Here is a 121,896-nt window from a genome sequence, read left to right as displayed (position 1 = left end):
GTTGTTCTTCATGTTCAGACACAGCAGCAGGTTACTCTGACAGGTCAAGTATGCTTTAGGATTTGAGTTCCATACAACTTTAGTAGTACAAATTCATTATACTGCAACTGTAGTGGTCAATGGAGCCGTACTATATGCTACCTATTACATACAGAGAATAAATCTTGGTATGTTGCACCGGCCACAGTATCACGGACAATTAAAGAAGCATTACTGCACCACAAGGCGACACATGGAGTGCCTACAATAGATAACCGCAGGGGCTCGATGTGCATAGACTGTAACTGTGACGCAGATTACTACAGCATTACCTTAGTCCAGAATAGATAAACTATACAGTTTACCTCTAGTGGATAACTGCACCAGTTCTGATAATCCCCCACACCTGCAGTGCTCTAGAATAGGGGTGTCAAACTGATTTTCACCGAGGGCCATATCAGAGTTATGGTTGCCTTCAAATTGTTGATTCTAATTCTAAGACTGCTAAAAGGGTCCCCCATAGTGACCCAGGGGGAAATGGGATCACCCATAGTGGCCCTAGTAGTAAGTGACCCCCATAGTGGCCCAGTAATAATAGTGCTCCCATAGTGACCCCCAAAATGGCCAAAGTTGTCATAGTGCTCCTATAGTGGCCCCAGTAGTACTAGTGATCCCCATAGTGGCCCCAGCAGTAATAGTAACTCACATTATGGCCTCTTCAGTAAGTGTCCCCTTTGTGGGTTCAGTAGTAATTGTGTTCCCTATATTGGCCAATCAGAGACAGCACTTGATGAACCAATCACAGCCATTCAATGAATGGCTGTGATTGGTGCATCGAGCACTGGCTCAGCCAATTAGAGCAATCTCTTGCTGGGGGTGGGGATTTCAATCCACGTAACCAGCAAGAGATGCTTGTCGGCACTGACAAGGGCAGGGAAGCCTGCCTGGAAGCTCCAGACAGCAGCTGCAGCAACCCAGACGGCGCCTGTCAGGGGAGTATTGCTTTTTTTTTTTTTTTACAGCTTCCTTGGCTGCACGGCCGGCGGGCCACATAGAATGAGGTGGCGGGACGCATTCAGGCCTTGTGTTTGACAGGTGTGGTCTAGAAAAAAGATGCAGAAGGTGAGCTCCCTCTGAGGAGCTTGTGGCAGAGACCCCAATACAAATAGGCAGTAATCAGAATTGTTTATTATAGTCAGTGCGGCTGCTACAGGAGGAATGATATGGCGACGTGCGCAGGGAGACGGGTGCAACACTGCTACTGGAGAGAGACGGCAGGGTATAACGGAGGTCAACACACAGAACTAGCACAACTATCCACCCTATGGGCATAGACCCTAACTGTGGCGCAGGCTACCTATACAGATCTGTGCAGCTCAAATACTGGGATAGACATATATATATATAGTATATATACACAGATCTGTGCAGCTGGAATACTGGGATGGGATAGATATATATATAGTATATATACACAGATCTGTGCAGCTGGACTACTGGGACACATCACTCATCTGGTCCAATAACAACGCAGTATTAAAGTCTGCTAACCGTCCCCCTCGCGGCAGCAGCATACAGAACACAGCAAGGATCAGGAATGATATGATGCATCAGTGGAGGAGGCTTCTTCATTGGTTTGAGGGTTTCTTCACTTCCAAACATTAATTCTATAAACCTACATAGGATAAGGAGGAACCATGTAAATTCTCAGCTGGATGTAGGAGTTAGAGAATGTCTTTTACTCCAGTCACAGCTGGAGCTGCATTCACAATTTTGCAGCTTTTTTTAATTTGCTGTCCCTCGGCTCTATATCCACCTACCCATTTGTTAGTATCTTTACGAAGTATACAGCAGTGTGGTGCATTGTGGGATATAGTATTAACATCGAGTACTCTATGATATTAAAGAGGGTCATCCACCACCATGGAATGGTTTATAGACTTACAATGTGAGCCATGCAATGACCATCGATCAACAGAACTGCCCGGTGCTTGTTGACCGGGCCTTCATACATGCCCATGAGAACGGATGAAGGAGTATTCATCCCCGAAACAACTCCACTGCTGGCGGCAGCACAATCCACGTTGACATGGAAGGGGGAGGATATGCTGCCACGCAGAAGATGCAATCACTCAATGAGCCAGTGTGTGTGGGAGGTGATCACCGCTACCTTCCATAACCCAATGATCGGGTAAAGAACGTTCTGGCCTGATCATCGCGTGGTGAAGAGACTCCAAATACTCACAGCACCAACTCCCTGCCGACACCTCGCTGGTCCCCATCCATCTCTAGTAACCGGGCTTCAGCAATGATGTGGTGTGATATGTGCGTATATTGGGAAAATCTGCAACAGGACTAGAACCCGCTGTGGATTTCTGAAAACGGCACAAACACTATAATGCAGGGGGTGGCGGAATATATCGGTGCCAAGACTCTGCAACAAACCTGGTGAATGCAGCTCTGGAGTAGAAGACCTGATGGAACTCGAGCAGCAAACATACCAAAGAATTGACAGAGCAGCTCAGTGTTATAGAGGCAGATTTAAAGGGCTTTCCTGGGATTAGACAAACATGGGTGCGTTCTTCCACTGACAGGCATTGACTTCAATGGAGCCACGTTGCAATACCAAACACAACCTGGAACCAGGAGTGGTGCTGTTACTGGAAGAAAGCAGTAATATTTTTCTAAACCTCTACAGTTTTTTTTAACCCATGCAATGCCGTTTAGAAGCGAAGTTCCATGGTATAGCTATCCCTGAGTCTCTTCTCTGCCCTCTCCCCGCCCGCACGCACGCACATGGCAGGTATTTGGTCGTCCTCTCTTCTGTTCTGTCCTTTGCCCCCAGCACACAGTCTATCAGAGAGGCTATAATAGACTATCTCCTCCATATGTATAAGCAGCTTGTCTCACACATCGATGAGGCGGCGGCAGCAGCAGAATATACACGGCAGACCGGCTGCCTGGAGCCTCTCCGTAGGGTCTAGCATCACCCGCCCGACGGCCTGTAAACCCGAATTATCATCAATCATCAGTGCAGGACGGGGGCAGATCTACAGGCTCTGAGGGGGCAGGACGGGAGACGCCGCTGCAGAAGTAAAAGCCATTCAGTGTTGCAGACGATCGGATCCAAATATAAAAAATATTGCAGACGAAGAAGGACAATAAGAAGGTCCAAACAAACGAGGGGCGGGTCCAAACAAACGAGGGGCGGGTCCAAACAAACGAGGGGCGGGATAAGTGGTCAACAAAACCAGGAGTAGCACCCCAACTGGAAGGAGGAGGAGGAGGAATGAAAATACCTGATGCCACCACCAGGTGGCAGCAAATATTCCCCTGCAGGGATGTGGGAGATGCCACCAGGGGTCTGCGCATACAATACAGCAAACACTCAGAATAAATATTTCCCTTTAGAGCATTTTCTCTCCCTTTTACTTCTTCTTGGCCCGCTCTGCGCTGTCCAAGGCAGCCATGTTGCAGGAGGCAGTCACAAGGTGCAGGAGGCTGATGAGGGATTTAATTAGAGAGACGGGACAGCAGAGCCAGACGATGATGCGGAAGAGTCCAACAGCCCCCAGGGGTCCCAACAGGACTGTGAAGGGGGAAGAGCAGATACCAGTTTACAACAGTGTCCCAAATACCCCATTTATACCCCTACACGGGTACTGATCACATCACCCACCTGCTGGTCCCTCGGTGAAGTGCAGCAGGTATAACATGCAGTAGAAGAGCTCGTTCCCGGCACACATGAAGAACAGGACCGGCTGCGGGAAGACAAGGCATTAATTAGGGAAGAGTTACAGAGACGCCTCACCATACACGAATACACGTACCCGGGAGGTGTAATAGAGCCGCAGCACGGGGTTACCCGACAGGTCGATGGTCTTGTGGCTGTCGCTGCCCTTCAGGGTCGAGCTGTGGACAATGAGAGAGATTGATACAAGACTGCTGACAACCGATGCTACGGACGAGAGCGGCCCTCGCCTGAGACTTCATGTGCGGGAAGGGAGAGGTGAAGGGATCGTCCGCTCTCTACCGCTGGTTACAGGTTTCATCTACAAGATAGGAAATCCTCCAAGATTCCAATCCCTCCCCTAGAAGTCGTCAGATGAAACTTTCTTGTGTGATTGTTAGAAGTGGCTACAATATCAGAGCAAAAGGAGAATTTATTGTGGAGAACCGGACCCTTGCATGGAGGCTCTAGTACTCTGTTGTACCGCCTGTAGCTTGGATACAAAATGTGATACGGACAGCATGGAGGCTCTAGTACCCTGTTGTACCGACTCTAGCTTGGATACAAGATGTGATACGAGGATAATGGAGGCTCTATTACAGGATATAAATTTTAGGTTAAGGGTCAATCCTGGTATATAGGCAGGTAGGAACTATTAGGGGTTGATCCAGGGAACAGTCTGATTGCCATTAGGGAGTCGGGAAGGAATTTTTTCCCCAAAAGGGCTAAATGACTTCTGGCCTTGGGGTTTTTTGCCTTCCTCTGGATCAACACAGTAGGATAGACAGGCTGGACTAGATGGACAATGTCTTCATTCGGCCTTACATACTATGTTACTATGTTATGTTACTAGTACCCTGTTGTATCACCTCTAGCTTGGATACAAGATGTGATACAGGAGGGCATGGAGGCTCTAGTACCCTGTTGTACCGACTCTAGCTTGGATACAAGATGTGATACAGGAGGGCATGGAGGCTCTAGTACCCTGTTGTACTGCCTCTAGCTTGGATACAAAATGTGATATAGGCAGTATGGAGGCTCTAGCACCCAGTTTTACTGACCCTAGCTTGTATACAAGATGTGATACATGTGGGCATGGAGGCTCTAGTACCCTGTTGTACCGCCTCTAGCTTTGATACAAGTTGTGATACAGGCAGGCATGGGGGCTCTTGTACCCTGTTGTACCGCCTCTAGCTTGGATACAAGATGTGATACGGAGGCCATGATGGCTCTACTACGCTGTTGTACCATCTTCAGCTTGAATACAAGATTTTTGTGCCGCCCCCTTTTCTTGACAGGTAGCTTGTTGCAATGCCCCTTGCAGTAAACCCCAGGGGATGTGGTGAGATCGGCAGGACTCTACTTGGCCAGATGACTTTTTCTGCTCATTTGCATACATCAAGCTGTAACTTAGGAACCCAACCATGGAGGTACATGGGTTTGTTAAAGAAGAGAGGGTATTAGAAGTGACTGATATCCAGCCCTGCTGATCAGGGACTTCCGAGTCGGTTTACACCAAAAGATTATTGTTCAGACGCGCCAACGCTGACGTCACTCGCTCGTTCACACCTGTGCAAACCGTTCCTACAGGCAGATGCCTCGTCGGCTCGATCAGTCGTTCACATTTGCTGAACGAGCCGACGATGATTGTTATGCCTGCAGAAAATGATCGACCAACGATAAGTGACCGATTATCATGCGGCGGTCGCCGTGTTCAGACGGAACACTTTTCATTCACCTCTAGTTTTAGGCGTGAGATGGTGGCCACAGGTTCCTTTTCATTTCCAGGCCGCCCAGCGCACAGAGTCCACTTATCAGGCCAAAGTCCAGCAGAGCGGCAGATAGCAGAGTCCCCCTTCCCCCATCCTGCTCTGATCGGGGTGTGAATAACCCCAGACTCCAGGCGCTGGCATACAGCATGAAGAGTACCTGTGGAGGTGCAGCCAGTGACTGGCGATGTCTAGGCTCATGCTCAGCTGGAAGAGCAGGGTGTATGACGGGTACAGCAGGGACAGGTTGACCAGGAGGCACATGGTGGCACAGCGGTCCGTCAGCATGTCCAGCATTGCTCCAAACTTGGTGCCTGGGGAGAAAGAACATGTCGGATTTCTACATCCCCCACACCGGACCCCGTGCTCACTGATCCCCCCCCTTCCCCCGTGCTCACTGGTCCCCCCCCCCTTCCCCCGTGCTCACTGGTCCCCCCCCCCCTTCCCCCGTGCTCACTGGTCCCCCCCCCCCTTCCCCCGTGCTCACTGGTCCCCCCCCCCCCTTCCCCCGTGCTCACTGGTCCCCCCCCCTTCCCCCGTGCTCACTGGTCCCCCCCCCCTTCCCCCGTGCTCACTGATCCCCCCCCCTTCCCCCGTGCTCACTGATCCCCCCCCCCTTCCCCCGTGCTCACTGATCCCCCCCCCTTCCCCCGTGCTCACTGATCCCCCCCCCTTCCCCCGTGCTCACTGATCCCCCCCCCTTCCCCCGTGCTCACTGATCCCCCCCCCCTTCCCCTGTGCTCACTGATCCCCCCCCCTTCCCCTGTGCTCACTGATCCCCCCCCCCTTCCCCTGTGCTCACTGATCCCCCCCCCCCTTCCCCTGTGCTCACTGATCCCCCCCCCCCCCTTCCCCTGTGCTCACCTTGGTTCAGCGCTCGAGCTGCATGCCCATCGAAGGCGTCCAGGAGTCCACTGAGCAGATAAAAGGTGGATGCCAGCAGCGGGGAGCTGGGCATGAAGTAGAATGCCACAAAGGCGAAAAGTATCCGGGCATAGCCTGCGGAGAGACGGCAGTCAGTGGTGAGCCCCCGGGGGTGATAAGACGGCAGTCAGTGGTGAGCCCCCGGGGGTGATAAGACGGCGGTCAGTGGTGAGCCCCCGGGGGTGATAAGACGGCGGTCAGTGGTGAGCCCCCGGGGGTGATAAGACGGCGGTCAGTGGTGAGCCCCCGGGGGTGATAAGACGGCGGTCAGTGGTGAGCCCCCGGGGGTGATAAGACGGCAGTCAGTGGTGAGCCCCCGGGGGTGATAAGACGGCGGTCAGTGGTGAGCCCCCTGGGGGTAATAAGGCGGCAGTCAGTGGTGAGCCCCCGGGGGTGATAAGACGGCAGTCAGTGGTGAGCCCCCGGGGGTGATAAGACGGCAGTCAGTGGTGAGCCCCCGGGGGTGATAAGACGGCGGTCAGTGGTGAGCCCCCTGGGGGTAATAAGGCGGCAGTCAGTGGTGAGCCCCCGGGGGTGATAAGACGGCAGTCAGTGGTGACCCCCCTGGGGGTAATAAGGCGGCAGTCAGTGGTGAGCCCAGGGTTCTCATTTTGCTCCTTTCTTGTTCGGTCCGTCATTGGCGCTGAACGATAAAAGTCCTGGAAGTGATGGACCCGGCCCATGACTTTCTGATTGGTGGGGGTCCCAACAAACCGCCACTAACCCCAAATGTCCTCATATGAACGCAGATGTCCGCTCACGCCATCTTACAGGGGGTCGCCCCATCAGCCCCCTCACCCCGCGATATCTGGTTTTTACCCGGCTGCCAGGGATGGAGGCGAAAAAAGGGCACAGAATAAACGAAGAAACCCGCCAGTATGTATAGAAGGAAGCCAACAGACCGTGTCGTGTAACCCACCGCCTTCTCTCCCGGGTCGTCTGCAGCGCTAGGTCTTAGGCCTAGTGCCCACGGCCGTGACGCAAGTGGAATTCCACAGCGGAGTCCGTCACAGCGCCCCCCACCCCCCATACTCACCGCCGGATCCGCTGCCCCACATCCCGTGTTGGGGCACATGCGCAGTACAGTGTGTGACGCGGCGGCGGTGGGCGGGGAAGCGTTTTCACGCTATCTTCCACTGTGCTACAGCAGAAGATAGCGTGACGGACGGCTTCCATTGACTGCAATGGAAGCCGTCCGCGCGGCAAATAGAACACGCCGCGGGTGAGGACGGGAGATTTCATGGGGCGGAATTCAATAGGACCCAATAGCTGCGGGCAATGCCGCGGATTCTGCATGTGGGCGTTAGGCCTTCCCCCATTGCAGGATGTGGGGGTGCCAACAACATCAGGGTGCAGTGCAGCGGCCCGGAGCGAGGAGGAGGGGCGCTATAGCCTGGGGTCTGAAATACATACAGGGGGTCCGGAGCGGGGCTAGATTTGGGGGTCTAGTCTGGGGTCTGACATAAGTTAGGGGTCCCAGGGCTCGTCCACGCGGGCCGCAGCCGCAGTTACACATTTCTCTATTCCATTTGAGGAGCGCAGAGACGGAAATACAAACAGAATCCGGGCCGGCTGCACAGCGGATCCTAACGACGGACCGGCAGCAAAACGTGCGCCGTGTAAAGCAGAAAAAGATGGCGTAATCCGGGGCGGACGGGAAAATAATAATGTGCCCTTATACTGCGGGCAGCCTCCACTGCCCATCAGCAGTTAACATGGCATATGTGCCGCGGGTATTGTTGCTTAGCAACGGCGTGGGAAAGGCTAATATCTAAAAAAAAATCTGTATTGCGCATGACTGACGGCGAGCCGCTGCGCTCATCCGCAATACAGAACTAGCGGTACGCGGGATCCCCGCCGGCGTCACACGCGGACAGGCCCGGGCGGCCTCAGTGGTTTCGTTTTGCGCCCGACTGATTTAGAAAAATTTAATATCTTTGAAAAAATTAAAAGTAGTTCAGCAAAACGACGACATAAGCCGTATCCTAGCAACCGTACGGCGGAGGCACCGCCAGCAGCCCATTGTGGTCGGAGTCTGCGCGCCGAAGAAACGAGACGCACCGAAAGATGGCGGAAGGGCGAATTCTGGTACATTAAATGGCATCAATCAAAAACACATCTTGTCCCGCAGACAGCGATGGGTTAATGAAGGAGGGAACGTTTTTTTAAGGGGGGGGGGGAACGAAAGTGGAAAAAAAAAAAAGGTCCACATTATCAAGGGGTTAACCGACATGAAGCGCTACCAGCGGACCCCACTGACTGCACTGTATGGCCTCCATCGCTCCTCCTGGCAGCAGGTCTTTCAGGATCTGTGAAGCGTTTGACGCTCATGTGAACAGCGCCTTACTGAGCCGACAGGCACACTGCAACAAACCCTCAGCTGTGGGAGGTATGCGGTCAGGACGGCCTTCAGCCTCGGGGTGTAAACAAGTCTCCATTCTCTGACAGCAAGCAGAGGTAGTGAAATCCGGAAACACAAACTATACTGGAAAGTTACACAACTTGTCCTTGCAGCCCTTCAGCCGCTCCAACTCTCGTACTCGGGGCTGCTGGCAGCGCCCGGTGGTCTCCGCCCCTCCGCGTCTTACCGATCAGGTTGGGCACGAACAGGAAGATGTTCTCCTCAGACATCTTGTTCGGTGACGTCACCGGCCTCCAGCTCCCTGGTAACCACTGCAGTACAAGCGAGAGCCGGAGGATAGAGCGGCTCCTGTAGGATCAGCGAGAGCGGCGAGAAAGGATAGAGCGTCTCAAAAACATGATAGAGAGTAGGAGGCCGGAAAGAGCGTCTCCTAGTGGAAGGCATAGAGAACCGCAGCTGTAATAATAGACCTTTGGACCTGCTGGCGGCCTGCCTGCATTACAAGCAGATGCTGCAGTTATACCAGCTCATTCCTCCTGATAATGGCGGCTTCTGCTATTTGTAGTTATTAATCCTGCCTGTCAGCTCCAGTTATAATAATATTATATAATCTACATATAATTAAAGGGACAGTACCCTGTTTTGAGGATTTGCCAACACTGAGAAATTAACCAGTTCTAAACATTTAGGCCCAAGGTCCACGGGCAGAGATGGAATCCTGAGCGGGCGTCCGCCTCCAGAACCCGCAGCAATAACCCGCCATAGCAGGCTACGGGAAATGATTCTTCCTGCACACAAGTGGAAACCAATTGCGGTTTCCACTCGTGGATGAAAAATTGCAACATGCTCCATTTTCCTGCGGCTCCCGCACGGACGGCTTTCATTGAAGCCATTGGTAGCCATCCGAGCCGCAGCCCGTCCACAATTGACATGGATTGACGGTCTGAGGATTCTGCGGGAAAAGCAGGAGATATGAAAAAAAATCTACTGCACGTGTCCAGCGGTGAGCCGTGTGAACCATCCACAGTGCAGAGAAGGAAAGATGTCAGGTACGCGCAGAAGCCGCTGCCGGCAGGAGTGGATTCCCTACAGCTGCCTAGGGTCGTGATCGACTAAACGGCTAACAGCAAACCTTAATGACCCTATAAAATAATACATGGTGGGTGACGTCTCTGCTGTTCCTTAGATCTGGGAAGGCTTGGTGACAACTATGTCCGCCATTGGAGTACGGTGGAGACATAATGCACCACCACCATAGCCATGTGCTACAGGGTATAACGCTAGTTACAAAATAGGTCAGACTGGACGTTGCGGGACGAAGACAGTGGGCGCCCATATAACAAGACCCCGCATGTAAAGTCATAGCAGCTGCTGCCGGCGCCATTAGCCCTTTCTCTACCTACAAGACACAGCCTTTCACCTGGTAGGTGCAAACAAGAACTCCGGACACGATGACAAATGGTTTACGATGGAAAGAAATGACACAAACGGGATGATTTTCAGTTCTGCTTTATTACAAACAAAACACAAAACGAAAAAATTTAAAAAAATTAAAAATTAAAAAACACAAAAAATGGAACATAAACAACTTCTGTACACCGGAGGGGAACAAAAAGATGGAGGAATAAATAGGTTTAACCCCTCGCTGCCTCTCCGCACAGGAAGCACAAGGGTTAAACATTCTATAGAAATGTTTGCGCTGATAAAACAGAACTGTCAGCAGCCATTTTTTATTTCTTTACAACGTGCAGAAAAGGGAGGAAATAAATAATAAATGATACAGAAATATTATGACCAAATTAAAGGGTGACGAGCGCAAAAAAAGGGCGTTTTGGGTTTTTTTTTCCTTTCTTTTCTCGTCCCCAACTGCTAAAGGGCAAACTCTAGAGATAATTCACACAAGAGCCACTAGTTGTCACCAAAAGTGCACTACACAAAATAGCCACAAGATGTCACCAGCAGCCAAAAGTACAGTCCATTACATGGCACATTGCCCTGCGCCCACCTGCAGCCAGGTAGCTCAGATAGAAGCGTGCCTCTCTAGCCCCAACTGGCCGCACACGCTGGGCGTTCTTGTATGGTATACTTATCCGCAGGCTTGTTCATTGCATGAATTACACTTTCCAGCACAGACACAGGCGGCCATGAGCTATGCTATGGTACTGACCGCAGGAATGGAAACAGACGGGTACGGAATGGTTAACCTCTTCCCTGCCACAGAGACCAGCACGAGCCCTAAAAAAAAATAAATAGAAAAAGCAAAAAAAAACACCCCAAACCCTTCATGCCGCCCTGAAGTGGTTGATCCCGCAATAAGGTCCTAATAAAGTTTATAACGTGGAAATGACCCCTCCGGACTATTACAACACCAGCTGACTGGCATTGGTTACTCCAGTTTAGTCTACAATCCACTAATACCCCCAGATCCTTTTCCATATCACTTTTCCCTAGTGGTACCCCATTAAGTGAATATTTGTGACATCCGTTCCTCTTGCCCATGTGCATAGTCTTACATTTTTCAACATTGAACTTCATTTGCCATTTTCCTGCCCAAGCCCCCATCTTATCCAGGTCCGTTTGTAGCCGCACATTGTCCTCCGTTGCATTAATTATATTGTATAATTTTGTGTCATCTGCAAATATTGATATTTTGCTGTGCAGCCCCTCTATCAGGTCATTGATAAATATGTTGAACAGAGTGGGGCCTAGTACTGAACCCTGTGGCACCCCGCTAGCGACTGTGGTCCAATCAGAGTATGAGCCATTTATTACCACCCTCTGCTTTCTATCATTGAGCCAATTTTTTACCCACTTACACACGTTTTCACCCAGTCCGAGCTGCCTCATTTTGTATATTAGCCTATTATGTGGCACGGTGTCAAAGGCTTTAGAGAAGTCCAGATATACAAGATCAATAGATTCTCCCGGGTCCAGCTTAGAGCTTACTTCATCGTTGAAGCTGATCAGATTGGTTTAACATGATCGACCCCTCATGAATCCATGCTGGTGAGGAGTTATTCCCTTAATCTCCTTAAGGTATTCTTCGATGGTGTCTCTCAGAAACCCCTCAAATATTTTTCCAATGATTGAAGTGAGACTTACTGGCCTGTAGTTACCAGGCTCACTTCTTGACCCCTTCTTGTATATTGGAACCACATTGGCAATGTGCCAATCCAGTGGTACAACTCTGGTCTGTATAGTGTCCATAAATATAATAGCGGTCTAGCTATCTCATCACTTAGTTCCCTTAGACCCCTTGGGTGTATTCCATCTGGGCCCAGCGATTTGTTGATTTAAATCCTTTTTAACAGACTCTGCACTTCCTCCTGCATTAGGCAGGTGATATTTAGCGGGTGTTTCGTTTTATCCCCCTACATCACGTGTGACATTTCTTTTTCCTTCGTGAATACACATGAGAAAAAAACCTATTTAATAGATTTGCCTTCTGCCCATCGTCTTTTATAGTTTTTAATGCATTATTTGGTAAAGGGCCAGTGCTTTCAGTGAAAACCTTTTTACTGTTATCGAGACACATTGGTTTCCTTCTACTTGTAGTTCTTTTATTTTTAAAGGGAATGAACTGTTCACGAGGTCATTAGGATGTTTTCAAACTTCTCCCATTTGTCATCTGTACTGATGATTTTGAGGACGTTGTCCCAATTAATGTTACCAATAGTAGTTCTGAGCTCATCAAGGTTTAGTTTTTTTTGTCGCTCCCTGATAAGGCTTCCTATTGATTGACAGCTGGAAGTTGATTATATTGTGGTCGCTGTTCCCCAAGTGCCCCTCAACCTGCACCCCCTTTATACGTTCCGGTTTGTTGGTTAGTACTAGGTCCAGAATGGCCCTCCCTCTAGTTGGCTCCTGCACAAGTTGGGAAAGGTAGTTGTCTTTAATTGTTCTGAAGAACTTATCACCCCTGTGAGATTTGCAGGTCTCGTTATCCCATATTATATCTGGATAATTAAAGTCCCCCATGATAATTACTTCATTGCAGCTTGACACCTCTTCTATTTGTTTTATTAATAAGATTTCTATTTCTTCTGTCACCTTTGGTGCTCTATAGAAGACCCCTATCAGATTTTTTTTCTCTCCCTGTATTTCTACCCACAGAGATTCCACCTGTTCATCTCCTACTCCTATATCTTCCCGTAGTCTCGGCTTTCAGTACGATTTAACGTACAGACATACCCCTCCCCCTTTCAATTTCCCATGGTCTCTTCTGAAGAGATTGTAACCCTGTAAATTCACCACCCAATCGCACTTATCATCATGCCATGGTTCCGTTATTCCTACTATATCGTAAATTTCTTCTGACATTCTCGCTTTGAGCTCACCCACCTTACTGATCAGACTTCTTGCATTTGTTGCCATACAATTTATCTGGTGGTTGTTATTCTTTATATTCATTTAGCTACTAATGGTACTATTAGCTGTTCTATCAGTTCTAACTGCACTAACCCCACCCCACATTTGACCCCAATTCCCAATACATTGTCCCAGGTCACTGTCTACAGGCCCTGCCCCCCAGTCCCTAGTTTAAACACTCCTCCAGCCTCCTAGCCATCTTCTCCCCCAGCACAGCTGCTTCCTCCCCATTTAGATGCAGCCCGTCCCTACGGTAGGGCCTGTAGCCGACAGCACAGTCAGCCCAGTTCTCCAGGAACCCAAATCTCTCCTTCCTACACCAACTCCAGAGCCGCTTGTTTACCTCCCTAATCTCCCACTGCCTTTTTAATGTGGATTGTGGTACAGGGAGTATTTCCAAGAAAACTACCTTGGAGGTCCTTGCCCTGAGCTTAGATTCTAGGTCCCTGAAATCATTTTTGAGGGTCCTCCATTGACCTCTAACTTTGTCATTGGTGCCAACGTGTACCATAATTGTTGGATCCTCACCAGCCCCTCCCAGTAATCTGTCAACCAGATCTGTGATGAGACGAACTCGAGCGCCACGAAGACAACACACTGTTCGACGATCCCGGTCTTTGTGGCAGATTTCCCTATCTGTCCCCCACCACTAGGACCTGTCTAGCCTGCCCTGCGCTGCCCATCCCCTTCTCACTGAAGGAGTGATCCCCCTGGCATTCAAAGGGCATGTCGTGCCGCAGTGGTGCTAATCCTGTAATGGCATTCCCCTCATCTGCCAACTTTGCATACTTGTTGGGGTGTGCCAGTTCAGGACCAGCCTCCCTCGTTCTCTTTCCTCTATGCCTCCTTCTAACTGTCACCCAGCTAGCTGCCTGCTCTTCCGTACTACCATCCGCCCCCGCCTCTACCCCAGCGAGTGCCTGCTCAGTGAGCACCAAACTTCTTTCCATGATGTCAATGGATCTCAGTGTCGCCGATCACTCATTCAGATCCAGGATTTGGGCTTCTAAATGTGCGACGTGCACGCATCTTGTGCAACAGTATGCACCCTCGATCGGCTGATCAAGGACCGCATACATTGCACAAGTAGCACACTGGATGACATTGTCAGGCATGGAGCTCATCCTAATGGGGATCTACAATTTACTTGTGGATGTAGTGAACATAGATCACACTCCTCACGCGCCTCTGCCCATTTGTACGTTTTTTTATATCGCTCACACGCTCGCTGCCTGCTCACGCTCGGTCACACGGATACGCTTCACTTACACACTCACTCTTCTCTCTTACACCCACAGAATACACTTATCAGTCCTCGCCCGCAGCAGTCTTCCTCACAGCTCCTCTTCAGCCTGGTGCGGCAGCCGATGACGTCCCCCTTAGGCGCAGGCTCAGGGTCGGCACCTCTCACCGCCAGTCGCACTCTCTGGTCTCCTGCCACTGAGATCTAGCGCTGGATCCACTTTTTTTTTTTTTTTAACTCCACCCGGTTTAATATTGGCGCCCCCTACAGCGGACATCGTACCTCTGCACTCTTATGAGTGTCGCTGGTGATTTGGACAAGGCGGACCGTGTCTTCCTTCAGTTGCTCATATCTCTGTCCACTAACTGTCTGTGGCGGCATAAGCAGTATGGGGGTTCCCCATTTTATTTTCACCCTCCGTACCGCTCCGCTGTAACGACCCTTTATTAGCTGCTGGTTGAGAAAAAGTAAAACTCAAGACACCCCTACAGATCCCCCCTCATTTCTAGTGAGGCGGACTGAGACCATTATAGGATCCACAGTTCAACGCAGGGGTCCAGGACCCTATAGCGCCCCCTATTACAGCCGCTGAAGGTGGCCTAAATAGTCTACATGACTACATGGACTCAACGAAAAGGCAAAGACCCTGCAAAGGGCAGCTGGTCCATCTGATCATTAGTAGCGCTCTATACAATAGCGCCCCCTATCTGCTGTACTGAAGTCCCAGCACATCCAGCTAATCCCGACCTCTCCATGCTCAGCATTCGTTACGTAGGGTATAGCGTGCCGAAGATAAGACATGCAGGACGGGCACCCGGGAGACACGGCCGTTACCGGTTATTTCTATACCATGCTCCGTCTACGGGCACAAACTTCTGCTGTTGTCATGGAAACAGTGGTTGCTAGGAGCCGGTGGTTGGCGCTGAGCGTTTGCCGGCAGTTTATAACGGAGGCCCCGGATCCTTCTGTAAATGGGGGTAGTTAATTATTTAGGCTGTAGAGGAACCAAACTACAACCCCCATTGGACCAGCTGTAAGAGCCGCCGCCGCGGGAGGAGCGATCGGGTCAGCCGTAGAGAAGGCGAATTCGGCGTTTGCAATGTCAGGGCTGAAAATAAGCGGAGCGTGATGAGATGGGGTGGATGCTGCCCCGTCCGACTGCAGGAGTGACAGCGCCACTAACCGCGCCATTTCTCACGCAGTCGAAAATTTTTGCTTGCTGTCAGAGAATGGAAATATTCTTGTTTAAATCCAGAGGCTGACCCCCCTCCCCCCCCCCCAATACTCCTCACCGCGGAGGGTTTGTTACAGTTGCAGCTAAGGCCGCTTTCACATCTATGCTGGAACCTTCCGTCGCAGATCCGACACAAAATACCGGAAGAAATAGCGATGCGTGCGGCGGTTTTACGTCAGGGTCACACGGCCATAATTCGCAGTGTGCTGCACATGAGCACGCAGTCACTACACAATGACAGGCGTACTTGCTGCATGCCGCCAATCGCCATGTATGATCCTGGCGTGCGTGCGCACATACTACGCGCCAACATAGAACATGCCGCTGGTTTTTTTGCACAAATGATTTACGCAATTCGCATGAGCTGCAAAATGGGAGATGGCTAGAGCGTGTCACACACGCAAAACCTGTGCACATAATACACGGTGACATCCCCCCGTGTGCGCCCGCCCAAGGTTTCAGTTTGAGTATTTAAACCAAAATGTTACCGGTCACTGACAGCAAGCAGAAGTGTTAAAAAAGTCTAAATTGCAACATTTTAGCCTCTGTCCAGAGGATAGGAGATAAATGTCTGAGCACAGGGGTCCGGCTGCCAGGACCCTCTGCAATCACAAAAACGGTGCATGGCACATGGCCCATGCGAATGGAGCTTCACTGCCCTCTACTGGACAGCGCAGGAATCTCCCTCCCTGACTGCAGCGGTGGTCACATGTATGCATCACCGCGCCCTTCACATGGGGCATTTGGAATATGCAGATGTTGGGATCGCTGGGGGTCCCAGTGCTCAGACCGCCAGCGATCAGGAAGTTAACCCCTACCCTGCTGGTAGGAAATAAAGGTCTTCAGTAGAAAAATCTCTTTAAAACTTCATGTAGCAATTCCTCTACTTCACCGCACATAGCAGAGAGTTAGAGCCGTCTGCACATCGGACAGCATAGTCTTATAAAGTCCCATTGTTATCATCGCAGCGCGGGAAACCATCGCCCCTGTGAATAACTCCATCCAAAAGAATGGGGTTCATCTTAGTGCGAGTTTAATGCATCCTGCAATGCACAAAGCTCATGTGAGATCCCCGCCCGTGTGAATGTATGGCGGAGGAATACAATATATGCAGTGTGTCCTATAACATCATGCCATGCAACTGGAAAACCACTCAGCAAAAAACCTTTGCAGCCACCACTAGGGGGAGCGCCATTATTTAGTCAATCGGCAGCTATATAAATCTGTACTCAATGAGCTCCCTCTAGTGGTGGCTGTATAATCTGCATACAGTGAGCTTCACCTACTAGTGACTGTATATATCTGTATGTACTGAGCTTCCCCTAGTGGTGGCTGTATAAATCTCGTGACAAATGTGTAAATCTGTAGTGAGCTCCCCCTAGTAGTAGCTGTATAGATCTGTATACAATTAGCTCCCCCTTGTGGTGGCTGTATAGATCTGTATACAGTGAGCTCCCCCTAGTGGTAGCTGTATAGATCTGTATACAGTGAGCTCCCCCTAGTGGTAGCTGTACAGATCTGTATTCAGTGAGCTCCCCCTAGTGGTAGCAGTACAATCTGTAAACAGTGAGCTGCTGCTAGTGGTGGCTGTATAAATCTATTCAGTGAGCACTCCCTAGTGCTAGCTGTATAGATCTGTATACAGTGAGCTCCCCCTAGTGGTAGCTGTATAGATCTGTATACAGTGAGCTCCCCCTAGTGGTAGCTGTATAGATCACTACACAGTGAGCACTCCCAAGTGGTAGCTGTACAGATCTGTATTTAGTGAGCTCCCCTAGTGGTAGCTGTACAGATCTGTATACAGTGAGCTCCCCCTAGTGGTAGCTGTACAGATCTGTATTCAGTGAGCTCCCCCTAGTGGTAGCAGTACAATCTGTAAACAGTGAGCTGCTGCTAGTGGTGGCTGTATAAATCTATTCAGTGAGCACTCCCTAGTGCTAGCTGTATAGATCTGTATACAGTGAGCTCCTCCTAGTGGTAGCTGTATAGATCTGTATACAGTGAGCTCCCCCTAGTGGTAGCTGTATAGATCTGTATACAGTGAGCTCTTCCCAGTGGTAGCAGAACAATCTGTAAAAAGTGAGCTGTTGCTAGTGGCGGGTGTATATATCTCTATCCAGTGGTAGCAGTATAATCTGTATATAGTGAGCTGCTCCTAGTGGAGGCTGTAGAGATCTGTATACAGTGAGCTCCCCCTAGAGGTAGCTGTATAGATCTGTACACAGTGAGCTCCCCCTAGAGGTAGCTGTATAGATCTGTACACAGTGAGCTCCCCCTAGTGGTAGCAGTATAATCTGTACATCATAAGCTACTCCTGGTGGAGGCTGTAAAGATCTGTACACAGTGAGCTCCCCCTAGTGGAGGCTGTAGAGATCTGTATACAGTGAGCTCCCCCTAGTGGTAGCTGTATAGATCTGTACACAGTGAGCTCCCCCTAGTGGTAGCCGTATAATCTGTATATCATGAGCTGCTCCTAGTGGAGGCTGTATAGATCTGTACACAGTGAGCTCCCCCTAGTGGAGGCTGTATAGATCTGTATACAGTGAGCTACCCCTAGTGGAGGCTGTAGAGATCTGTATACAGTGAGCTCCCCCTAGTGGTAGTAGTATAATCTGTATATAGTGAGCATGTGATACCAAAAGTTAAAATAGTAAAGCACCCCATGACGCTCACATGGCATGCATCCCCGCGTCTCCCTTCCCGCCAGAAGCTCCACACGACAAGGACGCCATTTTCCATTCCAGTTTAATACTTTAATATCCAACATATGTCATGTAATGTAAAGTCTCTGCAATTTCCTGAAATGCCCGCAGCTCGCAGGACGCTCGTCCGGCTTCATTCTCACCTCCCAAATAAAATAAATGGAAAAAAAAAAAAAAGTACAGAAACTGAGGCCCCGCGGCGGCCGTGGACGCCGGGGGATATTGAGGAGTTTATGTAATACATTCCTTAATAGTTTTGTCTTTTTTTGTTGTTTTTACATTTTTCTATTAAAAAAAAAGAAAAAAACTTGCAGGCATCCAATCTCTCGCACGCTCACGGTACACACGGACGCACAACCGCCCGTCAGAACACCCAGTGACAACATCATTAAAATGATACAGCGACCGAACAGATAATAAAAGGGACTAAAAAAAATAATTACAGGCATTTACCCAGTAAAGTGCTAGAAAAACAAGCCGTGTTTGATCTTCTACCACAGACGCGGGTGAAATACGCGGGCAGCTTACCGAAAAAGTATGAACCAATAATTAGGGAAGATTGGGGGCGGAGCTTTATGTACATGGGGGAGGGGTGTCAGTCCTATAGCACAGAAACGGAATTAAAGCGCAAAAGAAATCTGGAGTCAGAAAGAACTTATGGGGGGAGACAAGTGGATGTGAGAGAGGAGGGCGAGAGCCGCCATATTGTCATCATCACAGGTATATGTAGGGGAGGGGGCTGTTGGGTTACTGAGGGGCACCGGGGTTCAGGAGTAGGATAGATGGGAGCCATTAGAGAGCTGAGAAGTGACACTGGTGCTTCGGCTCAGCCCCGCCTCCGACGGTCCTCCAGGAGCCCCTCTCCTCAGAGGTTGGGGGCTGTTACGCAGTAGGAGGAGGCCAGCCCGGCCGCTGGAGGAAGATGACGACGGCGAAGCAGAGGAGGAAGAAGAGGAGGAGGAAGAAGGCATGACAGAAGAGGAGGAGGAACCCGGTGGGTGCAGACCCCATGAAGAAGAGGGAGGGGCTAGTAGTGTCGGTTGGCGCCACAGTTGAGGTGCTCCAGTATTTTGCACGCCATGGCTCCAGTGTGATCCGCTGCGAGGCACGGGGCGGGAGGGCCAGCCAGGGGGAGGAGCCGGGTAGCCCTGATTAAATGCCTCCGCGGGGATTCCAGTCAGCGCCATGTTGCTGAATCCTAACCGCATGCTCTCCGAGTCAAAGGCTTCGATCTCTCTGGCCTGGCGTTCCAGGAGGCTGCGGATCCGCTCCGAGCGTTCACTCTGCAGGGCCAGCATTTCCTCCTCTATCTGCAGGACCAAAAAAGGGACATCATCAGTGGGACAACACGACACATACTATGGAGCCACCCAGTCCCCAACGCCCCAGACCAGCCATACACCATAGAGCTACCCAACACTCATCCCAAGTATACAACATTGGGCCACCCAATCCACAACGTCCAAGACCAGCCATACACCATAGAGCTACCCAACAGCCATCCCATGTATATAACATAGGGCCACCCAATCGCCGTAGAGCTACACACCACCCATCTCATGCATACAACATAGGGACACCCAGTCCCAACGCCCCAGGCCAGTTATACACCGTAGAGCTACACAACAGCCTTCCCATGCATACAACATTGGGCCATGCAGTCCCCAATGACCCAGGCCAGCCATACACCATAGAGCTACCAACACCCATCCAATGCATACAACATAGGGCCACCCAGTCCCAAACGCCCCAGGCCAGCCATACACCATAAAGCTAACCAACAGCCATCCCATGTATACAACATGGGCCGCCCAGTTTTCAAAGCCCCAGACCAGCCATACACCATAGAGCTAACCAACAGCCTTTCCATGCCTACAACATTGGGCCACCCAATCCTCAACGCCCCAGGCCAGCCATACACCATAGAGCTACCCAACACCCATCCTATGCATACAACATGGGGCCACCCAGTCCCTAGCACCCCAGGCCATAGAGCTACCCACCACTCATCCCACGCATGCAACATAGGGCCACCCAGTCCCCAACGCCCTAGGCCAGCCATACGCCACAGAGCTACCCACCACCCATCCCATGCATACAACGTAGGGCCACCCAGTCACCAACGCCCTAGGCCAGCCATACGCCACAGAGCTACCCACCACCCATCCCATGCATACAACGTAGGGCCACCCAGTCACCAACGCCCTAGGCCAGCCATACGCCACAGGGCTACCCACCACCCATCCCATGCAAACAACATGGGACCACCCAGTCTCCAACGCCGCAGGCCAGCCATACACCACAAAGCGACCCACCACCCATCCCATGCATACAACATGGGACCACGCTCTCAGGGGTCTTTGCATGAAACTGTATGAAGCAGCTATTGCGCAGTGCCGCTCCATTCACATGTAACGGGACTGCAGCAGATAGGCGAGTATAAGCACTCGGCAAGTTCCGTCAGCCCATCTGAAATAAAGAGTGTAGACAGCCAGCACTCTGTTCAGTCTGACATCAATGCATGGGAGAAGTTACCCCTACAATGGTGAGAAAAGGACACAGCCCCCCTTGTCCTCAGGATTGTTGGGGGTCTCGGCCGTGGAATCCCCTCGGATCATAAGGTTATCCCCTTTCCTGTGTATGATTTTAGTTATAGGATAACCCCTTTAATGAAGGTAGCGCCCTTTCACACTTTTAATGGTCTGGTCACTGTGAAAGGAGGCGGCCGACCGGAAGAAGGGAGAGGGGGACATGATGGAAACCTTTATATATGTTATAGGAGGAGAGAAGGGAGAGAAGGACATGATGATAACCAGTATATATGTTATAGTAGGAGAGAAGGGAGAGGGGGACATGATGGAAACCTTTATATATATGTTACAGGAAGAGACAAGGGAGAGGGGGACATAATGGAAACCTTTATATATGTTACAGGAGGAGAGAAGGGGGAGGAGGACATGATGGGAACCTTTATATATGTTACAGGAGGAGAGAAGGGAGAGGAGGGACATGATGGAAACCTTTATATATGTTATAGGAGGAAAGAAGGGAGAGGAGGGACATGATGGAAACCTTTATATATGTTATAGGAGGAGAGAAGGGAGAGGAGGACATGATGGAAACCTTTATATATGTTACAGGAGGAGAGAAGGGAGAGGGGGACATGATGGAAACCTTTATATATGTTACAGGAGGAGAGAAGGGAGAGGAGGACCTGATGGAAACCTTTATATATGTTACAGGACGACAGAAGGGAGAGAAGGACATGATGGAAACCTTTATATATGTTACAGAAGGAGAGAAGGGAGAGGGGGACATGATGGAAACCTTTATATATGTTACAGGAGGAGAGAAGGAAGAGGAGGACATGATGGAAACCTTTATGTATGTTACAGGAGGAGAGAAGGGAGAGGAGGACATGATGGAAACCTTCATATATGTTACAGGAGGAGAGAAGGGAGAGGAGGACATGATGGAAACCTTCATATATGTTACAGGAGGAGAGAAGGGAGAGGGGGACATGATGGAAACCTTTATGTATGTTACAGGAGGAGAGAAGGGAGAGGGGGACATGATGGAAACCTTCATATATGTTACAGGAGGAGAGAAGGGAGAGGAGGACATGATGGAAACCTTCATATATGTTACAGGAGGAGAGAAGGGAGAGGGGGACATGATGGAAACCTTCATATATGTTACAGGAGGAGAGAAGGGAGAGGAGGACATGATGGAAACCTTTATATATGTTACATGAGGAGAGAAGGGAGAGGAGGACATGATGGAAACCTTTATGTATGTTACAGGAGGAGAGAAGGGAGAGGGAGACATGATGGAAACCTTTATATATGTTACAGGAGGAGAGAAGGGAGAGGAGGACATGATGAGAACCTTTATATATGTTACAGGAGGAGAGAAGGGAGAGGAGGACATGATGGAAACCTTTATATATGTTACAGGAGGAGTGAAGGGAGAGGAGGACATGATGGAAACCTTTATATATGTTACATGAGGAGAGAAGGGAGAGGAGGACATGATGGAAACCTTTATATATGTTACATGAGGAGAGAAGGGAGAGGAGGACATGATGGAAACCTTTATATATGTTACATGAGGAGAGAAGGGAGAGGAGGACATGATGGAAACCTTTATATATGTTACAGGAGGAGAGAAGGGAGAGGAGGACATGATGGAAACCTTTATGTATGTTACAGGAGGAGAGAAGGGAGAGGGAGACATGATGGAAACCTTTATATATGTTACAGGAGGAGTGAAGGGAGAGGAGGACATGATGGAAACCTTTATATATGTTACAGGAGGAGTGAAGGGAGAGGAGGACATGATGGAAACCTTTATATATGTTATAGGAGGAAAGAAGGGAGAGGAGGGACATGATGGAAACCTTTATATATGTTATAGGAGGAGAGAAGGGAGAGGAGGACATGATGGAAACCTTTATATATGTTACAGGAGGAGAGAAGGGAGAGGAGGACATGATGGAAACCTTTATATATGTTACAGGAGGAGTGAAGGGAGAGGGGGGCATGATGGAAACATTTATATATGTTACATGAGGAGAGAAGGGAGAGGAGGACATGATGGAAACCTTTATATATGTTACATGAGGAGAGAAGGGAGAGGAGGACATGATGGAAACCTTTATATATGTTACATGAGGAGAGAAGGGAGAGGAGGACATGATGGAAACCTTTATATATGTTACAGGAGGAGAGAAGGGAGAGGAGGACATGATTGAAACCTTTATGTATGTTACAGGAGGAGAGAAGGGAGAGGGAGACATGATGGAAACCTTTATATATGTTACAGGAGGAGTGAAGGGAGAGGAGGACATGATGGAAACCTTTATATATGTTACAGGAGGAGTGAAGGGAGAGGAGGACATGATGGAAACCTTTATATATGTTATAGGAGGAAAGAAGGGAGAGGAGGGACATGATGGAAACCTTTATATATGTTACAGGAGGAGAGAAGGGAGAGGAGGACATGATGGAAACCTTTATATATGTTACATGAGGAGAGAAGGGAGAGGAGGACATGATGGAAACCTTTATATATGTTACATGAGGAGAGAAGGGAGAGGAGGACATGATGGAAACCTTTATATATGTTACATGAGGAGAGAAGGGAGAGGAGGACATGATGGAAACCTTTATATATGTTACAGGAGGAGAGAAGGGAGAGGAGGACATGATGGAAACCTTTATGTATGTTACAGGAGGAGAGAAGGGAGAGGGAGACATGATGGAAACCTTTATATATGTTACAGGAGGAGAGAAGGGAGAGGAGGACATGATGAGAACCTTTATATATGTTACAGGAGGAGAGAAGGGAGAGGAGGACATGATGGAAACCTTTATATATGTTACAGGAGGAGTGAAGGGAGAGAAGGACATGATGGAAACCTTTATATATGTTATAGGAGGAAAGAAGGGAGAGGAGGGACATGATGGAAACCTTTATATATGTTATAGGAGGAGAGAAGGGAGAGGAGGACATGATGAGAACCTTTATATATGTTACAAGAGGAGAGAAGGAAGAGGAGGACATGATGGAGACCTTTATATATATGTTACAGGAGGAGAGAAGAGAGAGGGGGACCTAATGGAAAAACCTTTAAATTTAGTTGCGGGGAGATCAGAAGCAATGTCAGAAAATGCTATATTACTGAAGGAGCAGTAAATGCTCAGAACCAACTTCCAGCGGATGTGGTTGGAAAATCAACAAATGATGTCCAGCTGCCGGGATAACATATAGAAATCCTCTAAGGGCAGACTAGATCGACCATGTGTATGTTTCTGCTGTTAATTCTCTACGTGTCTGTCTGATATGTGGATGCTGCCTGTATGATATGTTGGTCATTTTAATTCGCATGCAATAAAGTTTGGAATTTTCAACCTACCATTTGTATGTTGGCTCATTTGCAAGTACAGGCGTTGTGCGGTGCAATGGGTCCCGTGCACGCAGATATTTTCCTGGCCTCCTCTCCCCCCTTACATTTAGAAGTTAATACATCATCTTTTTCCCCCCTAGAGGTCTAAAGTAGTGAAGGGTTAATTGTTTTATTCCTACTGTTTAGGGGTTAACCCCAACCTCTCCGGTTCTGGGTCGTTCAGATACCAGTGACCCTTAGAGATGAGTCAACGCACCCGATCTACAGCCAACTGCCCAGCCTACATATCACCCATTCCAGTTGCCCAGGGCTCACCCTCTGCTCCAGCAGTGCCCGGCGGATGGAAACGCGTTGCTCCAGCTCTTTGATCTCGCGCTCGTGCTGCGCCTCGGTGTGGATCTTGATCTTACTCTGATAGGCATTCAGCAGTTCCAGTTCTTTCTGCAGCTGGATACGCAGCTCCTGGTATTCTGACTCTTGCGTCTCATCCAGCCGTAGCTAAAGATAAAAGAGGGTCATTGTCACAGGATACCGATATCGTGGAGGAGCACCAGAGATCGGAGAAATAGTCACCAAACCCATCACACTCCAACGGACAGTCCTGTGCTTACAGAGAAGGCCTACAGAAGCCCAGGAACATCTCCAGAATCCACCCCAGCGTTGGCCCGATCCATTCTCGCCTTGATTACTGTAACTCTCTACTGATCGCTGTTTTGCATACTAAAATCTCTAATCTATCCTGAATGCAGCAAACAGGCCCATATTATCCTACACGGACGAGTCTACCCTGTGCCAGTCTCTACGCTGATAACTCCACCCTGTGCCAGTCTCTACGCGGATAACTCCACCCTGTGCCAGTCTCTACGCGGATAACTCCACCCTGAGCCAGTCTCTACGCGGATAACTCCACCCTGAGCCAGTCTCTACGCGGATAACTCCACCCTGAGCCAGTCTCTACGCGGATAACTCCACCCTGAGCCAGTCTCTACGCGGATAACTCCACCCTGTGCCAGTCTCTACGCGGATAACTCCACCCTGTGCCAGTCTCTACGCGGATAACTCCACCCTGTGCCAGTCTCTACGCGGATAACTCCACCCTGAGCCAGTCTCTACGCGGATAACTCCACCCTGAGCCAGTCTCTACGCGGATAACTCCACCCTGAGCCAGTCTCTACGCGGATAACTCCACCCTGAGCCAGTCTCTACGCGGATAACTCCACCCTGAGCCAGTCTCTACGCGGATAACTCCACCCTGAGCCAGTCTCTACCCGGATAACTCCACCCTGTGCCAGTCTCTACCCGGATAACTCCACCCTGTGCCAGTCTCTACCCGGATAACTCCACCCTGTGCCAGTCTCTACCCGGATAACTCCACCCTGTGCCAGTCTCTACCCGGATAACTCCACCCTGTGCCAGTCTCTACCCGGATAACTCCACCCTGTGCCAGTCTCTACCCGGATAACTCCACCCTGTGCCAGTCTGTACCCTGGTGCCCCTCTACTACATACAATTTACACTTCTCCCTCCCACCCATAAAGCTCTCCACAGTGCTGCACCGCCCTATATGTTCTCCCACATCTGTCTACCACTCTGCCCGCACTCTACATTCTGCTAATGATCCTCTATCATCCAAACCTCCTCCTCCAGTTTATAAGACTTCTCCCAAGCTGCATCAGTTCTCTGAAATGAACTACCCCAAACAATTAAGCTAAAGAGATCCTGACCCCAGATTTTTGCACCCCTCGCTGACGGCAGCACAAGGTTCAGACAGTCACACTGACTGCAGTGATCGGTCTGCTGTGTGGGTCTGTGCAGGAGTTCTGGAGAAACTTGCATTTTCTCAATAGAAGCAGATGCATAGAGGACTACTTAAAGGGGTTCTGACATGAAGAAAAAAAAATTGTACTCACCTTGCCTGGCCTGGCCCGATCGCCAGGCATGTCCCCTCCAGCCGGCATCATCTTCTGTGCCTTTAAAGCAGAGCAGGAGCGGTCAAAAAGACCGCTTCCTGGCTCTGCTCCGTCCGTCAGGCACTTCCGAGGTCAACGGACGGACCGCTCACAGCAAGCACGTCACAAGCAGTGCTTGCTGTGGGCGGCCCGTCCGTCCGGCTGAACTCCGGAGTGCTGCGCATGCGCAGTGGAGACGCAGCCCGTCCTGACTCCTGTCAGAGGGCACCTCTCTACTGCGCATGCGCGCGATCCCGGAGCGGCGCGGCTGCTGGAGGAAGAAGACTGCCTGCCGGGAGCTGACCCCCCGATGTCAACAACAACAGAAGACAAGGTAAGTGTTATCTTTTTATGCTTTAGCAGCCATTAAACCATGGGTTCCCTGGGTCCATTAGGCACACCAGGGGACAATGGCTGCTAAAGCATAAAAAAATTATTCATGTCAGAACCCCTTTAAGGTAGTCCTGGATATTTATGAGCTGCAGGCACTGACTGACTGCTGTCTGCCTATTACTGTGCATAGAGAGAGCTGCCAATCATTGGCTGGAGGGCTGGGTGGGTGTGGCTACAGCTCATGAATATGCAGGACTGATATAGGACTGCCCTTATGTAACGAGTTTTTGGTTTGAGGTTATCAATTTTAGACCCCCATTCTTACCTCCACCCTTGAACATAAATCGAGACCACAATTGTGTTAAATAAAACTAAATGGGGGAAAAAAACTAAAGAAAAGCATATGCAGGACTAGTTCTGTGTCTGGCTGCTACTGATAAAATGAAAGTTTCTCCCAAACTCCTGCACAGATCTACTCAGCAGACATATCACCACAATCAGTGTGACAGGCACTACTTTATGGTGCTCTCAGTGAGGGCTGCAACAGATTTCCTGTAATCCTCAAAGCCCAGTTTTAAGCGACTTAACAGCTCTTTAGGGAGGCCCATCACATCCCCCGATCGAACTCTTCTCTTACTCCACTCCTTCATTCACCTTTAGGCCCCCTGTCCACGGCCGTTGCGCCGTGCTAGCGATATTCGCCGTGGGGGATGAGGGGGGAGACCTGTCAGTTCTCTGCGGTGAGCCTATCTGACAGATAGACCTACCGCGTAGAATCTTGGCAAGCCGCGATTTGAATAACATGAGCGGAGAATCGCTATTCGTGGACAGGGGGCTGCGCTTTCCATAGCAACACTATGGAAAGCGTGCCATACAGCTTTATGTATACAACTCTATGTAAAATATAGCCAGCCCAGATCATCAGCAGTTGATGGAGGGGGAGGGGGGGGGGGGGGGTCCATCACTTGGGATCCCCATCCATCAGCTGATCTTCTGACCCACTATCCAGTACAGCGGACAGACTTTGTCATCAGCTGACAGCAGGGGGGGGGGCACTGGTTTCACTCCCACTGAAATCAATGAGAACGCTGCGCTGCTCCCCTTCCTGTTACCGATGTCCTAGGCTACTCCCAGGAAGTGGAGTAGCAGTGCGGGTCCCCACTTCCTTTTGCCCACTGATGATGGAGAGCCGGACGCTCAGCTGATGGGGGTGGGGGGTCCCAAGTGTCAGACCCCCATCCATGAAATACTGATGGCCAATCCAGAAGATAGGTCATCAGTTGAAGAAAGGGCAAAAAGCCCCTTTAAATGGCTATGTTACATAGCAGCTGTGCCTCCCTATAAAGCATCCTCACCTGCGGCCCTAGCTCAGCTGTCAACTACAAGCCCCAGCATGCCATTAAACTGCAGGCACGCTGAGAGTGGAGCCACATTAAATACTTGGGACGTACGGCTTGGGTGGAGAGCATCTCGTTGATGCTGTGGTCATACTGCTCCGCCAAGATGGCCAGCTTGCGGGTCTGCTCGTCCTTCAGCCTCTTCAGGATGCTCTTGTGCTCGCTCTTGGGCGTGGTCTCCAGGAGGTGGTTGCGCAGCGCCTTGTACTGCCGCGTCTGGATCTTGCACGTGTCTTGGAACTGACGCTTTATTTGCAACTCCTTGGACTAGAGATAGAAATGCAATGGGGATGGGGGGGGGGGTGAGGGAGAGAGACAGGAGAGGATGAGAGGGGCAAACCCAATGCATGATGGGAGGACAAAGAGGAAAGGATAGAGATGAAGAGAAGATATAATCAATCCCTCCTGAGCAACCAAAGGTCAATGCATAAAATAGTAATGTCCCCCGCTCCCCTCCCCGTGTCCCACCGACCCCATGATGCCACAGCCTGGATAGAGCTACTCCTCACTGTATAATGCTTGGCCTGAACCCCACATCTCCTACAATGCAGCGCAGCAGGATGCTCTAAACACAGAGCAACCAGTGAAAACCTGCACATGTGGAAGCTGTACCAGACTACGCAGGGTTAATGGGGTCCACTGGTGGCTCTTGGGGTGATGGGGGGGGGGGGGGTACAGAACCTTCTGGGAAGCCTGATCTTTACTTAGTCTTTTTCCTGGTTTATACTCCAGTCACATCCAGAGCTGCAGGCACAATCTCACCAGCGTTCTGTTACCAGAGATCTCAGATAATGCTAGGCTATAGTAAACGATGTCGGGTGTACACCAAGCACCTCATAATGGTCTCCTCTGCGACAATGTGTGCAATGCATTATGGGATCTGGAGTGCGCCAGCGCATAGGGCTACTAAATGGCTTGTGGCAGCCAGTACACATATGCATGCAGCTCTGGATGTGACTGTACATAGGTATTGTGAATGCAGCTCTGCAGGTCCCTGGAGAGCAGGAACCATGAGTGCAGCTCTGGCTAGGACTGGAGAATAAGAATTGTGAATGCAGCTCTGGATGTGATTGTACATAGGTATTGTGAATGGTGCTCTGGCTACGACCTCAGAATTGGTATTATGAATGCAGCTCTGGATAGGACTGAAGAATAGGAACCAAAAACCACAAGGCCTGCACGTCCAACCAATCAATGCATAGGGGCACATATAAACGGCTGTGACAATACAGCAGAGACACGTGGCAGCCGCACTCATACACATGCAACAGTCCAGCACAAGTGCATAAATCCCCACATACCAACCTCACCAAATACAAGACTCCCAGGACACATTTTGATCAAAACATGCGGGCCCATCCACCACGCTCACGAACGAGCCCTAGCATGAACGGACACCTCTTTTGGACCCGAGCCTCCAACTGATTCAGGGTAGTAGGACAGCGGGCTCTACGATCCAACTAAAATAACTTGGGAAGGATTTATGCATCTTGGTTCGGATGCTGACCGTCTACGGCTGCTGGTGCCACGCGGTTCTGCTTGTACTGGAGAATAGGAGCCGTGAAGGCAACGCTGGATAATTATGGCCTTATATGTAGAAAGGTAAGACAATAAATGAAGTTCTCAGCTCTGCCATGGTTTCCTGTAGACTTTTTGCCCCTTGAACACCGGTACATCATCAATAACGAATGAGTGAATTCAGGTATTAAAATGGGGTTGACCAGACCCGGCCCATCAAATGACCTTCCCCTCAGGATAGGTAATCAATAGTTGATTGGGGCGTCCGCCACTCAGGACCTCTGGTGATCAGCTGTTCAGAGGGTCTGATGTCAGCATATACAGCACAGGATGCAAATAGCTCCATCCACATTGCAGTGGCCTGGGCTGGTATTGCACTGAAGTCAAGGGGAATGGAGTCTTCTATACAAACCTGGGTTGCTGCAATATGTACAGAGCGGTCAGCATCCGGCTCTGCAGACAGCAGACCACCGAATAGCTGAACGCTGGGTATCCTGAAGCAGACCGCCGATCATGAGAACAAACCATCAATGGTTCAGACCTGAACAACCCCTTTAAAGGGGTTGTCTCGCGGCAGCAAGTGGGGTTATACACTTCTGTATGGCCATATTAATGCACTTTGTAATATACATCGTGCATTAAATATGAGCCATACAGAAGTTATTCACTTACCTTCCCTGCGCTGGCGTCCCCGTCTCCATGGCTCCATCTAACTTCCGCGTCTAAACGCCCGATTAGACGCGCTTGCGCAGAAGGGTCTTCTGCCTTCGGCTCGGTCTGGCACGAGCGGCGTTCTGGCTCCGCTCCCTCCTACGCGTCATCGCGTAGCTCCGCCCCGTCACGTGTGCCGATTCCAGCCAACCAGGAGGCTGGAATCGGCACACGTGACGGGGCGGAGCTACGTGATGACGCATAGAAGGGGCGGAGCCAGAACGCTGCTGCTGCCGAACAGACCCGAAGGCAGAAGACCCTTCTGCGCAAGCGCGTCTAATCGGGCGTTTAGACGCGGAAGTTAGATGGAGCCATGGAGACGGGGACGCCAGCGCAGGGAAGGTAAGTGAATAACTTCTGTATGGCTCATATTTAATGCACGATGTATATTACAAAGTGCATTAATATGGCCATACAGAAGTGTATAACCCCACTTGCTGCCGCGAGACAACCCCTTTAAGGACCCACAGCTGTTAGGCGGCCATTAGCCATGTGCTACAGAGTATACCCCTAGTTACAGAACGGTCAGACTGGACGTTGCGGGACGAAGACAGTGGGTGCCCATATAACAAGACCCCGCATGTTAAGTCCTAGCAGCCGCTGCCGGCGCCATTAGCCCTTTCTCTACCTACAAGACACAGCCTTTCACCTTGTAGGTGCAAACAAGAACTCCGGACACGATGACAAATGGTTTACGATGGAAAGAAATGACACAAACGGGATGATTTTCAGTTCTGCTTTATTACAAACAAAACACAAAACGAAAAAAATAAAAAAAAATAAAAAATTAAAAAACACAAAAAAAAAGGAACATAAATGACTTCTGTACACCGGAGGGGAACAAAAAGATGGAGGAATAAATAGGTTTAACCCCTCGCTGCCTCTCCGCACAGGAAGCACAAGGGTTAAACATTCTATAGAAATGTTTGCGCTGATAAAACAGAACTGTCAGCAGCCATTTTTTATTTCTTTACAACGTGCAGAAAAGGGAGGAAATAAATAAAAAATGATACAGAAATATTATGACCAAATTAAAGGGTGACGAGCGCAAAAAAAGGGCGTTTTGTTTTGTTTGTTTTTTTTTCTTTTCTCGTCCTGAGTTTGGGGGAAGGCTGGTCTCAGGCAAAGAAAGCGGCTAATTGGCTACTTCTCAGCTGGCTCAAAGGCAAGAACCCACATGTAACCTGGCACCCCAACTGCTAAAGGGCAAACTCTAGAGAGATAATACATGCAAGAGCCACTAGTTGTCACCAAAAGTGCACAAAACAATACAGTGTGCACTACACAAAACAGCCACAAGATGTCACCAGCAGCCAAGAGTACAGTCCATTACATGGCACATTGCCCTGCGCCCACCTGCAGCCAGGTAGCTCAGATAGAAGCGTGTCTCTCTAGCCCCAACTGGCCGCACACGCTGGGCGTTCTTGTATGGTATACTTATCCGCAGGCTTGTTCATTGCATGAATTACACTTTCCAGCACAAATGGCCTGTGACAAGACACAGGAGGGCCCGGGTGGAGGCGGCCATGAGCTATGCTATGGTACTGACCGCAGGAATGGAAACAGACGGGTACGGAATGGTTAACCTCTTCCCTGCCACAGAGACCAGCACGAGCCCTCGAAAAAAAAAATAGAAAAAAACCAAAAAACAAAACAAACCCTTCATGCCGCCCCGAAGTGGTTGATCCCGCAATAAGGTCCTAATAAAAGTTTACTACGTGGAAATGACCCCTCCGGACTATTACAACGCCGGCTCCCACTTTGCTGGGGTAACCACATTTAGTGAAAGGTGCCGGTCACATCAGCAGGCTAATGAGGCAGCAATACTGCCACCTATTGGGCAATAAGTGCAGCAGCACTTACCTCCAACCGTAAGAAATCATGTGCAAAGATATGATAAAATAGTGCAAAACGCTTCCTGCGGTCTGACGTCATTTCCACGTAACACGGTCTCCTTCAGTTCATACAGTAAGGCACTTCATATCGGCGCGGTGGTAAGTCTTTCAGCGCCATGGTTTTAGGTTTGTTCGCTTGGCTGTGCTGGCCCTTCCCACTGACCTTCCCAAGAGGGGCCCCCGCTGTTCCCGTAGTTTTGCAGCCTCCCTCCGCCTTTGCTCTCGGCTCATCAGTCTGGGGATCCGGCTGGGTTTCTCTTCCCTTAAGAGCTTCATTTTTGTCATATACGCGAGGGCTACCGGAGGGAGGACTGTGCAGAGCCGGCGGACGCCTCGTGCGAGGCCATCATTTAGTGTCCTTGCTATCTGGAAGGGGGCCTTTGTGAGCCTCTTCCACCACGAGGGCTTGTGGTTGCTGTTCTCTGCAAAGGAGCGGTTAGCAAGCACAGGAATCCGGCTCCGGAAGCCGCCCTTATAGGTTTTTGGGAAGAGGTAGAACAGCCCTCCCTCACCCGCAGCCCCACAGCGCTGAAGAACCCGGAACAGAGGCTTTGGCAGCCGCAGTAATGCCCGGAGCCACAGCTTGCGGGATCTTTTTGGCCATCCTTTAAGCCACTGGCCGACTGGCCTGCCCAAGGAGCCAGCGGCCAGAAAGATGGAAAGGAAAATCCCGGGTGATGTGAAAACCCCCATGGCTATTGCCAGGACGGGCACGTAGTATAATCGAAGTCTATAGCTCATGGCCAGTGTGGCCAGCGCCCCCCAGCTCTGGGCCAGCAATATGAAGGTTGTGGGGCTGAGAGTGAAGACACAGCATAGCAGGATGTACCCACACAGGAGACTCGCTCCAAGGGTCTCTAAGGCCACTAGCACAGAATCCAGAAGTGGTCCCGGTCTCCAGAGGGTAAGGAGAGCCAGCAGCAGGGGAAGCAGCGACCAAGGACAGAAAGGTCGGGCGGCTGCCAGAAGAGTCAGCGCACCACAGATGGCATGACTGGGTAGGGAGGAGGAAACCTGTGACGGTGCAGGGCAGACAGGAACCTCCGCCTCTGGCACCCATGCTGACGACAGCTCAAAGTAAGGAGCGTCCTGATCTGGACAGCCATCAGCCTCGCTGCGCTCTATGGCTACCCCCAAGTCTGCCGCTTCCTCCTCATCCTCAGAGCTGCAGAGGCTGAAACGGCCTTCCTCTACCCCCTCCTCTATCATCTCCTCCTCCTCCTCCTCCTCCTCCCCAGGCCTTACTTTGAGGCTCTTGGGCTGCTGCCGAACTTCAGCGGCGTGTTTCTGACGTAGTTCTTGTTCTCGACGCTTGTTGTATTCCAACTGGTTTCCCAGCTCTGTCTGATGCTGCAGACGGATGAGCTCGCTGCGGGTATGCTGCAGCATTTGCAGGTGCCGAAACTCCAGCTCTTGGGTGCACTCGTGTTGCCGCAGAAGCATGGCGCATTCCAAGTCCCGTTGTGTTTGCTTCTTGTTCAGCTCCTAGGAGAAGAGAACGCAGTCGTAAGTTCCACTGCACCGGCCCAGCCGACGTCTCACAATGACTACCTTATCCAAGATCAGTCATGGCGAGTACTACTGCAGCGGCACGGCCGACATCTCACAATAACTACCTTATCCAAGATCAGTCATGGCGAGTACTACTGCAGCGGCACGGCCGACATCTCACAATAACTACCTTATCCAAGATCAGTCATGGCGAGTACTACTGCACCGGCCAACAGACGTCTCACAATAACTACCTTATGCAAGATTAATCATGGCGAGTACTACTGCAGCGGCACGGCCGACGTCTCACAATAACTACCTTATCCAAGATCAGTCATGGCGAGTACTACTGCACCGGCCCAGCCGACGTCTCACAATGACTACCTTATCCAAGATCAGTCATGGCGAGTACTACTGCAGCGGCACGGCCGACGTCTTACAATAACTACCTTATCCAAGATCAGTCATGGCGAGTACTACTGCAGCGGCACGGCCGACGTCTCACAATGACTACCTTATCCAAGATCAGTCATGGCGAGTACTACTGCAGCGGCACGGCCGACGTCTCACAATAACTACCTTATCCAAGATCAGTCATGGCGAGTACTACTGCAGCGGCACGGCCGACGTCTCACAATAACTACCTTATCCAAGATCAGTCATGGCGAGTACTACTGCAGCGGCACGGCCGACGTCTCACAATAACTACCTTATCCAAGATCAGTCATGGCGAGTACTACTGCAGCGGCACGGCCGACGTCTCACAATAACTACCTTATCCAAGATCAGTCATGGCGAGTACTACTGCAGCGGCACGGCCGACGCCTCACAATAACTACCTTATCCAAGATCAGTCATGGCGAGTACTACTGCAGCGGCACGGCCGACGTCTTACAATAACTACCTTATCCAAGATCAGTCATGGCGAGTACTACTGCAGCGGCACGGCCGACGCCTCACAATGACTACCTTATCCAAGATCAGTCATGGCGAGTACTACTGCAGCGGCACGGCCGACGTCTCACAATAACTACCTTATCCAAGATCAGTCATGGCGAGTACTACTGCAGCGGCACGGCCGACGCCTCACAATAACTACCTTATCCAAGATCAGTCATGGCGAGTACTACTGCAGCGGCACGGCCGACGTCTCACAATAACTACCTTATCCAAGATCAGTCATGGCGAGTACTACTGCAGCGGCACGGCCGACGTCTCACAATAACTACCTTATCCAAGATCAGTCATGGCGAGTACTACTGCAGCGGCACGGCCGACGTCTCACAATAACTACATTACACAAGATCAGTGCGCTCACCTCTCTCAGAAGGTCCTGATCCAGATTGTGCCGTGCCAGAAGCATCTTGCGTTTGTACTGCCGACACTGGAGCTCGAAGTATTGGCGCTGCCGGCGTAACAGATTGGCCTCTTCCTCAGCCTGGTAGTGCTGCATGCTCTCCTTCTGGCGGAGCAGCCATTCCTGCTTCTCCCGCTTTGGGGTGCTCTGGTTTTCCTGCAGCTCCTGCAAGTGCAACACAAGTAATTAGCAAACGTATCTTAATAACGGGTCTGAACCAAGGTTTCATAGTGGTGCCATAACAGTACACAGCCCCAGAGGTGCAGACGAGCGCGGGTTACTCAGGGATGTTCACACGCTGAAGATTCTCTGCAGCACAAAATCCATCGCAAATCCACCGTGGAAAAACGGATATGAAGCCAGAGAGGATCTGCAGCATAAAGCGACACGCTGCGCATTTACCACAGAGCAGCTACATACACGCTCCACAGAGCAGCTACATACACGCTCCACAGAGCAGCTACATACACGCTCCACAGAGCAGGTACATACACGCTCCACAGAGCAGCTACATACACGCTCCACAGAGCAGCTACATACACGCTCCACAGAGCAGCTACATACACGCTCCACAGAGCAGCTACATACACGCTCCACAGAGCAGGTACATACACGCTCCACAGAGCAGCTACATACACGCTCCACAGAGCAGGTACATACACGCTCCACAGAGCAGGTACATACACGCTCCACAGAGCAGGTACATACACGCTCCACAGAGCAGCTACATACACGCTCCACAGAGCAGCTACATACACGCTCCACAGAGCAGCTACATACACGCTCCACAGAGCAGCTACATACACGCTCCACAGAGCAGCTACATACACGCTCCACAGAGCAGGTACATACACGCTCCACAGAGCAGCTACACACACGCTCCACAGAGCAGCTACACACACGCTCCACAGAGCAGCTACACACACGCTCCACAGAGCAGCTACACACACGCTCCACAGAGCAGCTACACACACGCTCCACAGAGCAGCTACACACACGCTCCACAGAGCAGGTACACACACGCTCCACAGAGCAGGTACACACACGCTCCACAGAGCAGGTACACACACGCTCCACAGAGCAGGTACACACACGCTCCACAGAGCAGGTACACACACGCTCCACAGAGCAGGTACACACACGCTCCACAGAGCAGGTACACACACGCTCCACAGAGCAGGTACACACACGCTCCACAGAGCAGGTACACACACGCTCCACAGAGCAGCTACACACACGCTCCACAGAGCAGCTACACACACGCTCCACAGAGCAGCTACACACACGCTCCACAGAGCAGCTACACACACGCTCCACAGAGCAGCTACACACACGCTCCACAGAGCAGCTACACACACGCTCCACAGAGCAGCTACACACACGCTCCACAGAGCAGCTACACACACGCTCCACAGAGCAGCTACACACACGCTCCACAGAGCAGCTACACACACGCTCCACAGAGCAGCTACACACACGCTCCACAGAGCAGCTACACACACGCTCCACAGAGCAGCTACACACACGCTCCACAGAGCAGCTACACACACGCTCCACAGAGCAGCTACACACACGCTCCACAGAGCAGCTACACACACGCTCCACAGAGCAGCTACACACACGCTCCACAGAGCAGCTACACACACGCTCCACAGAGCAGCTACACACACGCTCCACAGAGCAGCTACACACACGCTCCACAGAGCAGCTACACACACGCTCCACAGAGCAGCTACACACACGCTCCACAGAGCAGCTACACACACGCTCCACAGAGCAGCTACACACACGCTCCACAGAGCAGCTACACACACGCTCCACAGAGCAGCTACACACACGCTCCACAGAGCAGCTACACACACGCTCCACAGAGCAGCTACACACACGCTCCACAGAGCAGCTACACACACGCTCCACAGAGCAGCTACACACACGCTCCACAGAGCAGCTACACACACGCTCCACAGAGCAGGTACACACACGCTCCACAGAGCAGGTACACACACGCTCCACAGAGCAGGTACACACACGCTCCACAGAGCAGGTACACACACGCTCCACAGAGCAGGTACACACACGCTCCACAGAGCAGGTACACACACGCTCCACAGAGCAGCTACACACACGCTCCACAGAGCAGGTACACACACGCTCCACAGAGCAGGTACACACACGCTCCACAGAGCAGGTACACACACGCTCCACAGAGCAGGTACACACACGCTCCACAGAGCAGGTACACACACGCTCCACAGAGCAGGTACACACACGCTCCACAGAGCAGCTACACACACGCTCCACAGAGCAGCTACATACACGCTCCACAGAGCAGGTACATACACGCTCCACAGAGCAGGTACACACACGCTCCACAGAGCAGCTACACACACGCTCCACAGAGCAGGTACACACACGCTCCACAGAGCAGCTACACACACGCTCCACAGAGCAGCTACACACACGCTCCACAGAGCAGGTACACACACGCTCCACAGAGCAGGTACACACACGCTCCACAGAGCAGGTACACACACGCTCCACAGAGCAGGTACACACACGCTCCACAGAGCAGGTACACACACGCTCCACAGAGCAGGTACACACACGCTCCACAGAGCAGCTACATACACGCTCCACAGAGCAGGTACATACACGCTCCACAGAGCAGCTACATACACGCTCCACAGAGCAGCTACATACACGCTCCACAGAGCAGCTACATACACGCTCCACAGAGCAGCTACATACACGCTCCACAGAGCAGCTACATACACGCTCCACAGAGCAGCTACATACACGCTCCACAGAGCAGCTACATACACGCTCCACAGAGCAGCTACATACACGCTCCACAGAGCAGCTACATACACGCTCCACAGAGCAGGTACATACACGCTCCACAGAGCAGCTACATACACGCTCCACAGAGCAGCTACATACACGCTCCACAGAGCAGCTACATACACGCTCCACAGAGCAGCTACATACACGCTCCACAGAGCAGCTACATACACGCTCCACAGAGCAGCTACATACACGCTCCACAGAGCAGCTACATACACGCTCCACAGAGCAGCTACATACACGCTCCACAGAGCAGCTACATACACGCTCCACAGAGCAGGTACATACACGCTCCACAGAGCAGGTACATACACGCTCCACAGAGCAGGTACATACACGCTCCACAGAGCAGGTACATACACGCTCCACAGAGCAGGTACATACACGCTCCACAGAGCAGGTACATACACGCTCCACAGAGCAGGTACATACACGCTCCACAGAGCAGCTACATACACGCTCCACAGAGCAGGTACATATACGCTCCACAGAGCAGGTACATACACGCTCCACAGAGCAGGTACATACACGCTCCACAGAGCAGGTACATACACGCTCCACAGAGCAGGTACATACACGCTCCACAGAGCAGGTACATACACGCTCCACAGAGCAGGTACATACACGCTCCACAGAGCAGGTACATACACGCTCCACAGAGCAGGTACATACACGCTCCACAGAGCAGGTACATACACGCTCCACAGAGCAGGTACATACACGCTCCACAGAGCAGGTACATACACGCTCCACAGAGCAGGTACATACACGCTCCACAGAGCAGGTACATACACGCTCCACAGAGCAGGTACATACACGCTCCACAGAGCAGGTACATACACGCTCCACAGAGCAGGTACATACACGCTCCACAGAGCAGGTACATACACGCTCCACAGAGCAGGTACATACACGCTCCACAGAGCAGGTACATACACGCTCCACAGAGCAGGTACATACACGCTCCACAGAGCAGGTACATACACGCTCCACAGAGCAGGTACATACACGCTCCACAGAGCAGGTACATACACGCTCCACAGAGCAGGTACATATACGCTCCACAGAGCAGGTACATACACGCTCCACAGAGCAGGTACATATACGCTGTGTATGCGATTTCTAAAATCCCATCTGCAGTGCTTGTACTGTAAGTGCTGTGGATTTCCTGCAGCATTTCTAATGTGTGAGAACATCCCATTAGTGGGCAGGGCCCTTCCACACGGTCATATATCGTCATTTGTGAAATGTACAAAGAAAATAAATCTGATGTATTAAACCCACTTATAGCCTATGGATTCGTTAACCCTAGCGCTTAATGGACCCATAGGCTACAGTGGGCTAAAGGCAATCATAGTATGTTTGACTACATTTAGCATGGCATTGGTCTCCATGCTTCTCTTCTGTGGGATTGAAAAGCAAATTATATTATCTATTTATACAGATATACTTTAACGTTGCCGTTAACTGAAAACGTATAGCTGGATGTAACAAACTTTTTTTGGGGTGATGAAATTCATTAACCCCTTAGTGACTGGCCTATTTTTCCCCTTAAGGATCAAACTATTTTTATTGTCGCATTGCAAGAGCCATAACATCGCAAGATGAGAGTTTGCTGTTTTTTGTTTTTTTTTGAGAGGTAGGGAGGTGGAAACCCTCACAGAAAGGTCATCGTTTGTGTGCTTTGCTTTTACGGAGTTCACATTATAAAAAAAAAATATGTATATTTTTTTTACCCAGAGGCAGCTACGAGAGAGAGGGGCAGCTACGAGAGAGAGGGGCAGCTACGAGAGAGAGGGGCAGCTACGAGAGAGAGGGGCAGCTACGAGAGAGAGGGGCAGCTACGAGAGAGAGGGGCAGCTACGAGAGAGAGGGGCAGCTACGAGAGAGAGGGGCAGCTACGAGAGAGAGGGGCAGCTACGAGAGAGAGGGGCAGCTACGAGAGAGAGGGGCAGCTACGAGAGAGAGGGGCAGCTACGAGAGAGAGGGGCAGCTACGAGAGAGAGAGGGGCAGCTACGAGAGAGAGAGGGGCAGCTACGAGAGAGAGAGGGGCAGCTACGAGAGAGAGAGGGGCAGCTACGAGAGAGAGGGGCAGCTACGAGAGAGAGGGGCAGCTACGAGAGAGAGGGGCAGCTACGAGAGAGAGGGCAGCTACGAGAGAGGGGCAGCTACGAGAGAGGGGCAGCTACGAGAGAGGGGCAGCTACGAGAGAGGGGCAGCTACGAGAGAGAGGGCAGCTACGAGAGAGGGGCAGCTACGAGAGAGGGGCAGCTACGAGAGAGAGGCAGCTACGAGAGAGGGGCAGCTACGAGAGAGGGGCAGCTACGAGAGAGAGGCAGCTACGAGAGAGGGGCAGCTACGAGAGAGAGGCAGCTACGAGAGAGGGGCAGCTACATCATTTTCTTATCTGGATCAGCACCGATTACTGCAATATCACATTTATATAAATCTTTTTTTTCCCTTTTACTACTTTTGTACAATACAAACACACGTTTTTAAAGCACATTTGCGCCCCCATCACCGCATTCTAAGATCCAGAACACCTTTATTGTTCCAGTAACAAAGCTATTGTGAGTTTGTGCGTTTTGCGGGAAGAGTTGAAGTTTCTATTGAGGTACATGTGGGACTTTTGGATTGGGAGGGGAACAATAGAAAAATAGCAATTTGGGCATTTCAAAACTGTTTTTACGACGTGCACTGTGCACAAAAAAATAATCGCCATTTGGCAATTATCAATTGTCAGTAACAGTAATTACAGTTCTGCGCTTCCTTTTCAAATTTGTTTTTTGTGACATTTCAGCCATTTTAAAGGTTTTTTTTTCTTTGAAATAAAACTTTATTGAACTTTTTTTTTTTTACACTACTTTTTGGTCCCTGAAGACTTCAAGATCACTTGGATAGTACACTGCATAACTTCCGTAATGCATTCTACTAAGCAGATGACAGCAGCCCACTAGACTCCGCCAGAGGCAGGGCCTAATAAGCCAAGTTACATGGCAGACACGGGGGCCTTTGTCGTCAATTCAGCTGCTTGGCAACCTATTAGTATGTCGACATCACACTGCAGGTTGCCAGGAAGCCCCCCTTCCTGTCATGTGGCATGTAAGGGGTTAAACTGCCAGGATCTGAGGTTTCTCCCCTCTCCTGGCTGTTAGAGCAGGAACTGGCTGACAGTACTCAGCCAAGCCCCCACCTTGAGAAGTTGTTTGTGCTGGTTTAAAGTCCATTAGCAAGGTTAGTAAAAAGGCATATTGGCTGTCACTAAGAAAAGTGTTGAACTTAAGAAAGTTTCATAAACGTGTGCGTGAAGGGCGTGCATTTTTTAGATATTTTTTTTAATGTATGTTAATTGCTTACATGGAGCTAACGTGAATGTGCCAGCGTTTCCTTACAAACTACAGGACTTGAGAACGTTTACTATACTGTATATTAGTATTGGTAAATCCAGACAAAGACGGCAGCAGATCCCTCTTCAGCCCCCCCCCTCGTCTCCTCACCTCCTTCAGCTGCTCTTTGCGGATCTTGTACTGTCGCTTCTGGCTCTCCAGCAGGTTTGTCAGCTCCTTCTTCTGTTGGCCCAAGATATGCTGCTGAAACTTCTTCTCTTCCGTGAGGGCAGCCTTAGCCTGCAAAGTAAAGGCCAGGGTACTGACATAACTATCGACCTCTCGCGTCCGTTGATTAAGAAGCCCCAGGAATATAGATCTCTGCTTATTAGACCCCCACTGCTCATAAATGATAGTCATTTAACACAAGTGCATTCGGCAATTACTGTGCATTTCCAAAATATGCATGCACCCGACAAAGGTGAGCCTACATGATAAAACTGGTGTCTGCCTTTCTTTAAAAGGCTTCTACCACTATGACATTTATCCCCCCATCCTGTGACTAGGGTATAAGTGTCTGACCGCTGCGACCCAAGGCTGATGCACTCAAAGGCCCCATGTGAATGGAGCAGCGGTGAACACGTGTGACCATCTTTCCCATTCACTTCTGTGACAGAGGGAGACTGCCGAGCAGATCGATTTCAGTCTGTCGCATAGAAGTGAATGGAGCGGTGGTCACACATGCACACCACTGCTCCATTCACAGGGCCTATTCTAGTGCAACGGTCTTGGGATTGCAGGGGACTTCTAGCAGCCAAAGGATAAATGTCATTAATGGGAACCCCCTTTAACGAGCGCCATCATCAGATTTTACCTCCTTCTCAAATATTGCCTGGTGTTTCTTGGACAGTTTGTCAGTCTCAGCAGAAAAGTTGCTCCTATGTGCTTCGAGCTCCTTATCCAGACGCTGCTGGTGCTCATCCAGCTCTGATTTCAGCTTGTTTTCCAGAGCCATGAGCTGCTTCTGGTGCTGCCGGCGCATCCGCTTGTAACCAGACATCTGTTCCCGTAACGCCGAGTCCTGCTCATGTTCCTGGATCTGCCGCGTCACCTAAGGTGAAAGGTGGAGAAACCACATAAGAGGCATGCGGAAACTCTTTGCCATCCAGGGTAGTAACATGTCCCAGATGATAGAGGGACCCTCACCAGCGAGGCTGTGCGGATAGTGGCAAAGTGGTCCCTATTGCGGCAGTATGCCCTTCTCCGAGCGGCTGAGGATGACTGCTGAGCCTCCATCTCAGGTTGGTACGGATCATCGTAGATGTTGTCGTGAGTCTGGTAAGAAAAACGACCTGTTAATGCAGTAACAGCGAGGGAGCCGGGTGTGGGTGTATATGTGAGGCAGCTGCAACTCAATGGGGACAGGTTTGCCTTTCCACCCTCATATATCAAGTGTTGGAAACTTAAAAACTGCTCATTGCACTCAGGCAACAACGAAAACTTTCCTCCCTCAGTTTTGCTCTGCTATACCAAACACAGCTTTCCAGATGTGGTTATAACTACATCCCATGACTGTCATGGAGCTGCTGGTCAGGTGGTGAGCCACATGCTGCACAGAAATGGGCAGCAAATTGTAAGAATCCTCAGAACTTAGTCCTTCAAGTCTCCCTGACTCTAGATTTCCATCTATTGGCATGAGGGAATAAAGTAACTCCTCGTGGTGAGCACCAAGTGGGCATCAGACTTTATAGGCAACGTTCCCTGGAAAATGAGGTAGGTCAATGGCAGATGCTACAATACCTCTGCAGCACCACCTACTGGAAGGTAGCTGCCCTGCAAGCCAATATCCAACCTTCAAAAGGGCCTTGCAACATGACTAAGGATGCAAGCTGAACTTTTTTGTTTTGGAGAAGATGCTGGTTTGACTTAGATCCTTGGTAGGGATGAGCGAGCATGCTCAGAGAAGAAGGCAGTTACTCAAGATGAGCGAGGCTCGCTCAAGTAACTGACCTTACCGAGCGTGCTCGCTCATCTCTAATCCTTAGTCATGCAGCAAGACCTGTTTGGAAAATCACCGACTTACAGCGAAGCTACCTTCCAATAGTTGGCCCTACAGAGGCATTGTACCATCTATGTGCTAAGACCTCAGGACCATTGCGGAGTTCTGACAACAGATACTTACCGGCAGGCGGTGTATGACGGAGCTATTGGAGGTCACCGTATGCTCTCCCTCTTGCATCATGGCCATTTCTCCGCTGTCATCGGAGGCGTCAGCCAGGCTGTTCACCGAGCTGCTCTGACTGCTGGCACTGATGGACATGCTGGGTACAGACTGACTGCTCTCCATGCTGGTAATTGTACCTGTGCAGTGAAGGAACTGCTCCGACTCCTGGAAGACAATGTAAGCAGTCATGACACATACTCCTGGCATACCTCCAGTGGAGGGGCCTTCACATGGTGTATGATGTGCCCAAACAATAAGGCACCATGTGATGGATATCATATGATGTCTTTGCTGGACGCAACTGTAGTCTGAGCGGTTCCATACATTGATTGGATAATACAATTAATGACCTGTTACATGGGCCAATTATCAGTCACGAACTTTTGCCCAAAACGCGTGACTGCCGATAATCGACCTGTCTGAATGTGCTGCCGGTCACCCCATCAACGGGGAAAACCTTCGTTCGTTGTATGAACACGTTTTACACAGAAAAAACACAACATTGTTGGCGGCACATCTCACCCTGTAAAGGAGGGACGCACTGCCAACAATGATGAAAGGAACCTGAATTGGCCATTGTGAAGGACAGACAGACGAGTGCAGTTCTTATTGATCAGCACATCGGTAACAAGTCATATGTAAGAGGACCCTTAGTTTCAGCTTACAAACTATTACACCAAAATCAACTTATCACTCCTAGAATGAGTGATAAAACTGATTGGACCCCCAATCCCGGGGTCGGTGGGGTCTCAGGGGTGAAACCCTAATCAGTGTTCCCCCTCCACCTCACTGTGGGCTCTCTATACCTCCCGCAGTGAGGAGTAGACTGAATGGAGCGAGTGTCACAGTTGAATGGTGCAGCTTCATTCATTTTCAATGGGACTGCTGGAGGTAGCAGAGTAGATGTGCTCAGCTATTTCCGTCCGCCCCACCGAAATGGAGAGGCAGTGCATGCGTGGCCACTATTCCATTCAATGCGACGTCACTGAGGATGGGAGAGGGGACCCCACAGTGATGAGTAGAGGGGGACATGGCACCCACACGACCAGACTTATGCCCTGCAGTGCTCTCACCTCTTCCTCCTCAGTGGTCTCAGTATTGGGCCCATTCTGGGTGTCCTGGAAGAGAATCTTCTTCATCTTGCGGTACTGCAGGTTGTCGAGCTCCCTCACTGCGTCCTTTGTGCGCTGGATTAGTTCCATGATGACTGTTTGTGGCCTTTCCCTTTGCAGGAAGCGGTGCTGTAATAGAGGACACACATAATATATAGAGTATGAAGCGCCTGGGTCGTCTGTCCGTAATGGTCTGCGTAGGATAACATCACTGACCTTAAGCAGAATATCAGAGCTCGGTCTGTCTTGGGGAATCTTCTGAAGACACGAATCCACAAAGTTTCGGAAATATTCAGACCTGCAAGAAGAGATGCTCAAGTTCTGGGCTGTAAGAAAATGTCCCGAGGATCCCACTGGACACCCGGCACCTACAAACTGTATATGAGTGATATACTGCGGGCAGAGCCCACGGCCCGCTGGGGGTTGTACTCACCAGTGATTGGACTGCAGGACAGGAGACTCGTTCTGAGCGATGTGATATAAGGCACTCATAGCATTCATATTAAACAGCGGCGGCTTCCTCTCAGCTACAAGAGCAAACAAAGAAGAACTTAGAATGTTAACCCCTTCACTTCCGAGCCTGTTTTGTGTCATTTTTCGCCCTTGCCTTCTTATTCTTCCAGCGACATAGTGGAATAAGGACTTGCTTCCTTTTTGCAGAACAAGATGTATTTTATAATAATACCATTTAATGTATTAGAAAAAAACAACAATGTTAAAAGTGGGGGAAAATGGGGAAAAAGAAAGAAAAAAAGGGATTGCCCCATTTGTTCTTTGGGTTTTGTTTTTAAGGCATTCGCGTTCGGTAAGAAGGAGGTGGTAACTGTATTCCAGGACTCCGGCGATACCAATGCCTTTTTATACTGTACTATTAACAAAACGCAATAAAAATTACCGTGTCGCCAATCCGAGACCAATAGCTTTTAAAAAATTTGAAGTTAATGGGCCGCTCTGTGGGTTCACTTATGGCAGTGTAGTCTGTGGTTTCTATTGGTGCCACTTGGGGGTATATACTTTTTTTTTTTTTTTTTTAAATCAGATAATTTTTATTGAGCATTTTACATGAGCAGAACAAGAGCACAGACATATCATGTCTGCAGAGCTCATTGCACACCTGGGACAACTGGAGGCGGTCAGACATCTTAAACACCAGAAATGGCGTCATGTAGTTTCGATGTAGAAGAAACAACTATGACAAGAGTCGGGCTTCACTCAGATAAGATTTGGAAATAGCTTCCAAGATGTTAACCCCGTGCTCCTCAGCAATGGGAACAATGTCGGCCTTGCATTCGACTCTGGGGAAAAATATTCTGATGACCGTGCAAACTTCCAGTATACAAGTCCAACTTTGATCCTGGTCTTTGACAGCCCGCGGCCCTTTCACCAGTACACTCCTCAGTCAGCATGGGGGAATCCCTGGGTTTCCCCCACATCATGGCATCCTGACACACACAGGGTGCCCTTTCTCTTCCCCGACGGTGCTCCTGTAAACAGTGTGGCTGACCGAGCTTGTTCAGTGCTGTAAGGTAGTTTTTAATACAGCTGAGAAAAATTGCACGAGATTTTTTGCATTGCGAGACGGCCAAATCTCACACGAATATGAACCGTATGCTTTTAAATGGGGTCATACACATGAGCGATTCTCAAGTTATTTCTACATCTCTGTAGTACCACTAGGGGTCTTGAACTTGCAATCGCTTGTAGAATATACTGCAATTGTTCTGTTTATGGCACTGCAGTAAATTAGATATTTTGCATTAATCCACTGCAGCCTTCAGTAGGTGGACAGCTGTCATGGTAATCCATTAGCTCCCCCATGATCAGATCACAAGCCTCTTCAGGATCCAATGATCAGGACTAGCCCCAACATCTAAGTAGCTAACATGCTGTGATTCGATTGGAGCTAGATCCGATTGTGGCTGTTGTAGACGGCTGTCAGCCACTGCGTATAACGAGGGCTTGGCTGCCAAGCCCGTTCCATATACAGCTTGGCGGCGGACAGGCCAAGTTATAAATCATTGTTCAGAAAAATCCCAAAGTCTCCCAAGTCCCCGGGCTCACTCCTTTCCATGAGCTGATTAAAGTTACAGGAGTCAGGAGAAAGCGGCAGCAGCACAAAGTCCCAGACATGACCTCCGACTTACCTAACTCAATGCTGGTGATCCCCAGGGACCACACATCCACCTTCCCGTCATACTGCCCCTCATCCATGGCCAGAATCACCTCCGGGGCCATCCTGGAGAGACACAAGTCACGATATCGAATTACTACTGCACAGCGGGGCAACTCCCAGCATCCCACAGGAGAAGCCGGAGCACTCACCAGTACGGAGTCCCCACAAAGGAATTAGCTGGAGCCACTATGGAAGCAGAGCCGAAATCCCCCAACTTCACCAACCCCGGCTCCGTCAGGAGGATATTACCAGCCTTCACATCTCTGTGGGGAAAAGACACACAAGGTGTGAGAAGAGGAAAGTCATCAAGTATACGGGGACACTATACACATGCTGTCTTCAATAACAGCCAGCAGAACAGTGAGCGCAGCTCTGCAGTATAATACATCATTCTGTATATCCACTTACCTGTGGATCATGTTGTGAGTATGGAGGTAGGCCAGGCCCTGGAGTGCACCATGGGTAATAGCAGCAATCTCCACCTCCTGGAGGGGTTTCTTATGTACTATACAGAAAGATGAAGAAAGCGGGGGTCATCAGGTCATCCTTTAACAACTTCTTTAGCACTTTTATTTTCAATTTTGTGTCCCCGTGTTCCAAGAGCCATCACTTTTAATTCTTCCATTGACATAACCGTATGAAGGCTTGTTTTTGTGGGACAAGTTGTATATTTTAATAGTACCATTTAACCCCTTGAGTGGCACGCCCAGAAAATTTCCAGGACGAGCTCCACTGCCCATAGCGATATAGCCTGGAAGATTTCCGGGCTATGTATCACTATGGGAGCTGCAGAGCACAATGTCGTAAGCTGTGGCAGTGTGCTCTGCCTGCACAGTCCCACCGAGAACCAGTGCAGGACTTTGAAAAACAGAAGATGGGAGATATTGCCGCTTCTGAATTTCAAACTCCTGCACTGGTTTGTTTACAGGTTGCCATAGAGACCATTGACTTGTCAGAAGCAAGCTAATGGTCTCTATGGCAGGGAGAGCTGGTGCTTGGCTGTCACAGAACAGCCAGGCACCAGCTCTTACAGCAGAGATCAGAGAAAACCTCCGATCGCTGCTGTGTTAACCCTTTACATGCTGCAGTCTATGTGCGGTCACCATCGAACCCCTGGAATGTGATCAGGGGGTCCTGATGGTTCTCTGTGGAAGTCCCCTAAAGGAATATTAAAAAAAAATAAAAAAATAAAAACAAAAAAACACTTGTCTCCCTTTACTTTGTAAAAAATTAAAAAAACAAAATCACACATGTGGTATCCGTGCGTCGTAATGATCCAGAGGAGGAAGTTAGTACATTATTCAACCCCTTAATGACATGGCCCCTTTTTTTCTTTTTTCCCCCATTTCTTTTATTCCTCCCCGTTTAAAAAAATCGTATGGTGTAAATAATGCACTACTTTGATAAATCGGACCTTTACGGATGCGGCGATACCAAATAATATTTTTCTTTTATGATTTAGATCTTTTTTATGGCAAAAGGAGGGGGATTTAAACTTTTTTTTTTTTAAGTGTGAAAAAGTCGTGAAAAAGAAAAAAAGCTATTAGTTTGGTATCGGCATAACCGTACCGGCCTGTAGAAGGATTTTAATATATTCTTTATACTGCTCAGAGAATGCAGGGAAAAATAAAAATAAAAAACATGCCAGAATGACAGATTGTTAATCTTGCCCCAAGAAAAAATGAAATAAAAAGCGATCAAAATTTTACATGTTCCTAAAAATCAGATAAATGAAGATTAGAGTTCATCCTGCGAAAAATACAGCCTTCTAGAGCTCTGGCAATGGGAAAATAACATTAATCCGGCTCTTGGAATGTAGCAACACAAAAGCAAACCTTCAAGAAAAAAAATGTTTTAAATGTACAAAAAAAGCAAAACATTAAAAAAACTGCCCGCTGAACGCCGTAAAAATGACATCCAAAAACAAATGGCAGGATTTCTTTTTTTTCCCCAATTTCTCTATACTTTTTTTTTTTTTTTTACAAAAGTTATGAAATACATTATATAAACCCAAAAATGATGCCATCAATAAATACAACTTGTCCCGCAAAACACAAGCCCTGATACGGCTGTCAATGGGGAAATGATAATGTTATGGCTCTTGGAACGCGACTGCAAAATTAGTTAAAATTAAGTGATTGGACCATTTAAAAAACCTGTCCTGGTGGGTCTGACAGGGGGGTAAGAAACCCGCCACTGAAGGGGTTAATGTACCGTATAATGTACAGAAAGACAATTTTTGAGAGGTGGGGGAAAAAATGCAGTCACACAATACTTTTACAGCGTCGTCTGTGCAGTACAAGATTCTATGAACTTTGTTCTACAGGCCGGGAGGATTAAGGCGATGCCAAATTTAAAGAGTTTCATCTTTTTTTTTTTTCCAAGTTTTTCCTACATATTTATTTAGTCCCCTTAGGGGACTTGAATTTCTAATCATTTGATCCTTTGTACTACATACGACAATACTTCAGGCAGGACTTGATAGGCATTTGCGTGGCAGCCCTGGGAATCCCTTGTAGCCTCTGGGCTACCATGCTAGACCATCAGCACCCTTCCATCACACTGTTCAGATACGCAATCAGCTTTTATCCACGGCACCTAAACGGTTAACTGCTGTGATCAGAGTCGATTGCGGCAGTTACCGGCAGCTATCAGCTTTCAGAAACAGCCAATAGTCACCAGGTATGGAGCGGACTCTGCTCCTGAGCCCCCTCCATACACCCCTCAGGACCACGGGACGTTTCTAGTCATTCGGCAGTCCTGAAGTGGGTCAGTACATTCACAATAGCTAGAGAAGTAAAGGAGGGAAGTGAAGAGTGTGAAGCCCATCCCTTCTAATGTAGCAGAGTTCCCCCACAGTACAGATGCGACACTCACCCTCCAGGAGGTCGGAAGCGGATCCCAGGCAGTACTCCATCACCAGCTGGGCAAGAGAAACAGAACACACAGTGTTAATGGGCAGCAGGCGAGGGAAGAAGGATCCGCAGGTCCACTACATTATACATCAAACACTAGAAAGCGTCAGCTCTGCGGACAAAATAGGCTTTATTTTCCTTCTAGCCAGGCCATCACACGGCACAAAAGAGGCGTCTCCACCGACGAGCGGTCTGAATCACATCTGATGTGATGTCCTGTCTAGAAGGAAAATAAAGCATATTTTGTACGCAGAGCTGACGCTTTCTCGTGTTTGGTGTCTGCAGTTGCCGCTCAGGACCTGCGGCTGTGTCCGGCGCTCCGTACATATACGCACGTGTGACCCTGGATGTTCCCGTTGGAGGAAGCGAGCCAACTACTTTTTTTTCCCTTTTCACAATACATTATATACTTTAGTTTACAGGTCATAGAATTCTTTTTCTGCCGCAGTGACCGGATCGGCTCTGCTCCATCGCTGCTTCCACACTCACAGTACAACAGTCATAAGCATGGATCCACACAGTTGTGAAACATAGTGGCTCTAGAGGAATGGCACATAGGGATTGGTGAGAATGCTGGCACAAAGGGAAGAAAGGGGTAAGAGACTTGTACAAAGGAAAAAGGAGGGTGAGGAGAGGCCCGGCACACAGCGGGCGAGAAGGGAGAGAGAGGGGCAGAGGCCCGGCACACAGCGGGCGAGAAGGGAGAGAGAGGAGAAGGGCAGAGGCCCGACACACAGCGGGCGAGGAGGGAGAGAGAGGAGAAGGGCAGAGGCCCGACACACAGCGGGCGAGGAGGGAGAGAGAGGAGAGGGCAGAGGCCCGGCACACAGCGGGCGAGGAGGGAGAGAGCGAGGAGTAGGGCAGAGGCCCGGCACACAGCGGGCGAGGAGGGAGAGAGCGAGGAGAAGGGCAGAGGCCCGGCACACAGCGGGCGAGGAGGGAGAGAGCGAGGAGAAGGGCAGAGGCCCGGCACACAGCGGGCGAGGAGGGAGAGAGCGAGGAGAAGGGCAGAGGCCCGGCACACAGCGGGCGAGGAGGGAGAGAGCGAGGAGAAGGGCAGAGGCCCGGCACACAGCGGGGCGAGGAGGGAGAGAGCGAGGAGAAGGGCAGAGGCCCGGCACACAGCGGGCGAGAAGGGAGAGAGCGAGGAGAAGGGCAGAGGCCCGGCACACAGCGGGCGAGAAGGGAGAGAGCGAGGAGAAGGGCAGAGGCCCGGCCCACAGCGGGCGAGAAGGGAGAGAGCGAGGAGAAGGGCAGAGGCCCGGCCCACAGCGGGCGAGAAGGGAGAGAGCGAGGAGAAGGGCAGAGGCCCGGCCCACAGCGGGCGAGAAGGGAGAGAGCGAGGAGAAGGGCAGAGGCCCGGCCCACAGCGGGCGAGAAGGGAGAGAGCGAGGAGAAGGGCAGAGGCCCGGCCCACAGCGGGCGAGAAGGGAGAGAGCGAGGAGAAGGGCAGAGGCCCGGCCCACAGCGGGCGAGAAGGGAGAGAGCGAGGAGAAGGGCAGAGGCCCGGCACACAGCGGGCGAGAAGGGAGAGAGCGAGGAGAAGGGCAGAGGCCCGGCACACAGCGGGCGAGAAGGGAGAGAGCGAGGAGAAGGGCAGAGGCCCGGCACACAGCGGGCGAGAAGGGAGAGAGCGAGGAGAAGGGCAGAGGCCCGGCACACAGCGGGCGAGAAGGGAGAGAGCGAGGAGAAGGGCAGAGGCCCGGCACACAGCGGGCGAGAAGGGAGAGAGCGAGGAGAAGGGCAGAGGCCCGGCACACAGCGGGCGAGAAGGGAGAGAGCGAGGAGAAGGGCAGAGGCCCGGCACACAGCGGGCGAGAAGGGAGAGAGCGAGGAGAAGGGCAGAGGCCCGGCACACAGCGGGCGAGAAGGGAGAGAGCGAGGAGAAGGGCAGTGGCCCGGCCCACAGCGGGCGAGAAGGGAGAGAGCGAGGAGAAGGGCAGAGGCCCGGCCCACAGCGGGCGAGAAGGGAGAGAGCGAGGAGAAGGGCAGAGGCCCGGCCCACAGCGGGCGAGAAGGGAGAGAGCGAGGAGAAGGGCAGAGGCCCGGCCCACAGCGGGCGAGAAGGGAGAGAGCGAGGAGAAGGGCAGAGGCCCGGCCCACAGCGGGCGAGAAGGGAGAGAGCGAGGAGAAGGGCAGAGGCCCGGCCCACAGCGGGCGAGAAGGGAGAGAGCGAGGAGAAGGGCAGAGGCCCGGCACACAGCGGGCGAGAAGGGAGAGAGCGAGGAGAAGGGCAGAGGCCCGGCACACAGCGGGCGAGAAGGGAGAGAGCGAGGAGAAGGGCAGAGGCCCGGCACACAGCGGGCGAGAAGGGAGAGAGCGAGGAGAAGGGCAGAGGCCCGGCACACAGCGGGCGAGAAGGGAGAGAGCGAGGAGAAGGGCAGAGGCCCGGCACACAGCGGGCGAGAAGGGAGAGAGCGAGGAGAAGGGCAGAGGCCCGGCACACAGCGGGCGAGAAGGGAGAGAGCGAGGAGAAGGGCAGAGGCCCGGCACACAGCGGGCGAGAAGGGAGAGAGCGAGGAGAAGGGCAGAGGCCCGGCACACAGCGGGCGAGAAGGGAGAGAGCGAGGAGAAGGGCAGAGGCCCGGCACACAGCGGGCGAGAAGGGAGAGAGCGAGGAGAAGGGCAGAGGCCCGGCACACAGCGGGCGAGAAGGGAGAGAGCGAGGAGAAGGGCAGAGGCCCGGCACACAGCGGGCGAGAAGGGAGAGAGCGAGGAGAAGGGCAGAGGCCCGGCACACAGCGGGCGAGAAGGGAGAGAGCGAGGATAGGGCAGAGGCCCGGCACACAGCAGGCGAGAAGGGAGAGAGAGGAGAGGGCAGAGGCCCGGCACACAGCAGGCGAGAAGGGAGAGAGAGGAGAGGGCAGAGGCCCGGCACACAGCAGGCGAGAAGGGAGAGAGAGGAGAGGGCAGAGGCCCGGCACACAGCAGGCGAGGAGGGAGAGAGAGGAGAGGGCAGAGGCCCAGCACACAGCAGGCGAGAAGGGAGAGAGAGGAGAGGGCAGAGGCCCGGCACACAGCAGGCGAGAAGGGAGAGAGAGGAGAGGGCAGAGGCCCGGCACACAGCAGGCGAGGAGGGAGAGAGAGGAGAGGGCAGAGGCCCGGCACACAGCAGGCGAGGAGGGAGAGAGAGGAGAGGGCAGAGGCCCGGCACACAGCAGGCGAGAAGGGAGAGAGAGGAGAGGGGCAGAGGCCCGGCACACAGCAGGCGAGAAGGGAGAGAGAGGAGAGGGGCAGAGGCCCAGCACACAGCAGGCGAGAAGGGGGAGAGGAGAGGGCAGAAGCCTGGCACACAGGAGGAGGAGAGAAGGGAGAAAGGAGAAGGCTGAGGCCTGGCACACAGGAGGAGAGAAGGGAGAAAGGAGAGGGCAGAGGCCTGGCACACAGGAGGAGAGAAGGGAGAAAGGAGAGGGCAGAGGCCTGGCACACAGGAGGAGAGGAGGGAGAGAGAGGAGAGGGCAGAGGCCTGGCACACAGGAGGAGAGGAGGGAGAGAGAGGACAGGGCAGAGGCCTGGCACACAGGAGGAGAGAAGGGAGAAAGGAGAAGGCAGAGGCCTGGCACACAGGAGGAGAGAAGGGAGAAAGGAGAAGGCAGAGGCCTGGCACACAGGGGGAGAGGTCAGAGACCTGGCAAGATAAAGACAAAGGCCAAGGAAGAACACTACAGGGATAAGGTTAATAAGAGGCGGAGGGCAGTGTCATTCTCTGGGATACAGGCGAGAAGAGGGGGTGTACTGTGGTGACGCGGGCGGCCGGCAGGGGGCTATTGTGATGGCTTTTTCTGTACGCCGTGCGCTGCTCCAGCCTCCCACACACAGCACAAGACACGCCTAGATGTGAACGAAATGAAGACATATCAAGAGCATACATGATCACCGTCATACTGCAGACCACATGTACAGGGAACACGGAGCCATCAGATAGACGTGATACCGCACCGAACACGGCGATGCAGCCAGAATGTCAGATTATAGGACCAGGGGCCTATCACTATCACCACGAGGGGTGTGAGGGCGCAGAACAGGGAAACCAGGAGCAAACTGGCCACACGAGAGACAAACGTCAAACAGTGTCCAGTTCACGCGGGGTTAATATACTCAAAAAGCTAAGTCACTCCATTATGGCCCGGGTTATCCTGTACCATGCTGGGAGATTTCAGCTCAGAAGTCTACAGAATTGTACATGCAGCTCTGCAGTATCAGTAATGTATGTACACAGGGACTCCACCAGCAGAATAGTGAGTGCAGCTCTGGAGTATAATATAGGATGTAACTCAGGAGCAGTACAGGATAAGTAAGGTATGTACACAGTGACTCCACCAGCAGAATAGTGAGTGCAGCTCTGGAGTATAATATAGGATGTAACGCAGGATCAGTACAGGATAAGTAATGTATGTACACAGTGACTCCACCAGCAGAATAGTGAGTGCAGCTCTGGAGTATAATACAGGATGTAACTCCGGATCAGTACAGGATAAGTAATGTATGCACACAAAGACTCCACCAGCAGAATAGTGAGTGCAGCTCTGCAGTATAATACAGGATGTAACTCTGGATCAGTACAAGATAAGTAATGTATGTACACAGTGACTCACCAGCAGAATAGTGAGTGCAGCTCTGGAGTATAATACAGGATGTAACTCAGGATCAGTACAGGATAAGTAATGTATGTACACAGTGACTCCACCAGCAGAATAGTGAGTGCAGCTCTGGAGTATAATACAGGATATAACTCAGGAGCAGTACAGGATAAGTAATGTATGTACACAGTGACTCCACCAGCAGAATAGTGAGTGCAGCTCTGGAGTATAATACAGGATCTAACTCTGGATCAGTACAAGTAATGTATGTACACAGTGACTCCACCAGCAGAATAGTGAGTGCAGCTCTGGGGTATAATACAGGATGTAACTCAGGAGCAGTACAGGATAAGTAATGTATGTAAACAGTGACTCCACCAGCAGAATAGCGAGTGCAGCTCTGGAGTATAATACAGGATGTAACGCAGGAGCAGTACAGGATAAGTAATATCTGTATACAGTGACTCTACCAGCAGAATAGTGAGTGCAGCTCTGCAGTATAATACAGGATGTAACTCAGGATCAGTACAGGATAAGTAATGTATGTACACAGTGACTCCACCAGCAGAATAGGGAGTGCAGCTCTGGAGTATAATACAGGATAAGCCAACCAGATATGCAGATCTCTACTCACCCAGGCCGTGTGCTCCCGCAGGTAACATCCTTTGTATTCGATAGTGTTGGGATGCCGCAGTTTTTGGAGAAATTTTACTTCTTTTATGATGTCCTGCCATTTCTACAGCGGAAAGCAGAAGTTTAGTACAGAACTCAAAACTGAAGCACATCTTACATGCCGCCCGCCATCATCACCTACCTCATTAGACTGCTTGCCACTATAAGACATCTTCTTAATGGCGACGACCTCATTATTACGGATGTCTCGGGCCTGGAGAGAATCAGTGTTATTAGAGCAGCAAGAAACAAATCGCATTTCCCTGAAATCGGCCTGGGTACTTACGAAGTAGACAGCGCCAAAACTGCCATGGCCGATCTCCCGGAGGTCGGCGAAGAGTTTTTCTGGGTCATCTTTGAAGAAAAGCTCGGCTACCTCAGGGTCTTTCAGACTGCCAGCCCGGGCGTTGGACGGCATGACGAGGGCCAGGGGGTATCCCCCGCGGGATGCCGTCGCCACCACTCCAAATGGAGGACGGACCCTCCGAGGCTGCGAGGAGGAAAAAGAGGAGAATTAAAGAACAATTTCGGATTATTCCATGAATGCATCTAAAAGAAAAACGGCCCGAGGCGACAAACGTGAGAGAGAGAGGCAACGTAAACCGCAGGCGGGCGCAGGTACAGGTGGCAACGCCGAACTGTGGGGAGGGGGGTGATGAATAGCAATAAGGGAGGGGGCGGCACATAATCGATACGTGTATGAAGTTGTGCATGACTCTGGGGAGCAGGGGGCACAGAAGACGTGGCGGGTAGGGGGCACCAAGCGGGAGGGTGGGCTGCATACAGAGAAAGAAGAAGGGGTGACCGATGAGACAACGGGGAGCGCGGGACGGAGGACGGCATTCAATGACGAATAAAATATAAATACATTTTAACCCGTAACGTCCTAACCCGCAGAAAGCCACCATTAACCCTCCCCCCGCCGCCACCATTATGGCTACAGACAAACGCTCCACTGACCCCCGTCTTGCCAGGTAGTTTATGATCTGCATTAACCCCTCCACTGCTGCTGAAACTGTCCAGTTTTAGTTGGGAAGATGAAGGAGGCAGATCCCCCGCCCCCTCTGCTGACAGCCATAGTTACAGGTTTACTATTGGTTTTCACCCAAAGGGGCAGGAAACGAGTCAGGCAGAGCAGTCGGAGCATCGTCTGCAGCCCCCCATCACAATGCCACCTCACTGCGGACCGCACGGACGAGAAATCACTGCGCCCATCGGCTTCACTCCTCAGTAATGGTCAGGACTTACCCTCTCACCCACACCTGGATGGTGGTAACCCTCAACTAACACCGTGCCAGCTGCTGCTGCTGACCCACACTGCCCTCTCACCCGCACCTGGATGGTGGTACCACTCAACTGACACCGTGCCAGCTGCTGCTGACCCACACTGCCCTCTCACTCGCACCTGGATAGTGGTAACCCTCAACTAACACTGTGCCAGTTGCTGCTGACCCTCACTGTCCTCTCACCCATACCTGGATGGTGGTAACCCTCAACTAACACCGTGCCAGCTGCTGCTGACCCACACTGCCCTCTCACCCACAGCTGGCCCCTGACACTTATTCCTTACCTTTAGCCACTGGCCCATTGCACTCTCTCCTGTCCAGGCATCAATGCCCTCAGCTGCCTGACAGTTGCAAGTGACCCACTGCCCTCGCCCCCGGCTGCCACCGTCCTCCCCCTCCCCACTGCTCCCGGCTGCCACCGACCCACCGTCCTCCCCCTCCCCACTGCTCCCGGCTGCCACCGACCCACCGTCCTCCCCCTCCCCACTGCTCCCGGCTGCCACCGACCCACCGTCCTCCCCCTCCCCACTCCTCCCGGCTGCCACCGACCCACCGTCCTCCCCCTCCCCACTCCTCCCGGCTGCCACCGACCCACCGTCCTCCCCCTCCCCACTCCTCCCGGCTGCCACCGACCCACCGTCCTCCCCCTCCCCACTCCTCCCGGCTGCCACCGACCCACCGTCCTCCCCCTCCCCACTCCTCCCGGCTGCCACCGACCCACCGTCCTCCCCCTCCCCACTCCTCCCGGCTGCCACCGACCCACCGTCCTCCCCCTCCCCCCTCCTCCCGGCTGCCACCGACCCACCGTCCTCCCCCTCCCGCCTCCTCCCGGCTGCCACCGACCCACCGTCCCCACCCTCCCGGCTGCCACCGACCCACCGTCCCCACCCTCCCCATTCCTCCCGGCTGCCACCGACCCACGTCCCCACCCTCCCCACTCCTCCCGGCTGCCACCGACTCACCGTCCCCATCCTCCCCACTCCTCCCGGCTGCCACCGACCCACCGTCCTCATCCTCCCCACTCCTGCCGGCTGCCACCGACCTCATCCTCCCCACTCCTGCCGGCTGCCACCGACCCACCGTCCTCATCCTCCCCACTCCTGCCGGCTGCCACCGACCCACCGTCCTCATCCTCCCCACTCCTGCCGGCTGCCACCGACCCACCGTCCTCATCCTCCCCACTCCTGCCGGCTGCCACCGACCCACCGTCCTCATCCTCCCCACTCCTCCCGGCTGCCACCGACCCACCGTCCTCATCCTCCCCACTCCTCCCGGCTGCCACCGACCCACCGTCCTCATCCTCCCCACTCCTCCCGGCTGCCACCGACCCACCGTCCTCATCCTCCCCACTCCTCCCGGCTGCCACCGACCCACCGTCCTCATCCTCCCCACTCCTCCCGGCTGCCACCGACCCACCGTCCTCATCCTCCCCACTCCTCCCGGCTGCCACCGACCCACCGTCCTCATCCTCCCCACTCCTCCCGGCTGCCACCGACCCACCGTCCCCATCCTCCCCACTCCTCCCGGCTACAACCGACCCACCGTCCCCATCCTCCCCACTCCTCCCGGCTGCCACCGACCCACCGTCCTCATCCTCCCCACTCCTCCCGGCTGCCACCGACCCACCGTCCTCATCCTCCCCACTCCTCCCGGCTGCCACCGACCCACCGTCCTCATCCTCCCCACTCCTCCCGGCTGCCACCGACCCACCGTCCTCATCCTCCCCACTCCTCCCGGCTGCCACCGACCCACCGTCCTCATCCTCCCCACTCCTCCCGGCTGCCACCGACCCACCGTCCTCATCCTCCCCACTCCTCCCGGCTGCCACCGACCCACCGTCCTCATCCTCCCCACTCCTCCCGGCTGCCACCGACCCACCGTCCTCATCCTCCCCACTCCTCCCGGCTGCCACCGACCCACCGTCCTCATCCTCCCCACTCCTCCCGGCTGCCACCGACCCACCGTCCTCATCCTCCCCACTCCTCCCGGCTGCCACCGACCCACCGTCCTCATCCTCCCCACTCCTCCCGGCTGCCACCGACCCACCGTCCTCATCCTCCCGGCTGCCACCGACCCACCGTCCTCACCCTCCCGGCTGCCACCGACCCACCGTCCTCCCCCACTCCTCCCGGCTGCCACCGACCCACCGTCCTCCCCACTCCTCCCGGCTGCCACCGACCCACCGTCCTCCCCACTCCTCCCGGCTGCCACCGACCCACCGTCCTCCCCACTCCTCCCGGCTGCCACCGACCCACCGTCCTCCCCACTCCTCCCGGCTGCCACCGACCCACCGTCCTCCCCACTCCTCCCGGCTGCCACCGACCCACCGTCCTCCCCACTCCTCCCGGCTGCCACCGACCCACCGTCCTCCCCACTCCTCCCGGTTGCCACCGACCCACCGTCCTCCCCACTCCTCCCGGCTGCCACCGACCCACCGTCCTCCCCACTCCTCCCGGCTGCCACCGACCCACCGTCCTCCCCACTCCTCCCGGCTGCCACCGACCCACCGTCCTCCCCACTCCTCCCGGCTGCCACCGACCCACCGTCCTCCCCACTCCTCCCGGCTGCCACCGACCCACCGTCCTCCCCACTCCTCCCGGCTGCCACCGACCCACCGTCCTCCCCACTCCTCCCGGCTGCCATTGACCCACCGTCCTCCCCACTCCTCCCGGCTGCCATTGACCCACCGTCCTCCCCACTCCTCCCGGCTGCCATTGACCCACCGTCCTCACCCTCCACCTCCTCCCAGCTACCACCGACCCACCGTCCTCACCCTCCCGGCTGCCACTGACCCACCGTCCTCACCCTCCCGGCTGCCACTGACCCACCGTCCTCACCCTCCTCCCGGCTGCAACCGACCCACCGTCTGATACTTCCTGTTCTGTACAGCAGCCTAATGGGCCAAAGACACAACGGACAGGAGAGGACTCATTGCCTTCTATGGCATAGTGTTGTGGGCATGCTCTGTGGACTGTGCATAGCTGTGGTTTCCGTATTGCTTATGACCGTGGCGGCTTGCTGTTGGTCATGCACAGTACAGATCCCCTCAATATTTGTATTTCCTGTGCTATCACTTAGCGAGGATGCGGGTCGGATGGCCTCCATGGACTTCAATGGAGGCGGCCCATGCGGAGTACGCAGTAAAATAGAGAATGCTCGATATTTCCTCCACACAAACAGCGATCGCTTAGTCCGAAATAGGAATCCGTTCATGTGAAGACGGCCTTACATATAAGACTAATGTGCATGCTCCTCGCTCCCCGACCTGCAGAAAGCTTGTTGTGCAGGGAGGGGGAAGATGTGCGCTGTGCCAGTTATCTATTGACTTCTATGGAAGTATAGTGGACATGCCCTATGTCCTGTGCAGGGAAGGCGTAGAGGTGAGCTGTGCCAGTCAATTAACTTCTATGGGAGCATTGTGGGCATGCTCTGTGACCTGTGTCTATTACATAGACTTCTGTGACCTGTACAGCACGAACTGTGCATGGAGAGGAGGAGGTGAGCTGCGACCATCACCTACTGCGAATGGTGGTTATCTGTGGCCCCTGTCATTGCAGTCCTCCCTGTGATGACTGTAAAGCCCCCTTCACACAACACAATTAACATGCAAACCTCTCGTTAGATCGAGCAGTCTCCATTTTGTGTGAACGCCTGCAGTTAGATGGGCGATCAGTGATAAATCGCTGGTCTGCCACTGCTGCATCGTTCTGTGTGAACAGGCCGTCATCCATCAACAACCACCTGTTTACTGTGAACGGAGGCGGCCAGAAGGGATGATCATCGCCGAGACAGCTACTGGGTGCTTCGCCCCTTACAGTCGTCTCTTCTATAATGCTTAAGACATTTTCCCCTACAGAACAGGAAGGGTCAGACTAGTTCTAGGCTTAGTGGTCAGTGCGAGAGCGGCAGGATTAAAAAATATACATGGTCATGTGACCTCCGCGCTGACCAGTCAGATCTACTTGGGGTTGTGTATTCACTTTCTAGTCAGTTTCTCAGTTTGTGTGATGCGGTTACATGGATCTACCTGCAGGGGGAGACATTCATTCCTATCACGGTTACTGTGATCACACAGCTGCCGTCACACAGGTATAATGGAGGAGATCGCAGCTCTATACTTATTGTCTGTAGGTGAATATAGAGGGTAAGCTGTCCACCTCTGCAGGTAAAAATAGTATAGCCTTAACCAATGGCCCTTTGCATGGGATGACAGTTGTTTCAACGACTGCACGAGCGCCGATATAACCGCTAAGGTCGTTAGCGCTCGTGCAGAAAGTGTTCCCCAACTCCAGTCCTCAGGGACCCCCAACAGGCCATGTGAGGATTTCCTCAGTGTTGCACAGGTGATGTAATTATGGGACAAGAGGTGGTGTTACTTCTTCATGGGGATCTGGGCAAGAATGCACGGAGGTTCCACACACATTTTGCGCACCGTCAGGAATAAATCAGTATGCAGATCAGTGGAAGAGCGCGGACAGAATCGCCACCGATGGCTGGCGGACTGCGGCCGCCGTGTGAACGCACCCCTACAGCTTCCCGTTATCATCAGGACATTCCTTCCAAGCCTTACAGGAACACCCGAGGCAGCTGCCTGCATAGTCCTCTTGCTGGGCCATCTATTGCTCTCTGCTATCTGCCACTTCAGGCTGGCAAAAGGTTACGCCACGCGGATGCAATCTATAGTTGTGGTAGCCATCTAGCAGGAACACCCGGCGAGATACAGTGCACCAGCATGACCTGAAACCCCGGGTACATGCCGGCTTCCCATATGCTGCGCGGCTGAAAGTCTATTGTTCCCTGTAATCAGCCATTTCTTTGTTGGGGTGAGTGGCAGAGTGCAGAAACATCTCTGTCCCCCCACGATCGCCCCCTCGTATCACAACCCCCGAGATGCCATATGTAATTTCAGTTAATGAAAAAGGGCTGGCTTCCCCCACATGTTCGCGTAGCGTGAGGCCTGGCTGCAGACATGCGGTTTCCAGAATGCCCGTGTGCCATCCGTGTGCCGGAAGTTTTTCAAAAATGGAAAAAAAAAAAAAAAACCGGAGTCGGCCAACCGCTGTCACTTCTTTTGTTTCCATTGTCTCCTGGCAACTTGTGTAAAAACGGCAGCGCACATGTATGTAACATCCGTGACCGCCGCTCGCACCATCGCAGGCTTTCAGGGGCGGTTTTGGTCTGTGAAGACGGATGAAAACAGATCTTCTTGCGAGTGATTTTATGTGCATCAGTCTGTATAACACAACCGCACACCCGAGCGCTGCCGCATACCCCAATGTGGCCGTATACACCGGCAGAGAATGGGAGGCCTACATTACATGTGTGATTAACGCTCCAGCACTGATATAACCTCCAGACGTCATATATGTGATATCAGCTACTCCTCTTATAGCACTCCAGTACTGATATAACCTCTAGACATTAATATCATATGTGACTCTCATCAGTCGCTGCTCTTATAACACTCCAGTACCGTTATAACCTCCAGACGTCATATATGTGATATCAGCTACTCCTCTTATAACACTCCAGTACTGATATAACCTCCAGAGACATTTACATCATGTGACTAATATCAGCTGCTCCTCCTATAACACTCCAGTACTGATATAACCCCCAGAGACACTTACATCATATATGTGACTGATATCAGCTGCTCCTCTTATAATGCTCCAATACTAATATAACCTCCAGAGACATTTATATCATATATGTGATATCAGCTGCTCCTCTTATAATGCTCCAATACGGATATGATCTCCAGAGGCAATTACATCAAATATGACCGATATCAGCTGCTCCTCTTATAACGCTCCACCACTGATATAACCTCCAAAGACATTTACATCATATATGTGATATCAGTAATGGAGTGGTATGAGAGGAGACGCTGATATTAGTCACATGATATAAATATCTCTGGAGGTTATATCAGTGCTGGAGCGTTATAAGAGGAGCGTCTGATATCAGTTACATATAACCTCCAGAGACATTTACATCATATATGTGACTGATATCAGACGCTGCTCTTATAATGCTCAAGCACTAATATAACCTCCCAGAAACATTTACATCATATATCAGTGCTGGAGCGTTATAAGAGGAGCGTCTGATATCGGTCACATATATGAAGTAATTGCATGGAGGTTATATGTGACTGATATCAGCTGCTCCTCTTATAACGCTCCAGTACTGATATAAGCTCCAGCGACATTTATATCATATAGGTGATATCAGCCGCTTCTCTTATAACGCTTTAGTACCGATATAAATTCTAGAAACATTTACATCACATATGACTGACATCAGCTGCTTCTCTTAAAAAACCCTACCGTAGTCCTGATATAACCTCCAGAGACATTTATATCATATATGTGATAGCTGCTCCTCTTATAACGCTCCAGCACAACACATACTATAAGGCAGCGGCCATAAAGTGACAATAGCTGCCAGCTTCCTGTGTTGGCTCCTAGTGCCGTCACTTCCTGTCCTTCCCCACAGGATTAAGATGTAATGGCCAGAGGGTGTAGTAGTCACAACACCCCAAACACTCCATAGTGCAAGATGCCAAGTGCCGTCCGCAGACAGATCAGGCCAACAAGATCATAGTCATAGGAAGCAGTCGCAGGAGGGTTCTCCGTCTCAGAGCAGACGCCTCGGACTGCTTATATAGCTGGAGCTTCTGGGGATCCGAGGGCACGTCTCCACCGTCGCCACATTCAGCTTATAAATGAAGATGCTCCTTCAGTTCTCCAGCTCTGTGAACGCAGCCTGCAGTGTAAAGTATGGTGTCACCGGGCCCCTGCTCCAAGTGCCATCTATGTTCATATATTACTCAGAGGGCAGAGCGGCCGCCATCATCATTTAGATTTTTCTTAGATATACTGACAATTATCCGTCTTGTTGTGGTGGCCTTTTTTTCCCCCAAAACTGACAACAGAAGTGCGGCCATGTTGGTTGTCACCTTTGAGTCGGCGCCTTAGAAACAGATGATATAAACGGTCCTGAGATTGACAATTGTTCTTTCACTCATTAGAGGGCCTCAGCTAACGCGGCCGGCCGCGGCTCCCATGGTCACCTCCTGCAAACTTAGCCGTTACTACAAAAGACAAAGATGTCAATAGGTGCGACGGCAGTGCCCCTTCCTGGCGTGAGGGCACTGCTCAACATTCATCACATCCCGAGGTCCGGGGGCAGGGAGATGGCACAACGCCCCCATGTTAGAAGTATGAGCGATAGGAAGATTAGACTGCAAGCTCTTGGGGTCAGGGATGGTGGGAGTGATGCATGAGGGAGATTAGACTGCAAGCTCTTGGGGTCAGGGATGGTGGGAGTGATGCATGAGGGAGATTAGACTGCAAGCTCTTGGGGTCAGGGATGGTGGGAGTGATGCGTGAGAGATATTAGACTGCAAGCTCTTGGGGCCAGGGATGGTGGGAGATTTGACTGCAAGCTCTTGGGGTCAGGGATGGTGGGAGATTAGACTGCAAGCTCTTGGGGTCAGGGATAGTGGGAGATTAGACTGCAAGCTCTTGGGGTCAGGGATGGTGGGAGTGATGCATGAGGGAGATTAGACTGCAAGCTCTTGGGGTCAGGGATGGTGGGAGATTAGACTGCAAGCTCTTGGGGTCAGGGATGGTGGGAGATTAGACTGCAAACTCTTGGGGTCAGGGATGGTGGGAGATTAGACTGCAAGCTCTTGGGGTCAGGGATGGTGGGAGATTAGACTGCAAGCTCTTGGGGTCAGGGATGGTGGGAGATTAGACTGCAAGCTCTTGGGGTCAGGGATGGTGGGAGTGATGCATGAGGGAGATTAGACTGCAAGCTCTTGGGGTCAGGGATGGTGGGAGTGATGCATGAGGGATATTAGACTGCAAGCTCTTGGGGCCAGGGATGGTGGGAGTGATGCATGAGGGATATTAGACTGCAAGCTCTTGGCGTCAGGGATGGTGGGAGTGATGCATGAGGGAGATTAGACTGCAAGCTCTTGGGGTCAGGGATGGTGGGAGTGATGCGTGAGAGATATTAGACTGCAAGCTCTTGGGGCCAGGGATGGTGGGAGATTTGACTGCAAGCTCTTGGGGTCAGGGATGGTGGGAGATTAGACTGCAAGCTCTTGGGGTCAGGGATAGTGGGAGATTAGACTGCAAGCTCTTGGGGTCAGGGATGGTGGGAGATTAGACTGCAAGCTCTTGGGGTCAGGGATGGTGGGAGATTAGACTGCAAACTCTTGGGGTCAGGGATGGTGGGAGATTAGACTGCAAGCTCTTGGGGTCAGGGATGGTGGGAGATTAGACTGCAAGCTCTTGGGGTCAGGGATGGTGGGAGATTAGACTGCAAGCTCTTGGGGTCAGGGATGGTGGGAGTGATGCATGAGGGAGATTAGACTGCAAGCTCTTGGGGTCAGGGATGGTGGGAGTGATGCATGAGGGATATTAGACTGCAAGCTCTTGGGGCCAGGGATGGTGGGAGTGATGCATGAGGGATATTAGACTGCAAGCTCTTGGGGCCAGGGTTGGTGGGAGTGATGCATGAGGGAGATTAGACTGCAAGCTCTTGGGGTCATGCATGGTGGGAGTGATGCATGAGGGAGATTAGACTGCAAGCTCTTGGGGTCATGCATGGTGGGAATGATACATTGGGGAGATTAGATTGAGAGATCTTGGGAGTCAGAAATTATGGGAGATTAGATTGTGAGCTCCTGGGGTCAGGGATGATGGAAGTGATACAATGCTGCAGCCATAAAAATAACAGGCCATCGATAACTCCCACCAGCTGGGGGCGCTGATGAGCGATTTAGCTTTGTCCGCCATCCCATCACCACCCTGCGGCCCTGACAACACGGGGTCTGCTGTCCATAGACTAAAAGGTGGTCCTGTCTGCTCTGCGGGCCCGAGCGGCAGAACTATGAGCCAGCAGCGGCAAGCAATACGGCGTCTCACACGTTACCGACCTCCACGGAGAGCTGAAAACTCGCGGCTACCGAGCGACCCCAGCTGCTGTGCTGCAGTGAGGTGGCCACCAGGCCCGGCAGCCTTCCCAGAAGCCACAACTCCCTTCTTGTGTACCGCTTACGTACAAGCCCCCCCCCCCCCCCTCCCCGGATAGTCGCATCACTCGGCGCCAGGTGGGCTACACGTCCAAGAAGTGAAGGCGACCTGTCAGCATCCACCATCATCCCGTGGGGGGATGGTACTAGGAGGGGTTCCATAGAGCTGTGCAGCCTTCAGAGCTGCAATCTCCCAGAATGCCCTTCTTCAGCGTCGACCCGCAGCGTGCTCTAATGTAGGAGATCCAATGCCAATAGCTGCTGAGCCGGTCAAGAGGGAGGGGCTTGTCGGCATGCTTGATGACTGTCTCCAGTGACGACCAGTAGGATAGGTTGTGCACACAACGCCGCAGGGATGTTTCCTGTCGCCTGCAGTTCTTCTAAAGTCACCGGACGGCTGACGACCCTGCAGTGCCTTGAGTCCGTGGCAGACGTGGCGCCGGCGGGAGGAGCGGCCGGCCTTCGTATTCCCCCTCCCTTGATCTGCCCCGATCATGTGGTTCTGGGTGCTACATGTGAACAAACCCTGTGACTCCACCGATTCTCTCATATAGCGCCAACCTATTCCACAGCGCGGTACAGGCAGTCACCACCACCGACCCCAGGAGCTCACAATCCGATCCCCGACTCACATGAGGAGACTAATTACCAGCCAGGAAACTTGGGGGGCCATCAGAGAACTTGGGGAACACACACTCCGATTACAGATCGGCGGTCAGTAAGTACACCCCGCCATAGCCAGGAGGCGCCAACATCTACCCCACACCCACTAATTCGGATGCCTGGATCGCCCCCTACGCCCGGCACATAATACAGCACACGACTTCAAATCCAGCCAACTTTAACGCCATTGTTTACGTTCAGTCTCCAACCACTGAAGGCCACAGAAAAGGGGGAGGAGCCATGTTACACCGAGGCTGAAGGTACTGACCCCCCTCCCCCTACACCAACGAGCTTCATTGAACGCCATCTATTGTTCCCTGTTATCAAGCTGTTATTGTCGTGAGAGAAGTGCACAGACCCCTCATCACCCCCACAAACATTAAAGGGCCTGTCGGAGATTTAAGAAGTTCCCTTAAAGGGATTGTCCAGTTACATTATCAGTCTGATCTTTGTTTTGGAACAGAAACCATGTGACCACAGCAGCCAATCAGAGTGGCATCATGGGGCCCAGAATATGAGCACTGATCCCGGAAGAACGGGCGCAGCCTCTGATTGGCTGCAGCGGTCACGTGGTGTCCGTTCCACAACAAAGACCAGGAGGAGTGTGGGGCGGATAGGTAGGTGCCCGTCAGTAAGTGGACAATCCCTTTAAATGAATATAACCTGCCACCGGGCCTTGTTTACATGCCTATACGGAGGCGTCACTGCTGGCACTGATGGCAGCGAAGAACCTGCGGCGACGAACGGCGGTTAGAGCTTTGGGTTTTTTTAGTCGCCACCTTTAGAAAAACGAAAACCTGTGCCATGGCCTTTAACTGTGCGACATATTATTGTGCACCCGCCTCGGCGCCCCCATTAGTTACACCTCTACGAGCCGCCCTGCAGGCGTCACCCAGTCAGATGCCAATCTGGGTCTACGGGAAAGGCGTCAAGATGGGCACAGCAACAGAGTCACTGATGCCCGACATCACCAGGGGACTGCCATCGCCAGCCTCTTATAGGGAGCCCCAGGAATGCCAGTCATTAATGCTGCCAACTGCAATACCCAGACATCAGCGGGCACAGTAATCACATGACCAGGACCCAATGGGGGTCTCCAATCCCACCGGACACATGACAGCTCCACCTCCAGTGACCCATATACCCCCGCCCGTCACATGACCCCATGCTTACCTGAAAGTATGGCGGTGCCGCGGTCCTCCGGGGCGGTCTCAGTGGGCGAGGGGCATCAGCCTCTGCCCGTGGCCTCCCATGCTGGCTCCCCGGGCGTCCCTATATCCCTGGCGGTCACCGTGGACATACGCCACCCCAACCGCAGAGGTCAGCCCCCTCAGCGGCCACGTAGCGCCGTCTCCTAGCGACCGACCAGCGCTCAGTCTGACCCCGATGTGTTGCTATGGAGCTGCACATTCACCTATAGAGGTGACCCCCCCCCTATACAGTGTATATGTACAGCCCCCAATATGGAGCCTGGATCCCTGCTCTGCTGCCTCCCTCTCTACATGATGTGCACGGAGGAGTCCCTATAGAAGAGGGTGTGTGTCTATAGGTGCCCTGTGTGCAGGAGCCCCGCGCAGTGTCAGTCTATAGGGAGCATCGCGCAGCCCCCTCCTCCCGTCCTCTCTATACGGCTCTTCTCTCTTCTCCTCCCCCTCCCTTTTTTTTTCCTCAGTCCATCCAAGATGGCGGACCGGGCGAGAGCTAAACCGGAAGCTGCTAGGAGTACTCCCGAGCATGCGCAATCCGGCGGGGCGTCTCCGGAGAGAGAAAGGAGTCAGTGCGCAGGCGCAGAAACTGCTCCGTGGGCAGCGGAAAGCACGTTGTGCGCCTGCGCGCTTGCTTTCCACCTTTTTGAATAAAACTTTATTGATAAAAACATTAGGGGGGAAGAGAACAGTGTGATGGAACCTATAATAATGGGCAGAGATTACAGTGGAAATGTATACTGCACTCTTCCCTGATAGATGTCAGAGTTCACTAACCTACATATATGTCTGTGCAGACAGCACAATCTATCAGACAATGTATAATCAAAGAAAATCGCGCAAGATTTGTGTGTTGTGCGACGCACAAATCTTGCGTGAATCTGAACGCCGCCATTGTTTTGAAATGGGTCATACACATGAGCGATTTTTTTTTTTGATGCAGGAATGAAATCGCGGCCCCCTCGCATCGCCCATTGTGTCCAATGTATTGTGCCCTGTGCGCCCGAAAGTGGCGTGAAAACCATGCGAGAAACTCCCAAGTGATGCGAGATAAAAACGTCTCGCATCTGCGGGGAAATCACATGTTGGCGAGCGCGATAATGGGTTGTGATCTACGGGCCGACACCGCACTCGCACGTGTAATGTTGGCCTAAGGGTGTGTTCAGACAGCGGACCCTGCAGCGGAATAAGCCTATAAAAACCGTGGCTACATCTGGCACGTTTTTGGCGAGGATCCGTTTTTTTTGCTTGCAGATCTAGCCCTGTCAATGGGCAAAATCAGCACGCAGATTTTCAATGCGTATCCGTGGAAAGACGTGACAAGTCACCTTATGAGAATCCTTCTGAATGCGTTGGATATTTCACATGCAGATTTTGCGCACTAATAGTGTACGGAGCCACGGCTTACTTCTGTCAGAACAGACACGGATTTCCACTGCGGTTTTACAGGCGGATTCCGCGCAGAAAATCCCTTAATGGAGTCTGCCGTGTGGACACGCCCTCAGGGTGTTTTACGTGTAGCAGAAGTCGTACGGATTTTCTGCAGTGGAAAATACGCATCAAATTCTGTGTCAAAATCCTCTTGATTGAAAGCGTGAAATCTGCTGTGGATCCCATCAGGATCCCCCATATATGCTACGGATTTTGGTGTGGATACGCCATATCTGCCACATGTGACCACACATTTAGGGCTCATTCACACGACCGTATCGGTGTTCGTAAATACCGTCAGGGACCACGTATGTGCGAGTGTACTGCGCATTCCCACGTATCACACGTCTTTCTTTTCTCTAAATTCCCCGCTCTGTTTCATAGCACGCTTGCGTATGAATCGGCGCGCATACGCGATGTATTGCGCGTGGATAGCGTTTACATACCATGTATAGTACTGATGTTGCAAGGTATGCGGAGAAATAGAGCATGCTGCGATATCTCCACGCTAATGTAAATGGATCAATGAAAGTCTATTGTATCCGTGTCAAAATTGACGCCGTACGCGCGTTTTATATGAATTTCACCCCCTCATTTAAAGAGATGAAATCTACCCTAAACACCCGCAGCATTAATTAACACCCGGGAATATAATGTCCCCATGTGGATATGCCATAAAAGTCCAGAATCCCCTTTAAAATACGCACTGCGGATCACTTGGCGCTACGGATTTTTCTCTCCAGCGCACGGTCCCACAGTTCTCATTCAGTAAAATGTTCCAGATTACCAGCAACGTGTGAACATAGCCTTAGCGCTGCTTCACACGCGCGATCGCGATTTTAATGTGAGAAAATCGTGGCAAAATCGCGCCTTTCTTCCCGCGAATTTCGATCATCAGCAATGCTTTTTCTTAAGAATAGTCCTATCTGTGGGTGTTCGCTCAGAACGCCTCGCCGCATTGTTTTCAATGGGGCCGGCAAAAACATGGCACGGTGTGCGAGGTGAACGCGAGTGGGAAGCAAGGATTCCCATGGAAACGCCGGAGGATACTTCCCTGAAGTGATGGGAGGCGTTTTTGACACAAAAATACCTCACACCTGTGCGGAAATCACACATTCCCGCGTTTCATGGCCCAATATCGCACTCGCCAAGGCGAAATTAGCCTCAGGGTGTATCACACGGTCGTATACGTATTTCGGCTTGTGAATGCGCTGATACTTTCTGTGTATTTGGGCGCATAAAAGCCACACAAAATTTTATTCACTTTGTGCATAAATGCGCAGGTTTCCTGCGTACGTACGCACACCCATTGATGTCAATGGCCTACTACAGTGCATGATACGCACCAAGATGGGACATGCTGCGCTATTTTTCATGCGACCAAAATATGAACAAACCTATTGAAATCAATTTGAGTTTTATTCACTCTGTAGCACGCGCCTAAAAAATACGTACATAATACACAACATTTTTGTTAATGAGCCCTTAAAGGGGCGGGAGAGGAGTCAGCCCGTGATGACCCATTGTAAGGCTACCGATTTCCACCAGACACTTCTGCAAACTAGCAAAAGTGGCGCTGCTCTTATTTCCGAGGGATGATGGGCGTGCACCGGCACGATGAGGCCGTACTATACTCTCTGCTGCGGCTTCGTGCTGCAGTATTTCCCACAAGATCTTTTTCTCGCTAGTTGTTTGTAGTTCGCCATGCACTGAAATCTAGCGATGAGCTTGTATACACAGCAGCCAATGAAGAAGTGGAACTGCAGTGTAAAGCATGGTAGAAGAAAAGAGCAGCAGTCTGAGCCTATGAGGGGGCAGGAGGTGGGTTTCAGACTACCTCAGACTCCAATAGAAGCTGGAGCTAAGATGGAGCCACAGATCAAAGTCTAAAGGAGCAGAGATTAAACAAAAGAAGAGGACATTGAATTAATGGCTAACAGGTCACACGGGGTAGTGCTGGTAAATCATCAGCCCGGCCAGTATTTCTCCTGATGGCTACTGCCAGTACTTATTTTTTACTGGTCACATTAACCCTTAAGTGACCAAGACTGTTTGCGCCTTAGTGATGGAGCCACATTTTGGAAATCTGACAAGTGTCACTTAACATATCATAAGGGCGGACACCCACTGGCGTTTTTTTCTCCACTGCGCTGCGAAAGTAAAGGAAAAGTCTTGCAGCGCAGTGCAAGAAAAAAAACGGCATTACGCCGGGATATCGCCAGTCTTTCCAATGGGGCCAGCGGCAGCAGCGCTAGCCCCATTGAAAAGAAATGGAGAATGCCGCGGACTTCTACCACAGCTGTCACAGCTGTGGTAGGAGTTTCCTTCATCCCCGCGGGGACCACCGGGAGGAAGGAATCCTCTGCCACAGCTGTCACAGCTGTGGCAGAAGTGCAGAATGATATCCCATTGCTTTCAATGGGAGCGGCACTGCTGCCAATCCCATTGAAGGAAGTGCTTTCTGGCAACCCATTCATGAATGAATAGCTAAGCACTATCTGTAATTGGCTGAGCGCTCAGCCAATAGCTAAACACTATCTGTAATTGGCTGAGCGCTCAGCCAATAGCTAAGCACTAGCTGCTATTGGCTGAGCCCTCAGCCAATCAGCACAGCCCTTTCAGCAGGCGGGGATTTTTAAATCCCCGCCTGCTGCAAGTGCTGGACAGCAGTGCCAGGAAGCCAGCCGGAGGACGCGTCTGAGAGGTGAGTATTTTTATTTTTTTTTACCACTTATTGATGATTATTGGGGAAGGGCTTATATTTCAAGCCCTTCCCTGATAATCATAGTGCGGGGTTTGCCAGAAAGCACTGCTTTCAAAGGGATTGGCAGCAGTGCCGATCCCATTGAAAGCAATGGGATATCATTCTGCACTTCTGCCACAGCTGTGACAGCTGTGACAGAGGATTCCTTCATTCCCGCGGTCCCCGTGGTATTCTCCCTATGTTTTCAATGGGGCTAGCGCTGCTGCCCCATTGAAAACACTGGCGATATGCCGGTTGTATTTCGGCGTCTTTCTTGCGCTGCAAGGCGAGAGTTTTCACGTGCTCTCGCAGCACAAGAAAGAAAATATCGCCAGTGGGTGTCCACCCTAACTCTGTAAAGGCTTTTCATATCCCAGTGATTCTGACATTGTTTTCTCACCACATATTGTACTTTATTTAGGTGGTGAAAATAGACCAATAGAATTTATGTATATTTATTAAAAGAGCCAAAAGTGGGAACATTTTGAAAAAAGTTTCATTTTTTCACATTTTCAATTGCAATATCTTAAATATGTACAAACCTACTGTCCAAATTTTGATAAGATATATATTTCCATCTGTTTACTTTATTCTGGACTACAGATGAGGGAGCATACTCGATAAGGCAAACTACTCGAGCCAGTAGGGCCTTATTCGAGTACCTGCCCGCTCATCTCTACAGATTAAGCTGCCGGCGCAGGTGACTGGTGAGTAGCGGCGGTGACCAGGGGGGAGCGGGGGGACAGAGGGTGAGAGTGATTATACCCCCCCCCCCCCCCGTTCCTTCCCGCTCTCCCCCGCTGCTCCCCGCCCCCTGCCAGCACCCGAATCTTTAGAGACGAGCGGGCAGGTACTCGTATAAGGCACTACTCGCTCGAGTAGTTTGCCTTATCGAGTATGCTCGCTCATCTCTATTCTGGACACATATTATAATATATTCACTGAGGGGGTCAGGAGTATTTTTACCACACAGTTTTTTTTCAGGAGTTATTGCAATTTAGAGGGGGGAAAATAAAATTTCATATTTTGGCAAATATGTCATTTTGAAGACCATTTTTTTTCTATAGGGCACATGAAAATGAGGATTTACACCCCAAAATGGATCCCCCTGTTTGTCCTGTGTTCAGAAACATACTCGTTGTGGCCCTAATACTATGTCTGGATGCACAATGGGGCCCAAAATGACAGAAGCAGCCTTTGGCTTTCAGAACAGACATTTTACTTGAAGGTGATTTAGGCCCCATTGCCCACTTGTAGAGCCCTTGCGCAGCCAAAACGATGGAGAACCCCCACAAATGACCCCATTTTAAATAGTAGACCCCTTAACTCTTGCGCATGTTTCTGGCATTTTGCCGGCAGTCACATGCGCAGAAGCCGGGGAAGGTCCGTGGAGGAGGATCGCATGAAGGTTCAAATACGGAGGCTTCCGGTAAGAAGTTTCATCTCCTCTCACTGACCGCATCGGTGAGGGGGGATGAAACTTCCACTTATTTTTTACTTTTACGTGATCTCCATTATCCATTGGATAAGCGCAAACACGTGACCCGGAACCGCTCACCGCAGCCCCCCGTGGCATCTCCAGGCTCTTGGCTACCTAGCCAGGAGCAGGGAGATTTAAAACTTCCTGGGCAATCCTCGACTTTTTCGCATGCGTCCGCTATTTTACTGACAGGCTCATGCGCAGAAGCAAGGGAAAGGTCCACAAATACAGATCCGGGGATCTTAGTTATGTAATTTCATGTCCCCTCACGGACACGAAAGGGGAGATGAAAATGTAACTTTTTATTTTAACTTTACATGATCACTGTTATCTGAGGGATAACTGTGATCATGTAACCAGAAACCGCATACAGCAGTGACATCTCCCTGCACTCGGCTATTTTTGACGGCCGGGTGCAGGGAGATTTTAAATTTACTGGGCTCTCCGGCTTTCTGCGCATGCTGCGGGACACCGTGGAGGAAGGATGGTGAGTATTACTAGGGGGGCCGACTATTACATTGGCGGTCCTATTACTATTGGGCCACTGAGAGTGACTGTAGCATCTGAGCAGCGGGCCCACAGCCTAGGAGACAGCGGTGTAGAGTTTGGGCCTTGTCACGGGGCTCTACCGTCTCCCACCCTAGGGTATCATAGGACCCATCCAAGTTACTAAGGGGACGACTTGCAAAAGGGGGTAACCAAATACGTGGTTTACCTTAACTGTCTGTTGTCACGGGTGACGCCATCATTCCTTCCTCTGTGACGAATCCGGATGGTGAAATAAATGGTCCACATTCACAGGGAACGGTCGGTAGAGCTCTTGTACCTGCAGAAAACTAATTACAGTCCAATCTAAAGTAGAAATTCACGCCAGCAGGAAAAAGAGTGCAGAAATTACAAAGTGGTGCGCACAGGGAAGAAATCACAGGTTGATAGAAGAGGCTACAGTCCTAGTTATCTGCAGGGTTCTGTTCCCCGTACCAACTCCTTCACTCACGCCAGCTCTCTACAGGTCAGCACTCACATTCCCACAGGCAGGAACTTCACACTGCAATGGCGGTTCCACTCTCTCTTTATTCATCAGTGGCTCAGGGCACCACTAGCATCTCCTGGGTAAAGCAGGCCCAGTGAAGGCTGAGGTTACCTTTCAGCCTTCCCCATTCCGGACCACACAGAACTGAAGGTGTCTGTGTGTCTCACTTGTAGTTTCTCCAAATCGCTCCTCACACTAGCAAGACTGGAACAGCACACCTTGCAAAACACCTTGCACTCACATATATGAAGAACGATCACATGACAAACAACAAGATACATTTCTGAGGTATCTCACATTCCAGACAGTTAACTCATTCAGTGCTGCAGTTATGCAATACACATCATATTCATAAACCATGAAAGACACTGACAATACATAGGCAGGAGACAAATGCATGCATACATCATGGAGGGGCTCTGTTAACTCCGGGCTACTACATGACGACTATTACTGTTAGGGCCGTTGTGGCGACACTATTACTTGTTTGAGCCACTGAGAGGGACACTATCATTAGTTGGGGCCACAGAGGAGATACTACTACAATGAGGCAATAACTGAAAGGTTCTTTGGGGGTAGTGGCATAATGGAGAGGTACGTGTCATGGCTGCAAGAAGCCTTAATAGCGGTCTGGGCCCAATCAGTGGAGGGATCACCTGTGATCGCTGGAGGTAAGTGCCCTACAATCACTATCACCGTGTACAGCTGTTTTATTTAAGCCATTGTGCTATAATAGCTGTCTTATGGCCCATTTACACGTAAGATTATCACTCAAAATTCGTTCAAGTGAATGAATTTGAGCGATAATTGTTAAGTGTAAATGCGAAAAAAATCGCTCACTATTCGCTTGTGGTCCAAAAAACTATTGCTGGCTTCTCGTTACGTGTAAACGCTCCCCGTTTCGCGCTTAGTGACAACCCAGCGATGTCTTTCTGTGTAAATGCTCTGCATGATACTGACAACCTTAGTGGTCACGTCAGCGCTTGTGCGGTCCTTTACCCGACTGAACGCCCATGTAAAAGGGCCATAACAGAATACATACAGCAGTCTGTAAACATCTGGGAAGTGAGGAGGCCAATTGCTGGGGTTCTGGGAGAGGAATGTTGTCCCATTCTTGTCTGATGGAGGATTCCTGCTGCTACGCAGTCCTGGGGCGTCCTTGCTGGAGTTTTTGTTTCATAATGCGCCATAATGTTCTTCTACAACAATGATAGTGCCTTTCAGGATGTGTAAGCTGCCCGTGCCATTGGCACTAATGCAACCCCAGACCATCAGAGATCCAGGATTTTAAACTGTGTGCTAACAAGCTGCATGGTCCCTCTCCTCTTGAGTCCGCAGGACACGCAGACTGTGGTTTCCAAAAAGAGTTTCATATTTTGATTGATCTCACCACAGAAGTTTTTCATTTAGCCTCAGTCCACTTTAAATGAGCTTTGGCCCAGAGAAGACGCCGGCATCTCTGGATGATGGTGATATCTGGCTTCTTCTTTACACGATGCAACTTTAAGTTACGTTCGAGGATTGCACGGCAAACTGTGTTCACAGACAATGATTTCTGGAAGTATTCCTGAGCCCATGCAGAGATTTATCATACAGAATCAGGCCGGTTTTCAAGGGCCCATTTTTTAATGAAATGCTCTTTATTAAAGTTTTTAATTTTTTAACAACTTAACCAACTCCAGCCTCCCCTCAACCCCCCTTACCCCTCCCGTCTCACGATGTCCCAGCACAATGTATATAATGTATCGCTTGCTGGCAAGTCCAGAAACTGTGGATTCTTCCTTCTCCACACAACTGTCCTTGATGATGTACGTTGCACCTCTTCCTTGCCTTCTGATTGTTCTATCAAGGGCCCATTTAGATGGGACGAACTGTCAGACAAACGATCCCCACCAGCGCATCTCAGTGAAGGTCACTGCTATGATGTTACACAAGAGCGAGTATCGCTGGATGGCTCACAGCGCGGCCATTCTTTTGATGATATTATGAGCTGTAGATGTTGGGTTGTTCCGTCTCCGCAATTTTACCCTGAGGAACATTTTTCTGAAATTGTCCCACAATTTTCAGATGCAGTTTTTCACAGATTGGTGACCTCTGACCATCTTGGCTTTGTGAGACTCTGCCTCTCTAACATGCTCTTCTTATACACAGTCATGTGACTTAGTAGAAAATTGACCCTCAAACTGTTTTTCATTAGTTCCACTTAGTTTTCCAGCCCTTTGTTACCCCTAGTCCAACGTTTGTGAGACATGTTGCTGCCATCTATTTCTAAATAGCTTAAAAAATTAGGATGAAATGGAAAAGTTTCCTTCCCCCTTCTGATATATGTTGTATATATAAACTGTGATTATTCTCAGTTTCTCCATTGCTTTCAATGGGGCCGCGGCTGCTGCCTGCACCCCTGTAGTAATTTTCAGGGAAAGGCTTTAAATATAAGCCCTTCTCTGAAAAATCATCCCTAGCATGTGTAAAAAATAGAAATAATATATATACTGACCTGCCCGCCGCTGCCAGGGCTCAGGCATGTCTAGCCGCTTGGATCCCATCACTGTAATGAAGTTCTTTCAGCAGGCGGGGATTTAAAATCTCTGTCTGCTGAAAGAGCAGCGTCTGATTGGCTGAGTGCTCAGACAATCACAGGCAGCACTCAGCCATTCATTGAATGACAGCTGAGCGCTGCCTGTGATTGGTCACTGCACTCAGCCAATCACAGACAATGGTCGGCCATTCAACGAATGGCCGAGCTGCTTGTGATTTTAAATCCCCACCTGCTGAAAGAATTTCATTACAGTGACGGGACCCAAGCGGCTAGATGTGCCTAAGCCTGGCAGCGGCAGACGGGTGAGTATATATATTTTTTACACAAACCAGGGATGATTTTCAGGGAAGGGCTTATATTTAAAGCCCTTCCCTGAAAAATCACTGCAGCGGTTGCTTTGTTGAAAGCAATGGCGCACGGACCATGCATTTCCCACCCTAGGCTTACACTCTAGGCACCTAATTTTCCCATTTTTTTGCGGTAAAAATAGGTGCCTCGGCTTATACTCGAGTATATACGGTACTTAATCAGTCCACTGCTAAGGAATGCGAGTTCTATGATGCGTGTTATCTCTCCTTCAGAAAAAAAAAGGTTTGTTACAGTGTTGGCCAGTAGAGCGAAGTGTGATTGTTCTCAGTGAGAGAAACCAAGTAATCCCACAGATACGACACCACTGCTAGCCAATAAAATGTATCATATCCACAAGATCACCCGGCCTCTCTCACCGAGAACAACCCCTCCCTCAGACCTGCACAAAAGGAAGATGGAACAATACTTCTGCAGCGCCACCTGTTGGAGGGCAGCATTCCTTTAAACCAATGTATGAATTTTTATAAAGTTTAAAAAACAACAAAAAATAATGATTGGGAAGAGAGATGACGTCAAGAGGACATCCCTCTTGACCTCTTTCAGACCTTTCATATTCTCCACTGATGAGCAGAGAGTTATCATACTGAAGGGCAACTTCAAGTCGCAGCATCACAGAAGAATTTGGAAATATAAATTTATGGCCATTTTTGATACCTTCAAGAATGGAATGAATCTCCGAGCAGGGTTCTTGCATCAGTGGAGAATATGAAAGGTCTGAAGGAGGTCAAGAGGGATGTCATCTTGGCGTTATCTCTCTTCCTAATCATTTTTTTTTTTTTTAAACCTCATAAAAATTCATACACTGATTTGAAGGAATGCTGCCATCCAATAGGTGGCGCTGCAGAGGTATTGTTCCATCTCCCTTATGTGCAGGTCTGAGGGACGGGTTGTTCTCAGTGAGGGAGGCTGGGTGATCTTGTGGATAGGATACCTTTTAACCTTTAGTGACGGCCCATTGCCTTTTTACGTCCTAGCTAAGTGGGCTTTAATCCTCAGGGACGTAAAAACATGCATCCTCTGAGGATTAAAGCCATGCTCTTGGTTACCAGAGGTAGCCAACAACATGGAGCTGTCATGGGGGGCCGCGGGGAACCCCCCTTTCCCTGGCAATGCGATCGGCGCTATCCGATGGAAAGCGCGGATCGCAAAAAAGTCAATAAAAAGTTTTAAAAAGTTAAAGATTCAGCTGCCCTCATTGACTCACCACCGTCCTCCGTGATGTCCCGAGCCGATCTGGTCCTCCAGGACCCAACACCGCTCTTCTGCGCATGCGCGCCAGACTATGAGGTCACGCACATGCACAGAAGGCCTGGATCGCCTAGGAGTTTTGAAATCTCCTGGCTCCTTGCTCCTGAAGGTAGCCAGGAGATATCACCAAGCACCACGGTGACCGATTCCCGGGCCCATGATCACGAAAAAGTAATAGAAAAAGTTTTTTAAAAAGTTAAGGTTTCAGAGAGCCCGGCAAATTTAAAATCTGCCTGCAGTCTGCTGTCAAAGATTGCCGAGTGCAGGGAGATGTCACTGGGAACCGCTGTATGCAGTTCCCGGTCACATGATCACCGTTATACTTTGGATAATGCTGATCATGTAAAGTTAAAAAAAAGTAAATATAAAAAGTTTAAAAAGTTAAAGTTTCATCTCCCCTTACGGATCGTATCCATGAGGAAAGATGAATTTACACAATTAAGGTCCCCGGATTTGTCTCACAATGGGATCTTTATCCGCAGACCTTACCCCGGCTTCAGTCTCGTCAGAAAAATGGCGGACACATGCGCAAAAGTCAAGGATTGCCCAGGAAATTTTAAATCTCCCTGCTCTTGGCTACCAAAGGTAGCAGAGAGCCTGGAGATGTTACGGTGGACTGTGGTGAATGATCTCTGGTCACGTGATCGCCGTTATCCAATGGATAATAGTGATCACGTAAAAGTTTTAAAAAATTGAAGTTTCATCTCCTCTCACCGATGCGATCGGTGAGAGGAGATTAAGCTTTTTACCGGAGGCCTCCATATTTGAACCCCGAAGCGATCCTCCTCCATGGACTTTACCCAGATTCTGCACATGCGACCGCCGGCAAAATGCCATACTCATTTGCAGGAGCCGGGGAGCCTGGGAAATTTAAAATCTACATGCTCCCGGCGACCAACGGTGGCTGAGAGCCTGGAGCAGTGACCTCGTTGAGCGGTCCGTGGTCACGTGATAAAAAGGTAGGAATCTACCTCACATGACCGGATAGGAATTACGGATTCCGCATGCGTCTGATCCGCGGTAATATGCAGATCAATTGCATTGGATTACACAACTCCGCTCACATTAGCGGGTTGGAATTATGTAATCCACTCGCAGAAAAGAGAACGCAGCAGGTTCTATTTTACCGCGGATATCCGTGACATAGAACTCATTGTGCTCCATGATCGCAGATATATCCGCAGCCCATACGCAACTACATTGTATACGGGCTGCTGGTACCCGCGTCCTTGTTGAGCGACGGGGCGGGAAATACAAACAAAAGAGGTGCACTGCGCATGACCGTCTGTGTGAGTAGGCAGTTATGCGCAGTACATTACGCGGCCGTACGCAGCACCACAGCTGGGCTCACAGCTGGGATCTGCTGCGGGCCTCCACCAGTGGATTCCACAACCGGCCATGTGAGCCCGGCGTTATTCAGAGCGCTACCTGTAATACGCAATTTACAAGAAGCCCCGGGAACGCTCGCCTTCCTGCAGTTCCAGGAGCAGCTTGCACCTCGGCAAGATTACGAGCCTCACAGAGCGCCAATTTTTACACCCCATCCCTGAAGCTGAGGTCAAGCAATACCCCCAAAAAGCATGAGAGGAGGAGGGATACCCGGTTTTATTGCCCCCTGTACCCATCCCAACCAGCCTCCGGAATTACCTGTCTTCGAAAATACCACACAGTTAATATTATTACTTTTATCCAAGATTTGGGGGACACCAAAAAGAGCGTGGAGGGGGGGGGGGGGGGGGATATTTTTAGGGAGTCCATTTTTTTCTGCACTAGTGAGCAGCGGGGCCTGGAATTCATTCAGTTGCGCCATGAAATCCAATGGGTGTTCCCTCAATTATAGGCCTAGCCATGTGTCCTGTAGGTAGATTGGGGCTACAATGGGTATATTTCTGAACACGGGACAAACGGGGATCCATTTTGGGGTGAAAGTCTTCATTTATATGTGTGCTGTACAAAAAAAACTTCTTAAAATTACACAATTGACGAAAAAAAATGAAAATCGTAATTTTTTCCTTCTGCTTTGCCTAGATTAATTCAAAAACTGTGGGGTCAAAATACGCAATACACCCCTAGATGAATTCATTAAGGGGTCTAGTTTTCAAAATGAGTGGTCGGCCCATTTGTGGAGGGTCCTCCGCATTTTGGCCGCTCAAGGGCTCTTCCAGTGGGCAATGGCGCCTAAATCACCTTCAAGCTAAAGGTCTGTTCTGAAAGCCACCGGCTGCTCCTTTCGGTTTGGGCCCCGTTGTGCATCCAGACATAAGATTAGGGCCACAACGGGTATATCTCTGAACACGGGACAAACAGGGGTATCCATTTGCGGTGTAAATCCTCATTTTCATGTGCAGTATAGAAAAAAAACTGTCTTTAAAATTACGTATTTGCAAAAATATGAAATTTTATTTTTTCTCCTCTAAATTGCATTAATTCCTGAAAAATAAACTGTGCGGTCAAAATCCTCCTGACACCCCTCAGTGAATACACTAAGGGGGGTAGTTTTTAAAATGGGGTCATTTGTGGGATATCTGTCATTTTGACACCTATGAGCCTTTCCAATCTTGGCTTGGTGCCGGAAAACAAAGTGTTCCTCAAAATGTTGACAAGTAAAGTAATTTGTACGTCTCCTTAATCATTAAAAAAACAAAAGTTTTTCAAATGTGCGTTCAGAATAAAGTAAACGGATGGAAATATATATCTTAGCAAAGATTTGTACAGTATGTTTGCACATATTTGAGATATTACAGTTGAAAATGTGAAAAAATGATTTTTTCAAAATTTTCCAAATATTGGCACTTTTACTAAATATACACAAGTTCTATTTTTACCACCCAAATGAAGTACAATATGCAGCAAAAGAACAATGTCAGAATCACTTGGATATGCAAAACCTTTACGGAGTTATGCTATGTTAAAGTGACATGTCAGATTTCCAAAATGTGGCTCCATCACTAAGGCGCAAACAGGCTTGGTCACTAAGGGGTTAATGGCTAACAGTGGGGTTGTATCTGTGGGATTACGTGGTTTCTCTTGCTGGGAACAATCACACTTTGCTCTGCTGGCGACACGGTACCAAACCCTTTTATTTGTCCTATATATTATAGGATATTGGCGGCTGGCACCTTACTACACGGGGCCTTCAGGGTGTAGTGCCATAATAGAATAGTATCAGGCAGGCAGTGTCAGGTGGAATAACAGAGGTAAAATGATATATCGTGATAAGCCACGCCCACATGCATGTCTCGGAGCTTGCAGCTCTGCGAGACACTGCGAGAACAAAGCAGCTGTTTGAACATAGAAAACAGCTGCTTTGTTCTGAGTTATCAGCAGTATCCCGCTCCGCCTGCATTTAACTCTTTAAGTAACTAATTAGCTACTTAAGAGTTAAGGCCCATTTACACGGAGCAATGATTGCTCAAAAATCGCTCAAACAACAGTTTGAGTGACAGTTTTGAGCAATTGTTTTGCATAACTAAGTAGCTACTTAAGAGGTAATGCAGGCAGAGAGGAATACCACCACGATAGCTAAGAGAACAATACAGCTGTTTTGAATAGACAAATAGTGCCAAGCGGGATACCAGCTAAAAGAATGCTATCAGCGCCGCCAACTGAGAAAATCAGCGGGCGGCGCTGATAAGGCTCATCGTTAATTTCTAGCTGGCTAGAAATAAACAATGAACAAACAGTGCACGATGGCCGCGCATTTAGAAGCAACGACTATCTCTCAAAAGATGGCTTTTGAGCGATAATCGTTGTGTCTAAATGGGTCTTTATTCACAGATGATCGCTCAAAACTGCCACTCATACTGCCGGTTGAGCAATCATCTTTCAGTCTAAACGCACCCTTACTTTGGCCGGTATTTTATTTGTGACCAAGGCGGAGCCCCAGTAGACACATTGTCTACATCGGCTATCGCACCTCTCTATCTGTCCTTGTGATAGTAATTTAGTCCTTTGAGCGACTGACAGGCAAAATGCCTGTAAGGAGGATAATGTGGCCCCCAAGACGTAGTAGTGGGGAGACTCTTATAGTTAAGTTGGGATAACAGCTGCTCTCTGTAAAAAGGAGTTAACATCGCTAGTGGCGCTCAAGGGTGTACAGGGCGGTAACGGAACCATAGGTGGTGGTTCCTTGGATGCAAAATAGGTGTAAAGGTGAGATTATGGGTGGGGTGGGGTTAAAGGAAGCAGATGAGGGATAGTAGGATAATTCTGTTTCTATGTTATAGGGCAAAGAAAAGCCCCCCAATGCCTTTCAGAAGTTGTGATGTTCTATCTTGTAAGGCAGGATTATGGTCCGTAGTGAGATACCCACAAGCTGGGCGCCAGGGTTTCTTATCTGTTGCGGGACACAAATTACATGGGAAAAGTAAGCAGATAGATTCAGGCAACCACTAATGCTCGTTTTCGATGGACCAGCGGTTACCGAGGAGTAGCCAGTGGAGGTTGGTGGGAGGGAAGTTACACGGCTGGTCCTTGGCTGAGCTGGACTTGGGCAACCACAGAGGTAGGCAGTGGAGGTGCGCTTGCACCACTCCCTCCAGCCAATCGTGTGAGATGAAGCAATCGGTTGGGTTCAGTCAACTGGGCTGTATGGGGTTGTAAATAATGGCATAAATCGTGGTTAGATGGAGAGGGTTTACCATGTGCACCATGTGATACCCTACAAGTCCAATATCTGGTCTCTATAGGATGACACCTCCATGTACAGCAACCCTATAGAACCTTTCTTTCCTCAATGATAAAAGTTCTTGGATGACGATCCCACCGCCTTCCATCAGAAAGAAGGCATTGGGTAAGCGCTACCGGTGAAATCTCTCTACACAGGGGGGATTGTCCCGGAACATCACAAATGACAGCTTTCTGGATTCATCTCGGTGTTCTCCAGCTCAGTATGTAACACGTATTGCAGGGGGTGAGGTCTCCCCCATATACACCGTCATGAGCGGTCGTTGAAACTGGACTCTGGCCATCAGAAGAGACAGTTGGTGTGTGCCGGCCACTCGTTATCTATATGAGGAATCAGTCAGAGCCGTTTCAGAGGGAGAAATATTTTATTTCAATGTCAACAGGAAATTCAGTCAGAGCGCTCCGGGAGTCCTCTTGTCCTTGATGGGGAAGGTCCAGCAGCCGCCGACCACAAACAGCAGGAGAGCAAGGAGGAGGCAGACCAGCATGGCAGCCAACAAGTGTGCAGAGGCCACGGCGCAATCCTCCTGAGAAGACACAGATGGCTCTGAGCGTCCACACAACATATATCACGGGGACCAAAGTATGCCATCCTGTCCCCTCCAAAGTATGCCATCCTGTCCCCTCCAAAGTATGCCATCCTGTCCCCTCCAAAACATCAGCGTGTCATTATCTTGTCCCCCCTCCAAGAGTCAGAGTGTCAGTATTCTGTCCCCATGTGTCAGTCTATCCCCCCAAAGGTCCATGTGAAGTGGGCTTACCTGTGATATTACCGCCTTCAGCCCTGGATCTCCTCTGTACTGTAGGCTGTAACAGTTTTGTGGAGTGTCCGTTTCTTCCTCTACCACATACAGCTCTGGGCGTAGCTGCCGCCTTATGGGGTTTGCTGCCGAACACTGGAAGGACGACCTGCATGGAGACAGTCCGGGATGACTAGGGGCGGCCTGGTGCTACCGTGGCCCTGGATCATGACGTCATATAGCAGTGAGATGTATCCTGATGGGGACCATTTTGGGGCTAATGTCATGATTTCGCACCTTTGTCTTCAGGCTGTACATACAGACAGTTTCTATAGAGCAGGTAGATAAGCAGTTGCACATACATCGGGCTCCACTTATCTCCAGGGAAATAACATGATTGGGCAGCATAAACCCATCTGTTCAGATCTAGTCCCCCTCTCAGGTTCGGGTTACCAGGCGATCAGTGGATGCCATAGTAAAAGCCAAATACATAGGACCGGCCTAAGATGGGATGAGATGATTAGGGGAAGACTAGTAGGACTCACCAGCTCTGGGGTAGAAGGGACTGCGGACCGGTGACTATAACACAGTACTTTCCTGAGCACTCGGCATCGCTGTCGTTACACTGAGCGGACCACCAGCTGGAGACCACCGTGATGAGCAAAGGCGAGTCTGTGGCTGGACCTGAGAAAGAACCAGCAACAGGGAGTCCAGGTCTGATGGGGAAACCACTAACAACCGGGGAACATCAATACAACCATAAGTAGGGGGTATGAGAACTGGCAGTGGGGGTAAAGGTAGTGGAGGTGGCACTGGTGAAAGTAGCAGTGGCGGTGAAGGTAGCAATGGTGGCACTGGTGAAAGTAGCAGCACTGACAGTGAAGGTAGTGGTGGTGGTAGAGGTAACAGCAGCGGTGGTGAAGGCAGCAACAGTGGCAATGAAAGTAGTGGTGATGGCAAAGGTGGCAGCAGTGGTAGTAAAGGTAGTAATAGTGGCAGAGCAGGCGGCGGTGGCAGTGCGGTGATAGGGCTAGCGGCGGGAGAGGTTGTGAAGGTAGTGGCAATAGTAAAGGTAACGGTACTGGCAGAGGGGATAAAAGTAGCAGCAGTGAAGGCAACAAAGCTAGTGGCGGTGGCAGTGTGGCGATAGGGCTAGCGGCAGTGTGGCGATAGGGCTAGCGGCAGTGTGGCGATAGGGCTAGCGGCAGTGTGGCGATAGGGCTAGCGGCAGTGTGGCGATAGGGCTAGCGGCAGTGTGGCGATAGGGCTAGCGGCAGTGTGGCGATAGGGCTAGCGGCAGTGTGGCGATAGGGCTAGCGGCAGTGTGGCGATAGGGCTAGCGGCAGTGTGGCGATAGGGCTAGCGGCAGCGGCAGTGTAGCAATAGGGCTAGCGGCGGTGGCAGTAGGGCTAGCGGCGGTGGCAGTGTGGCAATAGGGCTAGCGGCAATGGTGAAAATATTAGCAGTACATTACCTTCTGACTAACTTGTCAGATGATGTCATCAACACATTTTCAAAAGGGTTGACTACGTTTGAACTAATAATGTCCTAATCTCAGGATAGGTCATCTGTAGTTGGCATGGGGCCTGCATCAATCAGCGGTTAGTCGGGCAGCAGTCACAGTTTAGGAAAGCAGATGCGCACAGCGCCGTACACACTGGTGCAGTCTGAGTTGGGATTGCATCTAATGCCAACATTACCTGCAATACCAACTGAGGCCACTGCACATTGCATGGAGATGCCTGCTTCCGCCTCCATTCACTGTGACAGCAGCCTGCTGATCGGTGGGCATCCTGAGCGGTGGACCCGCACCTACCCGATGACCAACCTTGAGAATAATCATCAATAGTTCAAAGCTGTAAACCCCCCTTCACAAGGGAATCTCACTACTATTGATATAGTGATGTCAGAGGGTAATATCATGAACTGGGACCCCCGTACTCCCAGAACAGAGGGGCCCACTGCTTGAGGATCAAGTGACAGAAGAGGTTTTAAAGGGATATTCGACATTTAATTACCACTCCTGCACCCCCGGCTGACCTTTCATCCCGAGCTGGCTGGCTTTAGCACGTATTTGTAGGCCACTATGATTGACTGATGACGGCCATGGAGACAGAGTGACGCTGGCCAAGACGGACACATGGGCGGGATCTTCATGATCGGGGGCTGAACGGGCAGACGATCCTTGCCCCGACTCAGGGGAGGTCAACGGACCCGTTACGTTCCTCTGGGGACATATCTGAGCGGCACTCAGTGTCTGCAGAACCGTGTCAAAATCCTGATGAAGACAGGAAAAGAGTCCGTTACTGAAGGTACTCCAACATGTAACTGCTTACAGCTGAGGGTTCGTTAAGCGCCATTTACATACAATGTCTTTTGAGCGATAATCGTTGCGTGTAAATGCTACCATCGTTAACGTTTCTTCCGTACGATGATTTTTAGTTGAGCTTAAAGCTGATAGCAGGGACTGCACACTGTGATCCTCCACGGGAGCGCTGATAACATTGTATTCAGCTGCAGTCCCATGGCAGAACAAAGGGGCTGTATGCAGATAACAGACCACCTGCTGTTATCTGCATACAGCTCGGGGAGGCTCATTTACAAGCAAATCAAGCTAATGAGCTACTAATGGGCATTAGTGCCCGTTAGCAGCTTATGCCAGCTGATCGCTCAAACTGTCAATCTCCCTATCTTTCGAATACATTTTGAGCAATCATCTTTGTGTGTCAATGGGGCTGGACTGCGCAGACAACCACCAGGGGGGTAAGCACATCTGCAGCACCAATCTGTCTCCTGTCCTGAGAGTTCGTTACAATGTAAGGGCTCGATCATACGCAGTTTACGATCCGTGAACAGGTCCTGCGTATCTCGCCTGGCTCGCTTTTTGCGCACGTGTGAACAGCGGTTTTCACACATGCAAAAGAAAAAAAATCCAAGCAGGTCCGCTGATTTCATGCGCAAATCTGCAGTGAATGCGTATGAATCACGCGAATTTATATACGGGAAAATTGACCATAACACCTAAAGGACCGCCCACTCCCCCCCCCCCCTCCCTTTTTAATATTTGCTTTTTCTTCCCCACTTTCATTACACTTTTATTACCTTTTATTTTTTTTTACATTTTTTTTAGTCCCTCTAGGGGACAAGAACTTGCGATACTTTGATTGCTCCTGCAGTACGATGTAATACCATAGTATTACATTATACCGCGATCTGACAGTCTATCGAGTCACGCCACCGCCAATGGCAGCGCGGGGGGGCTTTAGAAGACTCCGGCTACCATGGCAACTGAAGGGCACCCTGCGATCTTATCACATGAGGGGGTGGGGGAAGATTAGGACCCCTGAACTCCAACAGCCGTGATCGTGGCGGGTATCAGCTGTCAGAGATGGCTAATGCCTGCATAGTGTGAACAGAGATTGACCCCCGATCCGTTCCATACAGACCCCGAACCCCCATGATGTAACCGTACCTCATGGAGCATTAAGGGGTTAATGGCCTATTTTGGTCCGTAATACGGAAAAACAGAGATTTGGATATCCGAATGAAAGTCTGTGGGGAATCAGCGCCGACTAATCGGCCGTGCGAGTGAGCCCTAACAGCGCCGGTCAGGTATCAGTGTGGACTGGGTACACTGTAACGGACCCTCAGCTGCGAGCAGCGGGCAGGACGGACTTTCAGCTGCTAGATGGAATGCAGGAAAACTGTGATTCGCTGACAGCAAGCAGAGATCTTGCGAACGTCAAGTTACAAAGCGCCTTTACCTTCGTGAAGTCGGCGTCCTTCACCGGATACGTGCGGATGTAGAGTCCGAAGCACAGGAAGGTGGCGGCGAGCGTCACCAGGCACAGGAAGAAGGTGACTAATGGCGGCTGCTGGCGCACGCAGAGGCGTAACCCCGTGCAGAACGGGCAACCCATGGAGACCCCCGGGAGCCTCCGCTAGACCACCTAAGGGAAGAGAAGGGCACAGGTTACAGTAATGGCTGCCGTCCCCACTGTGGCGCCTACGTGTCAGGCTCCGCCCCAGCAGCATGCAAAATAAAAGCGTATACCGCGATGACCAAAACCGTCCCGGGCGACAGCAGGGAGCACAATACAGGGGGCGCTATAATAAACACATTACAGCGTGTGACGGGCGAGCACGAGGCGCAAAAGTTTGCATCGCCTGTTACTGATGTGGTGGTCAAGAAAAGCGCGGTGCCACGGGCGGCAGATGTCATAGCGGCCATCTTAGTTACCGGTCCTGACGCAAAAACGGAAAATAACAGCGCTCGCTGCGCTACATCGCGTAACGGGCACCATTGTGGCGGAGTCATCGGGGGCCGCTGGGGTTAACGGGTACGCCGCCGCTATTACTGTCGTACATGTGTTTCATTAGCGCGGACGCGGTCAGGCAGGGAGAGCTTTTACTTTTCTCCCCTGTGGAGGGGTGCTGGCTGGGACTTGTGGTTCCCCCACTGCTCTTAGCCAGGGCAGATTCCTGCAAGGCATTCTGGGAGTTGTCCTACTGCCCAGTATTATGTATAGCTACAGCGCCCCCACCACGCACGACCACCAGCCACTACAGCCCCCTACACAGGTACCCATATGTAGCCTCCAGCCGGCTCCGGGTATAGGCGCTCTCCTACTGGGCACATCGCGCCTGCGCAGAGGGTGTGAGCTACAACAAAATGGCCTCCAAGCTAGGAGATGTCCACGTGTTCTTGCGTTACCATAGAAACTGCCACCCGGCCTGCGCTGTCGCTCACAGTGGGCAGAGAGGCCATTGTTCTGGTTCCTGTGCCTGTATGAGCCTGAGGGGTCACGTGTGATGCCGAGGCCCAGAGCAGGGGCCGTGTGCTTATATACAGTGATGTGTGGCTACCAGATGGGACAGACCATCTCCGTGCAGTCTCCCATGGCAACCAGATTGTTGCTTGTAGTCATACTCTTCTCAAACGGTGAAAGTAGAACTTAGATTGGTTGCCATGGGCAACACCACAGATTTATATCTGCTGAGCCGTGTATCTAATCCTATCATGTGTGATACTGTCTGCTGACCATTGTATCTAATCCTAGCATGTGTGATACTGTCTGCTGAGCCATGTATCTAATCCTGTCCTGTGTGATACTGTCTGCTGAGCCGTGTATCTAATCCTATCACATGTGATACTGTCTGCTGAGCCGTGTATCTAATCCTATCCTGTGTGATACTGTCTGCTGAGCCGTGTATCTAATCCTATCCTGTGTGATACTGTCTGCTGAGCCGTGTATCTAATCCTATCATGTGATACTGTCCCCTGAGCCGTGTATCTAATCCTGTCATGTGTGATACTGTCTGCTGAGCCGTGTATCTAATCCTATCCTGTCTGATACTGTCTGCTGAGCCGTGTATCTAATCCTATCATGTGTGATACTGTCTGCTGAGCCGTGTATCTAATCCTATCATGTGTGATACTGTCTGCTGAGCCGTGTATCTAATCCTATCCTGTCTGATACAGTCTGCTGAGTCGTGTATCTAATCCTATCATGTGTGATACAGTCTGCTGAGCCGTGTATCTAATCCTGTCATGTGTGATACTGCCTGCTGAGCCGTGTATCTAATCCCATCATGTGTGATACTGTCTGCTGAGCTATGTATCTAATCCTATCCTGTGTGATATTGACTGTTGAGCCGTGTATCTAATCCTATCCTGTGTGATATTGGATGGTGCTGCCGCCATAGTGATAGGTGGCCGACTAACGCCAGGGTGGTGTTGCCAGCATAGTGATAAGTGGCTTGCTGGTGCCAAGGATGGTGCTGCTGCCATACTGATAGGTGGCCCACTAGTGCCCAGGATGGTGCTGCTGTCATAGTGATAGGTGGCCCACTGGTGCCCAGGATGGTGCTGCTGCCAGAGTGATAGGTGGCCCACTAGTGCCCAGGATGGTGCTGCTGTCATAGTGATAGGTGGCCCACTAGTGCCCAGGATGGTGCTGCTGTCATAGTGATAGGTGGCCCACTAGTGCCCAGGATGGTGCTGCTGTCATAGTGATAGGTGGCCCACTAGTGCCCAGGATGGTGCTGCTGTCATAGTGATAGGTGGCCCACTGGTGCCCAGGATGGTGCTGCTGCCAGAGTGATAGGTGGCCCACTAGTGCCCAGGATGGTGCTGCTGTCATAGTGATAGGTGGCCTGCTGGCGCCTGGGTGTCTGGAGTGCTGCTGCCACCATAGTGTTACGTGGCCCGCTGCTGCCAAGGGTGGTGCTGCCACCATAGTGATAGGTGGCCCTCCAGCACCCTGGTGCCAAGGATGGTGCTGCCGCCGTAGGGATAGGTGGCCCTCCAGCGCCCTGGTGCCAACGATGGTGCTGCCGCCATAGTGATAGGTGGCTGACCAACGCCAGGGTGGTGTTGCCGGCATAGTGATAAGTGGCTTGCTGGTGTCAAGGATGGTGCTGCTGCCATACTGATAGGTGGCCCACTGGTGCCCAGGATGGTGCTGCTGTCATAGTGATAGGTGGCCTGCTGGCGCCTAGGTGTCTGGAGTGCTGCTGCTACCATAGTGTTACGTGGCCCGCCGCTGCCAAGGGTGGTGCTGCCACCATAGTGATAGGTGGCCCTCCAGCACCCTGGTGCCAAGGATGGTGCTTCCGCCATAGTGATAGGTGGTCTGCAGGCGCCCGGGATAGTGCTGCCGCCATAGTGCTAGGTGACCCGCCGGTGCCCGGGATAGTGCTGCCGCCATAGTGCTAGGTGACCCGCCGGTGCCCGGGTGCCCAGGATAGTGCTGCCGCCATAGTGCTAGGTGACCCGCCGGCGCCCTGACATTTGCATGAACTCGGAAGGCGCTGCAGCCAGGGTTCTGTGGGGACAGCCAGAGCTGCTCTTTATTAACCCCTTACAGGCCGATATTCCGACTGTCTCCCTCCAAGTAGCTGCAGTTACCATAGAAACGGAGAGAGCTGGAATCTGAGCTGCTGTGGCGCGGTGTCATATTCTCCGGTTCGCACTTAGAATCGCTGATTGCCATTAGTCGTACGTTCCTCTAAGTGACCTTATAACGCGGGACGCAATATTCAGCACCACAATTGGCGCTGCCAACGCGCATGTTTTGATGCAGAATGGAAAACCATATTCCACGGCGGTAACTACATCATAACCCGCAGCTGCAGATCGTGGTGCGGAATCCCGGGACGGCATATTCCGGAATGTTCCGTCCTGTGTGAAAGGTCGCTCAGGGTGGCAGATGCAGGTGACCCGTTTCCCCGTCCGTCGCTGACTAGTCACATTCATATGGAATTCCAGCCATTTATTTCCCCCTGTGAAGGGAATGCAGGAAGCCGTAACCAGGAAGCCATGAGATCCGCGCTTCCTGCTGCTCGTATCCTGGCCAAACGTTACTAGCGAGCGGCGGACAATGACCCCCAAATGTCACAGTGCCAGCGCCATATATAGATCCTCCCATCTGTATACTGCCTCCTATACACCGGTATACAGTACTGCACTATATGATAGCTCCTATATATTCTGCTCCATACGGGGGCAGTATTGTAGTCACTGAACAATCCCCTTCAAGGGGCAGTCACATACATTAATTCTCAGAACCCCCCCAGAGAAAGATGGCGGATGGATGAAAAGTGTGATTGTAGCGTTAATGTAAGTAAGAGATTACAGTATCAGAACAGAAGGCTCTAGTACCCTGCTGAACCGCCTCTAGCTTGGATACAAGATGGGATACAGGCGGGCATAGAGGCTCTAGTACCCTGCTGAACCGCCTCTAGCTTGGATACAAGATGGGATACATGCGGGCATGGAGGCTCTAGTACCCTGCTGAACCGCCTCTAGCTGGGATACAAGATGGCATACAGGCGGGCATAGAGGCTCTAGTACCCAGTTGTACCGCCTCTAGCTTGGATACAAGATGTGATATGGGCAGGCATGGAGGCTCTAGTACCCTGTTGTACCGCCTCTAGCTTGGATACAAGATGTGATATGGGCAGGCATGGAGGCTCTAGTACCCTGCTGAACCGCCTCTAGCATGGATACAAGATGGGATACATGCGGGCATGGAGGCTCTAGTACCCTGCTGAACCGCCTCTAGCATGGATACAAGATGGGATACATGCGGGCATGGAGGCTCTAGTACCCTGCTGAACCGCCTCTAGCATGGATACAAGATGTGATACAGGCAGGCATGGAGGCTCTAGTACCCTGTTGTACCGCCTCTAGCTTGGATACAAGATGTGATACAGGTGGGCATGGAGGCTCTAGTACCCTGTTGTACCACCTCTAGCTTGGATACAAGATGTGATACGGTCGGGCATGGAGGCTCTAGTACCCTGTTGTACCACCTCTAGCTTGGATACAAGATGTGATACAGGGGGCATGGAGGCTCTAGTACACTGCTGAACCGCCTCTAGCATGGATACAAGATGGGATACATGTGGGCATGGAGGCTCTAGTACCCTGTTGTACTGCCTCTAGCTTGGATACAAGATGTGATACAGGCGGGCATGGAGTCTCTAGTACCCTGCTGAACCGCCTCTAGCATGGATACAAGATGTCATATGGGGGGCATGGAGGCTCTAGTACCCTGTTGTACCGCCTCTAGCTTGGATACAAGATGTGATACAGGTGGGCATGGAGGCTCTAGTACCCTGTTGTACCACCTCTAGCTTGGATACAAGATGTGATACGGTCGGGCATGGAGGCTCTAGTACCCTGTTGTACCACCTCTAGCTTGGATACAAGATGTGATACAGGGGGCATGGAGGCTCTAGTACACTGCTGAACCGCCTCTAGCATGGATACAAGATGGGATACATGTGGGCATGGAGTCTCTAGTACCCTGTTGTACCGCTTCTAACTTGAATGCTAGATGTGATAGGGGCGGGCATGGAAGCTCTAGTACCTTGTTGTACCGCCTCTAGCTTGGATACAAGATGTGATACGGCCGGGCATTGAGGCATATAGGTTCTGTGTGGTATCCTACGGCATACAGATCCACATTTGCTGTACCTTCATGTTCTATTGGCAATACATCTGGCAACCAGGCAGCCACAGAAGTGTGACAATGTTGTGGGGGCTCCTGTGACCCCCTTGTGTGTGCGGCCGGGCATTATCCTGCTGGAAGCGACCATGAGAGGAACACATGTGGCTGCAGGATGTCCTGAACATATCACTGAGCTGTCATTGTCCCTCATACCACTACTGGGGGGGACCGACTGCTGTATGAGATGGGCCCCAGACCATCACACCAGCAGGGGGCAGTGAGCTGCATTCACCCCGAGGTCTCCAGACACGAACATGGCCGTCGTCAGCACCCAAACTAAACCTGGATTAATTGCTGAAGACAATCCGGTTCCCCTCTTTAGTGTCCAGTTTCATTGTTCACAACATCACAGAAAACTGAGACAATGGTGGGGGTCAGAGGCCGGACATGTAATGGGGGCCACGAGACCAAATGTCCTTCAGCCAAGAGCCTAGGAATGGTTCCAACAGACACAGGGGTGTAACGATGGCGCCACCTGTCCCTGGATGGCAGACAAGGAAACAGTTGGAGCTGCTGATGCTTGTCAGACGATCAGATGAGCCTCTCTACTGGTGGTCTGTAGGGGGCATCCTGAGCCAAGTCACCTTGTGTGCCCTCAAACATCCACCGGTCCCAACACCCCCTAACAGTCTGGTCAGATGCTCCTTTCTACTGGTGGTATGTAGGGGCATCCTGAGCCCGGTCACCTTGTGTGCCCCCTCCACTGGTCCCAACACCTCCTAACAGTCTGGTCAGATGCTCTTCTCTATTGATGGTCTGTAGGGGGCGTCCTGAGCCCGGTCACCTTGTGTGCCCTCACACACCCACTGGTCCCAATACCTCCTAAGTCTGGTCAGGCGCTCCTTTCTACTGGGGGTCTGTAGGGGGCGTCCTGAGCCCGGTCACCTTGTGTGCCCCCATCCACTGGTCCCAACACCCCCTAACAGTCCGGTCAGGACCGACAGTGGGGGACAATTCATCGATATGACTATCCAGCTTCTCACACCCCAGTAATGCGCCCCCCTCTGGTAATGGGGTGAAATCTCTTCTCTGCGTCGTAGAGGCGTCTAGTGGTCAACAAGCTCTACACAAGCGGAAGAAGAGGTCACTACACACAAGGAGCCTCTGAGAGCCTCTTTTAGGCCAAGGGGGGAACCACTTTTAGGGATGGAACCGCAGGACGGGTTGTACAGCAAAACGACTATTTCTCCTCGGGGCCAGAGTGTTTTTGACAATGAGTGTATTGTCCATAAGGGGGCAGTATAATTGTATAGTTATATATTCATTTCCATGGTAATTGTTGGCAGCGGCTTCCTTGATTTCTGCTCGGATGAACGGAACAGTCCTAGAAATATCTGCTGCAAATTTGCTGTTTCTGAAAATTCTCTTCTAGTCTTATACAATGGTATGAAGAAGCCCTTAAGGGCTCCAACCCACTAGCGATAGGTTGCGAGAGCGAGTGAAAATGCATGATTATGAAACCAATGCTTTTTCCATGGTTTCATTTTCATTAGCGATGTTTTCACTGAAGCCTCGCAGCACTAAGAAAAACCTGTTGCAATATCCTGTTCGTGACGCCAGGTTCTGCAACGGCACGTTACAGATAACTGAATCCTGTTCGGGAACGCCAAACTGTAACAGGCTAATAAGACAATTGCGCACGGGGCCGAGGAATAAACTATATACAACTTTTTCTTCTTACCTGGAATGGCAGACAATGATAGGGGTAGGAGTTGTCAGTTCGTGACGCCACCATTCCATACACCGACATTCACACTCGGCGCATTAATGAGAAAAAAGTGCATAGCACCTCGGGTCCTCCGGAACAATGGAGGCCCGGCCAAACTTTACTAGTGACTTTTCTATGAAATACAGTAGACTTCAGTATGCAGAGTTTACAGTGCAGGAAAACTTAGTACATATTCAGCAATACTTGACATGAAAGTCAATGGGCACAGAATGGCTATAATGATCACCCCACTCTCATAGACTTCAGCACGCGTGGGTGTCACTTACAGGTGTACCTCTATACGGTGATCCAGACTTCAGACGGCCACATAGGAATATAGGAATCATCAATAAATCTCAGTATTCTCTTCAGAGGTTCAGTAGACTTCTGCCCTGTTATTTGACTGGATACGCTTCTTGTCACTTGCAGGGGTAATTACTCACTACGGCTCCCTCCTGTGTTGGGACTTTGTGGGGAAAAAATTTAGGCTCACTCTCATGCTCTTCACATACGGTCTGGCGGTCTCTCCTCCTCTATCTTTAGCGGCACAAGGACTGATGGTGCCCTCATCTGCCTCTGTGGTAGCAGACCCTCAGGTGTTAGATGGGTGCTCATCAGCAGCCTGTAGACGGAACTCGGAACTCGACTCTGGAACCCAATCCCTCATACTTATAGACTCATGCACATCACATGACATAGCAAGATAGGTACACACAACATGCAACCAAACTTATAGCAATGATTTTAGTGTGGTTAACCCTTCAGATGCTGCAGCTGTGCAACACACATACAGAAAATTAGACATGACAGCTTTGCACAGAGTATCTACAAAAGACAAATCTATATGACAATTTGGAGGGGTCCAGGATGGTGTTCTGAGACACTGCACTGCGATATCGCCCATTGTTTTCAATGGGGCCGGCAGCAGTGGCGCCACCTCCATTGAAAGCATAGGGGGTGCATTGCACTCCCCTGGCACAGTTATGGCAGGGGATGAAGGAATCCCCTGCCACAGCTGTGGCAGAGGTCCGTGATGCACTGCTGCAGCCCCTTTGAAAGCAGTGGGTTGGGTTGCAGGCAAGCCCCGCAGCGATGATTTTCGGGGAAGGGTTATATATATTTTGCTTACCTAGAAGAGCTGTCCGGATCTTCTCTCCGGCCCAGGTAGTTGGCTTCTAGAGGCCAGGGATTGAAAAATCCTCGCCTCAAGAAAGCGCTGCCTCTGATTGGTCGCAGCGCTGTGACGAATCAGAGGCAGCGCCCAACCGTCATTGAATCCCTGACCTCCAGAAGAGAACTGCTCTTCTAGGTGAGTTCCTTTTTTTTTTTTTTTTTACAGCTAGGGCTGATTTCCAGGGAAGCCCTTATATTTCAAGACCTTCCCCGAAAATCATCGCTGTGGTGCTTGCCTGCAACCCACTGCCTCCAATGGGGCTGCAGCAGCACCGACCCCATTGAAAGCAATGGGGTAGCATCACGGACCTTCTCCCACAGCTGTGACAGGGCATTCCCTCATCCCCGTGGTCCCTGCAGGGATCAAGGAATCCTCTGCCATAGCTGTGCCAGGGGAGCGTGATGTACTCCCTGTGTTTTCAATGGGGTTGGTGCTGCTGCCGTCGGCCCCATTGGAAACAATGGGCGATATTGCAGATTTTTCTTAGCCCTGCAAGGCTTCAGTGAAAACATCACAAGCGAGTATGAAACCATTGAAAATCATTGGTTTCATAACCATGCGTTTCACTCACTTTCGCAACGCAAGAAAACATCTAGTGTGTAGGAGCCCTGAGGACGCGGCCCTTTTGTTTCGCGACTCTTATTTTCTCCATCAGCGGCGCTGTCCGAGTCGTATTTTTCCATGGTTCTCTATAAAGTACTGAAAATCGTCAAAAAAATCCAAGGTGGAGTGAAATGGTATAAATTGCCGAAATTCCTCCATCTTTGTAACTATACTCTAGGGGGCAGTACGAGTACTAGGGTACCAAATTTATTAGAAAAAAAAAAAAAAATTGCCGTGCTTTTTTTTTTAAATATTTTCTGCCTCCATAACTTTATTGTTCTGTTGACATAGTTGTGCGAGGGCTCATGGTTTGCGGGGCGTCATTTTGTTTATATTGGTACCACTTTGGAGTACATACGACTTTTTGAGCGTTTTTAAATGAAAAATTCTTTCTTGTAGATGGGGTGACTAAAAAAAAGCGCAATTTTGACCGTTTCTTTTTTGACCGTGTAAGATATACAATGCGCGATTTTGATAGGACTCGTTCACACGACGCTGTTTGTGAATGCAGAGCCGATTCTGTCAGATAAATGGAGATGATTTTCTGGTGCAGAAGAGATGAAACCGGCCCATTCTACTTTCTCCGTAGCGGCCATTTCTGATCTCAGCTTGTAAATACCGTTATCCGAATGGCGCCCAGGACCGAGGTCACATCTGCTTCACAGCCCCATAAGCCCAGACCAACCTCATAGTAAGTTGTATTCAGCACTGCTCAGCTTAGGGGCTTATTCAGACCATGATCAAAAACGTCCAACACAGCGCAATGTATTCGCTCATGGACGAGGTACATTTGCGCGTGTCTGCACGTATAGTATTTTTTGCGCACACAAGGCCACTTCACACACGTGCAGCACATCCTTTCCATGGATTAAAAGCCTAATTAGCCTAACAAGCTCCAGATGTCATTTTTCTGTGTTTTGCGCACTATTTCACGCATCCCCTTGCGTAATTACACACCTCTCAGACTTCTAGGGGGTTCTTGGTGCGCAAATATGCAGGAAAATAGAGTAGGTCCTACTTTTTTCCGCGTGCTGATGAGACTCAATGGGTTCTATTCTCTGTTTTGCGCACGCAAATATAGTTAGGTGAAGACATCATAAAGGACAAAGCCGCAAACTATGGAAGAATGCTAGTGTAAGCCCAGCCTGCAGGGGGCAGTGTTAGGGTTGTTACATCTCCTGCTGGCGCACTACAAATACACTGTATGCCTGTATCTATGTACAGGTGTGCTAGCAACCCCCTCCCCAATATGAGTTAGGTCATCAGTATCTTGTACACCGCCCCTCCGTATAGTAATTTGCCTGCACATTGCTGTATACTCACGCTGGTGTATCTGCGTATTAGTATACTGGTAGATATGGCCGCCGGCGCTGATATTGGAGATGATTTTGCCCTCTGCAGTGATATGTTTGCACATTTCCTGTTACTTGCTAAACCACTTCTTCATTATACAAGCCATTGGCAGAGCATTCACACCTCCGTCACTGTCCTGGTCCCAGTCCGGACAGGCAGACGACCCCCGGTCACTGCTATAGTGGAAGTTCCTAGACTCCTCTATACCCCGGGCAGCCTGCAGGGCGGCGATGCAGATGGATGGCCACCTGGTAGTAAAAGGTCAGTAGGAGGCCCACCAGACCAAGGGAAGGAGACCCCGCTAGTATGTTCCAATAGACCATACGATTAGGGGCCACCAACTCGGCCTGGTGGCTCCAGGGTACTCATACATTGCGGCCACATGTGGGCTACTTACTACTCATTGCCAGATTATTGCGGATCGGCCCCAGCACCGCAGAAGTAAAGCTCCGACTGTGGTTGCTTGATCTGGCATCATAAGCGAATTACAAGAGATCTTGGAGCGGGCAAAGTCCTGTTCTCTTCATACAGCGCTCCAAATTGCCCACACCGCCCGTCATTAGAGGTTGGCTGGCCATTCCCAATTTTTTTCAAAAATGAGCATAACAAAAGCAGGGGTACTTACCCGTTCGTCAAATGTTTGTCTAGGAATGGATGGCACCTGAACGATGCGGCCCGCGGCGGAGCCACACCTTCGAGGAGCCGGCACCAGACCGCTCCAATTGGCTACAATATTCTTAGAACGAGCCCTGGAGGGCCGGCAGCGCTGGATCTGCAGGGTGAGGGGGGCTGACAGCCGCTTCTTACTTTAAACACATTTGCAGCCCTATTTACAACAAAAAATAAAATTCGTCCCACATTCAGATAACCCTTTAACCCATTAAGGACCAAGCTGCAGGAATAGCCGACATCATGGGGATTTCTGGGGAACGTGTTTGTGTCACTATTAGAGATGAGCGAGCGTACTCGGAGAAGCACTACTCGCTCGAGTAATTTGCTTTATCCGAGTATCGCTGTGCTCGTCCCTGAAGATTCGGGTGCCGGCACGGAGCGGGGAGCTGCAGGGGAGGGTGGGGAGGAACGGAGGTAGGATCTTTCTCTCCCTCTCTCCCGCCCGCTCTCCCCTGTCAGCCGCAGCGGCACCCGAATCTTCAGACCCGAGCACAGCGATACTCGGATAAAGCAAATTACTCGAGCGAGTAGTGCTTTTCCGAGTACGCTCGCTCATCTCTAGTCACTATCCATGAAGAAGCGATCTGCAAAGTGGGTCCCCAAATGTTTGACAAGCTGCGAGTGAGAACTTCCCGGTCCATTTGTCAGCGTTTCCTGACTGATAGAACTTCCTGGATGGACCGGTCACCATGGATGAGACCTGGATTTATTTGTATGACCCTGAAACCAAGGAGCGGTCAGAGAGTGGAGGCCCAGTGGTTCTCAGACACTAAGGTGATGGGGTCTGTGTTCTGGGATAAGGAGGGCTGCTGCTAGTGGACGACCTTCACAATGGTTCCACCATCAATGCAAGGTATTACATTGAACTTTTGGACCAATTGAAGGCAGCTCTGAAGGCCAAAAGGTGCAGCAAGCTGTCCAAAGGAATCTTGTTCCTGCCAGACAACGCCTGCGCTCACACTGCACAAGCGACCACGGCAAAACTGGTGCAACTTCCAGCTGGTTGACCACCCACCTTATTCACCAGATCTAGCTCCCTCCGACTATCATCTGTTTCCAAACCTGAAGAAACACCTCAAGGGGACCAAATTTCACCCCATTTCTGATGCCATGGCTGCTACGGATGACTGGTTTGAGGCACAACCGAAATCCTTTTTGCCAGGCTTACAGAACTTGGAATACCGATGTAAGAAGTGTGTTGGCATCAGTGGAGAGGATGGGGAAGAAATGTAAAGTTTCATCTTCCTGTCTCGTTTCTTTCTGGGTAAAGACTTATCAGCAGCCCCTCGTATATGTGACAAAAAACAAGTCATTAGACCATTAAACCACCACATGGGTACAAATTGCTAAAGTGTCTGGTCCTTTAGGACTGAAGCACCCTGGTCCTTAATGGGTTAATACAATTCTGTGTACCTGCAGCCACCACTAGAGGGAGAATACAGAGAGCTCCCTCTAGTGGTGGCTGCTGGCGTTCTAGCCTGGGGTGAATCCCCAGTTTTGAGCTGTTCATGCGCACATATCATACAGAGAAATAAGCGGAGTTCAGCAGGCGGGAGGGTAATAAAAGAGATTTTAATGACAATATTTCCCAGGACCGGCCTTCAACCAATCGCCAGTTTGGGTTTTGGTGCCTCAGCCACAACGTAGCGTGAAAAGGGTTAAAATAAGATGCAGAAGAACTTTAAAAAGAAAAAGATGCTTAGCGAGTTCTTAAAAAAACAAAACAAACGCAAAACGCTTTCCTGTAGAGAACCCCTCCCCCGAGCCACGCTGCACAGCGATTGGTCTGTTGGCGGCTGTACTGCGGGGGAGGAGCCGCTCATCTCACTGGAGGGAGGGGGAAGTAAAAAGCAAAAAAATAAAGTAGGTTGTAACGATAAAAGGAAGAGCCGAAGAGGAAGCGCAACTCTGTGCGAGTCCGAGCGCCACCGCTGAGCCGAGCGGCTGAGGCCAGTATGCCACGCAAGTTTAAGATTGGGTGCAGAGAACACAGGAGGCAACCGGGCCCCCCCTTCTGTGGTCAGGACTCTCCATCTTATAAGACGCTATGGGGGGAGGAGGGGGAAACGAGGAAACTAAAACAGGTTCTCCAGGAAATGCCACCTTAACCCCTTCCTGTGTGGAGGTCACAGCGAAGGAGGGTATAAAGCAGTCTCTCGTGGGGCACGATCTGTGGCGCGTCTTGAATGCCGCTCTGCGGACTGAGTGTTGCGGTGGGGAGGTGGGGATGGGGGGCCTCACTCAGGAGAAAGGGGGCTCCATTCTGTGGGGGTGGGAGGGCGATTAACCTTTTCCGTCCAGGGTTTCTGCATATACGACTACGCGGGCGGGATCTAAGAGAGAAGAGGAGACAGGTCAGAGACGGGGGCAGCGAGGCAGCTGCCAACAGAGGGGCTTACCTACCAACATTTATCCTGTTCACCGGGAATAAGTGTCTGATCACCGGGGGTCCGCCCGCTGGGACCCTGAGATTCCAAGATGGCACACTCAAAGCACCATGTAAGTGGCTCGCTGGCACACGTGACCACCGAGTGCATTGATCTCTGCCTGTCCCACATGGGCACCACCGCGCCATTTACATGGTACACCAGTCTTGGGATCGCCAGTGGGCAGACATTTATCCCCTTCTACCTGTAATGTAAAATGCTGCACGGCTCCAAGATCTCTGCTTGCTGTCAGTGCAGAGCTAGCAGGTCTCACAGCTGCGGGTTTGTTACAATAGTCTAGACAATCCTCTGTGAGCTAACATCAGTACTGATGTCTGTTACAATGTATCAACTGGAAAAGGTGGGCCAGACTGGATACAACTGTAACAAACCCTCAGCTGTGAGGTTGTGCATCAACTGAAACATGAATGGGAGAAACCACCCCACTTCACCAACTAAGGCCCCCTGCAGGCGGGCAGAAATTCTGTGGCGGGGTTTCCCGCAGAATTTCCACCCGTGGACGCGGCCATAGGATTGCATTAGAAAACGCAATCCTAGGCAGACGACCGTGATTTATCCGCGTGAAATCACGCGCGCAAACAAATCGCGGCACGCTCTATTTCTGGGCGGGTCTCGGAGGCCCGAACAGAAATGTCACTCCCGGGCCGCCGGCTCCGCTCTGCGCCGGCACATCACACAGCCGAAGCCGCGGGAGGTCAGCGGTAGCATTGGGGAAACCACGTAAAGTTCCAGAACCTTCTTTATTGAATTACTCCATAAAACAGTCAAGGGGGGGGGATTTACATCATGATTTTTAATGAAGGTGCTGAAGCTTTACACAAAACTGGCACAAATTACTGCAAACCACTGATGTAAAAGTGTATTTTGTGCTTCGCCAAGTGGCGGCCCAAACTTCTAGACCGCTGAGTACTAAGAGGTGCGCTCACACATCGCTGATCTGGTGCCGATCTGCTGCAGATTTCACCCCTTCCATTTGAGTTCAACTAAAAGGGTGAAATCCGCTGCAGAGCGAAACCAAAATCCATGAGATCGGCGCCAAATCAGCCACATGTCTGTGCAACCTGAAAGGAGAAGATGTAGACTTGTGCCCACATTTTGCCAGCTGCCTACAGAAGCGGGCATTTTCCAATGATCGAACTGAAACGTGCGACATTCAGGGTTCTTGTAAACGGCTGCCAGCCGTCCAAGTGATGGCTCAATCAGACAGGACCCTACGGGTCCAGCTCATCTAAAAGGTAAGTGACGGTCGGCCCGTTTATGGAGGTGAGCGGCGATAAGCGATCCCCAGCGCGCTCCGCCTCCATTCAGCGAGTGATTATCATTCCCATGGGAAAGCGCAGGTGCAATAATCGCTGAGACGGCCGGCGGACACGCAAGTGTCTGACAGTCGTCCCCTGTAAAGCTACCCTTAATAAGAAGTAAACACCAAGTCAATTAAAGCAGCCCTCCAGTCCTGGGGTCAGATTTGGGAAGGGGGGGTTACCAATCTGCCAGTTCCTGTGACGCTGCTCTGGTGATCCACGAGGGTCACAGCGCTCCGCTTGCTAACCGATAAAGTGTGCATTGATAAGTAGTCACTGAAAGCTGCTTTCTAATTGGCCAGGGCTGCCAGAACAGCAAGGCAGGGTCCAAGAAGCTGTGGGGCCACAGAAACTGGCAGATCAGTGGGGTGAGGGAGGAAACCCACCAGATCGTGGATCCATGGGTGCAGCCCACCCATGCCAAATCAGGGGCAGATGCCAAACGTGGCCATCAGCGAGTCAGTCTATATCCGCACACGGCAAGACTGAAAGGCTCTGGGGCGCACAGCGGCCCATACAAGGGTTAGGGGAAGGACTTAAGGGGAAACTATTTCTAAGTTATCCTCAGGATAGGTCACCGATATTTGATTGGCGGAGTGCGCTGCCCAGGATCCCGCAGAGCAGCTGCCCATTATAAATGCCCCAACAGGGATTGGCAAGGAAGCATTTAACCCCCACCCTATGTAGTGGTGCAGCCATCATTGATTTTAATAGAAGCTGAGCCTGCAGTTACCAGCACCAGCCACTACACAGGGGTCGGAGCAATCTGCTTCCACTCCATACCCGTGTGTTGTGCTGCCAATAGTGGGTGCCCGAGCAGCGGACCCCAGCCGCTCAACCACTGATGACCTATCCCAAGGACAGGTTATAATTTGTCTGCCCCCGGAAAACCTCTTGAAGTATTTGCGCCCGCCGGCCGTCCGCTTACCTTTCTTGTGCAGGTTCCAGACACGATTCCACTCTGGAAAAGAGGGAAGAAAACAGTGAGCAGAAATGACAGCACAATGTAACGAAGCATCAGCCGCACACAAACTGGTGACCATCTGTGGGGGGAGCATTCAGGGTGCAATCTACCAGGAGAGATCTGTGCTGCTAGTATGGCCTAGACACAGTGTAACAAATCCTCAGCTGTGAGCAATACTGGGTCAGCACAGGTTTTCAGACTATGAACGTACGCATACATTTTGTCATTCACTGACAGCAATGAACTAAAGGCTGCTGATCAGACACCCTACATGCATTCCCCCATAAGATGTGATGAAGACCCCCAGTAAGGCTCCACCCCTGATGATCACCAACGATCAGCCTGACTCCTTAAAGGCACATACACCTTGTAGAAAGCGCTCCCATCTCTATACATAACCACCGGCTAGATGTTCCACCCAATATGAGCCATGTTGGTTGCCACCAGCTTTCCTAAACACATCCTAACCTAGTACTTGTGGCACGGTACGCGACTCACCTTGCAGGCTGTAGGTGACCATGGCTTCCCAGTCTCTCGGATTCTCCATGGTGGTCGCCTCAGGCTCACCTCCTTCTATATAGAACCCATGGGACAGACGAACCAAAGCCGTCACAGGAGGGGCTTTGTCTTCATCACCGCCGCCACCACCACCACCTTCCACCCCTCCTCCTGGGGTCCCCTCCTCTTGATGCTCCCTCACCTCCGCCGATGCTGCCTGACCAGCGCCGGGCTCATTGATAAATGATAACCCCCACTCGTTCTGGAAAATGGCGCCTAGGTTTTCTTGGCTGACTGGGGAAGGTGGGGAGGAGGAGGAGAGGGAGGAGCAGGAGGAGGAAGAGAGGGAGCCAGTGTGCGGCCCGGCGGTGGCGTCGCTCTGAGGTCCCGTCTGTGCAGCATTCAGCAGGCAGTTGGGGAGGGTACTGGCGGTGCGGAGGGCAGAGCTAGGCACCAGTCCTTTGCCATCCAGGTTCTCTTTCACCTTGCTGGCGTAGCTGATTTTTGGCAGCGTCCTGGCGCTGCTGCTGTCGACAGGAAAGACGGGCAGGGGCTTGAACAGCAGCCAGCTGTCTGTGGCCGGTTCCTTCTCTGCCGGGGGAGAGGGCTGGCGCGAGACGTTTTTGCTTTTGTCCCCTGCCGTCTGCTCAGGCCTCGTATCCGCACATGGGGTCTCTGTGGAGTTTAAGGCTTCTCGGTTCCTGGGGCGCTGCGTGTGGGGCCCCCCTCCAGGACGGGGCACCCACGCTTTACGTTTTCCATCCCGGTATTGGCTCTCATAGTCCCAATAGCCTTTGCGGTGTCCAGAATAGGAGGTGCGGTGGTGGTGATGGTGGTGTGTGGGGTAGTAGTTGGGATGGTACTGGGGAGGGGGGGGCCTCTGGAGTCCTCGCCCGGGGGAGTCTCTCTCGCAGCCGCGCAGGTGACGCAAGTTCAGGGAGTTAGAAGGGCTGAGGGGGACGCTCTCCTCAGTGCGGCCGGCCAGCACCTCAATTTCTGGCCCAAATCCGTTTGAGTCCCAGGAGCCTAAAGTGGGAGAGAAAAAGGAAATGAATCGACAGACCCCTATTAACGGACACAGTATACAGGTCACATGATCCATCAGGGTGAAGTCAGCGGAGGGGGGTCCCTAGATAGGACCCCTGTACTGATCATTAGCTTGAGACCCCGGCTAATCAGCTGTCAGCTCCGGAATGCATGGAGGTCAGAGCGGAAACAGATAGCTCTGACCCCGTGTAGTGGCCGGCGCTGTAATTGCAAGCCAGGGGGGGGCTCATTAAAATTAGTGAGAGCTGCGCCTGCAATTACAAGCGCCAGTCACTACACCGACCCCAGCGTGTGGCGGCGCTGACCTTGGGCGCCCAAACAGCTGATCAGCCAGGGTCTCAAGCAGCGGCCCCCAGCCGATCCTGAGAATACATCAACACTATGTGTGGGAATCCCCTTTACCCAGAACGCAGCGCGGTATATGGGGGGATTTAGGAGACGGCTGCTTATGACAGCCACAACTAGAACTATGATGGCAGTCTAACTGTGTGAATGCTGCCCCGCTAACTGAGGGGAAGGGGGAGCCCAATCGGCTCCCCCGCGACACCACGGGGATTAAAGAATAAGTAAAAATCTAGTCTTAAAGGGTTAAAGCGGACGTATGTTATCAAAAAAGCAGCAGCCCCCTTAGCCTTCACACTTGCCCATAAAGGCTCTGCGGTTCGGCTCCTGGCGCTGCGAGTGTCCAGCCGACGTCTCCAAAGCTCATTGTCAGCGGGTGACAGACAAGCCGGCACGGGCGGCCGAGGGCGAAGAATAACGGTGATAGCGCGGCTGCAGAGGTGTGCGGCCCGCCACTGCCGCCCCGACAGGATGGGTCCAATAACGGGGTTTTCCTATCCGAGACAGGCGTGGCCGGGGACAGCAGAGCGGGGGTCCCGCTGACTACTGTGGGCACCACATACACTGTGCAGCGCATTCAGCTGTTCCCCTCTAGGACCGGCAGCTATCCTGTGGAGCACCCCTCCATTCCAGAACTGAGGCTTGATACAATGTATCCAGTCACCTGACTGCAGACTGATACATTGTAACATCCTCAGCTGTCAGATCAGGTCTGTGCAGGCAGAGAACACTGACAGCAAGCAGAGGTGGTGCATTACAAGGTATAAGAGTGTCACAACTCCTGGGGACCTTTTATTCAACATCACCCATGTACTGAAATAGGCATCGCGGGGCTCCTGGGGGCCCCCATCCCCGAAGTGCATTATAGCAGGGGCATCATGTAATCGCACCCCGTCAGGCGGCACCACAGGGAATAGGTAGATCTGGGAGCCACAGACCCCCAAACACAGAAACCACGAAGAGGGGCACTGAGGATATTAACCCCTCGCAGCCCCACACACCAGGGCTTCAGTCCATATATATTCACCCCCTTACTGCCCGGTATATCCAGCACATATAGTCACCCCTCTCCTACCCCCTCAGCAGTACATAACTAGCCATAACCCCTTAGTTCCCTGATACATATATACACCCTCCCCCGTCTGCAGGGGGCAGTGTGGAAGTATTCAACCCCTTTATCCTGTGTATATCCTCCCCCCATCCGCAGGGGGCAGTGTAGAGGTGTTCCCCCTCCGCCCCGTATATCCTCCCCCGTCCGCAGGGGGCAGTGTAGAGGTGTTCCCCCTCCGCCCCGTATATCCTCCCCCGTCCGCAGGGGGGAGTGTAGAGGTGTTCCCCCTCCGCCCCGTATATCCTCCCCCGTCCGCAGGGGGCAGTGTAGAGGTGTTCCCCCTCCGCCCCGTATATCCTCCCCCGTCCGCAGGGGGCAGTGTAGAGGTGTTCCCCCTCCGCCCCGTATATCCTTCCCACGTCCGCAGGGGGCAGTGTAGAGGTGTTCCCCCTCCGCCCCGTATATCCTCCCCCGTCCGCAGGGGGCAGTGTAGAGGTGTTCCCCCTGCCGCCCCGTATATCCTCCCCCGTCCGCAGGGGGCAGAGTAGAGGTGTTCCCCCTGCCGCCCCGTATATCCTCCCCCGTCCGCAGGGGGCAGTGTAGAGGTGTTCCCCCTGCCGCCCCGTATATCCTCCCCCGTCCGCAGGGGGCAGTGTAGAGGTGTTCCCCCGCCGCCCCGTATATCCTCCCCCGTCCGCAGGGGGCAGTGTAGAGGTGTTCCCCCTCCGCCCCGTAAATCCTCCCCCGTCCGCAGGGGGCAGTGTAGAGGTGTTCCCCCTCCGCCCCGTAAATCCTCCCCCGTCCGCAGGGGGCAGTGTAGAGGTGTTCCCCCTCCGCCCCGTATATCCTCCCCCGTCCGCAGGGGGCAGTGTAGAGGTGTTCCCCCTCCGCCCCGTATATCCGCAGGGGGCAGTGTAGAGGTGTTCCCCCTCCGCCCCGTATATCCTCCCCCGTCCGCAGGGGGCAGTGTAGAGGTGTTCCCCCTCCGCCCCGTATATCCTCCCCCGTCCGCAGGGGGCAGTGTAGAGGTGTTCCCCCTCCGCCCCGTATATCCTCCCCCGTCCGCAGGGGGCAGTGTAGAGGTGTTCCCCCTCCGCCCCGTATATCCTCCCCCGTCCGCAGGGGGCAGTGTAGAGGTGTTCCCCCTCCGCCCCGTATATCCTCCCCCGTCCGCAGGGGGCAGTGTAGAGGTGTTCCCCCTCCGCCCCGTATATCCTCCCCCGTCCGCAGGGGGCAGTGTAGAGGTGTTCCCCCTCCGCCCCGTATATCCTCCCCCGTCCGCAGGGGGCAGTGTAGAGGTGTTCCCCCTCCGCCCCGTATATCCTCCCCCGTCCGCAGGGGGCAGTGTAGAGGTGTTCCCCCTCCGCCCCGTATATCCTCCCCCGTCCGCAGGGGGCAGTGTAGAGGTGTTCCCCCTCCGCCCCGTATATCCTCCCCCGTCCGCAGGGGGCAGTGTAGAGGTGTTCCCCCTCCGCCCCGTATATCCTCCCCCGTCCGCAGGGGGCAGTGTAGAGGTGTTCCCCCTCCGCCCCGTATATCCTCCCCCGTCCGCAGGGGGCAGTGTAGAGGTGTTCCCCCTCCGCCCCGTATATCCTCCCCCGTCCGCAGGGGGCAGTGTAGAGGTGTTCCCCCTCCGCCCCGTATATCCTCCCCCGTCCGCAGGGGGCAGTGTAGAGGTGTTCCCCCTCCGCCCCGTATATCCTCCCCCGTCCGCAGGGGGCAGTGTAGAGGTGTTCCCCCTCCGCCCCGTATATCCTCCCCCGTCCGCAGGGGGCAGTGTAGAGGTGTTCCCCCTCCGCCCCGTATATCCTCCCCCGTCCGCAGGGGGCAGTGTAGAGGTGTTCCCCCTCCGCCCCGTATATCCTCCCCCGTCCGCAGGGGGCAGTGTAGAGGTGTTCCCCCTCCGCCCCGTATATCCTCCCCCGTCCGCAGGGGGCAGTGTAGAGGTGTTCCCCCTCCGCCCCGTATATCCTCCCCCGTCCGCAGGGGGCAGTGTAGAGGTGTTCCCCCTCCGCCCCGTATATCCTCCCCCGTCCGCAGGGGGCAGTGTAGAGGTGTTCCCCCTCCGCCCCGTATATCCTCCCCCGTCCGCAGGGGGCAGTGTAGAGGTGTTCCCCCGCCGCCCCGTATATCCTCCCCCGTCCGCAGGGGGCAGTGTAGAGGTGTTCCCCCGCCGCCCCGTATATCCTCCCCCGTCCGCAGGGGGCAGTGTAGAGGTGTCCCCCCGCCGCCCCGTATATCCTCCCCCGTCCGCAGGGGGCAGTGTAGAGGTGTCCCCCCGCCGCCCCGTATATACTCCCCCGTCCGCAGGGGGCAGTGTAGAGGTGTCCCCCCGCCGCCCCGTATATACTCCCCCGTCCGCAGGGGGCAGTGTAGAGGTGTCCCCCCGCCGCCCCGTATATACTCCCCCGTCCGCAGGGGGCAGTGTAGAGGTGTCCCCCCGCCGCCCCGTATATACTCCCCCGTCCGCAGGGGGCAGTGTAGAGGTGTCCCCCCGCCGCCCCGTATATACTCCCCCGTCCGCAGGGGGCAGTGTAGAGGTGTCCCCCCGCCGCCCCGTATATACTCCCCCGTCCGCAGGGGGCAGTGTAGAGGTGTCCCCCCGCCGCCCCGTATATACTCCCCCGTCCGCAGGGGGCAGTGTAGAGGTGTCCCCCCGCCGCCCCGTATATACTCCCCCGTCCGCAGGGGGCAGTGTAGAGGTGTCCCCCCGCCGCCCCGTATATACTCCCCCGTCCGCAGGGGGCAGTGTAGAGGTGTCCCCCCGCCGCCCCGTATATACTCCCCCGTCCGCAGGGGGCAGTGTAGAGGTGTCCCCCCGCCGCCCCGTATATACTCCCCCGTCCGCAGGGGGCAGTGTAGAGGTGTCCCCCCGCCGCCCCGTATATACTCCCCCGTCCGCAGGGGGCAGTGTAGAGGTGTCCCCCCGCCGCCCCGTATATGCTCCCCCATCCGCAGGGGGCAGTGTAGAGGTGTCCCCCCGCCGCCCCGTATATGCTCCCCCATCCGCAGGGGGCAGTGTAGAGGTGTCCCCCCGCCGACCCCGTATATCATCCCCCATCCGCAGGGGGCAGTGTAGAGGTGTTCCCCCGCCGCCCCGTATATCATCCCCCATCCGCAGGGGGCAGTGTAGAGGTGTTCCCCCGCCGCCCCGTATATCATCCCCCATCCGCAGGGGGCAGTGTAGAGGTGTTCCCCCGCCGCCCCGTATATCATCCCCCATCCGCAGGGGGCAGTGCAGAGGTGTTCCCCCGCCGCCCCGTATATCATCCCCCATCCGCAGGGGGCAGTGTAGAGGTGTTCCCCCGCCGCCCCGTATATCATCCCCCATCCGCAGGGGGCAGTGTAGAGGTGTTCCCCCGCCGCCCCGTATATCATCCCCCATCCGCAGGGGGCAGTGTAGAGGTGTTCCCCCGCCGCCCCGTATATCCTCCCCCATCCGCAGGGGGCAGTGTAGAGGTGTTCCCCCGCCGCCCCGTATATCCTCCCCCATCCGCAGGGGGCAGTGTAGAGGTGTTCCCCCGCCGCCCCGTGTATCATCCCCCATCCGCAGGGGGCAGTGTAGAGGTGTTCCCCCGCCACCCCGTATATCCTCCCCCAGCAACAGAGGGCAGTGTAAAGGTGTTCCCCCTCCGCCCTGTGCAGCCTCCCCCATCCACAAGGGGCAGTGTAGAGGTGTTCCTCCCCTGGCCGCGGGGGGCAGTGTAGAGGTGTTGCCCCTCCGCCCCGTATATCCTCCCCCAGCCGCGGGGGGCAGTGTGGAGGTGTTGCCCCTCCGCCCCGTATATCCTCCCCCCGTCCGCAGGGGGCAGTGTGGAGGTGTTGCCTTTCCACTCTCTCGGCCGCAGGGGGCAGTGTAGAGGTGTCGCCCCTCCGCCCCGCTCACCTGTCTTGGGGCGGCCGCGGTTGAGCTGGTTCATGTCGTGCTCTCCGGGGCTCAGCCTGTCCTTCCTGCGGCTCATCACTGGGCCCTCCCGCGGGTTGCTGTTCTCATCCTGGGCCAGGTGCTCCTTGTGCATAATAATCCCGGTGCGGGCGGTACTCGGGCGTCGGCGGCGGGCTCCGGTGTGAGGAGGAAGCGGCGGGAACGGAGGAGGAGGCGGAAGAGGAAGACGCGGCCCCGGACACTGAACCTCACCCACAGGCGGCGGCAGGAAGAGAGAGGCCGCCCGCTCCGGCCGGGGAGGAGCCTGTCGGGCGGGGCTACGTCATGGGGGAGACGAAGACACGTGCTACGTGATGACGCACGTCGCCGCCCGCTGTCGCCGCCATCTTCTTGGTGGCAACAATGCTGACGCAATCCATAGAAGCGGCATATGCTGCTGCTCTATACAGGGAGACACGTCATACACCTATAGAGGGAATGTATGGCTGGGATATGCGGGCCCCAGCAGGTCTGGGAACTACATAGCAACGGGTGCCTCGGGGACATCTGGGGTACATTCACGTCTAGTGGATTTAGCGCAGATTGCAGTAAATTTTCACAAATTTTGGCACATTTTCAGATGCCAATTCGGCTATGTGTGAACGTACCAAAAGCCGGCGGTGGATGTCCCGTCCCGTGATCGTCGCCTCCTACCTGGACAGGTGTTAATAGCCTGCCCGCCGCGGCCGTATCGTCTCGCCATATTCATGTTTACTGTGTACGGACGGCGGACAGATCCCTTGGATTAGATTGGTGCGCTCAGTTGTGCGGTTTTACGCGGACCGATGTGTGTAATAAAAATCGCAGAGTGTCCTATTTTCGTACATGTCCATAGACCACAGATATCCATTAAAGGAGTTACGGACCCCTGACAACAAGACCCCCGTGCCTGAAAATAAAAAATCTGCCATATCTCCCCCGTTCGTCCCCCGCCGCCATCTTCGGGCTTCGCTGTCTGTTTACAGGCGACATCCCGTGAAGCTGCTGTAGCCGCCAATGACAGCGCTTGGCCGTCATGATGGAGCGCTGTCATTGGCTGCTGCAGCTTGTTTGTAGGCGGGCTCAGCGTATAAAGTGACATCACAGCGGCGGACGAACAGGGCAGCGGGCAGAGGTGAGTAACCACTGATTTTTTTTTGTTATTTTAAGGGCCTTTCTACGTTTGAGCTTTGGGGCGCCGATACCGGACGCCGTCCCGCGCTTGTATACAGTGAATGGAGGCGGAGCGCCCAGAAGCGTTACAACCACCCGCCTGCATTCACAGTAAATAGGCCGTCGCCGTATTTCAGGTTTTTGCGCGCAGGAACTGAACAACGAGTGACTTTACGTTCGCCATTCAGTCGGTGATCATACAGACTCCCGCTGGACGCTGAATCTGAACAATTTATTGGTCCGTGTAAAAGGGCTCAAAGACACGGGGGTCCCGGTGACGGGGGTCTCCGTAACGCAGACAACCCCTTTAGATCTGTGGGTGTGGTAAAAACCGCAGTCCATGTGCATTCGTATCTGTTTTGCGTTGTTTTTTTGGCGCACCCCACTTTCTGCAGGTTCTGACCAGACTGCCATCACTTGGGCCTTCTTGTGTTGTTTTTTTACGTGCGTGAGAAGCGCAGTGAACGTGGCTGAAGCACAGACGTAAAAAACAGGGATCTACCAAACATGGCCATATACACACACTGAAAGTGTGGCATGTTGAAATGTTATAATAGACAGATACCTGCTCTACATAGTGATAGTGATTGCAGTGCAGGTGCCTCCAGTGATCACAGGTGACGTCTCATCAGATGGCTGACAGTCGTTTTCAATTTTCTTCTCTCTCTGGGCCCAGACCACCGTGAAGATTTCTTTCAGCCATGACACTCTGCACTGCATCCTGCTACACTCAATGAACCACTCAGTAACCCCTATACCCCCGATAGTACTAGTGCTCCACTCTGTGGCTCCCAGGTAGTACTAGTGCTCCACTCTGTAACACCCAGGTAGTACTAGTGCTCCACTCTGTGGCTCCCAGGTAGTACTAGTGCTCCACTCTGTGGCTCCCAGGTAGTACTAGTGCTCCACTCTGTGACACCCAGGTTGCATTAGTGCTCCACTCTGTGGCTCCCAGGTAGTACTAGTGCTCCACTCTGTGGCTCCCAGGTAGTACTAGTGCACCACTTTATGGCTGCCAGGTAGTTCTAGTGCTCCACTCTGTGACTCCCAGGTAGTATTAGTGCTCTCCTCTGTAACACCCAGGTAGCATTAGTGCTCCACTCTGTGGCTCCCAGGTAGTACTAGTGCTCCACTCTGTGGCTCCCAGGTAGTATTAGTGCTCTACTCTGTGGCTCCCAGGTAGCATAGGTGCTCTCTTTTGTGGCTCCAAGGTAGTACTAGTGTTCTCCTCTGTGGCTCCCATGTAGTACTATTGCTCCACTATGTGGCTCCCAGGTAGTATTAGTGCTCTCCTCTGTGGCTCTGAGGTAGTATTAGTGCTCCACTCTGTGGCTTACAGGTAGTAATAGTGCTCCACTCTGTGTCTCCTAGGTAGTACTAGTGCTCCACTATGTGGCTCCCAGGTAGTACTAGTGCTCCACTATGTGGCTCCCAGGTAGTACTAGTGCTCCACTCTGTGGCTCCCAGGTAGCATTAGTGCTGCACTATGTGGCACCCAGGTAGCATTAGTGCCCCACTCTGTGGCTCCCGGGTAGTACTAGTGTTCCACTCTGTGGCTCCCATGTGGTACTAGTGCACCACTTTGTGGCTCCCAGGTAGCATTAGTGCTCCACTCTGTGGCACCCAGGTAGCATTAGTGCTTCCACTCTGTGGCTCCCAGGCAGTACTAGTGCACCACTTTGTGGCTGCCAGGTAGTATTAGTGCTCCACTCTGTGGCTCCCTGGCAGTATTAGTGCTCCACACTGTGGCTTCCAGGTAGCATTAGTGCTCCACTCTGTGGCTCCCATGTAGTACTAGTGCACCAATTTGTGGCTCCCAGAAAGTAATAGTGCTCCACTCTGTGGCTCCCAGGTAACATTAGTGCTCTCCTCTGTGGCTCCCAGGTAGCATTAGTGCTCCACTCTGTGGCTCCCAGGTAGTACTAGTGCTCCACTCTGTGGCTCCCAGGTAGTACTAGTGCTCCACTTTGTGGCTCCCAGGTAGTAATAGTCCTCCACTCTGTGGCTCCCAGGTAGTACTAGTGCTCCACTCGGTGGCTCCCAGGTAGTATTAGTGCTCCACTCTGTGGCTCCCAGGTAGTACTAGTGCTCCACTCTGTGACTCCCAGGTAGTATTAGTGCTCTCCTCTGTAACACCCAGGTAGCATTAGTGCTCCACTCTGTGGCTCCCAGGTAGTACTAGTGCTCCACTCTGTGGCTCCCAGGTAGTATTAGTGCTCTACTCTGTGGCTCCCAGGTAGCATAAGTGCTCTCTTTTGTGGCTCCAAGGTAGTACTAGTGTTCTCCTCTGTGGCTCCCATGTAGTACTATTGCTCCACTATGTGGCTCCCAGGTAGTATTAGTGCTCTCCTCTGTGGCTCTGAGGTAGTATTAGTGCTCCACTCTGTGGCTTACAGGTAGTAATAGTGCTCCACTCTGTGTCTCCTAGGTAGTACTAGTGCTCCACTATGTGGCTCCCAGGTAGTACTAGTGCTCCACTATGTGGCTCCCAGGTAGTACTAGTGCTCCACTCTGTGGCTCCCAGGTTGTACTAGTGCACCACTTTGTGACTCCCAGGTAGCATTAGTGCTGCACTATGTGGCACCCAGGTAGCATTAGTGCCCCACTCTGTGGCTCCCGGGTAGTACTAGTGTTCCACTTTGTGGCTCCCATGTGGTACTAGTGCACCACTTTGTGGCTCCCAGGTAGCATTAGTGCTCCACTCTGTGGCACCCAGGTAGCATTAGTGCTTCCACTCTGTGGCTCCCAGGCAGTACTAGTGCACCACTTTTTGGCTGCCAGGTAGTATTAGTGCTCCACTCTGTGGCTCCCTGGCAGTATTAGTGCTCCACTCTGTGGCTTCCAGGTAGCATTAGTGCTCCACTCTGTGGCTCCCATGTAGTACTAGTGCACCAATTTGTGGCTCCCAGAAAGTAATAGTGCTCCACTCTGTGGCTCCCAGGTAACATTAGTGCTCTCCTCTGTGGCTCCCAGGTAGCATTAGTGCTCCACTCTATGGCTCCCAGGTAGTACTAGTGCTCTCCTCTGTGGCTCTGAGGTAGTATTAGTGCTCCACTCTGTGGCTCCCAGGTAGTATTAGTGCTCTCCTCTGTGGCTCTGAGGTAGTATTAGTGCTCCACTCTGTGGCTTACAGGTAGTAATAGTGCTCCACTCTGTGTCTCCTAGGTAGTACTAGTGCTCCACTATGTGGCTCCCAGGTAGTACTAGTGCTCCACTATGTGGCTCCCAGGTAGTACTAGTGCTCCACTCTGTGGCTCCCAGGTAGCATTAGTGCTGCACTATGTGGCACCCAGGTAGCATTAGTGCCCCACTCTGTGGCTCCCGGGTAGTACTAGTGTTCCACTCTGTGGCTCCCATGTGGTACTAGTGCACCACTTTGTGGCTCCCAGGTAGCATTAGTGCTCCACTCTGTGGCACCCAGGTAGCATTAGTGCTTCCACTCTGTGGCTCCCAGGCAGTACTAGTGCACCACTTTGTGGCTGCCAGGTAGTATTAGTGCTCCACTCTGTGGCTCCCTGGCAGTATTAGTGCTCCACTCTGTGGCTTCCAGGTAGCATTAGTGCTCCACTCTGTGGCTCCCATGTAGTACTAGTGCACCAATTTGTGGCTCCCAGAAAGTAATAGTGCTCCACTCTGTGGCTCCCAGGTAACATTAGTGCTCTCCTCTGTGGCTCCCAGGTAGCATTAGTGCTCCACTCTGTGGCTCCCAGGTAGTACTAGTGCTCCACTCTGTGGCTCCCAGGTAGTACTAGTGCTCCACTCTGTGGCTCCCAGGTAGTACTAGTGCTCCACTCTGTGGCTCCCAGGTAGTACTAGTGCTCCACTCTGTGGCTCCCAGGTAGTAATAGTCCTCCACTCTGTGGCTCCCAGGTAGTACTAGTGCTCCACTCGGTGGCTCCCAGGTAGTATTAGTGCTCCACTCTGTGGCTCCCAGGTAGTACTAGTGCTCCACTCTGTGACTCCCAGGTAGTATTAGTGCTCTCCTCTGTAACACCCAGGTAGCATTAGTGCTCCACTCTGTGGCTCCCAGGTAGTACTAGTGCTCCACTCTGTGGCTCCCAGGTAGTATTAGTGCTCTACTCTGTGGCTCCCAGGTAGCATAAGTGCTCTCTTTTGTGGCTCCAAGGTAGTACTAGTGTTCTCCTCTGTGGCTCCCATGTAGTACTATTGCTCCACTATGTGGCTCCCAGGTAGTATTAGTGCTCTCCTCTGTGGCTCTGAGGTAGTATTAGTGCTCCACTCTGTGGCTTACAGGTAGTAATAGTGCTCCACTCTGTGTCTCCTAGGTAGTACTAGTGCTCCACTCTGTGGCTCCCAGGTAGTACTAGTGCTCCACTCTGTGGCTCCCAGGTAGTACTAGTGCTCCACTCTGTGGCTCCCAGGTTGTACTAGTGCACCACTTTGTGACTCCCAGGTAGCATTAGTGCTGCACTATGTGGCACCCAGGTAGCATTAGTGCCCCACTCTCTGGCTCCCGGGTAGTACTAGTGTTCCACTCTGTGGCTCCCATGTGGTACTAGTGCACCACTTTGTGGCTCCCAGGTAGCATTAGTGCTCCACTCTGTGGCACCCAGGTAGCATTAGTGCTTCCACTCTGTGGCTCCCAGGCAGTACTAGTGCACCACTTTTTGGCTGCCAGGTAGTATTAGTGCTCCACTCTGTGGCTCCCTGGCAGTATTAGTGCTCCACTCTGTGGCTTCCAGGTAGCATTAGTGCTCCACTCTGTGGCTCCCATGTAGTACTAGTGCACCAATTTGTGGCTCCCAGAAAGTAATAGTGCTCCACTCTGTGGCTCCCAGGTAACATTAGTGCTCTCCTCTGTGGCTCCCAGGTAGCATTAGTGCTCCACTCTGTGGCTCCCAGGTAGTACTAGTGCTCCACTCTGTGGCTCCCAGGTAGTAATAGTCCTCCACTCTGTGGCTCCCAGGTAGCATTAGTGCTCTCCTCTGTGGCTCCCAGGTAGCATTAGTGCTCCACTCTGTGGCTCCCAGGTAGTACTAGTGCTCCACTCTGTGGCTCCCAGGTAGTACTAGTGCTCCACTCTGTGGCTCCCAGGTAGTAATAGTCCTCCACTCTGTGGCTCCCAGGTAGTACTAGTGCTCCACTCGGTGGCTCCCAGGTAGTACTAGTGCTCTCCTCTGTGGCTCCGAGGTATCATTAGTGCTCCACTCTGTGGCTCCCAGGTAGTAATAGTCCTCCATTCTGTGGCTCCCAGGTAACATTAGTGCTCTCCTCTGTGGCTCCCAGGTAGCATTAGTGCTCCACTCTGTGGCTTCCAGGTAGTACTAGTGTTCCACTCTGTGGCTCCCAGGTAGTACTAGTGCTCCACTCTGTGGCTCCCAGGTAGTAATAGTGCTCCACTCTGTGGTTCCCAGGTAGTACTAGTGCTCCACTCTGTGACTCCCAGGTAGCATTAGTGCTCTCCTCTGTGGCTCCCAGGTAGCATTAGTGCTACACTCTGTGGCTCCTAGGTAGTACTATTGCTACACTCTGTGGCTCCCAGGTAGTAGTAGTGCTCCACTCTGTGGCGCCCAGGTAGTACTAGTTCTCCACTCTGTGGCTCCCAGGTTGTACTAGTGTGCCACACTGTGTCTCCTAGGTAGTATTAGCGCTCCACTCTGTGGCTCCCAGGTGGTATTAGTGCTCCCCTCTGTTGCTCCAAGGTAGTAATAGTGCTCCACTCTGTGGCTCTCAGGTAGTATTAGTACTCCACTCTGTGGCTTACAGGTAGTAATAGCGCTCCACTCTATGGCTTACCGGTAGTATTAGTGCTCCACTCTGTGGCTTACAGGTAGTATTAGTGCTCCACTCTATGGCTTACAGGTAGTATTAGTGCTCCACTCTGAGGCTTACAGGTAGTACTAGTGCTCCACTCTATGGCTTACAGGTAGTATTACTGCTCCTCTCTGTGGCTCATAGGTAGTATTAGTACTCCTTTTTGTGGCTTACAGGTAGTATTATTGCTCCACTCTGTGGCTCCCAGGTAGTATTAGTGCTTCACTCTGTGGCTCACAGGTAGTATTAGTGCTCCACTCTGTGGCTTACACGTAGTATTAGTGCTCCACTCTGTGGCTTACTGGTAGTATTAGTGCTCCAGTCTGTGGCTTTGAGGTAGTATTAGTGCTCCACTCTGTGGCTTACAGGCAGTATTAGTGCTCCACTCTGTGGCTTACAGGTAAAATTAGTGCTCCCCTCTGTGGCTCCCAGGTAGTATTAGTGCTCCACTCTGTGGCTCACAGGTAGTATTAGTGCTCCACTCTGTGGCTTACAGGTAGTATTAGTGCTCCACTCTGTGGCTTACAGGTAGTATTAGTGCTCCAGTCTGTAGCTCTGAGGTAGTATTAGTGGTCCACTCTATGGCTTACAGGTAGTATTAGTGCTCCACCCTGTGGCTTACAGGTAGTATTAGTACTCCATTCTGCGGCTTACAGGTAATATTAGTGCTCCACTCTGTGGCTCATAGGTAGTATTAGTGCTCCATTCTGTGGCTTACAGGTAATATTAGTGCTCCACTTTATGGCTTACAGGTAGTATTAGTACTCCACTCTGTGGCTCCCAGGTAGTATTAGTGCTCCACTCTGTGGCTTACAGGTAGTATTAGTGCTCCACTCTATGTCTTACAGGTAGTATTAGTGCTACACTCTGTGGCTTACAGGTAGTATTAGTGCTCCCCTCTGTGGCTCCCAGGTAGTATTAGTGCTCCACTCTGTGGCTCACAGGTAGTATTAGTGCTACACTCTGTGGCTCACAGGTAGTATTAGTGCTTCCACTCTGTGGTTCACAGGTAGTATTAGTGCTACACTCTATGGCTTACAGGTAGTATTAGTGCTACACTCTATGGCTTACAGGTAGTATTAGTGCTCCACTCTGTGGCTTACAGGTAGTATTAGTGCTCCACTCTGTGGCTCACAGGTAGTATTAGTGCTCCACTCTGTGGCTCACAGGTAGTATTAGTGCTCCACTCTATGGCTTACAGGTAGTATTAGTGCTCCACTCTGTGGCTTACAGGTAGTATTAGTACTCCATTCTGTGGCTCATAGGTAGTATTATTACTCCTCTCTGTGGCTTACAGGTAATATTAGTGCTCCCCTCTGTGGTTCCTAGGTAGTATTAGTGCTCCACTCTATGGCTTACAGGTAATATTAGTGCTCCACTCTGTGGCTCACAGGTAGTATTAGTGCTCCACTCTGTGGCTTACAGGTAGTATTAGTGCTCCACTCTGTGGCTCACAGGTAGTATTAGTGATCCACTCTGTGGCTTACAGGTAGTATTAGTGCTCCACTCGGTGGCTCTCAGGTAGTATTAGTGCTGCACTCTGTGGCTTACAGGTAAAATTAGTGCTCCCCTCTGTGGCTCCCAGGTAGTATTAGTGCTCCACTCTGTGGCTCCCAGGTAGTATTAGTGCTCTACTCTGTGGCTCCCAGGTAGCATAAGTGCTCTCTTTTGTGGCTCCAAGGTAGTACTAGTGTTCTCCTCTGTGGCTCCCATGTAGTACTATTGCTCCACTATGTGGCTCCCAGGTAGTATTAGTGCTCTCCTCTGTGGCTCTGAGGTAGTATTAGTGCTCCACTCTGTGGCTTACAGGTAGTAATAGTGCTCCACTCTGTGTCTCCTAGGTAGTACTAGTGCTCCACTATGTGGCTCCCAGGTAGTACTAGTGCTCCACTCTGTGGCTCCCAGGTTGTACTAGTGCACCACTTTGTGACTCCCAGGTAGCATTAGTGCTGCACTATGTGGCACCCAGGTAGCATTAGTGCCCCACTCTGTGGCTCCCGGGTAGTACTAGTGTTCCACTCTGTGGCTCCCATGTGGTACTAGTGCACCACTTTGTGGCTCCCAGGTAGCATTAGTGCTCCACTCTGTGGAATCCAGGTAGCATTAGTGCTTCCACTCTGTGGCTCCCAGGCAGTACTAGTGCACCACTTTTTGGCTGCCAGGTAGTATTAGTGCTCCACTCTGTGGCTCCCTGGCAGTATTAGTGCTCCACTCTGTGGCTTCCAGGTAGCATTAGTGCTCCACTCTGTGGCTCCCATGTAGTACTAGTGCACCAATTTGTGGCTCCCAGAAAGTAATAGTGCTCCACTCTGTGGCTCCCAGGTAACATTAGTGCTCTCCTCTGTGGCTCCCAGGTAGCATTAGTGCTCCACTCTGTGGCTCCCAGGTAGTACTAGTGCTCCACTCTGTGGCTCCCAGGCAGTAATAGTCCTCCACTCTGTGGCTCCCAGGTAGCATTAGTGCTCTCCTCTGTGGCTCCCAGGTAGCATTAGTGCTCCACTCTGTGGCTCCCAGGTAGTACTAGTGCTCCACTCTGTGGCTCCCAGGTAGTACTAGTGCTACACTCTGTGGCTCCCAGGTAGTAATAGTCCTCCACTCTGTGGCTCCCAGGTAGTACTAGTGCTCCACTCGGTGGCTCCCAGGTAGTACTAGTGCTCTCCTCTGTGGCTCCGAGGTATCATTAGTGCTCCACTCTGTGGCTCCCAGGTAGTAATAGTCCTCCATTCTGTGGCTCCCAGGTAACATTAGTGCTCTCCTCTGTGGCTCCCAGGTAGCATTAGTGCTCCACTCTGTGGCTTCCAGGTAGTACTAGTGTTCCACTCTGTGGCTCCCAGGTAGTACTAGTGCTCCACTCTGTGGCTCCCAGGTAGTAATAGTGCTCCACTCTGTGGTTCCCAGGTAGTACTAGTGCTCCACTCTGTGACTCCCAGGTAGCATTAGTGCTCTCCACTGTGGCTCCCAGGTAGCATTAGTGCTACACTCTGTGGCTCCTAGGTAGTACTATTGCTACACTCTGTGGCTCCCAGGTAGTAGTAGTGCTCCACTCTGTGGCGCCCAGGTAGTACTAGTTCTCCACTCTGTGGCTCCCAGGTTGTACTAGTGTGCCACACTGTGTCTCCTAGGTAGTATTAGCGCTCCACTCTGTGGCTCCCAGGTGGTATTAATGCTCCCCTCTGTTGCTCCAAGGTAGTAATAGTGCTCCACTCTGTGGCTCTCAGGTAGTATTAGTACTCCACTCTGTGGCTTACAGGTAGTAATAGCGCTCCACTCTATGGCTTACCGGTAGTATTAGTGCTCCACTCTGTGGCTTACAGGTAGTATTAGTGCTCCACTCTATGGCTTACAGGTAGTATTAGTGCTCCACTCTGAGGCTTACAGGTAGTATTAGTGCTCCACCCTGTGGCTTACAGGTAGTATTAGTGCTCCCCTCTGTTGCTCCAAGGTAGTAATAGTGCTCCACTCTGTGGCTCTCAGGTAGTATTAGTACTCCACTCTGTGGCTTACAGGTAGTAATAGCGCTCCACTCTATGGCTTACCGGTAGTATTAGTGCTCCACTCTGTGGCTTACAGGTAGTATTAGTGCTCCACTCTATGGCTTACAGGTAGTATTAGTGCTCCACTCTGTGGCTCCCAGGTAGTAATAGTGCTCCACTCTGTGGTTCCCAGGTAGTACTAGTGCTCCACTCTGTGGCTCCCAGGTAGTAATAGTGCTCCACTCTGTGGTTCCCAGGTAGTACTAGTGCTCCACTCTGTGACTCCCAGGTAGCATTAGTGCTCTCCACTGTGGCTCCCAGGTAGCATTAGTGCTACACTCTGTGGCTCCTAGGTAGTACTATTGCTACACTCTGTGGCTCCCAGGTAGTAGTAGTGCTCCACTCTGTGGCGCCCAGGTAGTACTAGTTCTCCACTCTGTGGCTCTCAGGTTGTACTAGTGTGCCACACTGTGTCTCCTAGGTAGTATTAGCGCTCCACTCTGTGGCTCCCAGGTGGTATTAGTGCTCCCCTCTGTTGCTCCAAGGTAGTAATAGTGCTCCACTCTGTGGCTCTCAGGTAGTATTAGTACTCCACTCTGTGGCTTACAGGTAGTAATAGCGCTCCACTCTATGGCTTACCGGTAGTATTAGTGCTCCACTCTGTGGCTTACAGGTAGTATTAGTGCTCCACTCTATGGCTTACAGGTAGTATTAGTGCTCCACTCTGAGGCTTACAGGTAGTATTAGTGCTCCACCCTGTGGCTTACAGGTAGTATTAGTGCTCCACTCTGTGGCTCCCAGGTAGTACTAGTGCTCCACTCTATGGCTTACAGGTAGTATTACTGCTCCTCTCTGTGGCTCATAGGTAGTATTAGTACTCCTTTTTGTGGCTTACAGGTAGTATTATTGCTCCACTCTGTGGCTCCCAGGTAGTATTAGTGCTCCACTCTGTGGCTCACAGGTAGTATTAGTGCTCCACTCTGTGGCTTACACGTAGTATTAGTGCTCCACTCTGTGGCTTACTGGTAGTATTAGTGCTCCAGTCTGTGGCTTTGAGGTAGTATTAGTGCTCCACTCTGTGGCTTACAGGTAGTATTAGTGCTCCACTCTGTGGCTTACAGGTAAAATTAGTGCTCCCCTCTGTGGCTCCCAGGTAGTATTAGTGCTCCACTCTGTGGCTCACAGGTAGTATTAGTGCTCCACTCTGTGGCTTACAGGTAGTACTAGTGCTCCACTCTGTGGCTTACAGGTAGTATTAGTGCTCCAGTCTGTAGCTCTGAGGTAGTATTAGTGGTCCACTCTATGGCTTACAGGTAGTATTAGTGCTCTACTCTGTGGCTTACAGGTAGTATTAGTACTCCATTCTGCGGCTTACAGGTAATATTAGTGCTCCACTCTGTGGCTCATAGCTAGTATTAGTGCTCCATTCTGTGGCTTACAGGTAATATTAGTGCTCCACTTTATGGCTTACAGGTAGTATTAGTACTCCACTCTGTGGCTCCCAGGTAGTATTAGTGCTCCACTCTGTGGCTTACAGGTAGTATTAGTGCTCCACTCTATGGCTTACAGGTAGTATTAGTGCTACACTCTGTGGCTTACAGGTAGTATTAGTGCTCCCCTCTGTGGCTCCCAGGTAGTATTAGTGCTCCACTCTGTGGCTCACAGGTAGTATTAGTGCTACACTCTGTGGCTCACAGGTAGTATTAGTGCTTCCACTCTGTGGTTCACAGGTAGTATTAGTGCTACACTCTATGGCTTACAGGTAGTATTAGTGCTACACTCTATGGCTTACAGGTAGTATTAGTGCTACACTCTATGGCTTACAGGTAGTATTAGTGCTCCACTCTGTGGCTAACAGGTAGTATTAGTGCTCCACTCTATGGCTTACAGATAGTATTAGTGCTCCACTCTGTGGCTCACAGGTAGTATTAGTGCTCCACTCTGTGGCTCACAGGTAGTATTAGTGCTCCACTCTATGGCTTACAGGTAGTATTAGTGCTCCACTCTGTGGCTTACAGGTAGTATTAGTACTCCATTCTGTGGCTCATAGGTAGTATTATTACTCCTCTCTGTGGCTTACAGGTAATATTAGTGCTCCCCTCTGTGGTTCCTAGGTAGTATTAGTGCTCCACTCTATGGCTTACAGGTAATATTAGTGCTCCACTCTGTGGCTCACAGGTAGTATTAGTGCTCCACTCTGTGGCT

At 51.8% G+C, this 121,896-nt stretch overlaps 4 protein-coding genes across 6 annotated transcripts; all 4 read right to left on the bottom strand.

Moving 5' to 3' along the window:
• Window positions 1–1,145: 1,145 nt before the first annotated feature.
• CDIPT (CDP-diacylglycerol--inositol 3-phosphatidyltransferase) lies at window positions 1,146–9,129 on the bottom strand. 2 transcript variants are annotated; one of them, XR_010786441.1, is made up of 7 exons: window positions 8,991–9,129; window positions 6,343–6,477; window positions 5,639–5,792; window positions 3,810–3,891; window positions 3,659–3,740; window positions 2,982–3,568; window positions 1,146–2,812 (listed from the first exon to the last, which is right to left on the bottom strand). XR_010786441.1 is itself a non-coding variant. In XM_066576907.1 (6 exons), exons 1-6 carry the CDS (start codon window positions 9,031–9,033, stop codon window positions 3,408–3,410), a joined length of 657 nt encoding a protein of 218 aa, XP_066433004.1. In that variant the 5' UTR covers window positions 9,034–9,129; the 3' UTR covers window positions 1,146–3,407. The 2 variants fall into 2 exon arrangements, 1 of the variants encoding a protein (XP_066433004.1); XM_066576907.1 differs by having other exon boundaries at window positions 1,146–3,568.
• Window positions 9,130–18,337: 9,208 nt separating this feature from the next.
• On the bottom strand, window positions 18,338–67,423 carry TAOK2 (TAO kinase 2). 2 transcript variants are annotated; one of them, XM_066576906.1, is made up of 20 exons: window positions 66,889–67,418; window positions 55,004–55,207; window positions 54,860–54,931; window positions 54,680–54,781; window positions 49,428–49,473; window positions 46,959–47,055; window positions 46,700–46,813; window positions 46,522–46,613; window positions 44,811–44,904; window positions 44,594–44,675; window positions 44,339–44,506; window positions 43,224–43,430; window positions 42,248–42,376; window positions 41,916–42,152; window positions 41,213–41,341; window positions 34,832–35,035; window positions 33,268–33,507; window positions 27,953–28,165; window positions 24,535–24,717; window positions 18,338–19,621 (listed from the first exon to the last, which is right to left on the bottom strand). In XM_066576906.1, the coding sequence occupies exons 2-20, from the start codon at window positions 55,133–55,135 to the stop codon at window positions 19,079–19,081; spliced, it is 3,084 nt and encodes a 1,027-aa protein (XP_066433003.1). In that variant the 5' UTR covers window positions 55,136–55,207; window positions 66,889–67,418; the 3' UTR covers window positions 18,338–19,078. The 2 variants fall into 2 exon arrangements, with proteins under 2 accessions (XP_066433003.1, XP_066433002.1); XM_066576905.1 differs by lacking the exons at window positions 18,338–19,621; window positions 24,535–24,717; window positions 27,953–28,165 and having other exon boundaries at window positions 30,850–33,507; window positions 66,889–67,423.
• A 15,372-nt stretch (window positions 67,424–82,795) lies between these two features.
• Window positions 82,796–87,849, bottom strand: LOC136577145 (uncharacterized). Its single transcript, XM_066576904.1, has 6 exons — window positions 87,775–87,849; window positions 86,954–87,139; window positions 85,230–85,467; window positions 83,735–83,873; window positions 83,211–83,358; window positions 82,796–82,976 (listed from the first exon to the last, which is right to left on the bottom strand). Exons 2-6 carry the CDS (start codon window positions 87,107–87,109, stop codon window positions 82,842–82,844), a joined length of 816 nt encoding a protein of 271 aa, XP_066433001.1. The 5' UTR covers window positions 87,110–87,139; window positions 87,775–87,849; the 3' UTR covers window positions 82,796–82,841.
• Window positions 87,850–99,272: 11,423 nt separating this feature from the next.
• On the bottom strand, window positions 99,273–109,561 carry LOC136577144 (FMR1-interacting protein NUFIP2-like). The gene is made up of 4 exons (XM_066576903.1): window positions 109,253–109,561; window positions 102,927–103,952; window positions 102,393–102,425; window positions 99,273–100,049 (listed from the first exon to the last, which is right to left on the bottom strand). Exons 1-4 carry the CDS (start codon window positions 109,383–109,385, stop codon window positions 100,000–100,002), a joined length of 1,242 nt encoding a protein of 413 aa, XP_066433000.1. The 5' UTR covers window positions 109,386–109,561; the 3' UTR covers window positions 99,273–99,999.
• Window positions 109,562–121,896: the final 12,335 nt, after the last annotated feature.

This window comes from Eleutherodactylus coqui, chromosome 8 (assembly GCF_035609145.1).
Source record: "Eleutherodactylus coqui strain aEleCoq1 chromosome 8, aEleCoq1.hap1, whole genome shotgun sequence".
Lineage (NCBI taxonomy): Eukaryota > Metazoa > Chordata > Amphibia > Anura > Eleutherodactylidae > Eleutherodactylus > Eleutherodactylus coqui.
Note: the sequence above shows the minus strand (reverse complement) of the source record. Positions and strands in the feature narration are given on the sequence as shown.

Bases quoted from the DNA above. Each gene is read 5' to 3' on its own strand.
- CDIPT (XM_066576907.1), bottom strand. From the start codon at position 9,033: ATGTCTGAGGAGAACATCTTCCTGTTCGTGCCCAACCTGATCG. The intron at 6,478-8,990 runs GTAAGACGCGGA...GTCTCTCCGCAG, and splicing joins GTTCGTGCCCAACCTGATCG to GCTATGCCCGGATACTTTTC. The intron at 3,741-3,809 runs GTACGTGTATTC...GTCTTCCCGCAG, and splicing joins GGCTCTATTACACCTCCCGG to CCGGTCCTGTTCTTCATGTG.
- LOC136577145 (XM_066576904.1), bottom strand. From the start codon at position 87,109: ATGGGTTGCCCGTTCTGCACGGGGTTACGCCTCTGCGTGCGCCAGCAG. The intron at 83,874-85,229 runs GTCAGCCGGGGG...GTTCTTTCTCAG, and splicing joins CAGCCAGCTCGGGATGAAAG to GTCCAGCCACAGACTCGCCT. The intron at 83,359-83,734 runs GTGAGTCCTACT...GTCTCCATGCAG, and splicing joins TCCCTTCTACCCCAGAGCTG to GTCGTCCTTCCAGTGTTCGG.
- LOC136577144 (XM_066576903.1), bottom strand. From the start codon at position 109,385: ATGCACAAGGAGCACCTGGCCCAGGATGAGAACAGCAACCCGCGGGAG. The intron at 103,953-109,252 runs GTGAGCGGGGCG...CTCCCACTTTAG, and splicing joins CCGCGGCCGCCCCAAGACAG to GCTCCTGGGACTCAAACGGA. The intron at 100,050-102,392 runs GTAAGCGGACGG...CTTCTCTCTTAG, and splicing joins CTGGAACCTGCACAAGAAAG to ATCCCGCCCGCGTAGTCGTA.
- TAOK2 (XM_066576905.1), bottom strand. From the start codon at position 55,135: ATGCCGTCCAACGCCCGGGCTGGCAGTCTGAAAGACCCTGAGGTAGCC. The intron at 47,056-49,427 runs GTGAGTGTCGCA...CTTTCTGTATAG, and splicing joins CGCTTCCGACCTCCTGGAGG to TACATAAGAAACCCCTCCAG. The intron at 44,905-46,521 runs GTAAGTCGGAGG...TTGCTCTTGTAG, and splicing joins GATCACCAGCATTGAGTTAG to CTGAGAGGAAGCCGCCGCTG.